The sequence below is a fragment of the Crinia signifera genome, chromosome 6, assembly GCF_055691185.1.
Source record: "Crinia signifera chromosome 6, ASM5569118v1, whole genome shotgun sequence".
In the NCBI taxonomy this organism is placed as follows: Eukaryota; Metazoa; Chordata; class Amphibia; order Anura; family Myobatrachidae; genus Crinia; species Crinia signifera.
Window position 1 is genome coordinate 28,004,954 of NC_139222.1, and position 103,271 is coordinate 28,108,224.

Consider the following 103,271-nt stretch of genomic DNA (forward strand, 5'->3'; position numbering starts at 1 on the left):
GAAAACCCGTTTTAAAAAACTGTCTTTCGTATGGGGGTGGGTCGACGCGCGCGGGGGGGGTGGGTCGACACCACAGACCGCTCACACCACAGGTCACTCCCCTGTAAACAGGACGCTACAGGCTGCTCCCCCAGTATAACGGGACATGTATAGTATAAGCGCTATAGAATACCACTACTACGTTCATTGTACTACATAGTTGTCTGAAAATAATTGTAATAGGGCACCAAAGGCTGCTCGCCCTGTATAATCATCATACTACTACTCAGAAGATATCAGAGACTCGTAACCCAGAAAAAAATATAAAATGAATTTGTTTTGTAACAGGACAACAAAAGCTGCTCCCTAATGGTAATAAAAAAAAACAGAGGCTGCTGAACTATATAATAATAACACCACACTAGAGGCTGCTCCCTCTGTATAACATTTGTAACAGGACACCACAGACCGCTCACACCACAGGTCACTCCCCTGTAAACAGGACGCTACAGGCTGCTCCCCCAGTATAACGGGACACCAAGGTAGCACAATACTCAGTCTCACCTGCTACCAGATACAGCAATGCCTTCTATCGGTCCCCCGTAACTTAAACACTGTGGCTGCCGCTGCTGGAAGTGTGAGGACTCAGGTAAGATCAGCAGCGCTGCCCCAGCAGGAAGCCGAGATGCTGCCGCCTCTGAACGTGGAGACTGGTCTTCGGAAATATGGCCGCCGTTCACTCGCACAGGGGACAATTCTTTCTAGTAGTACTTACAGCATCAGCTACCGGTGACCTCGCATCACATAACTCTCTCAATGCATTCCCACAAGGCAATTACCGGCACTGATGTCCCAGTGTCCACATATAGCGGCGGCCATTTTCCTGTGGTTTGAACTTAGCTCCCAGACTCCCTTGCAGCTGTAGCCAAAGTGTATTATTTCATGTGTGGGGCAGAGTGGGAGGAGCTGTGTTACCAGTGAAACGTTCCTTCCTGGTGTGCAATGTGCATGGCAGGCAGGCAGGAGGGAGAGTGCTGCAGCTGGCACCAGGTAACCCCAGGTATTATACTTCTAGTGAAAGCATAGTAGTGATTGCTGTGTGTGTGCTATAAGTGCACTTATACCCTTTTACACCAGAGCCACAACCTGGGTTATTGCCGGGTTTAAAATAACCCGGGTCCTGTTACCCTGTGTCCGACCCGGCAAATGTTCAGGGTCGGACACAGGGCTTCCGCAGAGTCAGGGGCCATGTAAATGGGTAACCCGGGTCATCCGACCCAGGGACCCATTTCCATCAATTCACCGGCATCCCCTACCCGGCATCATGCTGTTGGAACAACTGCCGGGATACATCCTGGTCCAAAAGCCCGGGAGGAGATGGCGTCAGACAGAACGGGTGGAGATGGCATTAGAGAGAGTGGGAAGGAGATGTCAGAGAGAGGGGGAAGGAGATGGGATCAGAGAGAGAGAGGGGCAGAGACATCAGAGAAAGAGAGGGAGGTGACAGCGTCAGAGAAAAGGTAGAGAAGACGGCATCAGAGAAAGAGGGGGAGGAGACAGCATCAGAAAGGGGGAATAGACAGCATCAGAGAGGGGGAGACCGAGTAAGAGTGGGGGAGAAGACAGCATCCGAGAGGGGGGAGACAGAGTCAGAGAGGGGGGATGAGACAGCGTTAGAAAAAGAGAGAGGGGGGAAGTTAGACAGCTTCAGACAGAGAGTGGGGATGACCATACCTCATTACAGCAGTCGGTGGGAGCACAGCCAGGGGGCCTCTTATGGGGGTGGGCACTTGACGGTATTAGGCCTCACCCCCTAAATGTCCGCGAATTGCGGGACTGCTGGAAGCTGGCCAGGAGGGTTGAGGGACCGCAGCTTCATCCTCAGTGGATGTGCTGCAGCTTGCATTGGCCGGGCCAAGGTGAGGGGGCCGTGGCAAGGTGGAGCAGGGAGCGCTGAATGCTGCTAATCTTTGGAGCAGTCAGGACTTGGTACAGGGGGGAGCTGCGAGCCCTAGAAACAGCTTGGAGCCCATAGCAGCTGCACCCTCGATAGCTACATCACTGATAATTACCCACTTTCCCAGTCAGTCAGGAGAAAGTGCATAGTCAGATGCTTTGTATATATAATTTTCCTTTCAAAACTATATGGCTTTTATTTTCAACTAACTGGGTTTGTAGGCCATGCCCCCTTGCCGCCAGGCCACGCCGCAAATTTCGGGCGCGCGCCTATGGAGCATGTTTATGTCCCTCTTGCCGTGGGTTAGAAGTTGGGAGGTATGGGTTGCTGGGGCCCGCTAGTTCCACCACCACCCACCCTGCTACTCTATTTAGGCTTACTCCTTGTTTCTTATTATTATTCATACTTTTTTCTTCAATTTAATTGTGTCCTTTTCATTGTAAAAAAGTTAGTCACCTTAATATATACAGTGTGTGTGCGTCTATATATAGGGGACAGAAAAATCCATCAGACTAGAGTCCAGGGCGAGGTAGGGTCACGGTAGGGTGGCGGGCTACGGTCCTAGGACCTAGCGTTGGCAGAAGTACTGCGGGCCAGCCAAGGTGGCTGCCAGGCCTGGCGTCGGGGGGCAAAATGGGATCACCCGGCGGTTACAGGTTGTCATTTGAGAGAAGGGGATCCCGGACCCCCAGGCGGTTACATGATTCAGTTGATAAGGGCTGGTGGACCGCAGTGCTATCTTTGCCACCCAAATTAAGTAACAGTAAATTTGTAATCAAGTTAATAAATTGTGACCATTTAATTCGCCAAAAATACTAGACTCCGACTGGTTATTTCAGGTACAAGGGGAAGGTTACAAAAGGGGAAAGAAGGGGGAGATGGAGCTTTGGGTTCAAGGTTAGTTGACTGGTGAGGGGCATCAGGTGCTCAGCGGTTTAAAGAGAATGAGCTGCAAATAGCAGCGAATGAGTATAAAAGCTCAGCCTGTGCCCCACAAAAGAGAGACTTAATTGCTGCAGGGGGGAAGGCAGGTAGGGTAGGTGCCAACTTAGAGCAAAAGGGAAGATAAGGTAAAGGACAATAGGTAAACGGCCCCTCCCCAGGGGATAAGCCATACTTAAGGAAGGGGGAGGAGACGGCATCAGAGAAAGAGGGGGAGGAGACAGCATCAGAAAGGGGGAATAGACAGCATCAGAGAGGGGGAGACCGAGTAAGAGTGGGGGAGAAGACAGCATCAGAGAGGGGGGAGACAGAGTCAGAGAGGGGGGATGAGACAGCGTTAGAAAAAGAGAGAGGGGGGAAGTTAGACAGCTTCAGACAGAGAGTGGGGATGACCATACCTCATTACAGCAGTCGGTGGGAGCACAGCCAGGGGGCCTCTTATGGGGGTGGGCACTTGACGGTATTAGGCCTCACCCCCTAAATGTCCGCGAATTGCGGGACTGCTGGAAGCTGGCCAGGAGGGTTGAGGGACCGCAGCTTCATCTTCAGTGGATGTGCTGCAGCTTGCATTGGCCGGGCCAAGGTGAGGGGGCCGTGGCAAGGTGGAGCAGGGAGCGCTGAATGCTGCTAATCTTTGGAGCAGTCAGGACTTGGTACAGGGGGGAGCTGCGAGCCCTAGAAACAGCTTGGACCCCATAGCAGCTGCACCCTCGATAGCTACATCACTGCTAATTACCCACTTTCCCAGTCAGTCAGGAGAAAGTGCATAGTCAGATGCTTTGTATATATAATTTTCCTTTCAAAACTATATGGCTTTTATTTTCAACTAACTGGGTTTGTAGGCCATGCCCCCTTGCCGCCAGGCCACGCCGCAAATTTCGGGCGCGCGCCTATGGAGCATGTTTATGTCCCTCTTGCCGTGGGTTAGAAGTTGGGAGGTATGGGTTGCTGGGGCCCGCTAGTTCCACCACCACCCACCCTGCTACTCTATTTAGGCTTACTCCTTGTTTCTTATTATTATTCATACTTTTTTCTTCAATTTAATTGTGTCCTTTTCATTGTAAAAAAGTTAGTCACCTTAATATATACAGTGTGTGTGCGTCTATATATAGGGGACAGAAAAATCCATCAGACTAGAGTCCAGGGCGAGGTAGGGTCACGGTAGGGTGGCGGGCTACGGTCCTAGGACCTAGCGTTGGCAGAAGTACTGCGGGCCAGCCAAGGTGGCTGCCAGGCCTGGCGTCGGGGGGCAAAATGGGATCACCCGGCGGTTACAGGTTGTCATTTGAGAGAAGGGGATCCCGGACCCCCAGGCGGTTACATGATTCAGTTGATAAGGGCTGGTGGACCGCAGTGCTATCTTTGCCACCCAAATTAAGTAACAGTAAATTTGTAATCAAGTTAATAAATTGTGACCATTTAATTCGCCAAAAATACTAGACTCCGACTGGTTATTTCAGGTACAAGGGGAAGGTTACAAAAGGGGAAAGAAGGGGAAGAGATGGAGCTTTGGGTTCAAGGTTAGTTGACTGGTGAGGGGCATCAGGTGCTCAGCGGTTTAAAGAGAATGAGCTGCAAATAGCAGCGAATGAGTATAAAAGCTCAGCCTGTGCCCCACAAAAGAGAGACTTAATTGCTGCAGGGGGGAAGGCAGGTAGGGTAGGTGCCAACTTAGAGCAAAAGGGAAGATAAGGTAAAGGACAATAGGTAAACGGCCCCTCCCCAGGGGATAAGCCATACTTAAGGAAGGGGGAGGATTGGGGTCATTACACTCAGAAGCAACTCCAGCAAGGATCCCTCCCACCCACCCCAAGAGGAAGAAGGAACAACATTAAGCAACTTCAAGAAGGCAAAGCAGTAGACGGAAGTACTGCGGACCAGCCATGGTATGGCGCTAGGCCTGGCGTCGCGGGCGGAAGTATTGCGGTCCAGCCAAGGTGGGGGCCAGGCCTGGCGTCGGGGGGCAAAACGGGATCACCCGGCGGTTACAGGTTGTCAGTTGCGAGAAGGGGATCCCGGCCCCCCAGGTGGTTACATGATTCAGTTGTGATAAGGGCTGGTGGACCACAGTGCTATCTTTGCCACCCAAATTAAGTAACAGTAAATTTGTAGGACGGGAGTCATTACACTCAGAAGCAACTGTATGTTTATGCCTCTCTTCCCACCCCCCTTGTGTTCCCTGATTGATGCTGCACTGTTACCACAAAAAATTCCAAGCATACGCAAGTATACCTGGCCAATAAAGATGATTCTGATTCTGATATATAGACACACACACACACGTAAGCCTACTCGGAGCAAAAGCTTCGAAAGCTAGTCTGCTACCTTGTGATTGCCTCTGTGTTTGTGCATGTGTGAGAGAAAGAGATGTAGTTTCACTCTCTGCCAGCAGATGGCAGTATTTCAGAGACACACAGACACTAGACATATATAAATGACTAGGTGATTCATCGCGCCCTACGGGCGCTCTTCACACCGTCGTAAGGGGCTGCGCCCCCTTAATTTGTGAACATTTTTATATGAGAAAGATGGTTAGAATTGTATGAAAGATGGCCTGTATTGCAACTTCAGTTATAGGTGAAATGTGTTAAATAGAGAGCATATGATGTGGAAGGGGGTGTGTATTGTTTTGTTTAATTAAAAAGCGGTTACAGAGTAAGATGTACATTGATAGTGTGGATGGTACAGTGACATTTGTTGGTGTAGGGGGGGCTGTGTGTGCATGTTGTTTAGCTGTGTGTGTGTGTGTGTGTGTGTGCAATAGTATAGTAGGGTGTTTCTGAGTCAGCGGCTCCCCACTGGCGGAGGTCACGACACAGGAAAACAGGAGGCTGGGTAGTGATAGGGGTGTGTGGGCATAAGGGGACTAAAGAGGAGGGTGGGAGATACTGCGCAGCTTCTGCCAGTGGGTGAGGGTCCAGCGTGGCAGTACAGGAGTACAGGATGGTGGCCCTTAGTCAGTGTCTCCTCCTACTGGGTGGGAGTTCGGGTGCATGAGAGCAGGAGGCTGGGCTATGAGGCATGATGGGGGCATGTGGGCAAAACAGCGTCAGCGACTCCCCAGTGGTGGAAGTTACGGTTCAGGAGAGCAGGAAGCTGGGTAGTGATAGGGGTGTGTGAGTATACGGGGGACTAAAGAGGGGCTTAGGGGTGCCGTGAATTGTGGGAGGGGGGTGCCGTGAATCAAGGGAGGGAGGGGGCGCAGGTGTCGGTGAATCGCGGGAGAGGGCGGGGGTCCGCAAAGCGTGGGAGGGGGCGTGAATTGTGCGAGGGGGGGTTGCGCGGGGGGTCCGTGAATTGCGGGAGGGGGGGGGCACGGGGCGCGATGAATCACCTAGTTGGTTATATATTCTTGTAGAAGGATGGTAGGATGTTGCTGTCATTCAGAATGCATTTACATAAACAGTAATAGTAGCAGTAAAAGGTCTGACTTAAAACACCTACAGTAAAACAGAACAGGTGTTATATATTATACAAATAATTGGTTGATGATGTGTAGGTTGACGTGCACATAGTTCATAGTTGTCACTGGAAAAAAATTGCTACAAGAAAAAATCAACACAGAAAGTTCAACACATGTAAATGTTGACATAAGGGTTTCACTTCATCGGTGTCCATGTCGACACATGAGAATGAATATGAAAACATTCAAAAAAATAAAAATAAATCTTCAACAACTCATGTCAACCTTTTTCATTGTCGACCATAGCCATGCCAGTGTTTTGCATGTGCCATTTAATCCTGGGGTTGCCGTGAATCATGCGCGGGGGTGGGGGGGAGGGAGGAGGCGAGGGGTGTCCACGAATCACGGGAGGAGTGGTCGTGGGTGGATGCCGTGAATTGCGGGGGGGGGGTTTGGGTGCCGCGAATCGTGGGATGGGGGGGCGCGGGGGGTTGCAGTGGGTCGCGGCGGGGGCAGGGGGTTGCCGCAATGACAGGAGGGGGGGTCAGGGGTGGGGAATCGTGGTAGGGGGGTCGTGGGGGGTACCGAGAACCGTGGGAGGGGGGGCCCAGGGGGTTGGCGCGAATCGTGGGAGGGGGGGTCGCGGGGTGCCGCGAATTGCAGGAGGGGGGGTGTGTCATGGGGTGGGGCCGCGAATCGCGGGAGTCACCGGGGGTGCCGCGAATTGCGGGGGGTGTGCTGCAAATCGCGGGAGGGGGGTCGCGGGGGGTGCCGCGAATCGCCACAAGAAAAAATCAACTTAGAAAGCTTAACACATGTAAATGTTGACATAAGTGTGGCACTTCATTGGTGTCCATGTCGACACATGAGAATGAATATGAAAACATTGAAAAAGTGAAAAATAAATCTTGTCAACCTTTTTCATTGTCGACGATAGCCATGTCAGTGTTTTGCATGTGCCATTTAATTGTGGGGATGCCGTGAATGGGGGGGGGGAGGGAGGTGCATACCCAACATGACCCTCTCCAGGAGGGACACATTGCTCTGTTTCTGGACTTTCTTCTTAATTTATGGATTACCATCACCTGTGCTTAAACACCTTTCTTATCAATTACCCTGTTTAAAATGACAGGTGATGACAATCATAAATTAAGATGGAAGTCCACAAACAGAGCATTCTGTCCCTCCTGGAGAGGGTCATGTTGGGAGGTATGGAGGTGTGGGGCGCTCACCTGGTGTGTCTGGTGAGTAGCTGTGTCTTTGCTGTGTAACATGGAGAGGCAGAGGGTGTCTGGCACTGTCTGTGGGCTCACTGGGCTGGTTCTCTGTCATGTGAGTCAGTCATGTGAGTCAGAGGCTCCACCCAGCGTTACATCTCCAGACACACTTTGAGTGACAGATGTAGCCAAATATATAAGAGATAGGAGGAGGAGGCGTTGGTCTGGCTAAAGGTATGATGATCTTGTTAACAATACATGCAAGCAGTAGCTGGTAAATAGTTTAGCGATAGGTAATCATTAAGGTTAGAAAAAAATCCTCAGATGCCCCAAATGTGGATGAAATGCCTGGATGTGATAGATTCCAGGAAGAATGCAGGGTATGGCACGAGTGTAAATGGGGGGGAGGGAACAACTAAGAAAAGTACTATGATTACGTTTATTTACTGGAATGTACGTGGGTTATAGGAAAAAATAAAAAGCGATAGTGATGAATCAGGTAAAACAATATGGGGCCCAAGTGGTAGGCTTAAGAGAAATGCATCTGCAGGTTGATAAGGCCTTACAGAGATCAGGGGTGGGGTGGGGTGGGGATAGCATTCAAAATTTTCAAGTGCACCCAGAGGTGTGTGAGTCCTTATACGCAATTTGTATGTCAAAGAACACAGATAGATAAAATGGTAGATACTGTGGGGGACATTTACCAAAATGGATTCGTAGAAAAAAGGTGTATTCGTAGGGAGAAATACACCTTTTTTTTACGAATTTGTATTTTCGGGATTTACAATCCCAAAAATACAAAAATTCGTAGTCCTAAAGATGGAACATTCGTATTTGTATTTACAAATACGAATGTCTACACCATCGATAGAATACGACAGAAATCACCATTCAAAAGAATGGTGGTTTCTGATTTACTAAGCAGCCGTACTGATAATACGGCTGCTTAGTGGTGTAAAACACCCACGCAAATACGACAGGAAAATAGAACACCATTTTCATGTCGTATTTGCGTTTTAGCCTGCACGGATCAGTCAGATCCGTGCAGGCTTCAGTGTAAAAAAATAAATAAATAAAAAAAAAAACGGCGTGGGGTCCCCCCCACAGCCGAAACCAGCACCAGGCTGACAGAGCCTGGAGCCGGTAATTAAAAATCAGGGAACCCGACAAATAGGGGTTCCCCGATTTTTAACAACCAGCCCCAGGCTCCTGCTCTGGGGCTGGTTCCCAAAATACGGGGGACAAAATGACTAGGGGTCCCCCGTATTTTAAGAACCAGCCCCAGGCAAAACCAGCCAGCAGGCTAATGCCACAGCCGGGGGGAGACTTTTTATGCAAGTCCCCCCGGCCAAAGCATTAACACTACCGACCAGTCAGCCTGGCCAGGGGCCCTGGGGGAGTGGGGACCCCCCCAATAAAGGGGTCCCCCCCCTCCAGGACTTACCTGACCAGGCTGAAGCCTGGTGCTGTCCTCGATGCCCCTGGGCGGTGGGCATCGAGCTGATAGTTGTGTAAAAAATAGAAGAAACCATTGTTTTTTACTGTGGCACTACAAGTGCCAGCAAGCCTTCCCAGCAAGCTGGGACTTGGAGAACCACAAGTCCCAGCCTGCTGGGCATTAAAGGGCCCGCTGGGTCTTGTGGTGCCACAGTAAAAAAAATAGTTAAATAAAACACACTGACACACATTTTAAATAAAAGTTTAATACATACAAAACACACATACTGATACTTACCTAGCTTGATCCCGTTGGTAGGTCGCTGGCTCCGGTGTCGGCGGCTCCATGTCGGCGGCTCCGTTGTCGGCGGCTCCGTGTCGGCGGCTCCGGGGTCGTCGGCGTCCTGTCCGAAGATAATCCATGTTGGACCTGTGGAAGGAAATCCTACTCACCCAGGTCCTGCATGGATGGTCTTCGTTCTTCATCCGTCGACATCCCGGTCTTCTGACAGCTGCTGGCGACTTCCAGCAGCTGTCGGCATCTTCCGCGACGCTCCCCGGCTTTCAGAGCCGGAGAGAGAACCTTCCTGGTCGGCGTCTGGGCTCAGAATGAATTCTGGCCAATCAGGAGCCGCCTAGCCGCCTAGCGGCCAATCAGGAAAGACCTTTCCTGATTGGCCGCTAGGCGGCTAGGCGGCTCCTGATTGGCCAGAATTAATTCTGAGCCCAGACGCCGACCAGGAAGGTTCTCTCTCCGGCTCTGAAAGCCGGGGAGCGTCGCGGAAGATGCCGACAGCTGCTGGAAGTCGCCAGCAGCTGTCAGAAGACCGGGATGTCGACGGATGAAGAACGAAGACCATCCATGCAGGACCTGGGTGAGTAGGATTTCCTTCCACAGGTCCAACATGGATTATCTTCGGACAGGACGCCGCCGACACGGAGCCGCCGACAACGGAGCCGCCGACACGGAGCCGCCGACACCGGAGCCAGCGACCTACCAACGGGATCAAGCTAGGTAAGTATCAGTATGTGTGTTTTGTATGTATTAAACTTTTATTTAAAATGTGTGTCAGTGTGTTTTATTTAACTATTTTTTTTACTGTGGCACTACAAGACCCAGCGGGCCCTTTAATGCCCAGCAGGCTGGGACTTGTGGTTCTCCAAGTCCCAGCTTGCTGGGGAGGCTTGCTGGCACTTGTAGTGCCACAGTAAAAAACAATGGTTTCTTCTATTTTTTACACAACTATCAGCTCGATGCCCAGGGGCATCGAGGACAGCACCAGGCTTCAGCCTGGTCAGGTAAGTCCTGGAGGGGGGGGACCCCTTTATTGGGGGGGTCCCCACTCCCCCAGGGCCCCTGGCCAGGCTGACTGGTCGGTAGTGTTAATGCTTTGGCCGGGGGGACTTGCATAAAAAGTCTCCCCCCGGCTGTGGCATTAGCCTGCTGGCTGGTTTTGCCTGGGGCTGGTTCTTAAAATACGGGGGACCCCTAGTCATTTTGTCCCCCGTATTTTGGGAACCAGCCCCAGAGCAGGAGCCTGGGGCTGGTTGTTAAAAATCGGGGAACCCCTATTTGTCGGGTTCCCTGATTTTTAATTACCGGCTCCAGGCTCTGTCAGCCTGGTGCTGGTTTCGGCTGTGGGGGGGACCCCACGCCGGTTTTTTTTTTATTTATTTATTTTTCTATTTTTTTTTACACATTGCAGCCTGCACGGATCTGACTGATCCGTGCAGACTGCTAGAAATAATTCGTATTAGCGGCCGTATATACGGCCGCTAATACGAATTCCTACGACATCGGTGGGTTACAAAGCAGTCGTATATGACTGCTTTGTAAATCCCCCTCCGGAACACGACTTTGCATACGACTTAAACAGTCGTATGCAGTCGTAGGGAAAATACCAATACGAAAAACTAGGTTTTTCATATTGGTAAATTTCCCCCTGTATGTTTTCTTGCAATGTTTGGTGAATGGCGTGAATATGTGTACACTGGCGGTATACGTCCAGCCACCATTTCAGTACGATGTGTTACAGCGAGCCGCGGAATTTGTAGCTAGATCTAATGGCACTGAAACACTATGCCGAAGCAATATTAATAACGTGATGGATCCCAGTAAGGATCGGTGGAATAAGCTGGCAGGAAGGAGTAAAGTGGGTAATAAGGGGTTTGATAAATTTGTGACTGATATAGGATGGAGAGATGTGTGAAGGGAAAAAATCCCAAATGCTTTGGCCTATTCATGTTATTCACAATCCTACAATTCTTTATCTCGGATTGGTATTGCTTTTGTTGATAATAAGGCAATGCCAAAAATTGAGAAAATGGAGTATCTCCCTAGGGATTTCCGACCATGCGCCCATTATGGTCCAGTTCCACCAACAGCAAAACAAGTCTCTATGGCATGGTTGGATCAGGTGGGTGCGGGGTCGGGGATAACCCAGGGACAGGAGGAATACTTTAAAAGGTACTTATGTAATATCTGGGCTCCCGTTTTTCTTATGAGACCGTGTCCCCTCGCGGGGCTCGCTGCGCTCGCCACGCTTCGGGCACGGTGGCTCGCTGCGCTCGCCACACTATATAAAATCAACTCCATGCGTATTTGGATAGTAGGGGTATGAAAAAATGGGGTTCATTTAACATGGGAGCCCAGATAATACATAAGTACCCTTTAAAATAATGAAGGGACTACTTCTAGGGATGTGGTCTGGGACGTGGGAACAGCAGTTTGAGAGGACATCTAATTAAAAGGATCCAATCTGCGATCCAACCCATGCAGGATCTTAACTCCTGAAGTGACGGGGATTGTAGTCATGGGTGCAGTGCTGGCTACCAATGTGGGTCTGTGGCACAAAAAAAGGGAGTACCCCATTCGCAACCAGAGTATTGGGATACTCCCAAATCTGGATGACCTGCTGATCCTGGCACAGTCACCCAAGGTTCTCCAGGCACACTTGACCAAGGTGGAGGTCCTGGAATGCCATGGCTGGATCATCAATTGTCCCAAGTCTTCCATGCTCCCCACCCAATCCATGGTTAATCTTGGGGCACTGTTGATCACTGTCAATCAGCGGATCTATTTGCCAGAGGTACGCCGCAAGACTCTGCTCGGTGTCTCCTCTCCCTCAGGTGTGTCTTAATCCATGTACAAAAATGGGGGTTGACTCTGTATTGTGCTATTATCTAAATGCAGCACCACCAAAATCCCTTCTGTTAGTAAGGGACAACAGGAAAATGCAACAAGGGACAACAGGAAAATGGAGTGTGCAACCTTATACATATATAGTACCCCCCAGATTACAACACAGTACAGCCAGAATAATTTCTGTAAATAATCTTCATGTGTCCAATGTTGAATGTATTCGCAATAATCATGAACAGTTAAAATGAATGATCTTTTATCTCAAGAGCTACCCGACGCGTTTCGTCAACACAACTTCATCAGGGGTAACACCGATCCGAGATCAACAATGATCCAAACATCTGAACATGCTTATCGATGCCTATTTAATAGGAAAATCTATGTGGAACTGTAGATGCACTCATCTTATTTTAGGGTGTTTAATCGTGTGTAACAGATAATCTCTTCTGAGATGAAACTCAATTCCCAAATTGAATCAGGGAATTGCAGCCTTCTCATCCACCAGCAGAGAGTGTCTCAATCCATGCCTGAATGTGGGTCATGGGCTCCATGGTGTCGGCTTTCGACATGGTGGAGTATGCGCAGTTCCACTCTCGCCCCCTCCAACGGGAAATCCTCAAGAAATGGATTTCCCGTTGGAAATCTGCGATTTTGTTTAACATAAATTCTTGTAACCTGTTATCCTTGCAGGAGAGGTAGAGGGGGGATTTGCCCAGATGGCCCTCCAGTGAAGAGATGGAACCCTGGAATGGCTTAAGAGCTCTCCGTGTCCCTCTTGCAAGTGTATTAGGCAGGAAGAGACCAGGGCAGGAAACTCACGTGGGTATATCCTAGACCAGGCCTGGCCAACCTGGTGCTCTTCAGATGTTGTCAAACTACAAATCCCATCATGCCTTGCCACAGTTTTGCTATAAGGGAGTGTTAAAACTGTGGCAAGGCATGCTGGGATTTGTAGTTTCACAACATCTGGAGAGCCACAGGTTGGCCTGTACTGTCCTAGACCCTGTCTCTGGGGAAGGGGCTGTGTGAGGAGAAGCTCCCTGCCCCCTACTAGCAAATGGCCACCAGGGTTATGACTCATGCGGCGCTGGTAAAATGGTGGGGATCCGGCACCAAGGGGAGTGTAAGTTAACTTAAGCGGTGTCCTGGTGCCCGGTTCGCGGATGCGGTCCCCCAGTGCCCGGGTCCACCCGGATACACCTCCATCTGTGGTCAGCCAATTTGGGTGGTGTGCGGTTGCCGGGCCCGGGTGATGGGTCAGCAGCGCAGGGGTCTAACAGACCTCCAGCACTGCTATCCTGTCACTGATATACAAGTCAGTGTAAAAAGAACAAAAAATGAGTTTAAAAATAAGAAGTAAGGCTGCATAAGGCAGCCCCTCTCTATAGTGCGTGTTGGCTCCTGCCAGCACAACTAAAACTGAGTAGCCTAGGAGGCGGGGTAGAGGAGGGGAGGAGCCAGGGCTGTCTGTGAGCAGCCATAAGTTTCTGGTGCTGGAATTGGTTGGAGACCCACTCTGTACCCACTGTCATCCCTGTGGTCCCTGACATCTACCGCAGAAAAAAATTCAAGTTATGATAGGCCTGGGAGTTATCTGGCGCATATTGCAAGAAAACAATACTCCCTCAAACCCTATTTGTTTTTTAAATAGAATCTTTTTTATTGGACAATAAAGAAAATAAAACTGTACAGAACACAGTAGTACATTAATCACATACAAAGATAGTTATGCATATCCGGAATCATACATGAATTTAATCTGCATTCAATGTATTGAGTATATGGAGTTATGCATATATAAAAATAAAGACAATATTGAACACTCAATGTCTGAGTCCTGTACATTCAACATATCTAAACCATAATATCGGTTTCTAATAATTAAAGGAAGATGAAAGGGGAAAAGAGAGAAGAAAAGAAAGAAGAGGGTATCATGCAGATATCAATTAGGGGATATATCCCACATACAAAAAAGGGGCGTCACATTGAAATAACATCTCCTCACAAATAGATCAGCAAAAACCGATCGGCACGAAATAGTAATAACACGTTCCAATCACATTCCCATTTCAATTACTGATCCTTAATGAGGTTACCAGAATTCGGGCCCAGTAATATTGGGGCAGATGTACTAACCCCCCCCTTTGCGCTTCTGAAATAACGTCCCGCTTCTCCTGCATAACGAGGAGAAGCGGGCACTCGTTATGGGGAGATGTATTAACATCCCCCATGCCGATAAGGAGAGCCTTATCCCCAGCGTTATCGGCTCCCTCGCCGCCCCGCACATGCGCACTCGCCGTCGCCCCCCCTGCCCGGCTTACTGGGCATGGCGAGATCTCGCTAAAACCGCGAGATCTCCAGCGCAGCCCAAGCCAGACGCAGGGCTAGCGTTGTCCCTATAGTGGGGGACAGGACAACGCTAGCCCTGAGCTGGCGAAGCAGCCGGGGCGAATTAACGCCTTGAAGGCTGTTAATACATCGCCCCGGCCATTAATCCCTGGGGGGGATTGCAGGGACAGCCCGGCGAGCGTAACTCGGCGGGCTGTCACTAGCGCACGTTAGGTGTGCTGGTAATACATAAGCAAAATCGTAATCCCCCCCCCCCCAGTTAACCAGCGTTAAGTGCATTTTTGCACTTAACGCTGGTTGATACATCTGCCCCAATATGAGTGAAACGAAGAGTGTGGGGATTCCAACCATCTGTTCCAAATTTTATCAAACTTAGCCATGGTACCGCGAGACATGTATACATATTTTTCACCTTGTGCAGTAGTGTTTACCAGACTCCACCAATGTAGGTCCCAGACTAGCCATCCAGTGCCTAGCTACCACCACCTTCGCAAGAGAACAGAGATTTATCACATACTGACATTCTGTATTGTTAAGAGGGGTATTTCCCCTACTGCCCAGTACACATAGCTTGGGTGTCAGTGCCTGGTCAGATATCCCAGTGGAAACCATGGTCGCCCGAACACCAGCCCAGAAGGATGAAACCAAGGGACAATCCCACAGAAGATGCCAAAAGCACCCCTGCAGGGAGTGGCATTTAGGACAGTCTGGGGTGGCACGTCCTCCAAAGGCTACAAGTTTTGTTGGGGTCAGATATGTCCTGTGGAGTATGAATAGTGGCACCTGTTGGAATCTCGCTGAGACCGTAGCATGTCTGGGATGTGCCAACGCCTCCTCCCATTCTTCCTCCCCCAGCTGCCCAATATCTACCTCCCACTTGGACTTCAGAGTGGGCAGGGAATCTTTATGTAAATAGGACAGTAAAAGGGAATATGTCAAAGAAATTGCCTTAGTCTGACCCAGGTTGCTTACAAAGGTCCTTATTGGGGAAGGTGTCAATACAGGGGGGCTATTATTAAATTGTGTACCCAGGGCATGGCGCAGTTGCAGGTACCTAAAAAAATAAAGCTGAGACAGTCCATACTCCTCCTTCAACTGTTGAAACGACTTTAGCACGCTGGCCTCATAAAGCTGCCCAATAGTCACCACGCCCCGAGGCGACCAGAGCCGCCTACCCGACAAACATGCGGTTTCAGAGAGTTGCATGGAGTGCCAGAGGGGAGCCTCCGGATCAATATCAGTATAGCCCATTATCCGCTGGACCTCCTGGCAAATCTTGACAGCTTGGACAACCAGTGGAGGAGCACCTCTGGGTATCTTGCCACCCAATAATAACTGTAGGGGCGTCACCATGGGGCAAATGTGATGTAGGAACACAGCGGGAAGTGATGACCGATCATTATCCTGTACCCAAAGCCTAATATGGGAAAGTTGACAAGCATGATAGTAAAGTCTAAACTGCGGCAGGGCCAAACCCCCATCCACCCTTGACCTGGTCAGTGTATTAATACTAATCCTAGGACGTTTGTTCGCCCAAATCAGGGAGGACAGCAAACTATTTAGGTGTCTAAAAAAGGAGACCGGGACATAGACTGGCGCCTGCTGTAACACATATATCACCTTAGGTTGTATAATCATTTTAGTCAAACTAACCCTGCCAAGAACGTTTAGGGGGAATCTACTCCAGACTGAGGTTTTGTCTTTAATATAGGATAAAATTGGAGTTACGTTCTGAGGAATGAAATCGTGGCTATTATTAGTGACAAGGATTCCCAAGTATTTAAACTGGGAAACCCAACGAAGTGGAAGAGGGACATCCGGGTCAAGAGGCAGGGAACCCCGCAGGGGCATAATGGATGATTTGGCCCAATTTATGGTAAGGCCTGAGAATCTACCAAATTCCTCCATTATCTGTAAAGCAATTGGCATAGATAACCTGTAGTCCTTTAGAAACAATAATAAGTCATCTGCATAAAGCGCCACAATGTCAGTTCTCTGTCCCAATGTTAGTCCGACTATATCAGAATGGTTTCTGAGCACACACGCCAACGGTTCAATTGCTATGGCAAATAGACCAGGGGAGAGCGGGCATCCCTGCCTAGTACCCCGCCCCAGCTGAAAAGGGAGTGACGTGTGGCCATTGACAGAGATCCTGGCCATTGGGTGAAGGTATAGCAGCTGCACCCATTTCAGAAACCGAGGGCCAAACCCCATAAGCTTCATTACCTGCCACAGATAAGGCCACTCAACAGAGTCAAAGGCCTTATTGGCATCGAACGAGACCACAACCGAGTGCTCCTCCTCCGTATGAATAGCCTGAATATGTGTGTACAGGCCTCTCAGGTTAGTACAGGTGGACATGCCCGTCATAAAGCCGGTCTGGTCCAGATGTATAATGGATAAAATTACACTACTTAGCCGAATAGCCAGGACCTTTGCCAGAATTTTAGCATCTGTCGTGATTAGGGAGATAGGCCTATAAGAATCAGGGTATTCAGGGTCTTTCCCGGGTTTAGGGAGGACTACTATGACCGCTTCTGACATAGAGTCTGGCATGACATTTAGGTCAAAAAGACTATTAAATAAATCTAGCAGTTTGGGGGCAAACAGGTCTAAGTTTGATCTATATAACCCCACCGGTATGCCATCGGTACCCGGTGCCTTCCCCCCGGAAAAGGATCGGACCGCCACCTCAACCTCGGTCACTGTAATAGGGGCATCCAGAGCAATTCTAGCCTCAGTGGACAACAGGGATAACTCAATGCACCCCAGGTATTCACAGAGGTCCCCCTGCGAACACGTCAATCTAGAACCGTATAAATCCTGGAAAAAGTTAAAAAGACTTCGGCAATATCCACAGTAGAGGTCTGAAGTACACCATCAGGTCTATAGATCTGGGCAACCGAGTTTGCGGGACGGTCCGAGTGCACAAGTGTGCCAAAAGACTACTTGTCTTGTCTGCACTTATATATATACGATGGGATCTAAACAGTAGGTTACGGGCATGGCGATCCTCTAGGTGCGAGATCCACTCAGCCTGCGCTAGGTCCCACTCCACTCTATTCTCCTCTAGGCCATTATTTAAATACCTAATCTCAAGGTCCCTACATCTCTCATCCAGCTCCTCACCCCTAGCCCTAGCAGATTTCTTGAGAGAGGCAATCTTAGATATCAAGGTGCCTCATATATCCCAAACCATTGGAACAGAAGCCGAGCCCACATTATCATTAAAGTACCCCTCCCATTAATTTTGGAGATCCAAGGTTTCACCGAATTGGAGCAACCATGCGGGATGCAGTTTCCAGTGGGACTGACCCCTCCGGCACTCCATATCTACTGTCAGCATGAGAGGGGAATGGTCTGAAATACCTCTAGCCCCCCAGACACATACATAGTAAGTGTGAACCCTAAGTAATCCCCCCTCCCCCCCCCCCCCCGATAGCATAGATTATAAAGAGCCCCACAGACCCAACAGGGACCACATTCCTTATGTAAGCAAACTGATAACGGCAATATCAAAAATATATGTAAGGCAATGTCCACAGCTACTGATCTTGAAAGTCCCCCCAACCCATGTGTAATAAAGGAGGAACCTTTGTGTCATTTTCAAGATGTTCGTAACCACACTTTACCACATAGTCACACGAAGATTCAGGCCGGGGCCAGCTGCCTAGCACCGGGTGCAAAGCGATCCAGCCATGCCGCCGCCTCACGAGGACTGCTGAAGAACATTGTTTCGCCATTCGCTACCACCCGCAATCTGGCTGGAAATAACATGGAGTATGGGAGGTTCAAATCTCTCAGCCTGCGTTTCACGGGCACAAACAAAGCCCTTTCCTTTTGCACTTCCATGGCGAAGTCGGGAAATGTAGAGATGGTCACGCCATCCTAGTCATGGGACCCCTGGTGCGGTTCAACCGTAGAACTGTATCCCGGTCTTTGTAGTGTATAAATTTCGCAATCATCCTAGGAGGGGCCCCAGGTGGGAGAGGCCGAGTAGGAACCCTGTGCACTCTTTCGACCTCAAACTGAGGAGTGAAGGATTCTTTACCATAAGTTGTTAGGAGCCATTCCTCCAGGAACGTCTCCGGTGCTGAGCCTTCCTCCTTCTCTGGCAGGCCGACAAATCGCACGTTGTTTCTTCTCAAGCGGCCCTCCATGTCCATTCATTTGTTCTGGATAGTAATGACCTGTTGTGACAGAGTAGACACCGTGGATTTCAGGGGATCAATCACATCCTCAACTGTAGATACATGAGTTTCGACCTCCCCCACTCGTTCACGAATGCGTTGCACATCCTGTCGGAGCAGTGACAGATCACACTGCACTTTTTCGATCTTGTCCGATAGCCTCTTTTCAGTACCGGAGATAGCATCTAGAATTTATTGTAAGGATGCAGGTGAAGGAGGGGCATCAGCATTCAGTTCCCTGGTGTCAGCTGGATTTTCAGTGTCAGGCGGGTCCTCCACATTAGATGCAGACTCTGCGCCCCAGGGCCCCTCGCATATTTGGCCAGTTTGGCCACAGGGGTACTGTGATTTTGTTTTACCATGGTAGGTAAAGGCAGGAGTATGAAATCTCCCGTATACCCGTTAGGTAGGTTCCACAGCAGCGGGCAGAATGAGATTAAGTTGCAGTATTATTCGGTGCAGCACAAGGCTGTATGCTGAGGGACAGTGAGCAGGAGGTTTAGTATAACTGTGGCAGACAAGGGGTTAAAAGTACAAAGGACTATTCACATCCAGCTGCATGCAGGGAGACAGCTCAGCCACAGCTATGCACCACCCCTCAGCCAGCGCAGGAGTAACAGTAGCACAGCAGTGTTGTTATTATATGGTGCCTTCAGGCAATGTCCCACAGCCCGCCACCTCCAATATGGCCACCGGAGTTTAGGAGTTTAAGGGGGGCCTTATTAGCAGCCACCACCCGAGTGCTGCGGGGTACAGGCTGTCGCCTAGCAGAGGGAGATGCCTGCCTCAGCCCCACCAGCCGCCGCTCACCTCCGCCCGCCCGTCCGCGTCAGCAGCAGCAGCAGGGGTCGCGTCCGACCGGAAGTGCAGGGGACCAGGCTGCAGATCTCACACCCGGCTCCCAGGCTCCAGAGGCAGCGCCCGCGGGTCTCAATCGGCTCACCGGGTGCAGCGGGGGCCACAGCAGGTATGCGAGGGTCCAGGGGAGCAGACCTCCGGTGCAGGATGTGATAGCAGGATAGGTGTCTGGGGAGACCCAGCGCGACACGTCCTATCCTCTTGCCGCCGTAGCCACGCCCCCCCCCCCCCCCCCTCAAACCCTATTTTAAGTATTGCTGCGGAACAGGGCTTTGAAGTAGACTCTGCTTCTGAAATTGCAGTAACATTTGTACAGTTATATAAAAAATTATACACATCTACCGTAGCACACAGGGAAGATACGATTCTGAGGTACTTAGAAGGGGAGAACCTGCCACAGGTTAGTAGAGAGGAATGTGCTACATTAGAGAAGGAAATTTACAACAGAAGTCAGGAATGCTATAAGGTTCTCCCCTACAGGGAAAGCACCTGGGTGCGATGGACTCCCAATGGAGGTATAGAAGAAATATAGAGAGGTGATGGCTCTGATTGTAGTGATCCTGAAGAAGGGGAAGAATTAGAAAAATCCAGAATCGTTTAGGCCTATCGCCCTTACAAACACGGATGCAAAAATATCAGCAAAGATTTTGTCCGTCAGATTGGACTCAGTAACTCAGAATATTGTACACATAGATCAGACAGGGTTCCGTAAGGGCAAAAGCAGTACCTCTAATAGCAGGAGGATGTACAATAATTTGCAGGCAGGACACCAGCAGAGACCACCGCGGTAATATCCTTGGATGCAGCCAAGGCGTATGACAGTGTAGAGTGGGTATACCTATCGGCAGTTCTAAAGCAATACAGATTCGGACAGCAGGTTATAAAAAGAGTAAAAAGGATATATATGCTGACCCCAGGGCCAGGGTCCAAATAAATGGGTATATCTCTGATTTGTTTGGGATCACCATGGGGACTAGGCAGGGGTGCGCCTGTGCCCTGTGTTATTCAAATTGGTAATAGAGCCCCTGGCATGCATTATTAGAGATCAGACAAAGTTGCAGGGATTCAAAGCTGTAGGAAATGAAGAAGAGGTAATCTCGCTTTACGCGGACGACATGTCGGTATACATCTGACTACAGAATAGAAGTACCTGTGGTCCTAGATATAATACAAATTTTGGGGTACATTCAGAGTTAAAGATAAATTGTGGGAAAAGGGGATTTTTGTAAGAAATTACCGTTCGAACCCCTTTCTCTGAGTCCAGTCCGGTGACAGAGCTCACGATGGGATGTAGGAGGGGTCCGCAGGAGCCAGGCACCTATGCTTCAAGTCTTTGCGAGCAGGCTCCTCCCTACTGCATCCCACAATGCATCAGTTCATTTTCAACAGCACACTAGGATACATAACTCAGTACAATGCCCGAACATCTTATATGCAAACTCATAACACCATAACATGGCAACACATGAACGGTATAACTTACTGAGCGTAGGGGAGGGATCACTGTGTCAACGGACTGGACTCAGAGAAATGGGTTCAAATGGTAAGTTCTTACAAAAATCCCCTTTTCTCTTTCGTCCAGTCCGGTGACACAGCTGACGATGGGACATTCATGAGCCGGTCCTTTGGGAGGGTAAGCTCAGACCGCCAGTTCTCATCTCTGCCCGTCCAAATGAAGCGTCCTTTGCCAGTCCCAAGCGGTCTACAATCTCCTGACTTCTTGATGAAGTGCCTATTCCCCCTCCAGCAGCTCTGCCCTGCTGAGGAAATCCGCTTCCACATTCCGGTTCCCCGGAATGAACACAGCCGACAAGGGAGTTCCTCCCTGGATGTTCAGGTAAGCCACTGTTGTTAGGTTTCGGGTATACACCCGTAGCCGGGACTGCTGTTCCGAACAGCCACGGCGGAGTCCTACGCTACCTCTGTTGACCCCCGGAGTTGGGTGACCGGTTCCTGCAAGAGCTAGGCTTCGCCTGTAGCCGCCACGTTTGGGAGGGCGAGTTAAGCCCGCCCTAGCTCCGGTGCAGCCAGGAGTTATGTAAGTACAAAGAACCGGGGACCCCCTCAGGGTACAGCCAAAAGGACAATCTAGCTGAAGGACCCTCACTGAAATTAAGGAAAAAAGGCAACTTGCCGTAACTAACTAACGCGGCCAGCGACCTAGTCGCCACCCACTGCGACCGCGTCGCATACACAATCAAAATACACCACACCAAAAGCACACGACGAAACGTAACGCGGGAACATGGAACACAGAAGAAAAACCCCTACTGATAACCCAAGATAGGGGAAACCGAAAACCCAGCAACTGCTGGAATAACCCTCTAAATACCAGAATGGAGGGTAATAAAACAAAGATAAAGAAATGCCCAGGAGGGCAACTTGCAAGGAGGCAAAAGAACCAGGTCCCCTACAGGGGAACTTACAGCTCCGGGAACTGGCTGGAAGCCAAGGAGGTCTCCACGCAGCAGCAACACTGACAGGCAAGGAAACAGGTGCAGAAGGGATCAGGCAGATGGCAGCTGACTGAAGCGATCACCGGCACGGTCTGACTGGGCCAGCCCCCTTAAAAAGGGAGAATGTCCAATGGGTGATCGCCTGCCTAATTAGAATTAGCTGGGACAGCATGCACTGAACAGCGTCCTGCACGCTGCCCAGCAACATAACAGCGGGGAGAGACACTTCCGCCGCTTGTCCCCCTTGGCGTCCTCCGTTGCCAGGCAACCCCGGCGGATTCCGCCGGAGGTTGTGAACTGGCGTCCCTGGTTGCTGAGCAACCAGATGTGACGCTCAACGGAAGGCGGGCGGCCGGGCACCCTTTAATGGCCGGAGCACTCCCCCGGCGTCTAATACCTGCGGCCTCCGCCGGAGATATTTTTACAGCGTCTCTGGTTGCTCATTTTCGCATGGAGTCCCTGTACTCTTAAGCATAGAGCCGGGAGAGTTTCTGGCATCTGTGGATATTCAGGATGTGTACCTCCATGTACCCATTTACAAGGGACATCAGTCCCTACTCCGGTTTGCAATAGGAGAGAACCATTGGCAGTTTCAAGCTCTTCCGTTTGGTCTGGCAACGGCTCCGAAGGTATTCACGAAAGTGATGGCGGTCATGGCTGCAGCGCTCAGACTGTAAGGAATATTAATTATACCGGTACTTCTTTACTTTCACGGCGCCAGCATGGCGCCGCGTGTACTTCCGGGTTACGCTCGCCACTAATTAAGTTAAATAAACGGAGTTAACGCCATGCCAACATGGATAGTTCATACCTTCACTATCCATGTTGGCATGGAGTTGATTTTAATTAGCGTGGCGAGCGTAGCGAGCCACCGAGCCCGCAGCGTGGGCGAGCGAAGCGAGCCCCGCAAGGGGACTCTGATGCGCGGCGCCATGCTGGTGCCGTGAATGTACAGAAGTACCATTATACCTTATCTGGACGACCTTTTATTCAATGCGGAGTCGGCGGAAAAGCTTCAGGAACATCTGAGCATCGCGACACAGTTCTTGCGAGATCAGGGCTGGGTGCTAAATCTTCACAAGTCTCATTTGACACCGACGCAGAATCTACAATTTGGATACATACCTTCACAGGGTATTTCTACCACAACCTAAGGCAGTGGAGATTCGTCAAATGGTGCTGACAATCTTACAAGCTCCTGCACCAACAGTGTGGCAGGGAGTATGGTTGCTGGGAAAAATGGTGGCAACATTCGAGACTCTTCAGTTTGCCAGATTCCATTTGAGAATTTTCCAGTAGAACATCCTGTCGTGTTGGTCGGGGAACGCAAAGACTATGAAGCAGAAAAAGTTAGTACTGTCTCAGGAGTCGAAAGCATCCCTGGAATGGTGGACAGATGTAGAGACTCTACAGCTGGGGCGTTCCCTTTGCTCCTGAGATTGGCTGGTCATTACGACCAATGCCAGTCTCAAGGGTTGGGGGGCGGTTGTTCTTCACCTAAGGCAGGGATGGGGAACCTCAGGCCCGGGGGCCGTATGCGGCCCCCGTAGCCAGTCTGAGTGGCCCACCCACCCGCCCGCAGCTTTGCCGGGAGTCAAGTACAGGGGAATTCTCGCAAGTGGTCGGTAGTTCTCGCGAGATTCCTCTTAATCAACAGCAGCCGGAGACTGTCAGTCCTATGCAGCAGCAGCCGCCGGAGCATGGGACGGCTGCAGCCAGAGACTGTCAGTCCTATGCAGCAGCAGCCCCCGGAGCGTGGGGCGGCTGCAGCCGGAGACTGTCAGTCCTATGCAGCAGCAGCCGCTGGAGCGTGGGACGGCTACAGCCAGATACTGTCAGTCCTATGCAGCAGCAGCCGCCGGAGCGTGGGACAGCTGCAGCCGGAGACTGTCAGTCCTATGCAGCAGCAGCCGCCGTAGCGGGGGACGGCTGCAGCCGGAGACTGTCAGTCCTATTCAGCGGCAGCCGCCGGAGCGTGGGACGGCTGCAGCCAGAGACTGTCAGTCCTATGCAGCAGCAGCCGCCGGAGCGTGGGACGGCTGCAGCCAGAGACTGTCAGTCCTATGCAGCAGCAGCCCCCGGAGCGCGGGGCGGCTGCAGCCGGAGACTGTCAGTCCTATGCAGCAGCAGCCGCCGGAGCGTGGGACGGCTGCAGCCGGAGACTGTCAGTCCTATTCAGCGGCAGCCGCCGGAGCGTGGGCCAATTTGTAAGGCCAATTTGTAAGAGTAATTTTTTACATGTGGCCCCCGAAGGATTTTTTCCCCCATACAAACGGCCCTTGGCACAAAAAAGGTTCCCCACCCCTGACCTAAGGCTACAGGTCTCTGGTCCAGGGAAGAATCCAGGCTTCCAATCAATATCCTGGAACTACGAGCAGTACGGAATGCCTTGTGTCAAGCAGAATAATTTCTGAAAGGATCACCGCTACGAGTTCAGTCCGACAATGCCACAACAGTTGTTAGGCGCCGGAGGAGCACCCCGGCAGGGAAGGGGTGTCCGGCTGCCCCGAGCGTCGTGTCTGGTTCATGGTGGAGCTGACCGCTCAGAGCCTCCGCCCACTTGATCATTGCTTTAGCAACCCAAGCAGAAGCAATAATGGGACGTAGCATGAAACCCAAGCCTTCAAACATAGCCTTAAGACAACCTTCTACCTTTTTGTCCACTGGATCTTTAAAGGCTGCACCCGCTTGCACTGGTAATGCTGTGGATTTAGATAATCTGGTCACAGATGCATCTACCAATGGGGCTTTTTCCCATAACTTTATATGTTCCTCCGGCATGGGGTACATAGTAGCATACTTTGTAGACATTAATAACCTCTTGTCAGGTGTTTTTCCTGCTTCACCCAGCAAAGAAACCATCCCTTCATCAGAAGGAAAACAAACACGGACCCTGCGACTCTTTTTAAATACACAGTGCGCAGGAGCTTTTTCTTCCTCAGAAAGATTTAAGGTCTGTTTCACAGCCAAAATTAAATCCTCAATACCGGGAACCAAATCTTCAACTTCATCACTCCGGTCCCAACTCAAATTTTCCTCACATACGCCAGCATTATCAGAATCCACATTCAACAGAGGCGGCGTATAAACAGGGTGTCTATGCACAATATCCTCAGAGGATTTAGTAAACTGCTCCATCAAGGCAGTTATCTTATGAACACCCTGAGCAGTGTCCTGCATAGCTTGCAACAAAATAGGGTCCCCCTGAGCTGGGGTAACCGACCCCACAGAAGTCTGCCTATTTTAAGCCTCTGTTAAGGCATTCATAGACCTGCCTAAAGCAACAGCCCAGGCTGGTTCAGCTAGCTCAGACCTCGGGGCCTGCGACCCACGGGCACAAATCCCACTGGTCTTCCTGTTCACATGTAAATTTAGCATCACATTTTTTGCAGTAAATAAACATGTCCAGCGCTCCCTCCTCCATTGCAGCAGAAGTGCACCCTTCAGCCATAATAATAAACACAATGCAAAATGTCAGGCACCGCACAGAGCAATGTCAGTGTACTTATCTGTGCTGTTTTCTTTGCCAGCGATCAGCGAGGGAAGCACTTTTCAGGAGAAGCTGAAGTCTGTGTAGAAATCCACCTTGTCAGCTCCGCAGCACGGGGAAAAGGCGCCAATGCACAGTGTAGGAAGAGACCAAGGGCCTTATTCTAGTTCACTCTTAGAGGCAAATTCCTTCTTAGCTGGACAAAACCATGTGCACTGCAGGGGGGCAGATGTAACATGTGCAAAGAGAATTAGATTTGGGTGGGGTTTTTCTTCAATGTGAGATCTATATTGCAGTATAAAAATAAAGCAGTCAGTATTTTCCCTGCACAGAAACAAAATAACTCACCCAAATCTAATTCTATCTGCACATGTTACATCTGCCCCACCTGCTGTGCAGATGGTTTTGTCCAGCTAAGAAGGAATTTTGCCTCTAAGAGTGAAATAGAATAAAGAACCAAGTCTCTGCTTCAGCGGGGAGGGTAGCCTATTTGGCGCTTCCTCCCCCTTTAGCCGCTCCCACTAGTGCCTCTCCTTACCTCCAGTGTCTCCCCCTCAGATGGGATCATTTAGAGTTGTCCAGCAGCGCCGGAGTCCTGTAAAAGACATCAACTCCCTGGCGGGATTTCTGTTTTTAAGCCCGTCCAAGATGGCAGCCGCCATCGCGGGGAGTCCGTCCTCCAAGATCCCCTTCTGTAAGGAGCCGGTTAGGACACCCCTGGGGCCCAGGAAAAACTCTTTTGATGAGAGGTAAAGCGCTGTGCAGAGGTAGTAAAAAGTTTCCCTCTGCACACAGAGAGCTGACAGGACGCGATTCTGTCAGCCTCTGCTGTGCTCTCAGTTTGTGTGAACTTCAGTGAAGTAACACACTGGAAAACCTGCTCTAACAAGTAAATTAATAAAATAATAAAAACCTAACTAGTCTATAAAAATCCAAAGAAAAATATGCACCTGCAGCGCAGCTGCTAAGCATAGCACCCGCTCCTGTGGGCACCTAAAACAAACTGATGCATTGTGGGATGCAGTAGGGAGGAGCCTGCTCCCAAAGACTTGAAGCATAGGTGCCTGGCTCCTGCGGACCCCTCCTACATCCCATCGTGAACGGTGTCACCGGACTGGACGAAAGAGAAATCTAATATTTTCCCAGTAAAAGACAACTGTATTGGTAAATATAGTCAGGGTTCGCCCCTGAGGGGGGTAGAAGAGAGGAACTACCTTGGTGTCAGAGTCTATAACTGCTCACAGGATTTTGTTAAAAAGAACATTGAACCATTAATGACACATTACCAGGAGAAGGTAAATCATGGAGGAGACTGCCCTGGTCATTGATGGGTAGAGTTAATCCGGTGATACTGCCTAAGCTGTCGTACATCTTCCAACAGTCACCAATAGACATACCAGGGAGAATGGATAGTATTACAACATCCTTTATATGGGGAGGGAAGACAGCAAGAATCAGTATTAGTACATTGACAAGGGTTAAAGAAAAGGCCGGGCTAGGCAAACTTCATTGCTAGGTGGGCGAATAAAATAGAGGATCCCGGTTGTCAATCAAGCAATTAACCACTTGAGTGGAATGCCTGGAAATATTCTGGGCTCTGCTGCGCTGCTGCAGCGGGCTATCCCGGAAAATTTCCAGGCATACCCCTATGTAGTAGGTGCACGCTAGTGGTGTCTCCAGCGGAGCACCACTGGCGCACTGCCTTTAGGTGTCACACCCCTCCCGTTGGCCAGCGATCGTATGCTGGAGCTCCCCTGCTACCAGCCGCCATTACAGCAGTGACGTAGGCGACAGGCTCGGAGATGTTCGGGGCAGCTCTGGGAGATTCGGAGTTCAGACTCAAACATCCCCGAGCCTGCCGTCTGTGTGGTCAATGATGACTGACTGGCGGCTGGGGCAGGGGAGTTCCGGCGTACTAACACTGGAGCAGAGGTGAGGGGGGGGGGGCTTCCTATGATCTGTGGTGGGTTTTGCTGGGGCAGGACAAACCTGCCCTGGTAGGTTCGTCCTGCCCCAGCAAAACCCACCACTCAAGGGGTTAAAGTATGGGAATTTGCTGATAAATTAACGGGAAACAGCTGTTTGGATCCAGATATACCAATTTGGGTACTGACAGAAGAGAAACAAGAGAGGTGTGTGAGAGAGAAAAGGATACTAAAATAAATTGGGAGCAAGTATGGATTAAAGAAATAGGACAGGTATATGAGGGAGGCACGGTTAAGCCATTCAGCCAATTGGAGGGGGGGGGTATAACCTGCCTAAGGGGTACTTTATTAGATACCTACAGAGAAGCAGATGTAATAAAATGTACGGGGGCAGGGACGTGACGACACTGTTGGAATCAGGGCAGAGTGAGAGAATCTCTGGTATCTATCGGGTATTACTGAGAGGTTGGGTGGAAACAAATAGACATAATTAGGAAATCATGGGATGAAGATATTGGGGTCCTCCAGGATAGAGAATGGGAAGGGGCACTTTCCTCACCCACTCGGGACACAATGGCTATAAAATTCCAACAGGTACAGCTCTGTATCCTACATAGGGTCTATGTAACCCCAGCTACACTTAGGAAGTATGATCATAACAAAAAAGGGATTTTTGTAAGAACTTACCCTTCGAATCCCTTTCTCTGATATGGTCCTGGTGACACAGCTTCACATTGGGATGTAGGAGGGTCTGCAGGAGCCAGGCACCTATACCAAAGCTTTTAGAGAGGTAGGCTCCTCCCACTGCATCCCAGAATCCTCAGTTCAACTTTCAAATCCACTGGAATACATCAACTCAGTACAACGCCTGAACATATTATATGCACAAACTTTAATTTTACCATCATAACATGACACATCATGAAAACTGGCAATACTTACTGAGCGTGAGAGAGGGATCACTGTGTCACCAGGACCATATCAGAGAAAGGGATTCAAAGTTCTTACAAAAAATCCTTTTTCTCTGTCAATGGCCCTGGTGACACAGCTCAACATTGGGACGTTCAAGAGCCGGTCCTTTGGGAGGGTACGCTCAGGTCTGCAGCTCTCATCGCTGCCTGCCCGAATGATGCGTCCACCGACGCGAACTCATGGAACCTGTAGAATTTGGCAAAAGTGTGAACAGATGACCAAGTGGCAGCCCTACATACTTGCTCAGCCGTAGCCCCATGGCGCACCGCCCAAGAGGTAGCAACAGACCTGGTGGTATGTACGTTTATTCTGGCTGGTACAGGCCTACCAACCTTAGTATATGCAAAGGCAATAACTGATCTCAACCACCTAGCAATGGTCTCTTTTGAAGCGGACCAGCCTATCTTGTGTACATCATACAAGACCAGTAAAGTATCTGTCTTCTGAAAAACTTTAACTCTGCCCACATAAATGTGCAAGGCGTGCGCCACATCCAAATTCCTCAATTTGTCCCTTTTCTTGGAACGCTACGGGGATTGAAACACAGGAAGAACAATATCCTGATTTAAATGGAAAGCAGAAACGCCATTAAATCCACCTCCGGGAGCCCCCACCTAGACACAATCTCCTGGAAACTCTGTGAATTCAAAGCCCACTCCCCTTCTAGCAGTTCTACCCTGCTCAAGAAGTCAGCCTCCACATTCCTCACACCTGGTATGAATACTGACGATAAAGCTGGAACATTTTGCTCCGCCCACACAAGAATTCGCGACACCTCCCGCATAGCCAGCTTGCTGCGTGTGCCGCCTTGATGATTCAAATATGCCACAGCCGTGGCGTTGTCCGACTGAATCCTTATGGGGAGGCCCCTCAGTCTGTCTTCCGCCAGGGATAAAGACTTCCATACAGCACGAAGCTCTAGGATATTGATCAGGAGAGCTGACTCCACTGCAGTCCACAGGCCCTGAAGCCTTAGGTCCAAGACTACTGCCCCCCAGCCCCTGAGACTGGCGTCGGTAGTAACTACCAGCCAATCCCTAGACTGAAGAGACTGACCCCACTGAAGGGAATGCACATCCGTCCACCATTTTAGAGAGGACCTGGTTTCCAAAGTCAGTGTCACCCTTTCGAACTTCATGGTCTGCGTGTTCCCCAACCAGGATGTTAGGATGTTCCACTGAAAGGGCCGAGAATGGAATCTGGCGTACTGCAGAGTCTCGAAAGTTGACATTTTTACCAGCAACTTCAGACATTTCCAGACGGACAGGTCTGGTAATTCCAGAATAGAAACTACCAGGAGGCAAATGTCCTTGGCATTCCCCTCTGGTAGGAATACTCGATGTAAGTGAGTATACAGAATGACTCCCAGGAATTGAATCCTCTGGGCCAGGACCAGTTGTGACTTCTGCAAATTCAACAGCCACCCGTGAGCTTGCAAAAACTGAATAGCCTTTGTAAGATGGTTTTGTAATGTCTCTGCTGATTCCGTTTTGAACAACAGATCGTCCAAATAAGGTATCACTATGATACCCCGCAAACGGAGAACAGCCGCCATTACCGACATAATCTTTGTGAATACCCTTGGAGCCGTTGCAAGCCCAAAGGGTAGCGCCTGGAATTGGTAATGTAGGTCCCCAATTGCAAAGCGCAGAAGAGCCTGATGCTCCAGGTGAATTGGGACATGTAAATATGCGTCCTGGATGTCCATGGATGACAAAAATTCTCCCTGGTCTAGGCTGAGAAGCACAGACAGCAGAGACTCCATTTTGAAGTGATCCACCCACAGGTGGAGATTTAAGGACATCAGATTCAGGATGGGTCTGAAGGTTCCGTGTGGCTTGGGCACTAGAAACAGAATGGAATAAAAACCTTTCTTCCATTCCTCCCACGGCATCACCACTCCTTTTTTCTAGAAGCGACTGAGCCGCCCCCAAAAGAGCAGTCCTGATTCGGGACTCCTTTGGAAGAGGTGTGGGTAAGAACCTTCTCGGAGGAAGACCCCTGAAAGGGATCTTGTATCCCTGAGAAACAATGTCCAACACCCAAGGATCCTGATCCAATAAGGCCCAAGCTTCCCGAAACCTTAAAAGACGACCCCCCACTCTGAAAACAGATGGAGGATTCCCCAGGCAGTCATGCCGAAGGGCTTTTCATCACCTTTGGTGCTCAGTTTCTTCGCAGGAGAGGGGTCGCGGTGGGTGCCGCGAATCGCCACAAGAAAAAATCAACACAGAAAGGTCAACACATGTAAATGTTGACATAAGTGTGGCACTTTATTGGTGTCCATGTCGACACATGAGAATGAATATGAAAACATTCATAAAGTGAAAAATAAATCTTGTCAACCATTTTCATTGTCAACCATAGCCATGTCAGTGTTTTGCATGTGCCAATTAATCGTGGGGATGCCATGAATGGGGGGGGGGGGGGGGGGGGGGAGGTAGGTGCATACCCAACATGACCCTCTCCAGGAGGGACACATTGCTCTGTTTCTGGACTTCTTAATTTATGGAATACCATCACCTGTGCTTAAACACCTTTCTTATCAATTACCCTGTTTAAAATGACAGGTGATGACAATCATAAATTAAGATGGAAGTCCACAAACAGAGCATTCTGTCCCTCCTGGAGAGGGTCATGTTGGGAGGTATGGAGGTGTGGGGCGCTCACCTGGTGTGTCTGGTGAGTAGCTGTGTCTTTGCTGTGTAACATGGAGATGCAGAGGGTGTCTGGCACTGTCTGTGGGCTCACTGGGCTGGTTCTCTGTCATGTGAGTCAGTCATGTGAGTCAGAGGCTCCACCCAGCGTTATAGCTCCAGACACACTTTGAGTGACAGATGTAGCCAAATATATAAGAGATGCTCATGCTCTTTGCATGTTCATAAATTATATATCTATATTTGTGACAAAAATTAACATCTATCTATTTAGGTTATTCACTAAGTTGTACAATAGTGAATTATTGACAATATTCATTGAGGTGTAAGAAATATATAGCCATAGAGGGCTAGACATATTTATAAGTTTGTCTATTAATTTGTGGGTTTATTTATTATTGTTATATTAGATCTCTAAACAGTGGGTCTGTGAGGTAGATTTATTACTAGGCGATCAGGGGAATCTGCGCTATCCCCGTGCGTTATAGCAGGGGATAGCGCTTCCCCTGATCTATCACACCCACCGAGCGTTTACTCTAATGCCGGCGGTGTGGGGCAGGAGGCATAGCGCAGGGGCGATATTTTGCACTGCGCTCCTGCCTACTGCCAGATTTATGAACGGTCAGCATCGCTGACCGTTCCGCCGCCTGCAGCTGTCTACTTCGCCAGCTGGAGGCGGCGATGCGCTATACCCAACAGCAGGGACAGCGCTGTCCCTGCTGCTGGCGCTCAGCTGCGCTGGGATCTCGCGAGACTAGCAAGATCCCGCACATGCGCAGTGAGCCTGCCGGGGGGGGAAGGAGACGGCGCATCAGTATTAACTGATGCGCTGTCTCCAGGAGGGACATCACCGGAGGGGGGAGTTAGCGCTCCCCCACTCCGGCGGCAAGATCTTAATAGATCTTGTCGGTGTCCCCTCCTGCTTCGCCTCGCTAATGAGGCGAAGCAGGAACTGTTATAGCGGCGCGATAGGCGGGTGGGGCAAGGGAGAACTGCAAGCCGGCAATGTCACAGAGTATCAATCTGCGCACTACCGGCAGAACTCCTGTCGTCACATGTCACCCAGATCGCCTGTATGAAGATATATATATATATATATATATATATATATATAAAAATATGGAGCTACAGTCCAAAGAGATTTAGAGGGACCAAATACAGTTTCACCTTGAATGAATTGATGAAGTTATTATATATAGTTACATGGGCAGTATCAGTCAATGCATGTGAAATCTAAAGCTTCATTCAAGCCTTGTAGGCTTAGAGTTTCCAACTTAAAGATCCAGGCTGTCTCTGCAAGGCAGAGTTTTTTTTAAATGATCTCCACCTCTTTTAGTATTAATAATGTGTTCTATCCCCATCACAGAGAGTCCATTAGGATCACTGTCATGTTTCTGGCAGAAATTGGGGGGAATACTGTGATTTTGCATTTTTTTCTGTATATTATTCCTGTGTTCTCTCATACTGCTTTCACATTGCAGAAATGGGTAATGACCCGGTATTCTTAAATGGGACTTTAAAACGGGTCTGAGCCTTGAGACCTTTCACATTGCAGGTGAAAACCGTTTTAAAAATCATTTAATACCATTCAAACATTCAACCCGTTTAACCCCCAAGGGACACGTTTCAAGCCATTGAAGTAGAGCCGTTCAAACTGCCAAAAAAACGGCTTTAAAACCTGTAGGACTCTGCTTTTTAACCGTGTTGAAATACCAGTTAACTTTAACCGGTAAATCAACTCTGGCACTTTCACATTGCAGCCTTAAACGTTTTAAAATGGAAAAAAACGGTAATATACCGTTTTAAAAGTGCGATGTGAAAGGGGTATAAATCTGCTTTTAATACTACGTGTTGTGCGACCTACGTATTGCAATTTACATGGACATTCCAAAATATAAACGCAATAATTGGTGTCACAGTTAATAAATTGTTTACATGGAAATGATTTTTTTATTAGAGGATGATGTTACTGTATTTATCACATTCAGCATGTGTTTGCACGTTAAACAAATATTTTTGTTGCATTTGAAGCTACGAAGTGGTTTTTGCGGAAGCCATGTCGGTTTGGAGATAGTGGTGGTGGAAGGGAGAAGAGAAGGTGCTATGAAATCTTTCAGATTCCTATTTCTTCTGAATATAATTTTAGGTTTTATAAGTACTTCCTGAAGAATTTTATCATGTTTTAATATTTCAGCATTTTTAAGTATAATCTTTTTGATTTGGTGTGATTTTGAATTCTATTTAGAAATAAATGATATTGATTCTTCAGAGTTATATGTTGCCCACACTTTCTTTCTGGTGTAATTTTGAATTTAAAAGGCCTTTAAGAGATTCAGCTAGCCCCACAATACGTAAATTGTTGCTTCTAGACCTGTTTTCCAAACTATCCAGCTTATTCTGAAGTTGGTATACTGTTGTCTGCAGGTCAGAAGTGCTTGTTTTTAAGCCTGTGACATCATGGAATAGCTCCCCAACCCTGCAGTCTGTGTCTTTCTGGGACTGTGTAACCTGCTGCAGCTGCTGCTTAATATCTCTCACTGCATGTGAGAACTTCTCAGCTTGGGCGTCCATTAGAGGGCCCATAGTGGCCTTGATGGCCTTAACCACAATCTCATATATAGCTGGGTAGTTTATGTCTAGCTTTGGGCACAGTGTGGAGGGGGTCTGAGGTACCTGGAGCTGTTCCTCTGGCGTGTTCTCCGATGCGGCGGCCATCTTGGATTTTGCAGCTCTCTTTTCAGCCTTTTTTTTTGCGGCTCTGGACGGCATCTGAGGTGGCAGAGCTCAGTCCATGCACCGACGCCACTGCTGACAAAGCTGGCAAGTCAGTGGGGTGAGTGTGGGGCCTCTGGTCCATTTCCTGTGGTGCTGTGAGCCGGGATGGCAGCAGAGCTCTCCTGTGTGCTACCGCTCACATCGGGGGCGGGGCTGGAACTCGGGCAATAGTCTGTTTAGTGGCCGGCCATCCTCTCTTTTGAAAGCCATACAGAACAAAGAGAGAGTCCGATTTGCGAAAAGCCAGAGAGCGGCGCACATAGATGCGCAAACGCCCAGACAACATCCAAGGAGGACTGATCCAGAGATGCATCTGACCCCTGAAAGGCCGGAACCACAATTTCCTGGTTAACGTGGAAACTGGACACCACCTTTGGTAAGTGAGAAGGGACGGTGCGAAGAACCACCCGGTCATCATGTAAGACCAGGAAAGGGGACTTACAAGACAGGGCAGACAGATCGGACACCCTCCGGGCTGATGCTATTGCCAATAAGAAAACCGTTTTCCAGGTGAGCCAACACAGGTCCACGGACCGCAAAGGCTCAAATGGTGGTTTCTGAAGCGCAGATAGCACAAGTGAAAGGTCCCAAGGAGCAACCGGGGGAACAAAGGGAGGCTGGATGTGCAAAACCCCCTGCATAAATGTGCGGACATCCCACAAAAGTGCTAATCGTCGGCGAAACAAGATGGACAAAGCCGAGACTTGAACCATCAAGGTAGATAAGCGCAATCCAGCCTCCAGGCCCTTCTGTAAGAAAGATAGAATCCGAGTCAGGCGGTAAGTCTTAGGATTGAAGTGGCGAGTTCTACACCAGATAAAGTAGGCCCTCCAAACACGATGATAAGCCCTCGCTGAGGAAGCCTTCCTTGCTCTAAGCATGGTGGAGAATACTCGCGCATTAAACCCCCTAGCCCTCAAGAGGGAGTTCTCAATAGCTACCCTGTCAAAGCCAGTCGCCTCAGATCTGGATGCAGACACGGACCCTGAGAGAGTGTAAAGTGGAAGATGAATCGGGGGGGGGGCACCGACAGAGCCTGAAGATCTGAGAACCAGACTCGTCTGGGCCAATGCGGGGACACCAGGATCAATGTCCCCCCCTCCGCCTTCAGCTTGCGAATCAGTCGCAAGAGGAGGGAGAATGGTGGGAAGGTGTACATCAGCCTGAATGGCCACGGAGCGGACAGGGCGTCCACCAAGATGGCGGCCGGGTCACGAGCCCTGGATCCGTAAAGGGGGACCTTGTGGTTGTCTTGAGAGGCCATCAAGTCCACCTCGGGTAAACCCCACCGTCGTACCAGCATCTGGAACACCTCCTGATGGAGGGACCATTCGCCGGCATTAAGTGTTTGACGGCTTAGGAAGTCCGCTTCCCAATTCTGGACTCCTGGGATAAAGACCGCTGATAGAGCCGGAATCTTCTTCTCCGCCCACTGAAAGATGCGGGATGCTTCCACCATTGCTGCCCGGCTGCGAGTGCCACCCTGGTGGCTGATATAAGCCACCGTGGTCGCATTGTCCGACTGGACTTGCACCGGGCGACCGATCAGCCAGGGTTCTGCCAGGCAAAGAGCTCGGAAGACCGCCCTCAGTTCGAGGACATTGATTTGAAGCTTGGCCTCCGATGTAGACCAAAGGCCTTGGAATGACCTCTGGCAAGTGACCGCTCCCCAACCGCGGAGACTGGCATCCGTGGTGAGGAGGGTAAATTGGTGGATCCAGAGGAGCCGACGAATTTGGGACTGCAGAGTCTGACTACGGTCCTCCAGCAGGTAGATCCTCTGATGGATGGTGTCCAACCTGGCCCCCAGGTGAACCATTGACTGGGCCGGAATCAGTGAGGACTTGTCCCAATTGATGATCCAGCGGTGTCGTTCCAGGAGCTGTATCACCACAGTCTGGTGGTCCCGGAGAAGGTCTGCAGAATGCACGAGAATCAACAGGTCGTCCAGATATGGGAGTATTCGGATACCCTGGGTGCGCAGACTGCTGCCCATTACTGCCATCACCTTTGTGAATACACGGGGGGCAGTGGATAGACCAAATGGTAGGGCCCTGAACTGGAAATGCTGGTCCAGGATGGCAAAGCGCAGGAACCGCTGATGTTCCGGACGGATGGGGATGTGTAAGTACGCATCCTGTATGTCCAAGGATGCCATGAAGTCCCCTGGCTGAAGGGCCAGGACAATGGAGCGTAGGGTCTCCATCCTGAACTTTGGAACACGTACAAACTTGTCTAGCTTCTTTAAGTTGAGGATGGGCCTGTAGGAACCGTTTGGTTTCCTGACCAGGAAGAGGTTGGCGTAAATCCCCAAACCCCTTTGGGCCAAGGGAACGGGTATGATGACTCCTGTTTGAAGCAAACGTTGAACTGCTTGTTCTAACGCTTTGCGCTTTTCCAGGTCTGATGGTAGACTCGTGGAAAAGAACGATGTCGGTGGGCGATGCCAAAAAGTTAAGGAGTAGCCCCGAGAGACCAAAGGCCTGTCCCCTACCACGACCCTGGAACCGAAAAGCCGACCTGGGCTGTGTAGTCGAGGTGGATGGTAGAAAGGCCGTTTTTGAAGCTGCCACCGTAACGACCATCTTATCCAGCTCAGGACCGAATAAGAGAGAACCGTTCAATGGAAGAGCTTCCAAAGCCTTCTTAGAGTCAGTGTCAGCCTTCCAGGAATGCAGCCAAAGTGATCTGCGGGCGGCCACTGCTGAAGCTGACACACTGGAGGAGAGAGTAGCGGAATCAAGAGCTGCCTTGCCTAAGTAGAGGGCAGCCTGATGTATCAACTCTATAGTCGGCAGTAGAGTTTCTGCTGGGGCCCCCTCAGACACCCCTGCTGTGAGGACAGCAGTCCATTTAGTTAGGGCCATAGCCACCCAGGCTGACGCCAGGGCTGGCCTGCCTGCTGCCCCTGCTGTGGTGTAGATAAGCTTCAGGAAGTTTTCCAACTTCCTGTCCGCCTGGTCCTTAAGAGACGCTGTAGGAAGAGGCTTTTACCAGTTTTGCCACATAAGCGTCTACCCTGGGGGCTGTCTCCCAGGGGGTCCTGTCCTCCTGGGGGAGAGGATAGAGGGAGAAGAAACATTTGTGAATGACAAACCTCCTATTGGGGACCTCCCAAGCCTCCCTAATGACCATGTCAAGATTATCCGACTTGGGAAACAAACTTAAGGAGCGTTTAGGGCGCTTAAATATAGGGCCCGACTCCGCAGGCGGATCAGCGTGGTCGTCTATTAGAAGGACCTTCTTAACCGCTGTAATCAGGCCTGGTACATCAAGGCGAGACGGGGGATCCTCTCTATGAGACGGGGTTCCTTTCTAACACAGACATCCCCTACGTCAATGGCGTCATCGACGGCCTCCTACAAATAGTCATCATCATCATCCTGATCGTCTTGCTCCTCCTCATCATCATCTGAGTCATGCATGAGGAGGGGCCGGAGTGCCGCCGGTCTTTTAACTAAAGACCTGCGTCTATCTGCGGGCAATGAACCCTCCCCCTGGGCATCCAATGCTGGGGGGGCTGCACCCGCCACCGATGAGGACGGCACGGGCTACCGGGGCAGTGCAGCTGAGACTTTATCCACTAGCTGCGCCATCATTTGCACAAGGGATGAGGCCCAAGCAGGCTCCTGAGAGGAGGCCGTAGGCATGGGCAGCGCCTGTGCATTGTAGCAGCTTGCGCATAGGCCGTCCTGTACGTAGTCCAGGGGAGATAGGCCCGCATTACAGGCTGTGCATGACAGCAATGCTGGGGCGTCCCCCTTCTTGGACTTGCCCTTGTTGGGCATAACTACTGTAAGTACAGGAGGGCTAAGTACAAAATCACACCAAATACACTGCAGCAGCTATTGGGTTAATAAGTACACATATACAGCAAGTATACATAGGCATACAATGCAATTACAAGGCAAATGGCACTAGGCTCTTGCAGCAGCTATGGCTGACTGGAGCACTCAGTAACTGTGACCTGTGTCCCGCAGGAGAGGTACAGGGGGGACTTGCCCAAGCCTCCTGGCAGTGAAAGAGTGGAACCCTGGGTGGCAATGGAGCTTCTCCGTGTCCCTCCTCACGTGCAGCCAGGCAAGGGATGTCAGTGGCGGGAACTCTCTGCGCGCCAAGCACAGTTCCCTGCCTACTGTCCCCGGGGGAGGGGCTGATGTGGGGGGAGCCACCTCCCCCTGCTAGCAAATGACCCCCAGGGAAGATGTCCTCCTGCAGCGCCGGTAAAATGGCGGGTGATCTGGCGCGCGCCGGGCGGCCCTGCATACCAGCGCTGCTGCCCACAAACTAAGATCCCTGGTGGTCCAGCGGGACGGGCGGCGAGCCGATCGCTTGCTAGCACAGCCGGCGGTCCCCCCTCGCCGGCTGTGACAGCCACTCTGTGCGGCTCACTGCGCTATCTTCACACACGCTCCTGGCGGGGAGCGTGAATACTCACAGTGCGTCCCATTTGTTCTGAAGGGGGCGCCTGTGGTCCCCAGCGTCCGGCTGTGACTGAAGGCTCCCCAGTGCCCTGGGGCCACTGCAGGTCCCCACCCGCGGGTGGCAATGCAGCGCCGGACCCGGGTGATGGAGCCAGCAGCGCAGGGGTCTGTTCAGACCCCCAGCGCTGCTGCTCTGACACTCGCAGTAGAAAAAATAAAAAATAAAGTTATGGCTGCTAATATAGCAGCCCCTCTTTTGGGTGCATCTGGCTCCTGCCAGCACCCTAGAAAAACTGAGGTCCTTGGCCTGGAGGCGGGGTATAGGAGGGGAGGAGCCTGGCTGCCTGGGAGGCAGTTAAAGTTAACCTCTAGGGTGCTGGAGCTCTCTCCCACTCCTATTACCCACTGTAAAGCTGTGGCCCCTGATGTCTCCCGAAGGAGAAATTTTAACATTGATTCCTATGGAAAAATCGGGTCATCGCATCGCATCGCATCGAATCGCATGGTCGCATGCGATGCGATGCGATCTCCCGATCCGACCCGATTTAGAAATCGGCAGCCCAGTTACTACATAAGTACCGCGCTTCCCGATGGCGGAGCGGCAGGAGGTCACTATCTGTGACCTCCTGCCGCCAAGTGAGGAACAGTGCACAGCAGCACTTGCCTTCCTACTATCGCCAGCGCTAGAAATCGCGCTTTATTCCTCCCTCCTTCCCTCATGAAATGCAGTCAACGCCGCTGCTCCTCTAAATCATCTCCCTGCATCTGGTAATCAATGTTTAATTTTAAAACGGTGTCTGACTCCAGCCTGCATACTACCTACTGAAGTATAATGGGCATCATGTGTGTGGCATATGTTTAATGGAGCATCACGCTGTGGGGCATATGTATAATGGGCATCATGTGTGTGGCATAAGATTAATGGAGCATCACGCTGTGTGTCATATGTATAATGGGCATCACAGTGTGCGTCATATGTATAATGGGCATCACGCTGTGGGGCATATGTATAATGGGCATCATGTGTGTGGCATAAGATTAATGGAGCATCACGCTGTGTGTCATATGTATAATGGGCATCACAGTGTGCGTCATATGTATAATGGGCATCACGTTGTGGGGCATATGTATAATGGACATCATGTGTGTGGCATATGTATAATGGACATCATGTGTGTGGCATATGTATAATGGGCATCACAGTGTGCGTCATATGTATAATGGGCATCACGTTGTGGGGCATATGTATAATGGACATCATGTGTGTGACATATGTATAATGAGCATCCAGGTGTGGGGCATATGTATAATGGAGCATCACGGTGCGGATCATATTTATAATGGGCATCACAGTGTGCGGCATAGGTATAATGGGCATCACGGACTGCACTTTTGGGGTCATGTGTATCTGGCACTGTACTATTGTGGGCATATGTGTATCACACCTCCATTTTCTATGGCCGCACCCCATGTGGCTACAGCTCTTAGAGAGCTGACCATGCCCTCATAGCGGAAAAAATGGGGGATGTAGCCTCGCAGGAGTACCACGGTAGTGGGTGAACCCTCTAATTTTGGGCGCGTGCCTCCTCTCCGCTGCCTCGTGTTGGGAGGTATGTTTGTGACATATTGGACATTGCAGTGTGGCATATTGTGTATCATTCAGGGACAGTGTTCTATCCAGTGGCAGCAGCAATTAACCATTGCTTATAATGTGTACTGGGGGGCATAACGGTGTGTGCTATAATGTGTACTGGGCATTACGGTTTGTGGTGTAATGTGCTCAGGGCATTACGGTGTGTGCTGGAATGTGTACTGGGCATTACGGTGTGTGCTGGAATGTGTACTGGGCATAACGGTGTGTGCTGTAATGTGTACTGGGCATTACGGTGTGTGCTGGAATGTGTACTGGGCATAACGGTGTGTGCTGTAATGTGTACTGGGCATTACGGTGTGTGCTGGAATGTGTACTGGGCATAACGGTGTGTGCTGTAATGTGTACTGGGCATTACGGTGTGTGCTATAATGTGAATTGATACTACTATGTGACCACACCACTTCTCTCCCCCCCCCCCCCAAAAAAAAATGCCCTATATTTTTACCACGCACCTTTGGCGCGCACTGTCCCTATTTATAATTATATATGATATATTGACTTGATTCTTGGTTTAATATCACCCTTCTGCTGTCTGTAAGCATATATATATATATATATATATATAAAAAAATGGGGGGGGGGGGCACTAAATGAATGTCTTGCCCCGGGCACCAGAAACCCTAGTTTCGGCCCTGCCAAAATGAGCCAACTTAGATACAATCTCGACCGATTTTATGTAAATTGGCCATTTCACTGCCGTTCTGATGCAATCCCGATCCGATGTGCAGCCCTGCGGATCGTTCGGTCTTCTCTAAGATCCTACCTGCAGCAGATAGTTTCTGAGAAACGACCATTGAAGTGGGTTCGGGTCGCGATCATATCAGAGGCAGTTCCTGAACGTGTCATAGGCTCCACCAGATCGTGAGCGGGTCATACATTCCCCTAACAACCCGCTCACAAGCTGCATCATGTTGGTGTGTACCCAGCATAAGCCGGCCACTCTGGAGAGGGGGGAGGGGGCTGGTTGTGGAGGAACATCAGCCAGGACAGTTTCTGCTAGCCTTACATTTAAGAACCCATGGGTAGCTCCCACAGTTTTAAGGGGGGGGGGGGGGGGGGGGGGTGTAATCGAGCCTGCATTGTGTTGGGGAGACTACTCTCAGATGATCCCTGTGCATGCAACAGGGGTATCCTCTCATCATGTTTAATGTAGATCTGCTCATCAAAATGTTATTTTTCTGGTATTTACAAAGTATACATTTATTTATAAAACATTTCCCACACTGCAAGCATGGAAAAGGCTTCTCTGATGTCTAACAAGATGTGATTTATTGGTAAAACATTTCCCACATTCAGCATGAAAATGGTTTCTCACCTGTATGTACCCTCTCATGCGCAACAAGATGGAATTTATGATAAAACGATTTCCCACAATCAGAGCATGAAAATGGTTTCTCACCTGTATGTACCCGCTCATGTGTAACAAGATTAGATTTTTTTGTAAAACATTTCCCACATTCAGAACATGAAAATGGTTTCTCACCTGTATGGTTTCTCTCATGTAGAACAAGACTGGATTTAAGTGTAAAACATTTCCCACATTCAGAGCATGAAAATGGTTTCTCCCCTGTATGTACCCGCTCATGTGTAACAAGATTAGATTTATTTATAAAACATTTCCCACATTCAGAGCATGGAAAAGGTTTCTCACCTGTATGTACCCTCTCATGTGTAACAAGATTAGATTTATTTGTAAAACATTTCCCACATTCAGAGCATGGAAACGGTTTCACACCTGTATGTAACCTCTCATGTATAACAAGACTGGATTTATTGCTATAACATTTCCCACACTCAGAACATGAAAATGATTTATCACCTGCATGTACCCGCTCATGTAGAACAAGATTGGATTTATGAGTAAAACATTTCCCACATTCAGAACATGCAAATGGTTTCTCACCTGTATGTACCCTCTCATGTATAACAAGACTGGGTTTATGAGTAAAACATTTCCCACATTCAGAGCATGAAAATGGTTTCTCACCTGTATGTAATCTCTCATGTATAACAAGATTGGATTTATTTCTATAACATTTCCCACACTCAGAACATGAAAATGATTTATCACCTGCATGTACCCGCTCATGTAGAACAAGATTGGATTTATGAGTAAAACATTTCCCACATTCAGAACATGCAAATGGTTTCTCACCTGTATGTACCCTCTCATGTATAACAAGACTGGGTTTATGAGTAAAACATTTCCCACATTCAGAACACGAAAATGGTTTCACACCTGTATGTACCCTCTCATGTATAACAAGATTGGATTTATTCCTATAACATTTCCCACATTCAGAACATGAAAATGGTTTCTCACCTGTATGTCCCCTCTCATGTATAACAAGATGTGACTTACAAGAAAACGATTTCCCACATTCAGAACATGAAAATGGTTTCTCACCTGTATGTACCATCTCGTGTGCAACAAGACTGGATTTATGAGTAAAACATTTCCCACATTCAGAACATGAAAATGGTTTCTCACCTGTATGTTCCCTCTCATGTCTAACAAGACTGGATTTATTCCTATAACATTTCCCACACTCAGAACATGAAAATGGTTTCTCACCTGTATGTACCCTCTCATGTATAACAAGATTTGACTTACAAGAAAACGATTTCCCACATTCAGAACATGAAAATGGTTTCTCATCTGTATGTACCATCTCGTGTGCAACAAGACTGGATTTATGAGTAAAACATTTCCCACATTCAGAACATGAAAATGGTTTCTCACCTGTATGTAATCTCTCATGTGTAACAAGACTGGGTTTATTCCTATAACATTTCCCACACTCAGAACATGAAAATGGTTTCTCACCTGTATGTAATCTCTCATGTGTAACAAGATGTGATTTACGAGAAAATGATTTCCCACATTCAGAACATGAAAATGGTTTCTCCCCTGTGTGATGTCTCTGATGTAAAACGAAAACTGACTGACTTATAGAACTGGATGATATTGTATCATCTTTATGATCTGTACTGGGTGCAGTAAGGTCTGAATGATCAGGAGAAGGTTCCTCATGACTAGAGGGACCAGATGAAATATCTGCACTGGGAAATGTTGGGTCTGTATTGGGGATAATGGGTTTTTCTTCTGGAGAATCTTGTCTGATGTTCTTATCTTCTAGTATATAATCTGGAGACACAATGAGATCTCCCTCCGAGGTATTCCTGCTTGTGCGCCCATCTACAGGAAACAGATGAATGACAACAGACAGAATTGGTTACATTGAGAAGGAAATGTTCATGGATGTTTTATCACTTACACTTGTGGAAGTCTAGTTACACACACGCCATTTTAGGATAGTATGGCCGCCATTTTGGTTCGCAGAGTTGCGCAAATAAAGTTACCATACCCGAGAATGTGTGACAAAGTGGACCAGAAGAGTAGCCATACTATCACACATAAATTCAAAATAACACACTTACACGAAATGAAATATAGTTAAAGGTTTAGAACGCCACACATAGCTTAGTTAGCCCTGCACACATCTGTCTGTATCATGTTTAGTACCGTTCCGTTCCGTTTCTCATGCGTAGTTTTCCGGTCATTGCGAATATTTCGCAATATACACGGCCCGATAGATATGGACATAATCCATATTCCAGAGACAGTTTCTGTTGAAAGTATATAACAAAGGAATCTATTAAAACCGATTCTACAGCTATCTACAACCCCTGACGACGATACCAACAGACAAAAGGACTGCGAAGTTCACCTTCCCCCTGCACCTTTGCACACCAGTTGTATTACTTTGCCCCAATCACAGAGGACTTGACATATGATCTCTGACCAATGAGAATGGCCTTTGACCTCCCCTTTCTGACCCTATAAGATAGGCGACCCGGAGCAGCCTCAGTCACTTCGGCACATCTACCTTTCCCTGACTTTTCCACCGGACTATAGTTCAGCCCTGAACGATAGTGAGCTCTGACCGGACTGCGCTTCGCATATTTGATGAAACGGTAAACGGTTGCATTTCACGGTATTTATTCTTATTGTTATTGTTGGCTGATTGTGTCTTGTATCTGTATTCTTTCCCCTTAGCAGAGCCTGTTTAGTATTCATTGTTAGCATATTGTATCACTTGTTAAACCTGTATTTTCTATTCCTGTAAACCCCTTTTGTCCATTAGGGACTTAAATACAACCTTTTTATGGAGTTCTTATCTCCTTACTTCTATACTGTGGTTTGTGTCTGTTATTCGCATTTAGCGATAAAGGTATATTACGGACACTGTCCATAAAGGTATATTCGCAGATTAGAGACAAATTACTGCGAAGGAATCTCTTATTAAGGTATTGGTTCTTGGTGTACAATATACAATACGTTTTGTTCGCACGTAGTTAGGTATAAAGGGTATACAGGTTGCGGACATACTACGTAACCTGCGCTTTTCACTTATTGTCTCTTTGGTCATATTAAATCGCCATTAACAATTTGGGGGCATCGTCCGGCCACTCCACATTCCAGAACTCAGTACCAGGCGTGCGACCCGACCTATACCAGCAAAAGGGTGGAAGTATTATCCATTGCTGGATAGGCCAGGTCCGCGGCGGTGCGGGGTTTGGGAAGTGCTAGCGTTGAACCCGGGGCACAATAAGTGAAAGCCACGTGTTTAAAGCATATATTAAGTGTTTAGTAAACTGTACTTCTGCCTGCCACAAGTAGTTTAACGGGGTATAGTGTCTTGAGTTGCTTGTTCATTACATTATATGTACCACGTGCGATAAGGTTCGAGTGTGTTTATTATAGTACATAGAGGATCCCCTCTGTGCAAAACTATAATTGTTTATTGTTAGTTACCGCAAAAACAGGGACTCCGCCACGTGGCGACAAGTCCCGGGCCTTTTGCAGTAACGTAAATCGTCTATTGTGTATTACGCAAGGTGCGCGCGCACGTGCCCACATCGGGAAAGTTTCGCATCTTTGTACGTGGTTTACGGATTAAGTGCGGGATTTATTTCGCATCTTGATACGTAACTCTCGGACAGAGTTAAGGGATTTATTCCACATTTAGGCGCAATTACTGCGTATAGCGAAACCCGAGCGCAACCTTGCAAATACACTATAGAACACGTGGGTGGCCGATTCATCGGCGGCCTGTGAACAACGCACGTACACACGTGGCTGTTCATTGGTACTGCACACGCAGCACACATAGGAACTAAAAGGTGAACAGTATTAAACCACTAGCTTTATTTAAACAGTATAGTAATATACTGCGAATAAGGCGGTGATTAATAAAAGAAAATAATTTTTTTTTTCTTTTTTGTTCATTTTCTCATAAGCAAGCAACTCAAGCATTATTTTAATAGATTCCTATAGTTTATTATAAGGGATTTATACCTGCATAAGTATCTAGTGACAAGCTACCAGCCTGGGAAGATTTTCTGTACAGAAATATTTCAAAAATAAGCATAAGACCAAGGTGTAACTAGCGCCCAGTGTGAAAAATAACTGAGGCGAACGGGTGTGTGACGGCACGACTCAGCGCAGTGTAGTCCAGTGTAGGACAGTCCAGTTAGGACCGGGTTCACGTGACGACGTGCCCATAGGAACTGCCCCTTCAGTGGAATTGATTCCGCTAGGAGGGTACAAGAAGATACATCGGAACGCACGTGTTTCCGATTAGCTACTTTAGAAATCCAATTTTTGGGGGTATAGGAAAACAAGTTTGTTATACCCTGGAAAAATTGTGCCACACCAAGCAAGTTGGCTAGAAGTTCGCTGCTAGTTGAAAGACTTGGTGATTGAGTATCATACCTCGTATCCTTCGCACCTCACTTGATTGTTGGGGATGTTCTAGGAAGCTGTAGAAGTGAGTGTTTGGGGAGCTCTCAGATAAGTAATAACCCACCGATATCTATTAAGCTGTGAACGTTTATTCCTGTAACTATGGGTAATAACGGGTCACGCTGTGATAACGTGCAAGATAGGGAGGAAGCAAGCCGGCCAAAAGGATCGGCTGCTTTTATTATGTGCAGGAAGCACGGTGAACTCGCAGTTGTTTACCAAAATAAATGGAGAAAAATGACACAAGGCAGCAAGTTAGAATTTCCCAGTGTTGGTAGCTTCGATCCAGAAATCTTATCGGCAGTAAAAGATGAAATATGCCTACTCTCCAGTCGCAAGGAGAGAGGGAAGCATATAGATATTCTTAAATTGTGGCAGAAGGAAGGACAGGAACAATGGGGAATCAAAGGTCTGGCAATACCAGATACAATCAGCCACAATAAAAATGCAACCGTTGCCGCAATAGAATCAACTCCCCCACCCCCATATGTGCCGAAGGGGTTAATGACTCATAAGAAAGACATGAGTAATAATGTATCCATTGCTAACTTGTACCCTGTTTTTACCCCCTATAAGCAAGATACAGATCCACAAGGGAGATTCCTGACATCAGCCATCCCTTGCGAAGCTAGCGGAAAGGAGAGAGAGGCTGAGACAGCCCAAGCTGCTGCTGCTGTTCTGGTCGAGGAGATAGCTGATGCCAGGAACACGATTGGAGACACAGGTAAGTACACACAACACAGCACAGAGATAGTTGCTCCTGGGATGTTGTCCAATGGTGCAGGGAGGATACAGATCCACCCTCTGCACACAGTGGAACCTCCTTGTGGACGGGGAGACGGGGATGAGGTAATGCCTGTAAAGGATAGTGACATGCACAAAACATGGACACGATTGGAACGTCATTCAATCATCAAAAATTTCCCTGATCCCAGCAAAGATCTGGCAAAGTGTCAGAAATTTGTAAGGGAGCGAGGAAATTCAGATGAGCCCACCAATAAGGATTGGCGATACATGTTGAGAGCTTGCCTCCCTTCACACATAGATGTCCAGAAGTTAATTCGAGACAGTGGTGTGGAGGGCGATAAGATTTTAACTGAACAGGGCAACCAGGAAAATATACGCCTAATGAATATACAATTGGGTGTATATTTCCCAGCGACGGTTGAAAATACCCTAGGATTCACCATCACACAGAAAGATGGCGAGTCCACCAGCGGATATTTCAACCGTGCTTTACAGGCGTTGCCAAAACACTCTGGTATCCACAGCCCCAGGGACAACATACATCTTAAGGGAGGAATTGTCTCTGTGCTGATACAAGGTCTTAGGGAAAATCTGAGAAACAACATAGAAACCATTCACCCCAACTGCAGACAGATGTCAATACACACTTTAAAGAAATCTGCTGTTGATCTGGACAAACGATTTATGACAGAAAGACAAAACCAAATGGTATGTTTCACATGTGGAAACAAAGGACACATAGCCAGACATTGCAGGGTAAGTAACCATAGAAAAACATATGTAAGTAACTGGGACACACAATGGGAGAAGACAGGTAGGTCTCAACACATAGCCATAGCCCCACCTAGTAGCCAACGCCACATGACACATATATGCAAACAGGGAGTAGGACACACATACACCCCACATTCAGGTAACATAAGACAATATCTGAGGGAGGAGCCTCAGATATGGGTAAGTGGAATAGTTTAAATATAAAGTTTTTTTTTTTGTATCAAACCCGTTAACAACATTCCCTCCTGGTCTAGGTTGCGCCAAGCAATTAGTAGCAGCAATTGGGGTAACAGGAAAAATACAGCATTACCCACTGACGAAACCAGCAGATGTTACAAGCGGGCCTCTGCATACCAAACACTCTTTTCTGTTGGCTGCAGCGGCCCGACTAACCTCCTGGGTAGAGATTTACTATGTAAAGTGGGATGTGTCATCTATTGCACCCCTGATGGGCGTGTGGGACGCCGAGCGGAGATGCACACGACAGGATAGAGTGGATCCCCGGACCAGTCCCCACCGCTATCCCCGCTATCCCCCCCGCTACAAGCCGGCGTAAACCGCAAGCAGCTCTGAGGTCTGTCTGGAGCTGACCTTGCGACAGACCTGGCGCGGCTCCTGACTCCCGCGCTGACCGGCTGGGTGAGCAGGGGGCATCTTGCAAACATCCCAATAGCAAGGTGCTGACCGGAGGTGATCGGAATCCCCTGAGCGGAGTGGTGCGGGTACCGGATGGTCTGATCCAGCAGCGCAGGCAGAAGCCCGGCAGCCTATTCCTATAAATTGACTCCTGTGCAGGCCCCCACCGCTGGTCCTCCGCTACAAGCTGGCATAACCCGCAAGCAGCCTCGAGGAGGTCTGTCTGGAGCTGAGCCAGTAACTGAGACCTGGCACGGCCCGACTGCCACACTGACCGATGGAATAAGCAAGGGACATCTTGCAGCAGCCTAATAGCAAGGGTGTCGACCGGAGCCCCCTGAGCAGCGCAGGTGCCATATGATCTGGTCCAGCAGCACAGGCAGAACCCCGGCAGCCTAACCCTCCAAAGTGACTCCTGAGCAGGCCCCCTGAGCAGCTGGAGAAGCGGGGAACCCTGGGTAGCAGTGGAAGCGCCCGACGTCGACTATCCTGCATGGTTGGCGAGGGGAGCAAGGAAGTGGAGGCCTACAAATCTGAGCTGGTATCGTGAGTACATACAGAATTAAAAGAAACAGTACTCTGACTAGTGACTGTATATGTGGACAGTGTGATAAACATGGGGAAAACTGGGCAGACAGCGGCAGCTGCCAAACTCGAGAAGTATGCAAGAGGCAACCCCCAGACAAGATTAGCTACCGGGGAAACCCGACAGTCATTATCTCCCCACAAAGCTGGTGGACCCAGTACGAGTGTATGTGAACCTGAACCAATACCTGAAGCCACTTTACAGCAGCTCTTAGAAGCAATAAGTGTTTGTGAGCAAAGGCTGGGGGACAAAATAGAGAAAACTCAGGCTGATATTGCGTCACTGAGACAGGAGGTTCAGAGTGTAAACAGGAGAATGGATGAGGCTGAGACAAGAGTATCTCAGATAGAGGACACACAAAACTCAGTAGAAAAACAAATAAACCAATTAAAAGGGACTGTGGCAGGGATAATATCCCAAGTATCTGAAATGGAGGGCCGGCTGCGGCGTAATAATATCAGATTGGTGGGGATACCTGAGAAAACAGAGGGAGATTCCCCGGAAGTGTGGCTGGAAAAGTGGCTGATCACAAACTTTGGGAAAGAACAACTGTCCCCTCAGTTTTGCGTTGAAAGGGCCCACAGGGTACCAGGGAGGCCGTTACCACCAGGGGCCCCTGCAAGAATGTCTATCGCCAAAATTATGAACTTTAGAGATCGGGATTTGATTATCCGACTGGCCCGATCAAAAAGCCAGTTGGAAATAAATGGTGCTAAGATCATGATTTTCCCTGACTACTCTAGAGATGTACAAAAGGAACGTCTGAAGTACATTAATATCAAGAAGAGGTTGAGAGATGCAGGGATTCAGTACTCAGTGATGTTCCCAGCAAAGCTTAGGATCATAATCGATGGAGAGACAAAATTCTTCGCATCAGCAGAGGAAGCCTCATTATGGTTGGAGAACTATAAGATTAAAAAGAAATAGGTGGAACTTGACAGTAGGACCTAGGGCCTGGATATCAGTGGATGTCGGCTCACATACGGGGGGGCCTTTGACACAGTGTCTATTACGTGGCTGTGTGCTCGTGGTTGATGTGTTGGTGTCTTGCTTTTCTCTTTTTTTGATCTTCTGTGTTTTGTTTTTTTTTCTCTCTTTTTGATTATTTGGGAGTGTCTTGATCTCTCCTTGTCTCTGAGATAATTTACCTGCCTAAAATTGAATGGGAGATAGGGGAAAGGTAGATGGATAGGAAAGAAGAAGGAAGAAGGGGAGGGGAGGAAGGGAAAGAAAGAAATGAAGGGGGAAAGAAAAAGGAAGAGAAGGGAAGCGGGAAAGAAAGAGGAGAAAAGAAAAAATATAAATATATAAATAAATAATAATATCTGGGGAAATGGTGGCCGGGGGGGGGGGGGATGTGGGGTGGGGGTAGGAATGGGGAAAACATACATATAGAGTGCATGTGCAGAAGATAATGTGCATAAGTATATGTCAGGGAGCCCACTGAATAGGTGATCATAAGGAAGAGATTCCAAATCTCGCCCGGGGAAGAAGAAGTAGGAAATAGTCATACAGTGTGAGTGTGGATGTATGGTAGGGGGGGGTGAGAAAGGAGAGGTTTTTTTTTGGTATTAAAGTATCCTTTAATGGGGAAGGTATACAGGGAGGGGGGAGGGGGCGAAAGGGAAAGTTGCAATATATCACTTTATTATGGATTGGAAAAAGAAAAAAGAGAGAAAAATGACACGAGTTGTGACACCATAGGATGTGTAAAAAATTGTAGATATGTACGCACATAGAAACACGAGTAAACACATAAAATGACGGTACTTGTTTCCTAGCACGGCCACAATCGTGAGTAATCGTGTCCCTTAAGTAAGGGACACGATTACCCACGATGGACCCGATTTCTTTTGAAATCAGGTCCATTTTGCCGGCTAGGATCAAAAATCGGGGGCATCGCGTCGGTCGGGACCATTAACATTGGTCCCGACGCGACCGACGCGATGCCCCCGATATTTCCATAGACTTCAATGTTAAAAAAAATTTTAACATTGAAATCTTGTCGGGAACGTTAAAATATCGGGGGCATCGCGTCGGTCGGGACCATTAACATTGGTCCCGACGCGATGCACCCGATTTTTACATAGGATTCAATGTTAAAAAAAAATTTAACATTGAAATAGTGTAAAAATGTCAAAAAATGTGAAATGGGTCAATATGACCCATTTCACATTATAAATGTCCCCGTCGTCGCCCCACGATAGACGCGAACCCGAAGCGTGGCGAGCGCAGCGAGCCTGCGAGGGGCGGCGGTACGCGTCCTCCGACCTTTTCATGCCCTACTATCCACTAGGGCGTGGAGTGAGAATAGAATAGTGTGGCGAGCGCAGCGAGCCACCGAGCCCGAAGCGTGGCGAGCGCAGCGAGCCCCGCGAGGGGACGCGGATACCTTCACAGTTATACGCGTCCCCTTGCGGGCTTCACAGGTGTCCGTGGCGACGCGGAGACCTGTGAAGCCCGCGAAGGGACGCGTTTACCTGTGAAGGTATCCGCGTCCCCTCGCCACGCTTCGGGCTCGGTGGCTCGCTGCGCTCGCCACACTATTCTATTCTCACTCCACGCCCTAGTGGATAGTAGGGCATGAAAAGGTCGGAGGACGCGTACCGCCGCCCCTCGCGGGCTCGCTACGCTCGCCACGCTTCGGGTTCGCGTCTATCGTGGGCTGGGGTTAACGCGCTTAAATTTGGGGGGGTTGGGAATTTTTTTCATTGAATCCAATGTAAAATTGGGTCCCAGGGACCCAATTTACATTGGATTCAATGGATTCAATGAAAAAAATCGGGTCAAAAATCGGTCGGTCGCGTCGATCGCATCGGGTGCGACCAAATCGCATGCGATGCGATCGACCCGATTTTTCCGACACGACCACCCCGATCTGAATCGGTGTGGCCGTGCTAGGAAACAAGTACCAAAATGACAAAGTTATTATGTTGGAATGTCCGCGGACTTAACGACAGGATTAAAAGAACCACGGTAATGAATGTAATTAACAAACAGGGAGCACAAATAATATGTTTAAATGAAACACATTTAATAGAGGAGAAATTAGGGGTGTTGAAAAAGGGATGGGTGGGTTCAGCATATCACTCCACATTCACGAACAATTCAAGAGGGGTCTCAGTTCTAATTCATAAAAATGTGCCATTTCAATGCAAAAGGAAAGAAATAGACAAATACGGGAGGTATGTGTTTTTAGAATGCCAGATACACAGGATAAATGTGTGCATCTTGGCTGTGTACATCGGCCCGCCATTTCAATACGAGGTATTAGAGAGGGCAGTGATCTTTGCATCTAAATCAAATGGGGCAGAAATAATATGCTTAGGAGACTTCAATAATGTGATGGACCCCAGTATGGATAGGTGGAACCGGAATATGGGGGTGGGAAAAACAGGGAATAAAGGGTTAGACAGGTTTATGGGGGATATCGGGTGGAGGGATGTATGGAGACTGAGATACCCCCAAAAATTGGAATATTCATGCTTCTCAAGATCGCTGGAAGCTCTGTCTCGTATTGACATGGTTATGGTGGATGATAAAATGCTCCCCAGAATAGAAAAGATAGAATACTTGTCTCATGGAATATCTGACCACTCCCCAATAGTTGCACAAATAAGACAACAGGAGGAAAAAGGATTTAGTATGTGGAAATGCCATCCTGTATGGTTAGAACAAATGGGAGCAGGGCTTGAATTGGAGCAGGAATGGGAGGAATACTTCAGTAAAAACTCGGGATCTGCATCACAGGCGGTGGTATGGGATACAGGGAAGGCTGTCATTAGAGGGTCATTAATTAAGAGGATAGCGCAAATAAAAAGAAGCTCGCGAGAGAAAAAACAGGAGTTGGAAAAAAATAATAAAATACTAGAGAACCAATATATGGAAAATAAAACAGAAAGAAATAAGGAAGAGTGGATGCAAGTAAATAGAACATGGATAAATGAGCTGAAATTAGAAGCCGTGAAACAAGAAGGATTCCTAGCCCATTTTAAATACATCAATGAGGATAGACCTGGGAGTTATTTGGCCCAGTTAATTAAGAATTCAGCACCCAAAAACCATATTGTACAAATAGAATCAGAGTCCGGGATATGTGTAGACACAACACCAGAAATCACACAGGTATTTGTAGAGTACTATAAAAGATTATACACATCTAAACTGGAATATGGGGTGGAGGAAGTTAAACAGTATCTGGCAGGGATACAGATTCCAAAAATAAATAGAGAACAATGTGTATTAATGGAGAGCCCTATTACAGTTGAGGAGGTTAAAGAGGCCATAAATCAAGTAGCAGGTAATAAAGCACCAGGATGCGACGGAATCCTGGCAGAAATGTATAAGAAGCATAGGGAAAAAATAGCTCCCTGGTTAACAGACTTGATTAATGATAGCCTGATAGATGGGAAACTACCTGAGTCAATGGACGAAGCCCTAATAATAGTAATCCCTAAACAAGATAAAGATCTATGTAAACCAGAGTCATATAGGCCAATCTCACTGATAAATATGGATGCAAAAATACTTGCCAAAGTACTGGCCCAGAGAATGGAGGCAGCCATGAATGATGTCATCCACCCAGATCAGACCGGGTTCAGTAAGGGTATGAGTACAGGGGTGAATATCAGACGTTTATATACAAATATTCAGATAAAACAAGAACAGGAAAAAGAAAAGACGCGGCAAAGGCATATGACTGTATTGAGTGGATATACCTATGGGCGGTGATGGAAGTATATGGGTTTGGGCCAAATTTTATAAGCTGGATCAAATTGCTATACAGAGATCCTAAGGCCAGGGTCCAAATCAATGGGTACAGTACAGAACCGTTTAAGTTGACTAGAGGAACAAGACAGGGGTGTCCTATGTCCCCGGCCCTCTTCAACCTGGCAATAGAGCCATTGGCTTGCATATAGAGAACTTCGCATGAGATAGCGGGGTTTGAGCAGGGGCGGGGAGATAGAGAAATAATATCAATGTATGCAGACGACATGCTGATCTACCTGAGAAATCAATCGGTGGAACTGCCTGTCGTACTAAAAATAGTAGAAACATTTGGAAAGTACTCTGGCCTAAGAATAAACTGGGGGAAGTCTAGTATGATGCCCTTGAGAGGGAAAATAGAGGCACAGGAAAATAATGGGGGCTTACTGAGTTGGGTGGATGACACCAAATATTTGGGCATTCGAGTTGCTAATGAGGGAAAGGAATTTATCAAAATGAATATTGAACCACTCATTAGGATATATCAGAGCAAGGTCAAAACATGGAGCAGAGTACCCATGACAGTAACAGGGAGGGTAAACCTAATAAAAATGGTAATATTACCAAAATTCTTATACATTTTCCAGAATACACCTGTATACTTACCCATGAGTTTATTTAAAAAGTTAGATAGTATCACAACCACATTTGTATGGGGGGCGAAGCGTGTAAGACTAAAAAGGGATACCTTAATAAGACCAAAAAAATTGGGGGGTCTGGGGTTACCACATTTCCGATTATATTATGTGGCAGCTCAACGGTTTCATAATCAAGTATGGCTGAGGGATCAAGAAAGCTCCCGTATAAGCGAATTAGTTATACAAGAATGTGGGAACATGACCCCAAGACAAGTTATCATAATAGGGAATAAAAAAAAAACAAAGAACCCACTGATTAAACAGGCCAAAACAGTATGGGAGTGCGCAAACAAAATAATGGGATATAAAAACATAGATCCAGAGACTCCAGTATGGATCAAAAGAAAAAAGGGAGGAAAGAATGCAATAAGCGAAGAAGAAACTAGGATAGCTTGGAAAAGAACAGGGATAGAAAATATTGGCCAAATGTATCAGGAGGGGGTATTGAAGACCTATAGCCAACTAGATCTAGAATATAGGCTACCAAGGGGCTATTTTTTCCGATATTTACAATTGCGGGGCAACCTTAATCAGCTATATGGAGGAAGCAATGTAAATATAGAAGATTCCCCAATTAAGATAATGTTAGATAAAGAAAAAAAGGTGAAGGTGGCTGAAATATATAAGAGGTTAGTAAGTATGCTTGATAATCCCCAAATAGATAAAATCAAACAAGAGTGGGAAAGAGATGTGGGAGACATCAGTGATCAACAATGGAACCGAGCACTAGCATCACCAACTAGGGCCACAGAATCTATAAAGTTCCAACAGATTCAGTTATACATCCTGCATAGGGTATATATCACGCCAATGAAAATTAAAAGATTCGATCCAAACAAAGAGGATGTATGTCCTAAGTGTAGGAGGGCCCAGGGAACATTCTTCCATATGATATGGCAATGCAGGATGGTTAAAGAATTCTGGGATCAGATAATCCACATAATGGGTAATTTAGGGATGTCGGAAAGGCACTACAATGCTAAGACATGTCTATTAGGTATTATAGAAGAAGTAAGAAATGGGGAATTAAACAGCCAATTATGTGAAAAATTAACAGCTATGGCTAAGGTTGTAATTGCTAGAAAGTGGCTGGCGCTGGAAAAACCTGAATTGGGACAGTGGGTAAAATTAGTCAATGACACAGTAGAACACGAAAGACATATGTATATTAGGAAAAGGAAAAATATTGGGAAGTTTGAAAAGATATGGACACAGTGGACACAATCACAATATTACAATAAATAAAACACAAAGGACACAATTAGAAGGTATAGAGTGAAGGAGTGAGGAGGGAAACCCTGAGGAATATATGCAACTGGGGGGGGGGGGGAGGGGGGGTAAATGTGTAGGATGTATGGGATGGATAGAAGAATGTATATAAGAATAATGAATGGTATAACTATAAGAAATAACCTTGGTAAAAAATAGAACACCGATCAAGTACTAACTGAATATGCGGATGTATATTTGTATAGAGATGATCTTATTGTTATATGTGGTTTGTTTGATGTGTTTTTTTCTTTTTGTATATAAAAAAAAAAAAAGCAATAAAAGAATACTGAATTTAAAAAAAAATAAATATAAAGTTTTTTTTTTTGTATCAAACCCGTTAACAACATTCCCTCCTGGTCTAGGTTGCGCCAAGCAATTAGTAGCAGCAATTGGGGTAACAGGAAAAATACAGCATTACCCACTGACGAAACCAGCAGATGTTACAAGCGGGCCTCTGCATACCAAACACTCTTTTCTGTTGGCTGCAGCGGCCCCGACTAACCTCCTGGGTAGAGATTTACTATGTAAAGTGGGATGTGTCATCTATTGCACCCCTGATGGGCGTGTGGGACGCCGAGCGGAGATGCACACGACAGGATAGAGTGGATCCCCGGACCAGTCCCCACCGCTATCCCCGCTATCCCCCCCGCTACAAGCCGGCGTAAACCGCAAGCAGCTCTGAGGTCTGTCTGGAGCTGACCTTGCGACAGACCTGGCGCGGCTCCTGACTCCCGCGCTGACCGGCTGGGTGAGCAGGGGGCATCTTGCAAACATCCCAATAGCAAGGTGCTGACCGGAGGTGATCGGAATCCCCTGAGCGGAGTGGTGCGGGTACCGGATGGTCTGATCCAGCAGCGCAGGCAGAAGCCCGGCAGCCTATTCCTATAAATTGACTCCTGTGCAGGCCCCCACCGCTGGTCCTCCGCTACAAGCTGGCATAACCCGCAAGCAGCCTCGAGGAGGTCTGTCTGGAGCTGAGCCAGTAACTGAGACCTGGCACGGCCCGACTGCCACACTGACCGATGGAATAATCTTGCAGCAGCCTAATAGCAAGGGTGTCGACCGGAGCCCCCTGAGCAGCGCAGGTGCCATATGATCTGGTCCAGCAGCACAGGCAGAACCCCGGCAGCCTAACCCTCCAAAGTGACAAACACTCTTTTCTGTTGGCTGCAGCGGCCCCGACTAACCTCCTGGGTAGAGATTTACTATGTAAAGTGGGATGTGTCATCTATTGCACCCCTGATGGGGTATTTCTGGACACTCCTAGAAATCTTGCACAAGAAGTGCAAGATATGCTGGACAGTCCTCAGAGGCTAATGTTGTATTCCACTGTTATAGAGTCAAATCCATCTAAGGTAGCTAAAAACTACAGCACAAATACCGAGTTCCCTTTGGACTAAAGATGGACAGGATGCTGGGCTGATGGCAAATGTAGCTCCAGTAGAAATCTGCTTAAAAGAAGGCAGGATAGCCCCAAAAATACCGCAATACCCTTTAAAACCTGAAGTTGAGCTAGGAGTACATCCAGTGATCCAAAGATTACTCCAACAGGAAATCCTAGTTAGAACTTCCAGCACGGCCAATAGTCCCATCTTTCCTGTGAAAAAGAGCGGGGGGAGGGGCTACAGACTAGTGCAGGATGTAAGAGGGGTAAACAAAGTAGTTGAGAGCCAATTCCCCGTAGTGCCAAACCCAGCTGTCATCCAAATGCAAATCCCACCTCACTGTACCCATTTCACAGTCATTGATTTGTGTTCAGCGTTCTTCTCCGTCCCTTTGCACCCTGACAGCCAGTATCTGTTCGCCTTTACTTACAGAGGAGTACAGTATACCTGGACACGACTCCCCCAGGGATTCATAGACAGCCCCAGCATCTTCTCCAAGGCCTTGCATGATTGTTTACAATCCTTTCAACCCATGAGCGGTTCGATACTGATACAATATGTCGATGACTTATTGTTGTGTTCTGAAGTCACTGGAGTCATCAGTGGATGACACTAGACAACTACTGATGCATCTCTCAGAGACAGGACATAAAGTATCCAAGGATAAGCTGCAATTATGCCAGACCAGGGTTAAGTATCTGGGCCACTGCCTTACCCAAGGGCTGAGACACCTCACCGACGACAGAATCCAAGCAATTCAGAACATGGTACTGCCACAGACCCAGCATCAGATCCGTACGTTCCTAGGCATGTGTGGATACTGTCGCAATTGGATCCCAGGATTCTCTATTCTGGCATTACCACTACAAGAGATGGTTTCCTCAACTAGGCCAGATCGGGTCTCTCATACTGAGGAATCTGAACTGGCTTTCGAGGAACTAAAGGTGAGCCTAACAAAGGCCCCAGCACTGGGAATGCCAGATTATGGGAAACCCTTTGAACTGTGCGGAACTGAATCAGGTGGGTGTGCGGCAGGAGTACTTGTACAAGAAACCTGGTGATGCCAGCCTGACCAATGTCGTACTACAGTGTACAGTTAAACCCTATTATTTGAGCACTTCCTACTTGTCTACACAGTGCAGTTGCCATAGCACTACCGGTAAACAAAACTGAGAATGTGGTGTTGGGGTGTGTTTTAACTGTTTATGCTCCTCATATAGTCTGGACACCCCTAAAATTCTGCCTAAACATGTGAAAAATATTCATCAGCCAAGTTCACTAAATGGGAACTTGCATTGATGTTACCAGTAAAATGGGTAGTATTGTAAACCCAGCAACACTCTTACCAGGTGTGCCCGCCAAGGCACAAAGGGTGGATTGGTGCTGAGGTTGCTGGAATGGTGGAATTTAGTGGGAGCCGAGACGAATATGATTGCATAACATGTTTGAATCAGACCTTTGCAGCATGCCCCCAAAGGGTGGTACCAACCCATTGGAAGAGGTAATTCATTTTTTTTCTCTCTCTCTCCCTCGTTCTTTCCACAACACCGAGAGGGAAAATTGTACACTGGCTATACCGTAATAGATGGAAAAGGCATAGTAGAGGCTGAACCCATTGGACGTCTCACTCAGCAACAGCAGTCTCATTAGTAGCACTGCGGGCTGAGAGAAAAACAGCCAATATTCATGCCGACTCCAAGTACGTTTGTTGGGGTAATACAGAAGATTTTAGGCCCTATGGCGCCTCAGATGTTTTGTTTCAGTAGCTGGCACTCCAGTGGCGCAAGCGTTGTAAGTTTAAAAGATTCTTGACAGTCACACAGCTGCCGGACAGAGTGGCTGTTATCAAGTGTAAAAACCACATCTTCAATGAGGATTCAGTGTCACTTGATGATGAACATGCTGGCAAGGCAGCTGGGTGAGCCATGCGCTCTGCGGATAATGTTTGTGTTCCCCCTATAAATGTCAGTATATTCACATAGTAATACAAGATTTGTGTCCCCTGCAGGAGAAGCAGTCTGGAAGCCGAAGGGATGTGGACAGGAATAGAAAGATGGACAAGGAAAACCAGTGACTCTGAGAACATGCCAAACTGTCAGGACAGAGATAGCCCATGGCCTGACTTGTCTTGACAGGGAAGGTATGTGGAAAATTAGTCCGAAATTACTGGTGTGCCCACAGACAGGTAAGACGACAGAATCATGCCTTACTTGTCTGGGGGAAAGAAACTGCAACGGCTGTTCCCACAGAGCCATCTCCACATCCCTCCTCCAGCAGGATCCTCTGCAGGTAATACAAAAATTGGCTTTGTACAGTCCACTCTAGAAGCATTATAGTTATTTATTTTTTATATATATATACATGTATGTGTTGACGTTTGTGTGTATAGATATGGCAGCCCAGAAGCACCCTTGAGTATGCAAATATATATATATGAAAGGTTTAAGTCATGTGTGAACCTTTAGGGACTGATGGTACACCCTATAATCTCTTTTTTTAGTAGTAGAATCACTCTCAGAACTCCACCTAATTTGTCCCCATCGAAACATTGCTTGGCGGGCAGCCACAGGTTATGGTAATCCCACAAGGAGATCCTAGACCACAAATGCAAGTGATGTATCCACACCTGGAAAACTGCAGCAAAATGACTTTGTTGACACCTGTTGTGAACTGTCATAACCATGAACCAGGAGATGTTGTTGTTTCCCCTGCTTTGCCATATACAGGTTGCTTGATAGACCTTTGGAAAGAACCACCCCAAATCTTGTTGACCAGCACTACCTCAATAACAAAGTCGCAGAGAGAGAGAGATTCGGGTACGTTCGTCCTACTGCCAAAGGAACAGAAAGCCAGAAGGTCCCTACACTCGAGGGCGAAAGAAATAAATCGCTAAGAGGCACCATTTCGGGAGGACTGGAGAGCAGCTAAGGTCAAGCAACCTGTACAAGCTACAAAAGGGACTGTGACACACCCCACTGGTAACAGGTTGAAAGCATCACTAACAAAATTTTTCCTTTCTCAGTTTTCTCTATTGTTGTGGGTCCTATTCTTGTCTCCCCCCCACTATCCGTTCTTATCTTCAAAAGCAAGGATACCGCCGCCGCCCTGCTGCCAGGCAGTGGACGGACGATACAGAGTTCTGAGAGTGTGTTACCCGTCCCAGCTTAGGTCAAGGTAGAATCTATAAACTTGACACCTTACCCAGGACCGGATGTTTGATAGTGATAATACCATCATACTTAAAAGCATACCAAAAAGAGAGACAACAAAGAGTTCAAGGGTCTGTTGTCACAAACAATACCTACCAAAGGATGCCATATCTGAAAAACAAATGTATACGTTGTAACCACCCCTGTTTTTATTTTTATCCCAAAATTGTACATTATCCTTCGTGACCCTGAGTAGATTGTTCGATAAATGCAGCCCATCGTTTATCCATGATCCTGGATCGGCCGAGAGCAGATGGTTTACTCCCCTTATATGTTTATTTCATGGATCCCAATTTCTTTGTTAGGATTATGAATTTCTGTATTGTCGTGTAAAATGTTTTGTATTGTAACAGTTTTATATTTACTGTTAAAGGGTGGACTGTGGAAGTCTAGTTACACACAAGCCATTTTAGGATAGTATGGCCGCCATTTTGGTTCGCAGAGTTGCGCAAATAAAGTTACCATACCCGAGAATGTGTGACAAAGTGGACCAGAAGAGTACCCATACTATCACACATAAATTCATAATAACACACTTACACGAAATGAAATATAGTTAAAGGTTTAGAACGCCACACATAGCTTAGTTAGCCCTGCACACATCTGTCTGTATCATGTTTAGTACCGTTCCGTTCCTCATGCGTAGTTTTCCGGTCATTGCGAATATTTCGCAATATACACGGCCCGATAGATATGGACATAATCCATATTCCAGAGACAGTTTCTGTTGAAAGTATATAACAAAGGAATCTATTAAAACCGGTTCTACAGCTATCTACAACCCCTGACGACGATACCAACAGACAAAAGGACTGCAAAGTTCACCTTCCCCCTGCACCTTTGCACACCAGTTGTATTACTTTGCCCCAATCACAGAGGACTTGACATATGATCTCTGACCAATGAGAATGGCCTTTGACCTCCCCTTTCTGACCCTATAAGATAGGCGACCCGGAGCAGCCTCAGTCACTTCGGCACATCTACCTTTCCCTGACTTTTCCACCGGACTATAGTTCAGCCCTGAACGATAGTGAGCTCTGACCGGACTGCGCTTCGCATATTTGATGAAACGGTAAACGGTTGCATTTCACGGTATTTATTCTTATTGTTATTGTTGGCTGATTGTGTCTTGTATCTGTATTCTTTCCCCTTAGCAGAGCCTGTTTAGTATTCATTGTTAGCATATTGTATCACTTGTTAAACCTGTATTTTCTATTCCTGTAAACCCCTTTTGTCCATTAGGGACTTAAATACAACCTTTTTATGGAGTTCTTATCTCCTTACTTCTATACTGTGGTTTGTGTCTGTTATTCGCATTTAGCGATAAAGGTATATTACGGACACTGTCCATAAAGGTATATTCGCAGATTAGAGACAAATTACTGCGAAGGAATCTCTTATTAAGGTATTGGTTCTTGGTGTACAATATACAATAAAAGGTACGCTACGCTGCGCTACGTTTTGTTCGCACGTAGTTAGGTATAAAGGGTATACAGGTTGCGGACATACTACGTAACCTGCGCTTTTCACTTATTGTCTCTTTGGTCATATTAAATCGCCATTAACACACTGAACATGTCTAATGCTGCGCACACACTGGCCGATATATCGCTGGTCCGTCAGCCAGTGGGCACCAGCAATAATTCTGTAACCAGCGTGATCTCTACAACAGAGCCGATGACCGATATATTGGTGCATTGTGCTATGGGCCTGTTTCTGGATGACCTGGTACCAAGTCCCAAAGTGCCGACCTGACGAATAGCCGCTACCCCACCCGGATCCCCTCGCATGTGCCCAATGCTGGAGATCATTGAAATCTCCAGGGTTCAGGGCAGCTGACGCCATGTGAAGTCAGCTACCCGCCCCTGGCACCTTGCGTGAGGCTGGAATTTACATGGGAATGCCCATGAAACGCTGGGCGTTCCCATCCATGGCCCATCACCGCCAGTGTCTCCCCCCCCACAACCGGATGGACTACAGATCGGGCCCTATGTGTACAGGCAATCTGCCATCCGCCCATATAACCCGCTGCAGGAGCCAGCGGTGATTGGCAGCTGAAATGGGCGGGAGCATGTAAAGGTGTGACATTAGTCACAATGGATCAGGCAGGGGGAGAGGGGAACTTGTAGGGGAGCCCGGCACCGGTGAATAGGAGTCCTGCCGATACTGGTAAAAAAAAAAAAAAAAAAAGTCATACCTTCTCTTTCCCCCCTCATATTACCACATCACCTTGCCCCCAGTCACCTCCCCTTTCTGCTCCCACCCTTTCCTACTTTTCACTCTCTCCCAGTCCCATTCTCTTTCCTCCACCCCATCTGCCCCCCTCTCCCCTGCTCTCTTCCTTCTGCCCCATCTCTTTATCTCTGCCCCTAGTCTCTCTCTCTCTCTCATTACCTCCTTATCCAGATGCTGCTTAGACGCAGTTATACTATACTGTACTGTAGCCGCTATCGACTGAAAGTGTCATTCACCTATTCTATCAATATAAAATATTTGGCTTCTGGCTACTGAGCTGCGTATATGCACCTTACAGGATCAGCACTAGTGATGGTGGTACGGGTCTGTTCTGTCAGCATACACACGGTATGATATGAATGCAAAAATGCAATTACAGTAACCACCTACAGAAGATTATATCTGTGGCAATTATTATAGTGTCAAATATGTACACCTAATATCTTTTTTTATTTACTAGTTAATGCTAATAATCTATACTTCTGTTATAGCACTCTCCTAATTGTTATTTTATTTGTATCTAATTAAGTTATACAGAATACCTATTGGGAGCTGCAATAGCCATAAGTCGTCTTAGAATTATCTCGTTAGACAGTATTCATTTTGATTGATTATTATATTTTCAATGTAAAGTATTAGCGCCTGATTATCATGATTATCCTTTTCTACCAGAGAGTGTGGGGAGGAGACTGGTCAGATCTCTGGGCTGGTAACACACAGGGACATGATGTGAGGGGAGAGCAGGAGTATAATAGGGGCTGATGGCTCCTGATGTAGGAGATACACCAGAGAGTGTGGGGAGGAGACTGGTCAGATCTCTGGGCTGGTAACACACAGTGACATGATGTGAGGGGGAGAGCAGGAGTATAGTAGGGGCTGATGGCTCCTGATGTATGAGATACACTAGAGAGTGCGGGGAGGAGACTGGTCAGATCTCTGGGCTGGTAACACACAGTAACATGCTGTGAGGGGGGGACCAGGAGTATAATAGGGGCTGATGGCTCCTAATTTCTTAGATAGCTGTAAAGCTGTATTAACAGAACCCGGAAAATACTTTATGCAATAAAAGGGGATTTTTGTAAGAACTTACCGTTCGAACCCCTTTCCAGTCCGGTGACACAGCTCACGATGGGATGTAGGAGGGTCCGCCAGGAGCCAGGCACCTATGCTTCTAATTTCTTTGTGAGCAGGCTCCTCCCTACTGCATCCCATAATGCTTCAGTTAAACTTCAACAGCACACTAGGATACACAACTTAGTACAATGCCTGAACATCATATATGCAATTTAACTCATAACATGGCAACCATGAACGGTACAACTTACTGAGCGTTAGGGAGGGATCGCTGTGTCACCGGACTGGACTCAGAGAAAGGGGTTCGAACGGTAAGTTCTTACAAAAATCCCCTTTTCTCTTTCGTCCAGTCCGGTGACACAGCTCACGATGGGACGTTCACAAGCTGGTCCTTTGGGAGGGTAAGCTCAGACCGCCAGTTCTCATCACTGCCCATCCAAATGAAGCGTTTTGTAAAGGTGGGAACAGAGGACCAGGTGGCTGCCCTGCACAGCTGCTCCGCTGTGGCCCCATGACGCACCGCCCACGAAGAAGCAACTGCAACTGACCTTGTAGTGTGGGCATTTATGCGAGATGGAACAGGCCTACCTGCCTTACAGTAGGCAAACACAATAGTTGATCTCAACCAACGAGCAATTGTCTGCTTTGAAGCAGGCCACCCAATCTTATGTACATCGTACAAAACCAGCAGCAAATCAGATTTGCGAACATCCTTTACCCTATTGACATAGATTCGCAAAGCGTGAACCACATCCAACTTTTTCAAACTGTCCCTATTCCTCGTTCCCTCAGGCGGGGAAAAAACCGGGAGAACAATGTCCTGATTCAAATGAAATGAGGATATTACCTTAGGTAGAAATTTAGGTACTGTCCTGAGCACAGCCCTGTCATCATGGAAAATCAAAAATGGTGACTTGCAGGACAAGGCACCCAACTCCGACACATGCCTAGCCGAGGCAATGGCCAATAAAAAAGGTAAGTTTCCAGGAAACATATTTGAGATCCGCTGATCTCATAGGCTCAAAAGGAGGCTTTTGCAGCATGGATAAAACAAGGGACAAGCCCCACGGTGCAACCGGCTGCCTGTAAGGAGGCTTAATCCTGGTCACACCCTGCAAAAAGGTCTGTACCTCTGGCAACAGAGCCACCCTCTTTTGAAAGAAAATGGAAAGTGCCGAAATTTGCACTTTCAAAGATTGCAAACTTAGACCAGACTAAAGGCCATCCTGTAGGAACTCCAGTAGCCTCGCCACCTTAAACCTGGAGATATGAACTCTCTGCCGCTCACACCACCTGATGTAGATCTTCCACACCCTATGGTAATTAGCCGCAGACACCCGGCTTTCGGGCCCTTAACATGGTAGGGATAACCGCCTCTGAAAAACCTTTCTTTCTCAATAAGGAGGACTCATACTCCATGCCGTCAAATTGAGACGAGCTAGGTCCAGGTGTAGGAGCGGTCCTTGACTTAGTAAGTCCGGATGAAGAGGAAGTCGCCACGATTCCGTCGATAATCTCAGTATGTCTGAGTACCATGACCTCCTGGGCCAATCTGGTGCAATCAGTATGGCTGGTAGTCTGGTTCTTTATACTCTTCAACACCCTCGAGATCATTGGAAACGGGGGAAAAATGTATTCCAGACTGAAACACCAAGGAATTGTCATGGCATCCACTGCCCAAGCCGACGGGTCCCTCGATCGAGCGCAAAACCTCGGCACCTGACAATTGCTCCTTGACGCCATAAGATCTATGTCTGGCAGTCCCCAGCGGTCAACAATTTTCTGGAAAACTTCCCTATGGAGTGACTACTCCCCCTCCAGCAGATCCGCCCTGCTGAGATAGTCCGCCTCCACATTCCGGAACCCCGGAATGAATACGGCTGACAGTGCTGGCACCTGCACTTCCGCCCAGGTGAAAATCCTCACAATCTCTGCCATCGCCATCTTGCTGCGAGTTCCGCCCTGATGGTTTAAGTATGCCACTGTTGTGGCATTGTCGGATTGAACTCGTACTAGCAATCCCTTCAGAAACTCTTCTGCTTGGCACAAGGCATTCCATAACGCTCACAGTTCCAGTATGTTTATAGGAAGTATTGGATTCCTCCTCGGACCAAAGGCCCTGTAACCTTAGATGGAGCACAACTGCTCCCCAACCCCTGAGACTGGCATCCGTCGTGATGACCAACCAATCCCAAGAGCAAAGGGAACGCCCCATCTGCAGAGTCTCTATATCCGTCCACCATTCCAAGGATATTCTTGTTTCCTGAGACAGAACCAGCCGTTCCGGCTTCATTGTCTTTGCATTTCCGGACCAGCATGCTAGGATGTTCCACTGGAAGCACCTCGAATGGTATCTGGCAAACTGTAGCGTCTCGAAAGTCGCTACTATTTTGCCCAGCAACCTTACTCCCTGCCACACCTTCGGTGCAGGAGCCTGAATAAGTGTTAGCACCATGTGCCGAATCTCCACTGCCTTGGGATGTGGCAAGAACACCCTGTGAAGGTGTGTGTCCAGGATTACCCCGAGGAATTGCAGACTCTAAGTGGGTGTTAAATGCGACTTGGGAAGGTTTAGCACCCAACCCTGCTCTTGCAAGAACTGTGTCGCAATACTCAGGTGTTCCTGAAGTTTTCCCGCCGACTCCGCCTTGAATAAAAGGTCGTCCAGATAAGGAATAATTACTATTCCCTTTAGACGTAGAGCTGCGGCCATGACCGCCATCACTTTTGTGAACACTCTCGGAGCCGTAGCCAAACCGAACGGCAGTGCCTGAAACTGCCAATTGTCTTTTCCAATTGCAAACCTTAGGAGAGCTTGGTGATCCTTGAAAATGGACACATGGAGATATGCATCCTGAATATCTACAGATGCCAGAAACTCCCCCGGCTCTATGCTCAGGAGCATAGAACGCAGGGACTCCATGCAAAAATGATCTACCCACAAGTGAAGATTTAAAGACTTTAAATTTAGAATAGGCCTGAAAGACCCGTCTGGCTTGGGGACTAGGAAGAGGATCGAATAAAACCCTTGTTTTCTTTCCTCCTGAGGCACCGGAATCACTACTCCCTTCTCCCTTCGGGACAAAGCTGCCCCCAAAAGAGTGGACCTCAGTGACGCAGTCCGATGCAAAGGAGTAGGAACAAATCTCTTGGGTGGAATGCCTCTGAGATTTATCCGGTAACCCTCGGAAATGATGGAAAGGACCCAAGGATCCACTACGGATTCCCTCCACCGGTCCCGAAAGTGCAGGAGGCGACCCCCCACTCTGAGCCCAGAACGGGGAGCCCCCGCCTCGTCATGCAGAGGACTTCTAATCACTTTTGGCTGCATGCTTTTTTGTAAAGGCCCCAAACCGAGACATGGAAGACTTTCCTCTGCTGGCCTGAAATCTGCCACGGCCAGTCTGTCCTCTGTTGGACGTCCCGCCCCGAAATGGCGACCGAAAGGATGGCATGAAAACTCCAAACTTGGAGCCTGAACTCTTGGAGGTGGTGGGGAGGAAGGTACTTTTACCCCCAGTAGCCTGTTTAATGATGGCTTCCAGCTCTGAGCCAAACAATAGCTCCCCCTAAAAAGGCATGTTCTCAAGGGACTTCTTGGACTCACTATCAGCTTCCCAAGCTTTGAGCCAAAGAGCCCTCCTAGCTGAAACTGAGGTGATAGACACTCTGGACGCCATTTTAGCTCCTTCCTCACAAACATATTCTGCAGCACATCTCAACTTCTCTGCCAGTATGAAAGCCTCAGAATTTTGGTGGAGAAGACCACTCAGTTGCTTCGCCCACTTGATCATAGCTTTTGTAACCCAAGCAGAAGCAATAATAGGCCTCAAAGTATAACCTACGCCTTCAAAAATAGCTTTCAAGCAACCTTCCACCTTTTTGTCCACTGGGTCTTTAAAGGCAGCACCCCCCTGGACAGGTAACGCAGTGGATTTAGACAGCCTAGCCACCGATGCACCCACTAATGGGGCTTTTTCCCATAATGTTCCTCTGGCATGGGGTACATATTAGCATACTTTTTAGCCATCAACAGTCTTTTATCAGGAGTTTTTCCTGCTTCATTTAAAACAGAGGTCATTCCCTCATCAGAGGGGAAGCACACAGGGTCCCTGCGACTCTTTTTAAACACACAAGAGACAGGAGTCTTTTCTTCCTCTGCAAGATTCAGAGTCTGTCTAACAGCAACAATCAAATCCTCAATGCCTGAAGTTAAGGCCTCAGCTTCATCACTCATGTCCCAACTCCAGTTCTCCTCACACACACCATCATCATCCAAATCCTGTAAAATGGGTGGTGTTGATACAGATCCTCTCATCAGAGGATTTTGTAAACTGCTCCATTGAGGCAGTCATTTTATGAACCCCCTGAGCAGCAAAATGGGGTCCCCCTGAGCCGGGGTAACTGACCCCCCAGAAACCTGAGAAGAGTTAAAGTGGCCAGGAGACCCTAACAAGGAATCCTTCTGCCTACTCAAAGCCTCAGTAAGAGCATTCATAGACCTGCCCAACGCCAAAGCCCAAGCAGGTTCAGCTATCTACGTCCTGGGGGCGCGTGACCCACTGGGAACAGCCTCACAGGACGGGCATAAATCCCCCTGATCCTCATGTTCACAGGTAAATTTAGCCTCACACTTCTTGCAGTAAATAAACATGTCCAGCGCTCCCTCCTCCACAGCAGCAGAAGTAAACCCCTCAGCCATGTAAAATACAATGCAAAATGAACAGGCACCGCACAGAGCAATGTATCAGTGTACTTATCTGACTGTATTCCGGTCAGCGATCAGCGAGGGAACCGCTTGTTAGAAGAGACTGGAGTCTGTGTAAAATCACCCTGTCAGCTCCGCAGCGCGGGGAAAAGGCGCCAAAAACACAGTGCAGGAAGAGACCAAGTCTCTGCATCAGCAGGGAGACTAGCCCATCTGGTGCTTTCTCCCCCATCAGCCGCTCCCGCAGTTGTCTCTGCTTACCTCCTTGTACCTCCCTTCCATGGGACCACAATGGAGTCGTCCAGCAGCGCCGGACTCCTGTGAGAGACTTCACTTCCCTGGCGGGATTTCAGTCTCTAAGCCCTTCAAGATGGCAGGCGCCATCGCGGGGGGGGGGGGGGGGGGTGGGCCAGGAAAGTCTCTAACACAGAGACTAAGCGCTGTGCAGAAGGAATAAAAAGTGTCCCTCTGCACACAGAGAGCTGACAGGACGAGCTTCTGTCAGCCTCTGCTGCGCTCTCAGTGTGTATGAACTTCAAGTAGAAGTAACACACTGGAAAACCTGCTCTAAAGCTAGTGCATTAATAAAATAATAAAAAACTATCTTCAAAAAAATCCAAAGAAAAAACCGCAGCTGCGAAGCATAGCACCCGCTCCTGTGGGCACCTAAAACTAACTGGAGCATTATGGGATGCAGTAGGGAGGAGCCTGCTCCCAAAGAAATTAGAAGCATAGGTGCCTGGCTCCTGGCGGAGAAAGAGCCGAATTATACTCAGGAAGAAAAAGAAATTATCGGTGAGTATAATTCGCCTCTTTCTGCTACGATCCCCATGGCAGCCATAACACTGGGACATACCCAAGTAAACACACGGGAGGGAAAGCTGCATGAAATATTTATTATCTCGGGACCAGTCAAACGGACATAGCTCCTTGTAAGACATGATTCCCAAAGTGGGCAGTAGATACATTAAGTGCGTAATGGTTAGAGAAAGTATGAAACGAGGACCAGGTAGCAGCCCTACAGATCTCTGTAATAGATGCCTTCGCCTTATTCGCCCATGATGTGGAAACTGCCCGAGTGTGCATGGACGATAGGAGGCGCCACCTTGTTTTCTTTCTTGTAGGCAAATAGGATAACCTCTCTTATCCATCTCAAAATGGTTTGTTTGACTGGTGCTTCTCCTTTATACCTTCTGGAATTACAAATAGGTGCTTGGTGGATCTAAAACTCTTGGTTCTTTTCAAGTATATAGAGATGGCTCTAACGATCTAATTTGTGCCACATTTCTTCCTCCTCATTCTGAGGAATTGGGTAAAACTCAGGAAGAGTTATCTCTTGGTTGAGGAGAAATCTTGAGATTACCTTTGGTAGAAATTCTGGGTGCGTCCTCAGCACCACTCTATCAGGAAAAAAAGTCAGATAGGGTTCCTCAATTCACAGCGCTTGTAACTCACTCACCCATCTGGCTGAGGTGACTGCCACCAGAAAGACCACTTTCCAGATAAGTAGTTTGAGTGGAATGTCTATAAGTGGTTCAAACGGATGTTTGGATAACACTGTAAGCAATAGGTTTAGATCCCAAGGAGCCACAATAGATTTGATCGGTGGTCTAATTCTCTTCATGGCCCTGCTAAACCTTTTGACCATCTTCTCTTCCGCTAATGGTCTGTCCAGTAGAATGCTCAAAGCAGAGATTTGTGCCTTGATAGTAGCTGTTGCTAAACCTAATAGGAATCCGTCAAACAAGAATTGTAATACTTCGCCAGTGGAAATCTTAGAAAAGTCACCTGAGAACGGACCCCATTCGATGAATTTTATCCATGTTCTGTAATATGCTAATGAAGAGACATCTTTTCTGGCCTTCAACGTCATATCAGTGACTTGTGATGAGAGTTTATGCTTTTTTAATATTTGCCGCTCAATCTCCACGCCCTTCGACAATGTCGCGGGTTCTGAACGTAGAACTGGAACTTGTCTCAGTAGATCCGGTCTGTTGGGCAATTCCCATGGTTTCTGTACAGATAGCCTGAGGGCATTCGAGAACCAACCCCTCTGTGGCCAATATGTTAGGATTGCCACCAGGTCTACTTTGTCCTCTTGTATCTTCTTTATCACCTTGTTTATCAAGGGAGAGGGCAGAAATATGTACCCCAGTTTGAACTGCCATTTGATCGTAAAGGCATCCAACGTCGCTGCTTGGGCATGATAGTATTTTGAGCAGAATGTCCTCACCTTTCTGTTGGGAGTAAGTGGCCATCAGGTCTACCTCCGGAACTCCGAACCTCTGTATTATCTCTCTGAATACCTCTTCGTTCAGTTCCCATTCGCCTGGATCCAGCAACTTGCGACTCAGGAAATCTGCAATTACATTTCTTCTGCCCGGTATATACACTGCCGAAATTGAGAGAAGATATCTCTCCGCCCATGCCATAATATTCTCTGACATTATCATCAACTTTCTGCTCCTGGTACCTCCTTGATGATTTATGTGTGAGACCACCGTCACGTTGTCTGACATAATTCTGACGTGAGTTCCCTTGGTATACTCCTTCAATCATCTTACTGCTTCCCAGACTGCTTGAAGTTCTCTTACATTTCAGGATTTAATCACCTCTTCTAGGGATCATACTCCTTGTACTGATACATTCGCCATGTGTGCACCCCAATCGGTTAGACTGGCATCAGTGGTTAGTACCAAATAACTCGGACTCTCCAGACTGGGTCTCTTCTCCTTCAGACCTCTTGTCCACCATAGTATGGATTTTCTTATTGGGCCCTTTAGTACTACTGGATGATGATCGCTGCATCCCCTTCGGATCAGAGGTAAAAGGTACCATTGAAGCTTCCTCATATTTGATTGAGCCCAGGGTATGACTTTCATGCAGGACGTCATCATGCCCAACAACTATACAGCCATAATCAGTGTCACCTTCTTTGAGTATAGAACCGTCTCTATCATTCGCTGGATTCTTAGGCATCTCTCTGACGAGAGAGCAATATTGAAGTTTACAGTGTCTATTAGGACGCCCAGGAACTGAATATTTTGGCTTGGTGAAAGACAGCTCTTGACTTCGTTTATAACCCAGCCATGCATCTGTAGTGTTGACAATGTCAGATCTACACTTTGTAGAACTTCTTCTTCCGAATCTCCAGCGATTAATAGATCATCCAGATATGGCCATATTAGGACTCCTAGTTTTCTCAATTCCGCAATCAGGGTGACCAATACTTTTGTACCCTCGGAGACATCCTTAGCCCAAAGGGTAGGCATGTGAACTGGAAGTGCCTGTTTGACACCGAGAACCTGAGGAATTTTCTGAGATAGGCGTTTACTGGAATGTGATAGTAGGCGTCCCTTAGGTCTATTGAGGCTAAGTATGCCCCTTTCTTTATTCCGGACACTATAGACGTTGAATTTTCCATCCTGAACTTTATCTTTTTTATGTTTTTGTTCAGGTCTCTTAGATCCAGAATTGTTCTGTATTCCCCATTGGTCCTCTTCACTAGAAATAAGTTTGAATAAAACCCTCTCTTGTTGCCTGGGAATCTCTTCTTCAGCGTTTATTTCTAGAAGTTGTTCTATCTTCAGTGACAATTCCCTTCTTTCTTCCATCGTTCTTGGTATTCTGGATCTTATAAACCGATCTTGTCTCGGAAATCTCGCAAATTCTATTGAATAGCCGTTTTGTATTGTGTTCAGGACCCATCTGTCCCCAATCGTCTTCCTCCATACATCTGGGAATTTCAATAATCTCGCTCCTATCTTGATTCTTTGTAGATAGTCATAATCTTCCACCTCTGTCAGATTGAAATAGTCCACGAAAAGGTTGCCGAAAGGACTGACGGGATAAGTTCGGATTCCCTCTTCTATAGTATGGTCTTCCGGGCCTGTAACTTCTCGCAACCTTAAAAGATGGTTTAGGTGTCCCAGGATATGGGAAACGATTTCTCCTGTCCTGTGGGAGACGGACAGATTTACCTCCTGATAGTTTTTGAATCATAACGTCAAGTTTGGATCCAAATAAATAATTTCCTTCAAAGGGTAGTGCTGTCAATTTATTTTTAGAATTTGCATCGGCACTCTATGGCTTAAGCCACAATGCCCTTCTTGCCGTCACTCCAGCCGCCATGGACTTTGATGCAAAAGACAGAGTCAAGAGATGCTTCACATAAATAATCAACGGATTTTTGCATTATTTCTAAGCTGCGTAATATATATGACTTTGATATCTTGTCTTCTACATCGGTATGTAGGTTGGCTGCCCAGAGTCTAAGGGCACGGGATACAGAAGCAATAGCTACCGATGATTTAAGAGCCCCCGAAGAAGCGGTATGCACCTTCCGTAAAGAATTTTCTACTTTCTTATCCATAGAGTCCTTGAAAGCAGCCGCGTCTTCCACTGGTATAGTTGACCTCGACGTGAGTTCCGCTACAGCTGCATCCACCTTTGGTATCTTACACCATCCAATAAACTCTTCATCCTTGTACGGATACATCTTATACACTCTGTTACTAAGGGTGAACTTCTTGTCCACATTTATCCATGCTTTAGCAATCATCTCTCTTACTACTTTGTTCAGCGGGAAGGTCCTTCCCCTTCTAGATCGGTCTTCAAATAGAGGATACTTTTCAACCGAAGTACCTGGGGCTTCCTGGTAGTTCATAGCTTTATATATGGTTTTTAACACATTTTCAACAATATCAAGATTGAAGGTCCTGTCATTCCCAACTTCACCCGATTCATCTGTGGAATTCTTTACTGGATCATCCATACCTGATGAACCTTCATCCTGACTAAACCCAGCTTGGGATCTGGATCTCTTTGCTATCTGTGATTGCGCAAATTCGTCTTTAGATACAAAATTCTGCTTCATCCATAACATAAGTTCCTTCAGTATGATCAGGTTTCTTCTTTATTTCATACCTTGTGGAATCCTTTTGTTTTATCTCACAATTTTCACATAATGATTTATTCTGACTAGCAGAGAATACTTTGTCACATGACATGCAATTTGATTCAATGTATTTCTTCTTAGATACTCTTTTCTTCGGTACTGGTGTACTTTCTGTAGACACACTACAAGAAAAAAGGGATTTTTGTAAGAACTTACCGTTCGAATCCCTTTCTCTGATATGGTCCTGGTGACACAGCTCAACATTGGGATGTAGGAGGGTCCGTAGGAGCCAGGCACCTATCCTAAAGCTTTTGGAGGGTAGGCTCCTCCCTTCTGCATCCCGGACTCCTCAGTTCAATCTTGCAAAGCCACTGGAATACATTAACTCAGTACAAATGCCTGCACATATTATATGCACAATTTTTAAATTTTTTTTTTACTTTTCAGCCATATATAACATGAAACATCATGAACACTGGCATACTTACAGAGCGTAAGGGAGGGATCGCTGTGTCACCAGGACCATATCAGAGAAAGGGATTCGAACGGTAAGTTCTTACAAAAATCCCTTTTTCTCTTTCAATTGTCCTGGTGACACAGCTCAACATTGGGACGTTCAAGAGCCGGTCCTTTGGGAGGGTACGCTCAGGTCTGCAGCTCTCATCACTGCTCGCCCGAATGATGCATCCTCCGACGCGAACTCATGGAACCTATAGAATTTGGCAAAAGTGTGAACAGATGACCAAGTGGCGGCCCTGCAAACCTGCTCAGCTGTGGCCCCATGTCGAACCGCCCAAGAGGTGGCGACCGACCTGGTGGTATGCGCGTTGATCCTGGCCGGAACAGGCCTACCAACCTTAGTATATGCAAAGGCAATGACCGAACGCAACCACCTAGCAATGGTCTGCTTAGACGCAGGCCAACCAATCTTGTGCACATCATACAAGACTAGCAAAGTATCAGTCTTCCCTGTCCACATAAATGCGCAAGGCGCGAACAACGTCCAAATTCCTCAATTTGTCCCTCTTCCTGGAACCCTCTGGGGGTTGAAACACAGGCAGAACTATCTCTTGATCCAAATGAAAAGCAGAGACTACTTTTGGCAAAAATTGGGGTACTGTTCGAAGAACAGCCCTGTCATCATGAAAAATAAGAAAGGGAGACTTGCAGGACAATGCTCCCAACTCTGACAATCTCTTTGCCGAAGCAACAGCCAACAATAAGACAAGTTTCCATTTAAGGAACTTAAGGTCAGCCGACCTTAATGGCTCAAAAGGCGCCCTTTGGAGACACTCCAGATCCAGTGATAAATCCAATGGAGCCACTGGTTGCTTGTAGGGAGGTTTCAACCGTGAAACCCCTTGCAGGAAAGTCTGCACCTCCGGTAGCAATGCTATCCTCTTCTGGAAATCTGTACCTTGATTGACTGATGGCTTAGACCAGACGAGAAACCATCCTGCAAAAACTCCAGAAATTTAGAAAGTCAAAATCGCAATGTATTCGACTTCTGCCTTTCACACCACCTAATATAGGTCTTCCAGACCCTATAATAGTTAGCCGAAGACACCGACTTCCTAGCCTTTACCATGGTGTTAACCACAGCCTCTGAGAAACCCTTGTTCTTGAAGATGGCGGTCTCAATAGCCAAGCCGTCAAATTTAATGAATCCAGGTGGAAGAACAGCCCTTGGCTTAACAGATCTGCCCTCAGAGGTAGACGCCACGAGTCCACAGACAATCTCTGAACCCTCGAGTACCAGGACCTCCTTAGCCAATCTGGGGCTACTAGAATCACCGGAATTCCATGGGATTGGATTCTTTTCAACACTCTCGCCAGCATTGTAAACGGCGGGAAAACATAAAGCAGATTCCCCTCCCAGGGGATAGTCATTGCATCCACTGCTTCGGCCAGTGGATCTCTTGTCCTGGCATAGAACCTGGGTACCCGATGATTGAACCTGGATGCCATAAGGTCCACATCCGGAGTTCCCCACTTCACTGTAATCTGGTGAAATACCTGTGGATTCAGGCTCCATTCCCCCTCTAGCAGTTCCTCCCTGCTCAGGAAATCGGCCTCGACATTCTCCACCCCTGGGATGAACATCGCTGACAACGCTGGAACATTCTGCTCCGTCCACAAGAAGATCCGGGAAACCTCCCACATGGCCAGCCTGCTGCGTGTGCCTCCCTGATGATTCAGGTACGCCACAGCCGTGGCATTGTCCGTCTGAATCCGCAAAGGAAGACCCTGTAATCTTTCTCCACACAGCCCGCAGTTCCAGGATATTGATCGGCAGACTCCTCCGAGGACCACAAGCCCTGAAGGCGAAGGTCAAGAACAACTGCCCTCCAGCCCCTGAGACTGGCGTCGGTAGTGACTACCAGCCAGTCCCAGGACTGCAAAGACCGACCCCACTGAGGGAATCCACCTCCATCCACCATTCCAGGGAAGACCGGGTTTCTGGAGACAGCACTATGCGCTCTGACTTCATGGTCTGAGTATTCCCTGACCAGGATGTCAGAATGTTCTACTGGAATACTCGAGAGTGGAACCTGGCAAACTGTAGCATCTCGAAAGTCGCCACCATTTTTCCCAGCAGTTTGAGACACCTCCAAACCGATGGACTCTGAGACCCCAGGATCTCCCGAACCAAGATGGATATGTCCCTGGCCTTTGTCTCTGGTAGAAATACCCAATGTAGATGGGTATCCAGGACAACACCCAGGAACTGGATTCTCTGTGACGGCACAAGCTGAGACTTTTGTAATTTAAAAGCCAACCGTGAACTTGCAAAAACCTGATGGCTTCTACCAAGTGACTCTGCAACCTCTCCGCCGACTCTGCTTTGAACAGCAGGTCGTCCAGGTACGGAATCACAGCGATTCCCCTCAGTCGGAGAGCAGCCGCCATCACGGACATAATTTTGGTGAATACCCTTGGTGCTGTGGCCAGTCCAAAGGGCAACGCCTGGAATTGCAAATGTAGGTCTCCTATTGCAAACCTCAGGAGAGCCTGATGTTCCGGGTGGATAGGAACATGAAGATATGCGTCCTGGACATCCATGGACGCCAAAAATTCTCCATGGTCCAGGCTTAGCAGCACAGACCGTAGAGATTCCATCTTGAAATGGTTTACCCACAGATGGAGATTCAAAGACTTTAAATTTAAGATTGGTCTGAAGGACCCGTCTGGCTTGGGCACCAAAAACAGAATGGAATAAAAGCCCTTCTTCCACTCCGCTCGAGGGACCGGGATCACCACTCCTTTCTCTAAGAGTGATTGAGCCGCCCCCAGAAGAGCAGCTCCTTTGGCAGTGGTGTAGGTATGAATCTTCTCGGAGGAAGACCTTTGAAGGGAATCCTGTAACCCTGGGATACAATGTCCAACACCCAAGGATCCCGGTCCAACAATGCCCAAGCGTCCCTGAACCATCTCAGACGCCCCCCCACCTTGACCACCACTGGGATATTCCCCATATAGTCATGCTGAGGGCTTGTCCTCTCCTTTGGTGCTTGGTTTCTTATGAAAGGAACTGAACTTTGACTTTGGGGCCTTGCCCCTGGAGGACTGAAACTTTCCCCTAAATGACTGTCCCCGAAAGGACGCACCCCCTCTAGGGGAGGGCCGAAAGGACGGCCTAAAAGTAGAAAACCTAGAGGCCTGTTTAGCTGCAGGAGCCGGCAGGAAAGTACTTTTGCCTCCCGTGGCCTGCTTAATAATCTCTTCCAGCTCGGAACCAAACAGCTTTCCTTTAAAAGCTAAATCCTCGAGGCCTTTTTTGATTCATTATCCGCCTCCCAGGCTTTAAGCCAAAGCACTCTCCTGGCATTGACGGACACTGTGGAAACCATTTTGAGTGCTTCCTCCTCAGCCTCAAGCACATACTCCGCAGCTGCTTTTAGCTTCTCAGCAAGCAGTAACACACCTGTATCAGCTTGCAAAATTGTACATAAGTCATTGGCCCACACAATCATGGCCTTAGAGATCCAGGCTGATGCTATCAAAGGGCGTAAAGTGAAGCCCACCCCTTCAAATAATGCCTTGAGGTTACCTTCAAGCTTCTGGTCTACGGGGTCCTTAAAGGCTGCCCCCCATGGACAGGTAGCACTGTGGATTTAGAAAGCCGTGCCACAGAAGCGTCTACCACCGGAACTTTTTCCCAGAAGGTCCGCATGAGCCTCAGGCATGGGGTATAGACTTAAAAATCTCTTAGGCATCTGCAGCCTTTTATCTGGCGTTTTCCAAGCCCCTTCCAATAAATCCTGTAAACCTTCATCCGCAGGGAAGGTAACAGTCTCCTTACGCTGCCGTTTAAATACACCTTTTGCAGGAGTTTTATCCTCCACAGACAAACTCAGAGCCTGTTTAACAGCAGTAATCAAATCCTCCACCCCTGAGGCCAAGGAATCCTCAGAGTCATCACCCTGATCCCAGGGGATGTCTGTGTTCTCTCCCTCCTCTTCAGATTCAGCAACAAGCAACGGCACTGAACAGTGGCGTAACTAGCTTTTGGCCGCCCCCGCCGTTAAAGGGAGGGCGCCCACCCACGCACCCCGCCGCACCAATCCCCGCCCGCCCCGCCGCACCAACCCCCGCCTCGCCCCCCATGCAATCCCCCCCATCGCCCGCAGTCTTACCTATGCTCAGTACGCGCTGGTCCCGGCTCCCTTCTTCTGCTATGAGGACCACCACAAAATGTCTGCCCCCATGCAGCAGACAGTTTCAGAGAACTTTCTGCTACATGGGGGCGGACATTTTGTTGTGGTCCTCATAGCAGAAGAAGGGAGCCGGGACCAGCGCGTACTGATGACTGACAGGTAAAGACTGAGGGGGATGGCGGCGGGGTGTATATATATATATATATATATATATATATATATATATATATATATATATATATATATATATATATATATATATATATATATATATATATATATATATATATATATATATATATATATATATCATAACTATAGCACTGCAGCCCCCGGCGCCCGCACATGCATAGCGCCCCCCCCGCGGTTGTGGGGGCTGCGGTGCTATAGTTACGCCCCTGGCACTGAATAAGACCTTTTAGGGGTCCCCACAGTATCACCATCAAATTTGTCTAACAAATCATTAAATCTGCTGATCCCTTTAGCAGTATCCTGCATGACCTGTAAGAAACCAGGATCTGCTTGGGTCAGAGGCAAGGAGCCAAAGGACTGCTGAGATGATGACATAGGTCTAGGGGAAGATACCAACACATCACTCTGCCTGTCCAGCAATTGCACTAAGGCATTTACAGACCTGTCCAGGGCACTGGCCCACGCAAGCTCCGATTGCTCTACCCTCTGGGGTTCACTGCCCATGGGTCTCACACCAGCGCGAGTAATACACAAGCCCCCCTTGGCCATCTGTTCAGGGGTAAATTTTAGTGTACAAACACTACAAGCGCACAATGCATTAAGGGCTCCCTCCCCCAAAGCCACAGACTGTTGCTCAGACATGATGCAAAAAGATAACACAGTCACAGCGCACAATGTACAGGCGTTTTATACAGAGCCAATGTACCACAGTCACTTATCTGTCTGAAGCTTTCAGAAGTGGGGAAATCGATGCCCAGGAAATCCAATCACTCTGCCAGGATCTGTCAGCCAGCTCAGCTCCGCTGCAAGCGTTCTAAATGGTGCCAAAATAGAGTGAGGGAAGAGACCAAGTCCCTGCTGCTGCGGGGTCCGTGACTTTTGGCGCCAACCACCCCCAGACAGCCGCTCCCTTAGTAGGATCTCCTAGTTCCAGTATCTCCCCCTCAGCTGGGGACCACTTGGAACATGCCTGTAACACACTGCTGTCCTCTCATATAGGAGCTCAGTGTGTAAGCTCCGCAGAAAATGGCCGCCGCCATCACGGAGCGCCTGTCCCCCATGATCCCCACCTAGCGTGAAGCCGGTTTCAGAGCGCTCCGGAACCCAGGCAGCTTCTTAATAGAAGCTGTAAGCACCGCACAGGGAGACCAGACAGTGTCTCCCCTGTGCACAGTGAACTGACAGGACGCGCTTCTGTCAGCTCCTGCTGTCAGTGTGAGGATTCAGGGAGAATCCTCACACTGTGCCTACCTAGCTAGTGTAAAAGTTAATAAAATAAAAAACTCCTAACAAACTCTAATCCTTCGGCTGCTCCTGCAGCCCTTTAGAATAGCACCCACTCCAGTGGGCACCTAACATGAACTGGAGTCTGGGATGCAGAAGGGAGGAGCCTACCCTCCAAAAGCTTTAGGATAGGTGCCTGGCTCCTACGGACCCTCCTACATCCCAATGTTGAGCTGTGTCACCAGGACCATTGAAAGAGAAATAATGTATACTAAGTAACTAGAAAATAAAACAACTAAATGACCAAAGCCAAAGGGCTTACCTCATAGGGGCATTATCCAGCTTAGGGGGAGGAAGGCACATCCATATCGGCAAAACCTAACTCAATGCAAGGAGTAGCGTTTGAGCTCTGTTTAAATAGGGCGCCATAACCCTTAATGCGCCGCCAGTCTAATAATCAGGATGGCTGAGCGGAACAAAAATTGTTCCCTGTGTTTCCGGGGAAGTACTTTAGATGCACACCAGTGTTGCTCTGGGCGGAAGTAAGACGCCGCCGCGTACTTCCGCCCTCACAGTGCTAACTCTGCAGCGTGCAGTCGCGGCTTACAGCCCAGACTGCAGCATGTCTCTTACCAGAGCCGCCTACTTATGCCTTGACTCCCAGACCAAAACACTGTATCCATGCTGGGAAAGCTTCCTGAAACGTCTGTACATAGCGCCATAATGTGACTGCATTTGCTGTGAAGTATTTAACTTCTGCAGGAATAATCAGGCATATGCATAGGGGTATAGATAAATCCATTCCCCCTCACATCTTCTTCTCCCCGGGGAGCCACCCCATGGATAAGAGGTAACCCTGCTTGAAACAAACAAAATACTCCTACTCTGTCCTCTCTAAACGGAGACAGGAAAAAAAGACACTGAGGTGAAGGAGGAGGAGGCGGTTATACCCAAGGTGGGCGGTCCTAGAGAAAAAACTCCTGTCTAATCTATAGGGGAAAGGAAACATCCCAGTGTTATGGCTGCCATGGGGATCGTAGAAGAAATGATTATTCCTCACCTGTGCTGATATCTTTAGGGATTTCCTCTTTATTACACTGCTGATCAACCCTCATATGTGTGTCTTCTGTCTCTGTATCTTCTTTCTTATCAGACACATAAGACTCTTCTCTTATCTTCATATCCGTCACATACGTCTCTTCTTCCTCTGTGTCTTCTGCCTTAATGTCAGTCACATACATCTCTTCTTCCTCTGTGTCTTCTGCCTTAATATCTTCACATTGAACCTACAAAAAAATATCTCATTAGTAATGTTTGATGCTAGTGAGATTACACAGTACAATATCCGTGCAGTCACTTAGGAATATTGGGGAGACCCTAATTCCCACCTACCTGATCCTCCTGTGGGGTCCTGTGAGTCTCCTCTGTATAGTGCTGGGAATACAGAGGACAGGGACATCTCTCTGGGGTATCTCTGTTACTGGGCCCATCTATAGGAGACACACAGTGACTGAATATATTGTACATGTGGATTAGCAAATGATACGTGTATATAGGGGGCCCCCATACCTGCTCGCCCCTGTACAATAAAACAGAGTCTCCTCTTACCCAGTGATGTGAGGGCCAAGTGATTCTCCATCATAACATTCCTGCACAGACCCTTGTGTTCCTCTATATACTCCCGTTCCTGCATGGAGAGATAGACAGTGACATCCTGACACCTTATAGAAACCCGACACACACAGTGATAAAGTCATCACCCAGACACATCCCCTGGTGTTACTGTATGATGTCCCATTCCCAGCAGTCAACTCTCCGGTCACATCCCCCAGGTGTTACTGTATAATGTCCCATTCCCAGCAGTCGTCTCTCAGGTCACATCCCCCGGTGTTACTGTATAATGTCCCATTCCCAGCAGTCACCTCTCCGGTCACATCCCCCGGTGTTACTGTATAATGTCCCATTCCCAGCAGTCACCTCTCCGGTCACATTCCCCAGTGTTACTGTATAATGTCCCATTCCCAGCAGTCACCTCTCCGGTCACATCCCCCGGTGTTACTGTATAATGTCCCATTTCCAGCAGTCACCACCCCGGTCACATCCCCCGGTGTTACTGTATAATCCCCATTCCCAGCAGTCACCTCTCCGGTCACATCCCCTGGTGTTACTGTATAATGTCCCATTCCCAGCAGTCACCTCTCCAGTCACATCCCCTGGTGTTACTGTATAATATCCCATTCCCAGCAGTCACCTCTGCAGTCTCCTCCCTCTGTGTTACTGTATAATGTCCCATTCCCAGCAGTCACCTCTCCGGTCACATCCCCCGGTGTTACTGTATAATGTCCCATTCCCAGCAGTCACCTCTCCGGTCACATCCCCCGGTGTTACTGTATAATGTCCCATTCCCAGCAGTCACTTCTCCGGTCACATCCCCCGGTGTTACTGTATAATGTCCCATTCCCAGCAGTCACCTCTCCAGTCACATCCCCCGGTGTTACTGTATAATGTCCCATTCCCAGCAGTCACCTCTCCGGTCACATCCCCCGGTGTTACTGTATAATGTCCCATTCCCAGCAGTCACTTCTCCGGTCACATCCCCCGGTGTTACTGTATAATGTCCCATTCCCAGCAGTCACCTCTCCGGTCACATCCCCCAGGTGTTACTGTATAATGTCCCATTCCCAGCAGTCGTCTCTCAGGTCACATCCCCCAGGTGTTACTGTATAATGTCCCATTCCCAGCAGTCGTCTATCAGGTCACATCCCCCGGTGTTACTGTATAATGCCCCATTCCCAGCAGTCACCTCTCTGGTCACATCCACCGGTGTTACTGTATAATGCCCCATACCCAGCAGTCACCTCTCCGATCACATCCCCCGGTGTTACTGTATAATGCCCCATACCCAGCAGTCACCTCTCCGATCACATCCCCCGGTGTTACTGTATAATGTCCCATTCCCAGCAGTCACCTCTCCGGTCACATCCCCCAGGTGTTACTGTATAATGTCCCATTCCCAGCAGTCGTCTCTCAGGTCACATCCCCCGGTGTTACTGTATAATGTCCCATTCCCAGCAGTCACCTCTCCGGTCACATCCCCCAGTGTTACTGTATAATGTCCCATTCCCAGCAGTCACCTCCCCGGTCACATCCCCCGGTGTTACTGTATAATCCCCATTCCCAGCAGTCACCTCTCCGGTCACATCCCCCGGTGTTACTGTATAATGTCCCATTCCCAGCAGTCACCTCTCTGGTCACATCCCCCGGTGTTACTGTATAATGTCCCATTCCCAGCAGTCACCTCTCTGGTCACATCCCCCGGTGTTACTGTATAATGTCCCATTCCCAGCAGTCACTTATCCAGTCACATCCCCCAGTGTTACTGTATAATGTCCCATTCCCAGCAGTCACCTCTCTGGTCACATCCCCCGATGTTACTGTATAATGTCCCATTCCTAGCAGTCACATCCCCTGGTGTTACTGTATAATGTCCCATTCCCAGCAGTCACCTCTCCGGTCACATCCCCTGGTGTTACTGTATAATATCCCATTCCCAGCAGTCACCTCTGCAGTCTCCTCCCTCTGTGTTACTGTATAATGTCCCATTCCCAGCAGTCACCTCTCCGGTCACATCCCCCGGTGTTACTGTATAATGTCCCATTCCCAGCAGTCACCTCTCCGGTCACATCCCCCGGTGTTACTGTATAAAGTCCCATTCCCAGCAGTCACTTCTCCGGTCACATCCCCCGGTGTTACTGTATAATGTCCCATTCCCAGCAGTCACCTCTCCAGTCACATCCCCCGGTGTTACTGTATAATGTCCCATTCCCAGCAGTCACCTCTCCGGTCACATCCCCCAGGTGTTACTGTATAATGTCCCATTCCCAGCAGTCGTCTCTCAGGTCACATCCCCCGGTGTTACTGTATAATGCCCCATTCCCAGCAGTCACCTCTCTGGTCACATCCCCCGGTGTTACTGTATAATGTCCCATTCCCAGCAGTCACCTCTCTGGTCACATCCCCCGGTGTTACTGTATAATGTCCCATTCCCAGCAGTCGTCTCTCAGGTCACATCCCCCGGTGTTACTGTATAATGCCCCATTCCCAGCAGTCACCTCTCTGGTCACATCCACCGGTGTTACTGTATAATGTCCCATTCCCAGCAGTCACCTCTCCGATCACATCCCCCGGTGTTACTGTATAATGTCCCATTCCCAGCAGTCACCTCTCCGGTCACATCCCCCAGGTGTTACTGTATAATGTCCCATTCCCAGCAGTCGTCTCTCAGGTCACATCCCCCGGTGTTACTGTATAATGTCCCATTCCCAGCAGTCACCTCTCCGGTCACATCCCCCAGTGTTACTGTATAATGTCCCATTCCCAGCAGTCACCTCTCCAGTCACATCCCCCGGTGTTACTGTATAATGTCCCATTTCCAGCAGTCACCTCCCCGGTCACATCCCCCGGTGTTACTGTATAATCCCCATTCCCAGCAGTCACCTCTCCGGGCACATCCCCCGGTGTTACTGTATAATGTCCCATTCCCAGCAGTCACCTCTCTGGTAACATCCCCCGGTGTTACTGTATAATGTCCCATTCCCAGCAGTCACTTATCCAGTCACATCCCCCAGTGTTACTGTATAATGTCCCATTCCCAGCAGTCACCTCTCTGGTCACATCCCCCGGTGTTACTGTATAATGTCCCATTCCTAGCAGTCACATCCCCTGGTGTTACTGTATAATGTCCCATTCCCAGCAGTCACCTCTCCGGTCACATCCCCTGGTGTTACTGTATAATATCCCATTCCCAGCAGTCACCTCTGCAGTCTCCTCCCTCTGTGTTACTGTATAATGTCCCATTCCCAGCAGTCACCTCTCCGGTCACATCCCCCGGTGTTACTGTATAATGTCCCATTACCAGCAGTCACCTCTCCGGTCACATCCCCCGGTGTTACTGTATAATGTCCCATTCCCAGCAGTCACTTCTCCGGTCACATCCCCCGGTGTTACTGTATAAAGTCCCATTCCCAGCAGTCACATCCCCCAGTGTTTCTGTATAATGCCCCATTCCCAGCAGTCACCTCTCCGGTCACATCCCCAGTGTTACTGTATAATGCCCCATTCCCAGCAGTCACCTCCCCGGTCACATCCCCGGTGTTACTGTATAATGCCCCATTCCGAGCAGTCACCTCTCCGGTGTACTGTATAATATCCCATTCCCAGCAGTCACCTTTCCGGTCACATCCCCCGGTGTTACTGTATAATGCCCCATTCCGAGCAGTCACCTCTCCGGTGTACTGTATAATATCCCATTCCCAGCAGTCACCTTTCCGGTCACATCCCCCGGTGTTACTGTATAATGTCCCATTCCCAGCAGTCACCTCTCCTGTCACATCCCCCGGTGTTACTGTATAATGTCCCATTCCCAGCAGTCACCTCTCCGGTCAGCAGCTGGATGATCTTATTGGTGAGTTCCAGGATCTTCTGCTCCTTGTCTCTCCCATGTATCAGTGAATGAGGTGGAGGCACTGTGATGGGGCTCTGGGTCCTGCTCAGTTCTCCTGCCACACAGGGATGGCAAATGGGTGTCTCATGGTCACTGGATGTCTTCTTCACTACTTTGTAACCCTGTATATTGGAAAATATACTATTACTGCATGCACTCGCATACTTTGACCGTACCTTACCGTATTCAATATAATACCCTTCTACTCGCGTATAAAGCTATTAACCATACTGAACCAGCTTATATCTCTTTACTTATCACAAAATATCTCCCATCTCGGCCACTGCGCTCTGCACAAGATCTGCGTCTGTCTCCTGCACGGATCACTAGCTCCCATTCACTATTGCAGGACTTTCATCGGGCTGCTCCCACCCTATGGAATGCCCTTCCACACACAATAAGACTCTCCACTAGCCTCCAAACTTTCAAGTGTTCCCTGAAAACTCCCCTCTTCAGGCAAGACATAATATTTAAGTTACATACGCATAACCCTCTGAGGCACTTATGTATTATATAGCTTCCCTTCTGGACTTGTAACTTGGTGGGACTGCTATGCTATTACTGGTGCCTGTCCTTGTGTTTCCCTCCTATGTCCCTATAGATTGTAAGCTTGCAGCAGGGCCCTCCTACCTCCAAGTCTGTCTGTTACCCAGTTTGTTTTATCACTTTCTAAAATTGTAAAGCGCAACGGAATCTGCTGCGCTATATAAGAAACTGTAAATAAATATTATACTCCCAGTCATCACCCTCTATTAGTGCTATGATATGTAATTACCAAAATCCACCAATCAGGTCACTGTAGTAATAATATATCAGTGATATCACTGACACTCTCAGATATCCTCACCAGCATAGTGATGTCCCTGTATTATTACTATAGATATACTGTAAGTGATGTCACAGTGACTCTCCCAGATCCCCTCACCTCCCCAGTCACGTCCCTGTATTATTACTATAGATATACTGTAAGTGATGTCACAGTGACGCTCCCAGACCCCCTCACCTCCCCAGTCACGTCCCTGTATTATTACTATAGATATAGGTGATGTCACAGTGACGCTCCCAGATCCCCTCACCTCCCCAGTCACATCCCTGTATTATTACTACAGATATAAGTGATGTCACAGTGACGTTCCCAGATCCCCTCACCTCCCCAGTCACGTCCCTGTATTATTACTACAGATATAAGTGACGTCACAGTGACACTCCCAGATCCCCTCACCTCCCAAGTCACCTCCCTGTATTATTACTATAGATATGTGATGTCACAGTGACACTCCCAGATCCCCTCACCTCCCCAGTCACGTCCCTGTATTATTACTATAGATATAAGTGACGTCACAGTGACACTCCCAGATCCCATCACCTCCCCAGTGACGTCCCTGTATTATTACTATAGATATAAGTGATGTCACAGTGACACTCCCAGATCCCCTCACCTCCCCAGTCACGTCCCTGTATTATTACTATAGATATAAGTGATGTCACAGTGACACTCCCAGATCCCCTCACCTCCCTGTATTATTACTATAGATATAAATTATGTCAAAGTGACGCTCCCAGATCCTCTCACCTCCCCAGTCACATCCCTGTATTATTACTATAGATATAAGTGATGTCACAGTGACGCTCCCAGATGCCCTCACCTCCCCAGTCATGTCCCTGTATTATTACTATAGATATATGAGGTCACAGTGACGCACCAAATCCCCTCACCTCCCCAGTCACGTCCCTGTATTATTACTATAGATATAAGTGACGTCACAGTGACACTCCCAGATCCCCTCACCTCCCCAGTCACGTCCCTGTATTATTACTATAGATATAAGTGATGTCACAGTGACGCTCCCAGATCCCCTCACCTCCCCAGTCACGTCCCTGTATTATTACTATAGATATAAGTGATGTCATAGTGACACTTCCAGATCCCCTCACCTCCCTGTATTATTACTATAGATATAAGTTATGTAACAGTGACACTCCCAGATCCCCTCACCTCCCCAATCATGTCCCTGTAATATTACTATAGATATACTGTAGGTGATGTCACAGTGACGCTCCCAGAACCCCTCACCTCCCCAGTCATGTCCCTGTATTATTACTATAGATATAAGTGATGTCACAGTGACACTCCCAGATCCCCTCACCTCCCCAGTCACGTCCCTGTATTATTACTATAGGTATAAGTGATGTCACAGTGACACTCCCAGATCCCCTCACCTCCCCAGTCATGTCCCTGTATTATTACTATAGATATAAGTGATGTCACAGTGACACTCCCAGATCCCCTCACCTCCCCAGTCATGTCCCTGTATTATTACTATAGATATATGAGGTCACAGTGACGCACCAGATCCCCTCACCTCCCCAGTCACGTCCCTGTATTATTACTATAGATATAAGTGATGTCATAGTGACACTTCCAGATCCCCTCACCTCCCTGTATTATTACTATAGATATAAGTGATGTCATAGTGACACTTCCAGATCCCCTCACCTTCCTGTATTATTACTATAGATATAAGTTATGTAACAGTGACACTCCCAGATCCCCTCACCTCCCCAATCATGTCCCTGTAATATTACTATAGATATAGGTGATGTCACAGTGACGCTCCCAGAACCCCTCACCTCCCCAGTCATGTCCCTGTATTATTACTATAGATATAAGTGATGTCACAGTGATGCTCCCAGAACCCCTCACCTCGCCAGTCATGTCCCTTTATTATTACTATAGATATAGGTGATGTCACAGTGACACCCATAGATCCCCTCACCTCCCTGTATTATTACTATAGATATAAGTGATGTCCCAGTGACACTCCCAGATCCCCTCACCTCCCCAGTCACGTCCCTGTATTATTACTATAGATATAAGTGACATCACAGGGACACTCCCAGATCCCCTCACCTCCCCAGTCACGTCCCTGTATTATTGCTATAGCTATAAGTGATGTCACAGTGACACCCCCAGATCCCCTCACCTCCCCAGTCACGTCCCTGTATTATTACTATAGATATATGTGATGTCACAGTGACACTCAGAGATCCCCTCACCTCCCCAGTCATGTCCCTGTATTATTACTATAGATATAAGTGATGTCACAGTGACACCCCCAGATCCCCTCACCTCCCCAGTCACGTCCCTGTATTATTACTATAGATATAAGTGATGTCACAGTGACACTCCCAGATCCCCTCACCTCCCCAGTAACGTCCCTGTATTATTACTATAGATATAAGTGATGTCACAGTGACACCCCCAGATCCCCTCACCTCCCCAGTCACGTCCCTGTATTATTACTATAGATATAAGTGATGTCACAGTGACACTCCCAGATCCCCTCACCTCCCCAGTAACGTCCCTGTATTATTACTATAGATATAAGTGATGTCACAGTGACGCTCCCAGGTCCCCTCACCTCCCCAGTCATGTCCCTGTATTATTGCTATAGCTATAAGTGATGTCACAGTGACACCCCCAGATCCCCTCACCTCCCCAGTCACGTCCCTGTATTATTACTATAGATATATGTGATGTCACAGTGACACTCCCAGATCCCCTCACCTCCCCAGTCACGTCCCTGTATTATTACTATAGATATATGTGATGTCACAGTGACGCTCCCAGGTCCCCTCACCTCCCCAGTCATGTCCCTGTATTATTACTATAGATATAAGTGATGTCACAGTGACACCCCCAGATCCCCTCACCTCCCCAGTCACGTCCCTGTATTATTACTATAGATATAAGTGATATCACAGTGACACTCCCAGATCCCCTCACCTCCCCAGTAACGTCCCTGTATTATTACTATAGATATAAGTGATGTCACAGTGACGCTCCCAGGTCCCCTCACCTCCCCAGTCACGTCCCTGTATTATTACTATAGATATATGTGATGTCACAGTGACACTCACAGATTCCCTCACCTCCCCAGTCACGTCCCTGTATTATTACTATAGATATAGGTGATGTCACAGTGACGCTCCCAGAGCCACTCACCTCCCCAGTCAGCAGGTAGATGATCTCCAGGGTGAGATTTAGAATCCTCTCAGTCATGTGACTCTGCTCCTTGTCCATCCTCGGGGAATCAGTGACGTGTCTTATCCTCATGTGATGTCTAGTAAACACTCCGTGTCCTCACCGCTCGGTTGTCTAGGTGTAAATATAATTACAATAAACACCACACAGTACACATGTAACATATTAGGTAAAGGTGCCCATACACTAGTCCGATTTAGGCTAATTTCACCCGATCCCGATGGAACGGGCTGAGAAATCGGATGTGTTTGACGTACGCCTTGGGTTGGATTCACCTCGGACCTGAGCAGGAGGTCGGACATGCTGCCCACCCGCCGACTCGGCCCTCATCCTGGTGGCTGGGAATGGGGTCGCATGGGATACATTGCATGTGAAATGACAGCACATATATATATCATACAGAGAACAATGGGTACATGTATAGTATAAGCGCTATAGTATACCACTACAATGTTCATTGTAGTACATGGTTGTCTGAATATAATTGTAATAGGGCACCAAAGGCTGCTCGTAATGTATAATCATCCTACTACTACTACGAAGATATCAGAGACTCAAAACCCTGAAAAAAATAATATAAAATAAATTTGTTTTGTAACAGGACACCAAAAGCTGCTCCCTAATGGTAATCTTAAAAAAAGGCAGAAGCTGCTGAACTATATAATAATAACACAGCACCATAGGCTGCTCCCTCTGTATAACATTTGTAACAGGATGCCATAGGCCGCTCCCCCTGTATAAATAGGACGGCAGAGGCCGCTCACACCACAGGCCGCTCCAACTGCATAAACAGGATGCCACAGGCCGCTCCGCCTGTGTAAACAGAACGCCTCCCCCCCCCCCCCCCGTATAACAGGACGCTGCAGGATGCTCCTCCCTGTATAAAAGGACGCAGCAAGCTGCTCCCCATGTATAAACAGTATGCCCCCCCCTGTATGACAGGATGCCGCAGGCCGCTCCCCCTCTGTATAACATGACATCACAGGCCTCTCCCTCGTATAACAGGACATCATAGGCCGCTCCCCCTGAATAACAGGACACTACAGGCCACTCTCCCCCCTCAGGCCGTTCCCCCTGTATCACAGGACACCACAGGCCGCTCCCCCTGTATCACAGGACACCACAGGCCGCTCCCCCTGTATCACAGGACACCACAGGCCGCTCCCCTGTATCACAGGACACCACAGGCTGCTCCCCCTGTATTACAGGACACCGCAGGCCTAACCTTCCCTTATAACCAGACACCACAGGCTGCTCCGCCTGTATAATAACACCAGGGCAGTACAATACCATCACCTGCTGCCAGATACAGCAATATCTTCTCTCGGTCCCCCGTAACCTTATCACCGTGGCTTCTGGAAGTGAGAGGCCTCACCTAAGATCAGCAGCGCTGCCCCGTCACTGAAAGCTGTGATTGCTCTTCGGGAAAATGGCCGCCGCTCCGTCACACAAGAGACAATTATTATGGAACCTTTCTGGTCGTGTTATAGCATGGAAACTACTACCGGTGACCGCACCTCACAGAATTCTCTCTGTGCATTCTCTCAATGCAACTGCCGCTTCTACCAGTCCGGCAGCGATGTCTCATTGTGTGTCCTCATACAGCGGCGGCCATTGTGTTGTAGTTTGTACTCGGCTCCCAGACTCCACGGCGGCTGTAGCCGAAGTGTATTTCTGTGGGGCAGAGTGGGAGGAGCTGTGTTACCAAGGAAACGTTCCTTCCTGGTATGCATGGCAGGCAGCAGGAGGGAGAGTGCTGCAGCTGGCACCAGGTAACCCCAGGTATTATACTGCTAGTAACAGCATAGTAGTGATTGCTGGGTGTGTGCCATATGTGCACTTATACCCCTTTTACACGAGAGTTGCGACCCGGGTTATTGCTGCTCCAGTCCGGGCCAGGGCTTGGTGTAAAAGGGCAAATAAAAAAAAATAACCCGGGTCCTGTTACCCGTGTCCGACCCGGCAAATGTTCAGGGTCGGACACGGGGCTTCCCCGGAGTCAGGGGCTGTGTAAATGGATAACCCGGGTCATCCGACCCAGGGACCCATTTCCTTCAATCAGGGAGCCCCAACCTCTGGTTCGAAGCACGCTGAGGTCAGTCCGGAGGTGGGGCAGGGGCTGCGTACAGCCTCCGCTGCTGTCTGCGGTACTATGCAAACAGCAGCAGAGGAGAATGTATGCCTGTGTACGGCATCCATTCACCTTGGACGGAGGCTGGGGGCGGTCCAGCAGCTTATTTGGGTGTTGGGTTGGCCCCAGCACGTCGGTCAGCGTTGCAGGGTTGACGGTTGGCAGGTTTCCCGGTGCTTGGAGATGATTTTATCTCCGAGAGCCGGCTCCAGAATTCACCGGCGTCCCCTACCCAGCATAATGACGGGGGACACCGGTGTAAAAGGGAACAACGTCCGGGTCCAGAAAACTGGGAGGAGATGGCGTCAGAGGGAGGGGGAGGAGATGGAATTAGAGAGAGGTGGAAGGAGATGGCATCAGAGAGAGGGGGGGGAGGAGATGGCATCGGACAGAGGGGGGAGTAGACGGCATCAGAGAGAGGAGAAAGGAGATGGCATCAGAGAGAGGTGAATGGAGACGACATCAGAGAAAGAGAGGGAGGAGACAGCATCAGAGAAAGAGCAGGAGGAGACAGGGTCAGAGTAAGAGCGGGAGGAAATGGCGTCAGAGATAGGTGGAAGGAGACGGCGTCAGAGAGAGAGGTGAATGGAGACGACATCAGAGAAAGAGGTGGAGGAGACAGCGTCAGAGAAAAAGGTGGAGGAGACGGCATCAGAGAAAGACGGGGAGGAGACGGCATCAGAGAAAGATGGGGAGGAGACGGCATCAGAGAGGGGGAATAGACAGCATCAGAGAGGGGGGATGTGACAGCGTCAGAAAAAGAGAGAGGGGGGAAGTTAGACAGCTTCAGACAGAGAGCGGGGATGAGCATACCTCATTACAGCAGTCGGTGGGAGCACAGCCAGGGGGTCTCTTATGGGGGTGGGCACTTCACTGCATTAGGCCACACCCCCTAAATGACCGCAAATCGCGGGACTGCTGGAAGCCAGCCAGGAGGGTTGAGGGACCGCAGCTTCATCCTCAGTGGATGTGCTGCAGCTTGCGTTGGCAGGGCCAAGGTGAGGGGGCCGTGGCAAGGTGGAGCAGGGAGCGCTGAATGCTGCTGATCTTTGGTGCAGTCAGGACTTGGTACAGGGGGGAGCTGCGGGCCCTAGAAACAGCTCGGGCCCGATAGCAGCTGCACCCTTGGTAGTTACACCATGTCACGTTCTTAGAAGCACCAGCTGTAGTGTAACAGAGGCTGGGTACTTTAATGTAAGGATGTTGCATCCACGACAGAAGGGAGTGAAACAATAGAATAAAATGAAATTGATTTAATAAAGATATTGCAAGACAAGTGATACTGATGGCACAGATGATATACTGTAGATTATGCCAATGTAAAAGTCAATAGTCCAATACCTTATTGCAGAATATGATGATGCTTGCTACTTAAAAGAATATTATAATGTTGCTTGAAGAATTGAAGAATAAATGAAGAAGAAGGGATTTGATTGGGTAATTGATGGATTGACTGAAGGATTGGAAGATTGGATGGTTGATTGGAAGATTGGATGATTGGTTGGAGGATTGGATGATTGGTTTGAAGATTGAAGAATAAAGAATATTAATGAAGAAGACTGTCCTTGCTAGATTGGATCGTGGCTGCAATCAGAGGCACGAAGGAGTGTAGTGGGAACTACAGAGCCAGACCGGAGCAATGATGCATAGGGGTAGACATCATTGTACTGACTGCCATTCTAACCCGGCCAGTCAGTACTTAACAGGTGGACTGTGTGGCTATTGGTCAGCCTATTGACAGGGGAGGCGGAGCCGCACAGGGGAGGCTAAGGGAACCAAAAAGATGGAGGCCGCCAGAGGGGGCGACAGGTTACAGCCGGCAGTGAGTGTGCGCAGCTGCGCAAACACCGGCATTCAGACACAGGCCTAACCAGGCACAAACACACATGGCGGTTCAGGTCTCATACCGCTCATGCCCTGCATGGCACCAGAGCACATAGCACCACCGTCACCACGCGGTGACAGCGCGGACACATGTACCCCACCAGTACCAGGGACATAAGCAGAGGTGAGCGCCAGTGTTACACATGCGGTTAGAGAGCCTAGGGCTGGGCACAGCACAGGGGATTTGGGTGAGAGCCATGGTGGATGTAACACACCACTTCTAATACTGCTAATTACCCACTTTCCCAGTCAGTCAGGAGAAAGTGCATAGTCAGATGCTTTGCATTATATAGGTTTCCTTTCAAAAATATATGGCTTTTATTTTCAACTGACTGGGTTTGTAGGCCATGCCCCCTTGCCGCCAGGCCACGCCTCAAATTTCGGGCGCGCGCCTATGGAGCACGTTTATGTCCCTCTTGCCGTGGGTTAGAAGTTGGGAGGTATGGGTTGCTGGGGCCCGCTAGTTCCACCACCACCCACCCTGCTAGTCTATTTAGGCTTACTCCGTGTTTCTTATTATTATTCATATTTTTTTCTTCAATTTTATTGTGTCCTTTTCATTGTAAAAAAGTTGGTCACCTTAATATATACAGTGTGTGTGTGGGCGTCTCTAATATATATATATATATAGACACACACACTAGTAAGCCTACTCGAAGCAAAAGCTTCGAAAGCTAGTCTGCTACCTTGTGATTGCCTCTGTGTTTGTGCATGTGTGAGAGAAAGAGATGTAGTTTCACTCTCTGCCAGCAGATGGCAGTATTTCAGAGACACACAGACACTAGACATATATAGATGATGGTGCGTAATTTCCAACATTTGAAGGACTAATGGTGCCCATAGACGGTCCGTTCTGTACTATGAGATGCGCGCTCCCGCACTAGGGATGCGATCCGATGCGATGCGTGCTAATTAAGTGCAGAACGGATCTGTTAAACGGACCCTGTATGGGCACCTTTAAGGTGCCCATACACGTTACAATTATTGTATACAATATCGCATCTCATCGCATCTCGGTTTTGCGATGAGATCAGATGAGATTAGATCTAGTACAAAAAGTATGTGCTGCACCTACTTTTTGTATTAGATCTCATCTCATCTGATCTTATCACAAAACCAAGATACGATGAGATGCGATATTGGGTACTTGTGGATTATCACGGCTCCCACGATGGCCATCATATGTGAAAAAATCGCATGCGATCGCATACGATTTTGCACTGAAAAGCATCCAAATGCATTGGAATTAGTATTAAACATGTTCAATGGCCCCCAAATGGCATTTTTGAGGCTGTACCACCCCCACTATCAACGCGAGCCCGAAGCGTGGCGAGCCCTGCGAGGGGACGCGGATACCTTCACAGGTATCCGCGTCCCCTCACGGGCTTCACAGGTGTCAAAAACCGGCAAAAACTGTAAAAATCGCATCGCATGCCATCGCATGGCACTATATATGGCATTCGATGGCATGCGATGGGAGCCGTGATAATCCACAAGTACCCGATATTGTATACAATATTTTATACAATAATTGTAACGTGTATGGGCACCTTTACTCGGATGAGACTCTCCACTTCAGTTCCATCGCCACTACACCACCATCAATTATCTGGGTGTTAAAACCAGTCGAGTACAGAACAAATGGATGGAAACAGACATCTTTTATAAGGCCACAGATAAGAACACTATCTTACACTTATTACTGACACATCAAGAAAACATTGGCCGCTCGTTACCACTGATAAAACCTACAATATCTTCAGAACACCTATTTGATGAACTGCCATCAACGTGGACACAATATCAAGGACTGGTTAGTCCAGAACAATGTAGCCATACCAAGGAATACTATCTGTGGCACTTTTCTAGGCAGGAAACCGGGTGCATATAAATGCACCAACTGTACCACTTGCCGCTACATGGAGACCTCGAACTAGTGTTTTCCGCTTGGCTGTTATAGCAGGGCGCTGCACCCTGCCCGATTTAAAGGGCAAAATACGGCCTGCTCCTCTAGCAGCGCCCTGCTAAAACAGCCTCTGCTTTAGTGACGGAGGCGGGCGCACCCGCTCCCTTTAGTGACGGCGGTGACCCGGAACCGCCCACAATGGTGACAGCAGCGGAACCGGTCCTCCCCACTTATACTGCCCCTGTGTGGCAGCACCCTGCCCAGTTCCTAGAAGGAACACTAGGGAACTACATATTACATCCTCATTTTGAACACAAAATCCCTATGAAACACATCCTCGCATGTAGTAGCTACCGGATTCGGTGCCCGTGTGGATATGTCTATATAGGCAAGACGTCTTGCACGTTTAAAGAAAGAGTAGGCCGACATCAATCCGTGATCCGTATGGATCTGCAGTTGTATATTTTGCTTTTCCTTAGTTTTTTGTTTCATATTTTTCTATATAATTTGTTTGTATTTCTTATGTCATTTTGCAGCTTCCTACAATTGGTGGGCCAGTCGAGGTTATTATAGGCTAGATGCTTTCTGCTGTACCACTATACTGTTCCATATATATATATATATCTATATATATATATATATATAGATATATATATATATATATGTTTCAGAATGGAATAGAGAAGCGCTTCATAGTGTAAAACTGTATTTATTTAAAACACATACAGTGCTGCGGCACATAAAATCAATGTGGACTCGTACCGTTAAGGTAACCGCTGTGGGCTGGTTACCACAAGATTTTACAATAAAAGCCTCAGGCAAAACTCCAACCTCCGTCAGGACTCAGCCGGGTAACAGGACACGCTCACCGCACGAGGAGTGAGGGAAGCGCGCCGGGAACTCCAAACAGGAACGGACACGGTGGGGAAGCCGGGGCAACAGGTACAGCAGACGTCACCAAACCCCGCCCTAACGCGTTTCGTATCAAACTTCGTCAGAGGGCGTGGTTGGTGACCGTCTGCCGGCGGCTTAAAAGAGAGCAGTGACCAATCAGGCTGTAGGTTTGCCGGAGGTGTGTATTTCCAGACAAAAACCAATCAGGCTGTGGGTTTGCCGGAGGCATATACTTCCAAACAAAAACGGTACATTTGTACGGACAACAAAATATCAACAATTACATATAAAAAAATATACATAGCAAAGTGCAACATGATTGCAATAAATGCCAATAATATACAATATACATTAAAAGGACAAAATTACAGTATATGAATGGACAATATATACATCCAATTCAAAACAGTTTCTGCGGAGGAAAAGAAACTGACAATGAGAAGCAAAAATACATACAGATGGCAAAAATCGGAGGAAAGGCTGAAAATAGATAATAATTACAATATATTAATAAGATAACAATAAAAACCATACAGAGATGATTATTCACCAAAATCTGCACAGATATCACAAAACAGTATATACATACATGAAAAAAGAGTATTCTCAAAAAAGGGGGGGATTTAGCGATTAATGAACGGCGTGATTTCATACCCTTCATTAAGACCTTGGGGTGCCAAGCTGCCAAGGGTAAGGATCCAGAAGGTCTCGCGTCTAAGTAGTGCGCGATCTCTGTCGCCTCCCCTTTTCCCAATCGGGACCAACTCAAGGCCCATAACCTTAGTGCCCTCTGGATTACTATTATGACAGGACTTATAATGTCGGGGAACACTGTGGTTGACCACGCCATGTTTTATGTTCCTCAAATGTTCCAAAATGCGAACCTTCAAGGGGCGTTTGGTCTTGCCTATATAAATGGACCCACAAGGACAAATTAATTTATACACAACATAGGTTGAGTTACAATTAATAAATTGATTTATTCTAAAAGTGGTACCATCATGCGACAAAAAAGATGAGCTCTTTTTAACCAAAGAGCAAATCTTGCACCTGCCGCAAGAAAAGCAACCCTTCAGGGTGAGGAAAGAAGATGGGTTAACATTAGATGACACAGATGGAACAGGCTCTAGTTGACTCTTAGATGTCCAGGCACTGATAGTTTTGGCCCTTGTAAAAACAATTTTAGGAGCATCTTCCAAATGTTTACCCAATACAGGATCACACTTAACAATATGCCAGTGTTTCTTTAAAATAGTAGAAATCTGTTTTTCCCCATCATTGTACTTTGTAATGAAGAGACAGTCACTATTTTTATTCTCAGGATCTTTAACTTTATACTGAAGCACTTCTTCACGTACTGAGTCCCTGGCTTTAATAAATGCCGACTCCACTCCGTCTTAATGAAGGGTATGAAATCACGCCGTTCATTAATCGCTAAATCCCCCCCTTTTTTGAGAATACTCTTTTTTCATGTATGTATATACTGTTTTGTGATATCTGTGCAGATTTTGGTGAATAATCATCTCTGTATGGTTTTTATTGTTATCTTATTAATATATTGTAATTATTATCTATTTTCAGCCTTTCCTCCGATTTTTGCCATCTGTATGTATTTTTGCTTCTCATTGTCAGTTTCTTTTCCTCCGCAGAAACTGTTTTGAATTGGATGTATATATTGTCCATTCATATACTGTAATTTTGTCCTTTTAATGTATATTGTATATTATTGGCATTTATTGCAATCATGTTGCACTTTGCTATGTATATTTTTTTATATGTAATTGTTGATATTTTGTTGTCCGTACAAATGTACCGTTTTTGTTTGGAAGTATATGCCTCCGGCAAACCCACAGCCTGATTGTTTTTTGTCTGGAAATACACACCTCCGGCAAACCTACAGCCTGATTGGTCACTGCTCTCTTTTAAGCCGCCGGCAGACGGTCACCAACCACGCCCTCTGACGAAGTTTGATACGAAACGCGTTAGGGCGGGGTTTGGTGACGTCTGCTGTACCTGTTGCCCCGGCTTCCCCACCGTGTCCGTTCCTGTTTGGAGTTCCCGGCGCGCTTCCCTCACTCCTCGTGCGGTGAGCGTGTCCTGTTACCCGGCTGAGTCCTGACGGAGGTTGGAGTTTTGCCTGAGGCTTTTATTGTAAAATCTTGTGGTAACCAGCCCACAGCGGTTACCTTAACGGTACGAGTCCACATTGATTTTATGTGCCGCAGCACTGTATGTGTTTTAAATAAATACAGTTTTACACTATGAAGCGCTTCTCTATTCCATTCTGAAACAGATCTTCCTTAACCCTATGAGTCCTGGGTTCTTTGCGGGAGAAAGCTGCAGTCCGCTATATCTTTCGACTTAGTGTCTCACAGGAATACGTTTATCCTGTCTATCGTCTGGTTGGTGACCACATACAAGCGCAGATTCATCTTCCCTGTTGTTCAACGTGCCTGTGTTACTGGACTCATTGGTGAACACCTTGCTGCTATTGTGTGGTTATATATTTATATCATTTTTTATATACTGTATATATTGATTCTTTGTAAAAAGATCATATTTTGAAATGTTTAGAAGCAGTGACCTTAATGATAAAAGATTGCAGGAATGCAATCGCATCTTTGATGAGCGCATTTGCCCGCAGGCTTCTGCGGACACAGGTGCCATCAATCCTGATGCATTGCACCTGCTGGAAAAGCTTTTAGTACGAGAGACTAAGTCCTGGTGGGACATTAAAAGTCTTGACAATTATTTAACCTGTGGAAGAATTCCCCGTGGTTTAAGACTTAACAAAATGCCTACGTTGGGTCTTGACAACGAAAACTTTATGAAACAATGGTTTAATATATTAGATGAATGCTCATTTTCCCTAATTAAATTATTGATAGCGGAAAAAAGGAAAATCCTTCAGGATACAGAAAAGCAGCTTGGGGAGTTAATAGCTGATCTTGATAAGCAGAAGGATACTGAGGTTTTTAAAAGGAGGAAGGCTGAGATTGATAAAAAAGTTTTGAGTATTGAGAGTAAAGTGGTGGAGACTAAACATAAAAAATATCAAAGGGAGATGCTGAAGAAGCAAGACGTGCATCTCCGGAGCTCCCGCTTGGCCCCGTCCAAATCCACGCTGAATCTCCTCTCCCCGAGGCCATCCAGACATCACACCCCATATACCAGCTAAGGGGGACCCTAAAAAAGGAGTGGGAAAAGCCGCGGAGTCGGGGGACCTAGCTGAGAGGTCCCCGCGGATTGCGGCCTAGTACCCCCTTGGAGCCGGGGACTCGCGTGATCCCGCCGTCCGTCGGAGCCGCGAAACGGAAGAGGGCGCACCCCAGAGAACTGCAGACTGCCACCTACCCAGTGAAGGGGGCTCCTGACCCAGCGCCACCCGGGACACGAGCGACAGACCCGGCTAAAAGGTGAGGAGAGGCGCAGCAGGCAGACCCCCCCTACAGATCGCGGCCGCCATCTTGGATTGTGGAAGACGCGCTGCCAGGCTTTGTGTGCGGCGGGGAGCCGGCGGAGGCCGTACACTTAGCCACCTCCACTACCTCGAGCCTGATTCTGCACTGTCCCCTCTCCCCTCTCTGGTGAGGGGACAGAGGAACCGTTAAGAGGCTGTCTCCTCCCCCATCTTCCGGGAGTTACTGTGTGCCATTGGGGGGACAGGCTTCTCACAGGGGTCGGCTACAGGAGCCTTGTGGTGCCCCCCTCTATCTGGGATCCCTTGGGGAATACAATATTAACTTTCCAGGCCCCATATATATGCTTCTATGGGGCACAAGAAATAAGTAACAAACATATGTGAGAGCCCTAGGCTGTAATTTTCTGACAACATAAAAACAACTGACAAAAGAGCCCTGGGAACAGCCTGTGTCATCAGGGATATACAGTGTACCACAGCTCAACAGCGCCACCTGGTGACAAAAGAGAAGAATAACATCCATTCAATACTCCATCCAGCTTTCTATGTTTGGACTAATCTGAAGTAACACAGTGCAGGAACTCTATAGTATTCTGATGTGAAGTGGTAGGAGCCGTGGCGGCCACAAGCTCAAGGGCCTACTTTCAAAAGCTTCATTCAAGCACGGCAATGCTTCAGGAATAACCATGCTGCTTTAACAGGCCACTGGGGGGAGGCCATGCGTGAAACTACCCGTCAGCCATGACCTAGCTGAGCGACTACTATCCCATGATTAACCAGTCTCGACACACATGACTAAACGTCGCCACAACAAAATTAAAGGAAAACCCCCTTCGGGATCAACGCAAGCACAAGCTTTTTGCTCTCTCTTTGGTGCCTCAGCCCGTGACTCCCTCCCATCGACGTCGGGATCGCACTCTCCCTCACGATCAGTAGATCAAATCCCACAGAATTCTCCGCTCACGTCGCCACCAGAAGTGAGTACCATGGCCTCGCAAGATCTGGCCTCCATACTCTCCAAACTCAAGGAGATTCCCACACGGCAGGAGATGCAAGAAGATCTCCTCTCTTCTGAAAAGAGGATCCAGGAGTCTATGCAGATTCAAATCGCTTCTATTAAGACAGACTTCAAACACCTGGCGAACCGAGTAGTACTACTGGAAGAACAAACAGAAGAGGTAGATAATCGGATGTCGGATATCCACGATTTGATGTCTCGGCAATCGAGGGCCCTAACAGATCTGGGCCGTAGGTTGGATGATTTGGACAATCGTGGGAGGAGGAATAATCTAAGGATTAGAGGTGTTCCAGAAGACATCCTACCTCAAAACATTGAGAGCGCCTTATCTAAGATTTTCAAAAGCCTTATAGGGGCAGATGCAGAGCGCCAAATAGTCTTTGATAGAGCCCACAGAGCCCTTAGGCCCAAAGGAGCTCCAGCTGAGAAACCAAGGGACATAATCTGTAGACTTCATTATTTCCAAGAAAAGGAGGAGGTCTTGAGGGCGGCGCGACTCTCACCAGATCTTACTTTTAATGGCCACGATATCCAGATCTATCAGGATCTATCATGGACAACTTTACAACAAAGGCGCTTACTACGCCCCCTCACGGACGAACTTAAGAAGAAAAATATTAAGTTCAGATGGGGGTTCCCTATCAGTATACAAGTTATCCATAAAGGCAAAACGTGTATCCTACAGGAGCCCGAGGGGGTGGACTCATTCTGCAATGCCCTGGACATACAACCTCCAGTGCTGGCTAACTGGCTGGACCCGATGGAACTGTCGATCAGACCAAGACCACACAGGGAGCACTGGCAAGAGGTATACCACGGCAAGAAAAAAAAATCCAGCAACCCTCAGCCCACAGCTCCGAGCGGCAAGCCGGGGGGCCAGCTGCAGAGCCAGCAGAAAATGCCGGTGATCTCTACGCCTGACACGTAACTATGTGCTGATCACAGGAGAGACACTCAAATATGCTATAAAGTTAGATAATTTGCTTGGGTGAAAAAGGGCACCCACTCTAGAAATATTTAGCTGATACATATATGTTTGTGTTGGAAAAAGTTGTGGCGGTCTGGGCTGGAGGGGACGCACACGATCAGATGAGGTCTCTGGCCTTATAATACCTGGTAATTAGTTTTCCCCATCAATCACCCCACTGGGCCTTAAAAATTACAATAGAGGAAATTGATACACAGAGCCGCGAGCGGTTCTTCTCTCTTGTCTGCGGTTTGTGTGTCCTGGCTAGCCCAGCAGAAGTTAATAGCATTGATTTTACTATAGGCTACTGTTATCTAATTGTACCTCCTTGCTTGGTGTGAGCCTATAATAGAGTATTTAGTGTTGAGACTTAGATATAGTAATGTTCCACTGTTCTATTACCTTATTATACGATGTGTAAGACGGGGGGTCCGCCTTGTCCTCCCCCACACCCCCTAAGCTCTGCTGTAGATCTGTAGCCCATGGGACGACACAGGTCCCCCATGGCTAGAAATGCAGAGTTACACATACTCAACGTTTTGGTTTATTGCTTACGCAATATTAGCGTTCCTTTAACAGTTACAGTCTTTCCCCATGTGTTTACCTTCCCTACTTCTTCCCCTGTTCTCATCCCTTGGCTAGGGGGCCCAGGAAAACTGACATGCCTTAAGATCAAAACATGGTGGTTAACCTAAAGATAATATCATTAAATACGAGAGGTCTCAATATACCTGAAAAAAGATCGAAAATCCTGCACTTAATGTATACTGAAAAAGCAGATGTTATATTCTTTCAGGAGACGCACTTTAAAGATGACGCAGCCCCTAGGTTGTGTTCCAGACATTACCCGGTGGGATATTTTAACAACTTCTCCGAGTCTAAGGCTAAGGGTGTTGCCATACTGTTCTCTAAGAGTGTTCATCTCTCCGATGTTACAGAGTGTCCGATAGGTGATGGTAGAGGATTGTTGGTCAAGGCCACTATTGCCAATCAGGTTTTCTCATTTCTTAACCTATATTTGCCTAATAAAGGCCAGATCCGCTTCCTGAGAGAGGCTATGGAGCTAGTAGAAAACAAGTTAGAGGGTGTTGTGGTGACCGGAGGGGATTTTAATTGGGCTATTGACCCCGCAATGGATTCCACCACATCCACTAATAATACCTCTCAAAAAGACATAAGACGTTTTAAAGCCATATTACATGACTTCCAATTGATTGATACTTGGAGACTATTACACCCTAAAGATAAAGATTTTACCTTCTATTCGCATCCACATAAATCGTACACTAGAATAGATTATTTATGTTTGGGCCATGGTTCGCTGGAAATGATTACAGACGCATCAATAGGGCAGATGGTGGTCTCTGACCACGCGCCCATTACCTTATCCTTATCAATACAGAACTCTCCCACTCGACAGTGGAACTGGAAATTTAATGAACAGTTTTTGAGGGATGACGACTGTAGGAAACAGATTGGGGATGCTATCAAGGATTATTTTGAGACAAACGTGACTGAAGGGGTGTCACCAGTTACAATCTGGGAGGCACATAAGTGCGTAATACGTGGAAAATGCATTCAATTAGGTTCGTGGTTGAAAAAAAAGAAAGCTGAATGTAAGACAGCCTTGCTGTCAAAGATAAGATCACTAGAATCGACACATAAGTCCTCCCTGACATCTGACACATTATTGGAACTACAGGAAGCTCGCTTAGCACTAAATAGTCTACTCAACGAGAACACACGTAGGGCATTTAGAAAATGCAGACATAGATTTCACAGATGGGGTAATAAACCTGGTAAACAGTTGGCAAGGGCTTTAAGGGCACAGAGAACTTTGACCTACATAAAAGAAATGAAGGATACTGAGGGGCGGACACATTCCAGTAACTCGCAAATTGCACAGATATTCCATAAGTACTATACGGCCCTTTATAACCTAACCAAAGACGACTATCCGGGAGAAAGGGTAAATTTAGAAAGGGACATACGGGAATATCTAACAGAAATCCAGTATCCTGTTCTCCCAACAGATTTAACAGCCACGCTTAACGAACCATTCACAGAGGAAGAGCTAAAATTGGCGTTAAAAAGTACCCCATCCGGAAAGAGTCCAGGGCCTGATGGCTTCCCAGTGACCTACTATAAAGCTTTTCAGGAAAAACTTCTCCCCTTTTTCCTGCAGGCATGCAATATGATATCCAAAGAGCAACCCTTATCACATCAATCCCTTGCTGCCCATATTACGATATTGCCAAAGGAGGGGAAGGATCCCTCACTCCCTGCGAGCTACCGCCCTATCTCCCTACTCAACATAGACACCAAGTTGTTTGCGAAGTTATTGGCGAATCGCTTGGCGGCTTTGGTCCCCTTGGTAGTCCACGAAGATCAAGTAGGCTTTGTGAGGGGTAGAGAGGCGAGGGAAAATACTATTAGAGTCTTTGACATAATAGCACATGCCCAGGCAACTCGCACCCCAGTCATGTTCCTATCCACCGACGCTGAAAAAGCGTTTGATAGGGTAGACTGGAAATTTATGGAATTGACACTAAGGCATATAGGCATAAACGGCCAGTTCCTACAAAAGATCTTAGCGCTCTATAATTCCCCTACAGCACAAATAAGGATAAATGGCACGTTGTCACCTTCAGTCTCTATCTCGAATGGGACAAGACAGGGTTGCCCCTTGTCGCCCCTGATATACGTACTGTGTATGGAAGCTCTGGCTAGGGCAATCAGGAAGAACCAAAATATTGGGGGACTGAGGGTTGGGAAGACCGATCACAGATTAGCACTATTTGCTGATGACCTCTTGGCAATAGTCTCGAATCCAGTAGTATCCCTACCGAATCTTATGGGGGAAT

At 47.9% G+C, this 103,271-nt stretch overlaps 2 protein-coding genes across 2 annotated transcripts; both read right to left on the bottom strand.

Annotated features, from left to right (window-relative positions):
- Positions 1–40,883: 40,883 nt before the first annotated feature.
- LOC146010152 (uncharacterized) lies at positions 40,884–79,920 on the bottom strand. The gene is given in 3 exon segments (XM_083151110.1): positions 40,884–41,122; positions 41,124–43,026; positions 79,699–79,920. Coding segments are annotated over 3 exon segments (2,175 nt in total). The 5' UTR covers positions 79,880–79,920; the 3' UTR covers positions 40,884–41,031.
- A 95-nt stretch (positions 79,921–80,015) lies between these two features.
- On the bottom strand, positions 80,016–89,817 carry LOC146009558 (oocyte zinc finger protein XlCOF29-like). The gene is made up of 5 exons (XM_083150003.1): positions 89,562–89,817; positions 88,148–88,300; positions 84,072–84,263; positions 80,247–80,325; positions 80,016–80,128 (listed from the first exon to the last, which is right to left on the bottom strand). Exons 2-5 carry the CDS (start codon positions 88,256–88,258, stop codon positions 80,016–80,018), a joined length of 495 nt encoding a protein of 164 aa, XP_083006129.1. The 5' UTR covers positions 88,259–88,300; positions 89,562–89,817.
- Between the last annotated feature and the right edge of the window lie 13,454 nt (positions 89,818–103,271).

Coding starts and splice junctions, on each gene's coding strand:
- LOC146009558 (XM_083150003.1), bottom strand. CDS start 88,258: ATGAGGATAAGACACGTCACTGATTCCCCGAGGATGGACAAGGAGCAG. Junction 80,326..84,071: donor TCCAGCTGCTGACCGGAGAG/GTGACTGCTGGG, acceptor CTCTCCATGCAG/GAACGGGAGTATATAGAGGA. Junction 80,129..80,246: donor CTTGGCCCTCACATCACTGG/GTAAGAGGAGAC, acceptor TGTCTCCTATAG/ATGGGCCCAGTAACAGAGAT.